This window comes from Coregonus lavaretus (genome assembly GCF_964263955.1).
Source record: "Coregonus lavaretus genome assembly, contig: HAP1_SCAFFOLD_271, whole genome shotgun sequence".
Classification (NCBI taxonomy): domain Eukaryota; kingdom Metazoa; phylum Chordata; class Actinopteri; order Salmoniformes; family Salmonidae; genus Coregonus; species Coregonus lavaretus.
Genome location: NW_028157817.1, coordinates 397,224 through 531,084, shown reverse-complemented (window position 1 = coordinate 531,084; position 133,861 = coordinate 397,224). Strand labels below are relative to the sequence as shown.

At 42.8% G+C, this 133,861-nt stretch overlaps 4 protein-coding genes across 10 annotated transcripts; 3 read left to right on the top strand and 1 right to left on the bottom strand.

Annotated features, from left to right (window-relative positions):
* Nucleotides 1-42,965: 42,965 nt before the first annotated feature.
* LOC311124881 (5-hydroxytryptamine receptor 7-like) lies at nucleotides 42,966-45,730 on the bottom strand (the record flags this gene model as incomplete). The annotated part of the gene is made up of 2 exons (XM_084198976.1): nucleotides 42,966-43,776; nucleotides 45,198-45,730. 2 exons carry the CDS (start codon nucleotides 45,728-45,730, stop codon nucleotides 42,966-42,968), a joined length of 1,344 nt encoding a protein of 447 aa, XP_084055102.1.
* A 4,756-nt stretch (nucleotides 45,731-50,486) lies between these two features.
* LOC311124880 (C-signal-like) lies at nucleotides 50,487-52,536 on the top strand. The gene is made up of 3 exons (XM_084198975.1): nucleotides 50,487-50,845; nucleotides 51,268-51,445; nucleotides 51,971-52,536. The coding sequence occupies exons 1-3, from the start codon at nucleotides 50,522-50,524 to the stop codon at nucleotides 52,255-52,257; spliced, it is 789 nt and encodes a 262-aa protein (XP_084055101.1). The 5' UTR covers nucleotides 50,487-50,521; the 3' UTR covers nucleotides 52,258-52,536.
* A 2,533-nt stretch (nucleotides 52,537-55,069) lies between these two features.
* LOC311124887 (pantothenate kinase 1-like) lies at nucleotides 55,070-83,472 on the top strand. 4 transcript variants are annotated; one of them, XM_084198981.1, is made up of 8 exons: nucleotides 55,070-55,633; nucleotides 62,766-63,118; nucleotides 63,997-64,250; nucleotides 70,564-70,740; nucleotides 73,008-73,064; nucleotides 74,084-74,207; nucleotides 77,836-77,961; nucleotides 78,154-83,472. In XM_084198981.1, exons 1-8 carry the CDS (start codon nucleotides 55,375-55,377, stop codon nucleotides 78,211-78,213), a joined length of 1,410 nt encoding a protein of 469 aa, XP_084055107.1. In that variant the 5' UTR covers nucleotides 55,070-55,374; the 3' UTR covers nucleotides 78,214-83,472. The 4 variants fall into 4 exon arrangements, with proteins under 4 accessions (XP_084055107.1, XP_084055108.1, XP_084055109.1 ...); XM_084198983.1 differs by lacking the exon at nucleotides 55,070-55,633 and adding an exon at nucleotides 56,581-56,823; XM_084198982.1 differs by lacking the exon at nucleotides 73,008-73,064 and having other exon boundaries at nucleotides 55,071-55,633.
* On the top strand, nucleotides 80,340-102,436 carry LOC311124888 (CDGSH iron-sulfur domain-containing protein 1-like). 4 transcript variants are annotated; one of them, XM_084198986.1, is made up of 3 exons: nucleotides 80,340-83,008; nucleotides 100,502-100,704; nucleotides 101,005-102,436. In XM_084198986.1, exons 1-3 carry the CDS (start codon nucleotides 82,927-82,929, stop codon nucleotides 101,092-101,094), a joined length of 375 nt encoding a protein of 124 aa, XP_084055112.1. In that variant the 5' UTR covers nucleotides 80,340-82,926; the 3' UTR covers nucleotides 101,095-102,436. The 4 variants fall into 4 exon arrangements, with proteins under 4 accessions (XP_084055112.1, XP_084055113.1, XP_084055114.1 ...); XM_084198987.1 differs by lacking the exon at nucleotides 80,340-83,008 and adding an exon at nucleotides 95,162-97,156; XM_084198988.1 differs by lacking the exon at nucleotides 80,340-83,008 and adding an exon at nucleotides 97,172-97,553.
* The last annotated feature ends 31,425 nt before the right edge of the window (nucleotides 102,437-133,861 follow it).

Here is a 133,861-nt window from a genome sequence, read left to right as displayed (position 1 = left end):
TAGGGCTGCTCCAAACCATGGCCAACATAACTGTTGGGACAGCAGGTCTTCATTTTTAGATTTATTCATCAGCAGGGTTCTTGATCAATTTTCGGGGGGGGGATATGTTGTTTATCACAGGTGTGTGCCCAAATAGCAAGGTGTGCACGAAGGCAAACCTAGCAAGTTCAGGTCCTACGCTGGTCAGCCATGCCCTATGGATAGTGATTCCCATTCATTTGAGGTTGATATGGTGGCTGTCATGTAAAAGGTACTTGTTGATTAACTTCGGTCGTAAATCTGAACCTGTTGACCTCTGTCTCAGATCATCAGTGGCGTTCCAAACGAGAAAGAGAGTGACCATCTCATCATCAAGAGACGACGGAGAAATGAGTTGATTTCTCTCTGTATGACAGCAAGGAAGTCAGACGCTGCTCTTTATGCTACAGGGAAATGAATGAATCGATTTTGTAATGAAGGACATCTTCAGGTTGACTCTTTTTAAGGTAATTTTCCTTTCTAGAAGTCGTGTATTTTTTTAAATCACTTGCACTTCCTCTTAGCTGCCTATTTTCTATCATATACCCTTCATTTATCACTTCATTCTATTTTTATTTCTACGTATTTAATGTTGCACATAGTATGATTTATTTCTCTCATTGTGTGATATGTATAATATGATTTAACAGAATATAATCAAGTATTTTTATTCTCAGTCCAGAACGTCATGGTGGTAATGCACTAACCTGAGGATGTACAGTGTAGTACACGTGCTGATGATACATGGTGTAACTTATAGATGTAGGGCCTTATCCAATCAGCGTAGTATCTAGGGTGAGACGGAACACCGTTACAAACTGCTCTTTTGGTTTCACTCAGTAAACCTTTTTTTATTTCCTAAATGAATCTAAATGTCTTTCCCAGTCTTGATTTACTGCACCCTTCCTTTTCACTGCTACTGCTAACATATACCAAGGTGGCTTAATAAAACACTACTCCTTTGTAATACTGTACTGCTAACATATATCAAGGTGGCTTAATAAAACACTACTCCTTTGTAATACTGTACTGCTAACATATAACATGGGTGTTTAATAAAACACTACTCCTTTGTAATACTGTACTGCTAACATACAGTACCAGTCAAAGGTTTGGACACACCTACTCATTCCAGGGTTTTCTTTATTTGTACTATTTTCTACATTGTAGAATAATAGTGAAGACATCAAAGCTATGAAATAACACATATGGAATCATGTAGTATCCAAAAAAAGTGTTAACCTAATCAAAATATATTTTATATTTCAGATTCTTCAAAGTAGCCACCCTTTGTCTTGACAGCTTTGCACACTCTTGGCATTCTCTCAACCAGCTTCATGAGGTAGTCACTTGGAATGCATTTCAATTAACAGGTGTGCCTTGTTAAAAGTTAATGCGTTTGAGCCAATCAGTTGTGTTGTGACAAAGTAGGGGTGGTACACAGAAGATAGCCCTATTTGGTGAAAGACCAAGTCCATATTATGGCAAAAACAGCTCAAATAAGCAAAGAGAAAAGACAGTCCATCATTACTTTAAGACATGAAGGTCAGTCAATCCGAAAAATGTCAAGAACTTTGAAAGTTTCTTCAAGTGCAATCTCAAAAACCTTCAAGCGCTATGATGAAACTGGCTCTCATGAGGACCACCACAGGAAAGAAAGACCCAGAGTTACCACTGCTGCAGAGGATAAGTTCATTAGAGTTAAATGCACCTCAGATTGCAGCCCAAATAAATGCTTCACAGAGTTCAAGTAACAGACACATCTCAACATCAACTGTTCAGAGGAGACTGTGTGAATCAGGCCTTCACGGTTGAATTGCTGCAAAGAAACCACTACTAAAGATAACCAATAAAAAGAAGAGACTTGCTTGGGCCAAGAAACACGAGCAATGGACATTAGACTGGTGGAAATCTGTCCTTTGGTCTGATGAGTCCAAATGTGAGATTTTTGGTTCCAACTGCCGTGTCTTTGTGAGACGAAGAGTAGGTGAATGGATGATCTCTGCATGTGTGGTTCCCACCGTGAAGCATGGAGGAGGAGGTGTGATGGTGCTTTGCTGGTGACACTGTTGGTGATTTTATTTAGAATTCAAGGCACACTTAACCAGCATGGCTACCACAGCATTCTGCAGCAATACGCCATCCCATCTGGTTTGCACTTAGTGGGACTATCATTTGTTTTTCAACAGGAAAATGACCCAAAACACACCTCCAGGCAGTGTAAGGGCTATTTGACCAAGAAGGAGAGTGATGGAGTGTTGCATCAGATGACCTGGCCTCCACAATCACCCGACCTCTACCCAATTGAGATGGTTTGGGATGAGTTGGACTGCAGAGTGAAGGAAAAGCAGCCAACAAGTGCTCAGCATATGTGGGAACTCCTTCAAGACTGTTGGAAAAGCATTCCTCATGAAGCTGGATGAGAGAATGCCAATAGTGTGCAAAGCTGTCATCAAGGCAAAGGGTGGCTACTTTGAAGAATCTCAAATCTAAAGTATATTTTTTTGGTTACTACATGATTCCATATGTGTTATTTCATAGTTTTGATGTCTTCACTATTATTCTACAATGTCGAAAATAGTACAAATAAAGAAAAACCCTTGAATGAGTAGGTGTGTCCAAACCTTTGACTGGTAGTGTATACCAAGGTGGTTTAATAAAACAATACTCCTTTGTAATACTGTACTGCTAATATATACAGTGAGGGGGAAAAAAGTATTTGATACCCTGCTGATTTTGTATGTCAAAAAACGCATGTCAAAAATGTTATAAATTGATTTGCATTTTAATGAGGGAAATAAGTATTTGACCCCCTCTCAATCTCCCTCGGCCTGGGGCTCCATACAAGACCTCACCTAGTGGAGTTGCAATGATCATGAGAACGGTGAGGAATCAGCCCAGAACTACACGGGAGGATCTTGTCAATGATCTCAAGGCAGCTGGGACCATAGTCACCAAGAAAACAATTGGTAACACACTACGCCGTGAAGGACTGAAAGCCTGCAGCGCCCGCAAGGTCCCTCTGCTCAAGAAAGCACATATACAGGGCCGTCTGAAGTTTGCCAATGAACATCTGAATGATTCAGAGGAGAACTGGGTGAAAGTGTTGTGGTCAGATGAGACCAAAATCGAGCTCTTTGGCATCAACTCAACTCGCCGTGTTTGTAGGAGGAGGAATGCTGCCTATGACCCCAAGAACACCATCCCCACCGTCAAAGATGGAGGTGGAAACATTATGCTTTGGGGGTGTTTTCTGCTAAGGGGACAGGACAACTTCAACGCATCAAAGGGACGATGGACGGGGATGTACCGTCAAATCTTGGGTGAGAACCTCCTTCCCTCAGCCAGGGCATTGAAAATGGGTCGTTGATGGGTATTCCAGCATGACAATGACCCTAAACACACGGCCAAGGCAACAAAGGAGTGGCTCAAGAAGAGGCACATTAAGGTCCTGGAGTGGCCTAGCCAGTCTCCAGACCTTAATCCCATAGAAAATCTGTGGAGGGAGCTGAAGGTTCGAGTTGCCAAATGTCAGCCTCGAAACCTTAATGACTTGAAGAAGATCTGCAAAGAGGAGTGGGACAAAATCCCTCCTGAGATGTGTGCAAACCTGGTGGCCAACTACAAGAAACATCTGACCTCTGTGATTGCCAACAAGGGTTTTGTCACCAAGTACTAAGTCATGTTTTGCAGAGGGGTCAAATACTTATCTCCCTCATTAAAATGCAAATCAATTTATAACATTTTTGACATGTGTTTTTCTGGATTTTTGTTGTTGTTATTCTGTCTCTCACTGTTCAAATAAACCTACCATTAAAATTATGGACTGATCATGTCTTTGTCAGTAGGCAAACGTACAAAATCAGCAAGGGATCAAATACTTTTTTCCCTCACTGTACCAAGGTGGTTTAATAAAACGCTACTACTCCTTTGTAATACTGTACTGCTAACATATAACAAGGTGGTTTAATAAAACGCTACTACTCCTTTGTAATACTGTACTGCTAACATATAACAAGGTGGTTTAATAAAACGCTACTACTCCTTTGTAATACTGTACTGCTAACATATAACAAGGTGGTTTAATAAAGCACTACTCCTTTGTAATACTGTACTGCTAACATATAACAAGGTGGTTTAATAAAACACTACTCCTTTGTAATACTGTACTGCTAACATATAACAAGGTGGTTTAATAAAGCACTACTCCTTTGTAATACTGTACTGCTAACATATAACAAGGTGGTTTAATAAAACACTACTACTTTGTAATACTATACTGCTAACATATAACAAGGTTGAGCCATCCATTGTTTGTTTTGTGCATACACACCCTTGCCTACTAAAATCGTACTTTCTAGTTTGCTGAATTATTGCAGTGACTGCGGCTAGCTACAGTAACTAAGTATATACCCAGTGGTGTAAAGTACTAAAGTAGTTATGGGTATCTGTACTTTACTATTTATATTTTTTGACAACGTGTACTTCACTACATTCCTAAAGAAATAATGTACTTTTTACTCCATCCATTTTCCCTGACACCAAAAAAGTACTCGTTATATTTTGATTGCTTAGCAGGACTGAAAAATTGACCAATTCACGCACTTATCAAGAGAACATCCCTGGTCATCGCTACTGCCTCTGATCTGGCAGACTCACTGAACACAAATGCACTGAGTGTCTGAGTGTTGCCCCTGGCTACCCGTAAATGCACTGAGTGTCTGAGTGTTGCCCCTGGCTACCCGTAAATGTCTGAGTGTCTGAGTGTTGCCCCTGGCTACCCGTAAATGTCTGAGTGTCTGAGTGTTGCCCCTGGCTACCTGTGAATGTCTGAGTGTCTGAGTGTTGCCCCTGGCTACCCGTAAATGCACTGAGTGTCTGAGTGTTGCCCCTGGCTACCCGTAAATGCACTGAGTGTCTGAGTGTTGCCCCTGGCTACCCGTAAATGTCTGAGTGTCTGAGTGTTGCCCCTGACTACCCGTAAATGTCTGAGTGTCTGAGTGTTGCCCCTGGCTACCCGTAAATGTCTGAGTGTCTGAGTGTTGCCCCTGGCTACCCGTAAATGCACTGAGTGTCTGAGTGTTGCCCCTGGCTACCCGTAAATGTCTGAGTGTCTGAGTGTTGCCCCTGGCTACCCGTAAATGTCTGAGTGTCTGAGTGTTGCCCCTGGCTACCCGTAAATGTCTGAGTGTCTGAGTGTTGCCCCTGGCTACCCGTAAATGCACTGAGTGTCTGAGTGTTGCCCCTGGCTACCCATAAATGCACTGAGTGTCTGAGTGTTGCCCCTGGCTACCCGTAAATGTCTGAGTGTCTGAGTGTTGCCCCTGGCTACCCGTAAATGTCTGAGTGTCTGAGTGTTGCCCCTGGCTACCCGTAAATGCACTGAGTGTCTGAGTGTTGCCCCTGGCTACCCGTAAATGTCTGAGTGTCTGAGTGTTGCCCCTGGCTACCCATAAATGCACTGAGTGTCTGAGTGTTGCCCCTGGCTACCCGTAAATGTCTGAGTGTCTGAGTGTTGCCCCTGGCTACCCGTAAATGTCTGAGTGTCTGAGTGTTGCCCCTGGCTACCCGTAAATGTCTGAGTGTCTGAGTGTTGCCCCTGGCTACCTGTAAATGTCTGAGTGTCTGAGTGTTGCCCCTGGCTACCCATAAATGCACTGAGTGTCTGAGTGTTGCCCCTGGCTACCCGTAAATGTCTGAGTGTCTGAGTGTTGCCCCTGGCTACCCGTAAATGTCTGAGTGTCTGAGTGTTGCCCCTGGCTACCCGTAAATGTCTGAGTGTCTGAGTGTTGCCCCTGGCTACCCGTAAATGCACTGAGTGTCTGAGTGTTGCCCCTGGCTACCCGTAAATGTCTGAGTGTCTGAGTGTTGCCCCTGGCTACCCGTAAATGTCTGAGTGTCTGAGTGTTGCCCCTGGCTACCCGTAAATGTCTGAGTGTCTGAGTGTTGCCCCTGGCTACCCGTAAATGTCTGAGTGTCTGAGTGTTGCCCCTGGCTACCCGTAAATGTCTGAGTGTCTGAGTGTTGCCCCTGGCTACCCGTAAATGTCTGAGTGTCTGAGTGTTGCCCCTGGCTACCCGTAAATGTCTGAGTGTCTGAGTGTTGCCCCTGGCTACCCGTAAATGTCTGAGTGTCTGAGTGTTGCCCCTGGCTACCCGTAAATGTCTGAGTGTCTGAGTGTTGCCCCTGGCTACCCGTAAATGTCTGAGTGTCTGAGTGTTGCCCCTGGCTACCCGTAAATGTCTGAGTGTCTGAGTGTTGCCCCTGGCTACCCGTAAATGCACTGAGTGTCTGAGTGTTGCCCCTGGCTACCCGTAAATGCACTGAGTGTCTGAGTGTTGCCCCTGGCTACCCGTAAATGCACTGAGTGTCTGAGTGTTGCCCCTGGCTACCCGTAAATGCACTGAGTGTCTGAGTGTTGCCCCTGGCTACCCGTAAATGCACTGAGTGTCTGAGTGTTGCCCCTGGCTACCCGTAAATGTCTGAGTGTCTGAGTGTTGCCCCTGGCTACCCGTAAATGTCTGAGTGTCTGAGTGTTGCCCCTGGCTACCCGTAAATGTCTGAGTGTCTGAGTGTTGCCCCTGGCTACCCGTAAATGCACTGAGTGTCTGAGTGTTGCCCCTGGCTACCCGTAAATGCACTGAGTGTCTGAGTGTTGCCCCTGGCTACCCGTAAATGCACTGAGTGTCTGAGTGTTGCCCCTGGCTACCCGTAAATGTCTGAGTGTCTGAGTGTTGCCCCTGGCTACCCGTAAATGCACTGAGTGTCTGAGTGTTGCCCCTGGCTACCCGTGAATGTCTGAGTGTCTGAGTGTTGCCCCTGGCTACCCGTAAATGCACTGAGTGTCTGAGTGTTGCCCCTGGCTACCCGTAAATGTCTGAGTGTCTGAGTGTTGCCCCTGGCTACCCGTAAATGCACTGAGTGTCTGAGTGTTGCCCCTGGCTACCCGTAAATGTCTGAGTGTCTGAGTGTTGCCCCTGGCTACCCGTAAATGAAAATGGTCAGGTCTGGTTTGCTTAATGTAAGAAATTTGAAAGGATTTTTTCATTTTGATACTTAAGTATATTTTAGCTATTACATTTACTTTTGATACTTGAGTATATTTAAAAACAATAACTTTTTAGACTTTTACTGAAGTAGCATTTTACTGGGTGACTTTTACTTGAGTCATTTTCTATTATGGTATCTTTACTTTTACTCAAGTATGACAATTGGGTACTTTTTCTACCACTGTATATACCAACCACTCCAAGTATTGTGACCATCTGTTTGTGCACTCTGAAATCAGCTCAGCAGTCACTGCATTGGGACATAATGGATGTTGCTGTTTGTTATTCATAGAATATTTGAATCGCATCCGAATATGCAAAATGATTAAGTGAACAATCAAGACAAGGCAGCTGTTGAGTGCGTGAGGGAATGAGAGGAAAGGCGTTGTGACACCCAGAGCTCTGGCAGTATTGAAAAGGTTTTGTTCTGGGACGGATGTCACAGTTACGGCCATTCTTCCAGCATGGACGGGGTGTTCTCATGCTTTTTCTTTCTCTGCAAAGCTGTAAATGTGTGGAAGTGATATAAGGAGCCTGATTCTCATTCACAGCACACGCATGGGTCTTCACTAAATTTTGAAATGAGGTAGCTATGAGGAAGATAATCATTTGGCAGAGTTCTGGGTTTGGCAGTTGGTACCAGAGATAGGCCTTATAGTCAGCTAATTATATATTACACCACCATCAATTCCAGCTAAAATTTTAAGCTGCAGATTTTCAGAGTGCTTAGTGACCCAGGAGAGAAGGAAAGGAGCCTTCATCTAAAGTCCTCATCAGGAAACTTTTGGTATTTATTAGAATCCCCATTAGCTGTTGCAAAAGCAGCAGCTAATCTTCATGGGGTTCACACAAAACATGAAATAATACAGAACATTAATAAACAAGAACAGCTCAAGGACAGAACTACATCAATAAAACATCTATTTAAAAAAGGCACACGTAGCCTACATATCAATATCAATACATACACACAAACTATCCAGGTCAAATAGGGGAGCGGCGTTGTGCCGTGAGGTGTTGCTTTACCTGTTGGGACCAGGTTTGCTGTTCATTTGAGCAATATGAGATGGAACGGAGTTCCATGCGATAATGGCTCTATATAATACTGTACGCTTTCTTGAATTTTTCCTGGATTTGGTGACTGTGAAAAGACCCCTGGTGGCATGTCTGGTGGGTTAAGTGTGTGTGTGTCAGAGCTGTGTGTAAGTTCACTATGCAAACAATTTGGGATTTTCAACAAATTCATGTTTTCTTATAAAAAGAAGAAGTGATGCAGTCAGTCTCTCCTCAACTCTTAGCCAAGAGAGACCGGCATGCATAGTATTTATATCAGCCCTCTGATTATGGTTAATCTATTTCATTTTGCCGAGATTGAGTTTCAGAAGTTGTAAAGGCACTCAAATCTATTGATATTAAGAAAGCGGCTGGCCCGGATTAATTAAACCCATATTTTCAAGACATTGGTGCAGAGATTATTGCTGCCCCTCTCACTCATATATATTAAATCTTTAATTGGTGAGTAATACCGTCCCAAAAGTCTGGAAAGCAGCCTACGTCATGCCTTTACATAAGGGTGGAGGTCCGTCCCAGTTGGAGAACTATCGTCCCATATCTAAACTGTCTGCACTGGCGAAAGTTTTGGAAAACATGGTGAACTCACAGTTGAAATACTTTCTTTATAATAACTCAGTTTTATCTCAATTCCAGTCAGGTTTTTAGAGCCAAGCATAGTACAAGTACTGCAGTAAGGAAGGCTGTAGGTGATATTCTAGATGCTCAGGACAAAAAAAAAAATCACAGTGTTTCACTTTTTATTGATTTATCGAAGGCCTTCGACACTGTTGACCATGCCCTGCTGTTGTATAGACAAAAAAAAGATTGGTTTAAGTGTTGATGCATTGGATTGGTTCCAAACTGCCTTTCTGACAGATCACAGTGTGTAGCACAGGAAGGTATGAAATCAGAGTTTCAAAGGCTTACAAAATGAGTTCCCCAGGGCTCAATTTTAAGTCTGATCCTTTTTACACTGTATATAAATGATATAGGGAAGACTGTTGACTCTGCAAATCTCCATCTGTATGCTGATGACACAATTATTTATTCAAGCGCATCTAATATTGAGAAGGCTTTCGGGGCTTACAGTTGGCTTTTGATGTTATTCAAAGGCAGCTTTTCGAATTGAAACTTGTGCTTAATGCAAGGAAAACAAAATGTATGGTTTTCTCTTCCCTGAAAGTAAACAGATGGAGTCACTTGCAGATTTCAACTATAAAATGGCAGCAAATTGATAGGGTCACCTCCTATAAGTATCTTGGTATTTGGTTAGATGAAAAGCTGAATTTTAAACAGCACATTTATAACTTGACCAAGAAGCTGAAGTTGAGTTTCTATTTTAGGAACAAATCTTGCTTTTCAATGTTAGTCAGAAAGGATCTTGTTCAAAGCACTTTTTTATCAGTGCTGGATTATGGTGATGTTGTCTATATACAGGCCTCAGCAAGTACCTTAACAACTCTGGACACAGTGTATCATGGTGCTTTAAGATTTATTACAAATGCTAGATCGCTCACCCATCACTGTTGATGTGTATGCTATGGTGCAATGGACCTCTCTCTCCACCAGGAGGCTAAAGCACTGGTATACTTTTTAAAAATGTAACTAGGCAAGTCAGTTAAGAACAAACTCTTATTTACAATGACGGCCTACCCCGGCCAAATCTGGACGACGCTGGGCCAATTGCGCACCACCCTATGGGACTCCCAATCACAGCCTGATATCGAACCAGGGGCTGTAGTGATGCCTCTAGCACTGAGATGCAGTTCCTTAGAACGCTGCGCCACTGCACTTTTGTGTACAAACCATTGATAGGACAAAACCCTTTGCATCTCTGTTCCTTACTGACCAGATCAGTCACTCAATACAGTCTTCGTTCACGGTCGTTGCTGTCCTTGTCTGTTCCTAAGGCTAGAACTGAGATGGGGAAACAATCTATTTCCCATAATGCCCCTTCATCCTGGAACATGCTTCAAAATATATTAAAGTTAGGGTAGTTAGTGTCCTTGCCTGTTTTTAAGACTCTGACAACACTGGAACTTGTGACACTGTCTTTTGTGTGTATTTTGTATTTTCAGTAATATTTCATGTACACGCTGTTATTTCCCTGTTTTGCCTTCTTGCCAGGTCGCCCTTGCAAAATTGGTTTTTAACCTCAATGGGTCTTACCTGGTTAAATAAAGGTTAAATAAAAATGTTTAAAAAGCAATTAAGAGCAATACGTGCCGCTCTGTTCTGGGCCAGCTACAGCTTAACTACATATTTTCTTGCAGCACTCCACACCACACGATTGGACAATAATCAAGATAAGACAAAACTAGAGCCTGCAGGACTTGCTTTTTGGAATGTGGTGTTAAAAAAGCAGAGCATCTCTTTATTACGGACAGACCTCTCCCCATCTTTACAGCCATTTAATCTATATGTTTTGACCATGACAGTTGACAATCTAAGGTAACACCAAGTAATTTAGTCTCCTAAACTTGTTCAACAGCCACACCATTCATTACCAGATTCAGCTGAGGTTTAGAACTTAGGGAATGATTTGTACCAAATACAATGCTCTTAGTTTTAGAGATGTTCAGGACCAGTTTATTTCTGGCCACCCATTCCAAAACAGACTGCAACTCTTTGTTAAGGGTTTCAGTGACTTCATTAGCTGTGGTTGCTGATGCGTATATGGTTGAATCATCAGCATACATGGACACACATGCTTTGTTTAATGCCAGTGGCAGGTCATTGGTAAAAATTGAAAAGTAGAGGGTCTAGAGAGCTGCCCTGCGGTACACCACACTTTACATGTTTGACATTAGAGAAGCTTCCATTAAAGAAAACCCTTTGAGTTCTATTAGATAGATAGCTCTGAATCCACGATATGGCAGAAGTTGAAAAGCCATAACACATCCGTTTTTTCAACAACAGGTTGTTAGAAAGAAAAATGCTATTGCAACCTTTTTTTCAGAAGTTTCATGTGTTTAATACCAAGGATGCCGTCAGCTGAGTGCATACATTTAGAAAGTTCACAACACATCTTATACTCTTCCCTCCTTTTGGTCACCAGCCTCTTGTAGGTGTCTCCTCCCCAGGTATACATCTTATAACCCCAATGAGTTTCCCTTATCGCCCCTGGGGAATGTCCATGGTCCTCTTTTGGTTAGCTAGATGTCATAATCACACCCAGTCCATCTTCATTGTCCAGGGACTGACCCTGCTCCCTGATCCGAGACAATTTCCTCTTATCTGATTAGGTCAACCTTTTCAAATTAGCATACACACAGTTTCATGGCCTAAACTACATTCATACTCACAGTAATCATTCACTAAACAGGATACCAACAAACTACAGTTTAACTTGAAACATGTTACATTTTAACAGAATCCATCAAGGTTATGGTCAATAATGTCAAAGGCTGCACTGAAATCTAACAGTACAGCTCCCACAATCTTCTTGTTATCAATTTCTTTCAACCAATCTTCAGTCATTTGTGTCAGTGCAGTACATGTTGAGTGCCCTTCCCTATAAGCATGCTGAAAGTCTGTTGTTAATTTCTTTACAGAGAAATAGCATTGTATTTGGTCAAACACAATTCTTTACAACAGTTTGCTAAGAGCTGAAAGCAAGCTGATAGGTCTGCTGTTAGAACCAGTAAAGGCCGCTTTACCACTCTTGTGTAGCGGAATGACTTTGGCTTCCCTCCAGGCCTGAGGACAAAGACTTTCCTCTAGGCTCAGATTAAAGACATGACAGATAGGAGTGGCTATAGAGTCAGCTACCATCCTCAGTAGCTTTCCATCCAAGCTGCTCTGGATAAGAGCGTCTGCTAAATGACGTAAATGTAAATGTAAGTTGTCATTGCCAGAAGGTTTGTCATTATTGATCGTTAACAATATTTTTCCACCTCTCCCGCACTAACTTTACAAAATTCAAACTTGCAATGCTTTTCTTTCATTATTAGTTGTTTTATGCATGAATACAATGGCTCACTGTTCGTTGTTGGCATTTCCTGCCTAAGTTTTCCCACTTTGCCAATGAAGTAATCATTAAAAGAATTGGCAACATCAAATGGTTTTGTGATGAATAAGCCATCTGATTCGATGAAAGATGGAGTTGAGGTTCTCTTTCTACCCATAATTTCATGTAAAGTACTCCAAAGTTTTTTTCCATCATTCTTTATATAATTGATCTTGGCTTCATAATACAGTTTCTTCTTCTTTTTGTTGAGTTTAGTCACATCATTTCTTAATTTGCAGTAAGTCAGCCAGTCAGATGTGCAACTTCCGGATGCTCCTTATTAATCACATCAGACCAACAAATATTTGTAACATCATCCACATAAGAGTCACAGCAAAATATTTTGTATGACTAATAATAACAGACAGGTTACAGCACTGTAGAGCTGAAGATAACAGACAGATAGGTTACAGCACTGTAGAGCTGAAGATAACAGACAGATAGGTTACAGCACTGTAGAGCTGAAGATAACAGACAGATAGGTTACAGCACTGTAGAGCTGAAGATAACAGACAGATAGGTTACAGCACTGTAGAGCTGAAGATAACAGACAGACAGGTTACAGCACTGTAGAGCTGAAGATAACAGACAGACAGGTTACAGAGCTGAAGATAACAGACACAGGTTACAGCACTGTAGAGCTGAAGATAACAGACAGACAGGTTACAGCACTGTAGAGCTGAAGATAACAGACAGGTTACAGCACTGTAGAGCTGAAGATAACAGATAGTTTACAGCGCTGTAGAGCTGAAGATAACAGACAGATAGGTTACAGCACTGTAGAGCTGAAGATAACAGAGGTTACAGCACTGTAGAGCTGAAGATAACAGACAGACAGGTTACAGCACTGTAGAGCTGAAGATAACAGACAGACAGGTTACAGCACTGTAGAGCTGAAGATAACAGACAGGTTACAGCACTGTAGAGCTGAAGATAACAGATAGTTTACAGCGCTGTAGAGCTGAAGATAACAGACAGACAGGTTACAGCACTGTAGAGCTGAAAATAACAGACAGATAGGTTACAGCACTGTAGAGCTGAAGATAACATATAGGTTACAGCACTGTAGAGCTGAAGATAACAGACAGACAGGTTACAGCACTGTAGAGCTGAAGATAACAGACAGATAGGTTACAGCACTGTAGAGCTGAAGATAACAGACAGACAGGTTACAGCACTGTAGAGCTGAAAATAACAGACAGATAGGTTACAGCACTGTAGAGCTGAAGATAACATATAGGTTACAGCACTGTAGAGCTGAAGATAACAGACAGACAGGTTACAGCACTGTAGAGCTGAAGATAACAGACAGGTTACAGCACTGTAGAGCTGAAGATAACAGACAGACAGGTTACAGCACTGTAGAGCTGAAGATAACAGACAGACAGGTTACAGCACTGTAGAGCTGAAGATAACAGACAGACAGGTTACAGCACTGTAGAGCTGAAGATAACAGACAGATAGGTTACAGCACTGTAGAGCTGAAGATAACAGACAGACAGGTTACAGCACTGTAGAGCTGAAGATAACAGACAGACAAGTTACAGCACTGTAGAGCTGAAGATAACAGACATATAGGTTACAGCACTGTAGAGCTGAAGATAACAGACAGATAGGTTACAGCACTGTAGAGCTGAAGATAACAGATAGGTTACAGCACTGTAGAGCTGAAGATAACAGATAGGTTACAGCACTGTAGAGCTGAAGATAACAGACAGACAGGTTACAGCACTGTAGAGCTGAAGATAACAGACAGACAGGTTACAGCACTGTAGAGCTGCAGATAACAGACAGACAGGTTACAGCACTGTAGAGCTGAAGATAACAGACAGACAGGTTACAGCACTGTAGAGCTGAAGATAACAGACAGACAGGTTATAGCACTGTAGAGCTGAAGATAACAGACAGACAGGTTACAGAGCTGAAGATAACAGACAGACAGGTTACAGCACTGTAGAGCTGAAAATAACAGACATACAGGTTACAGCGCTGTAGAGCTGAAGATAACAGACAGGTTACAGCACTGTAGAGCTGAAGATAACAGACAGGTTACAGCACTGTAGAGCTGAAGATAACAGACAGACAGGTTACAGCACTGTAGAGCTGAAGATAACAGACAGGTTACAGCGCTGTAGAGCTGAAGATAACAGACAGGTTACAGCACTGTAGAGCTGAAGATAACAGACAGACAGGTTACAGCACTGTAGAGCTGAAAATAACAGACAGACAGGTTACAGCGCTGTAGAGCTGAAGATAACAGACAGGTTACAGCACTGTAGAGCTGAAGATAACAGACAGACAGGTTACAGCGCTGTAGAGCTGAAGATAACAGACAGGTTACAGCGCTGTAGAGCTGAAGATAACAGACAGACAGGTTACAGCACTGTAGAGCTGAAGATAACAGACAGGTTACAGCACTGTAGAGCTGAAGATAACAGACAGATAGGTTACAGCACTGTAGAGCTGAAGATAACAGACAGATAGGTTACAGCACTGTAGAGCTGAAGATAACAGACAGACAGGTTACAGCACTGTAGAGCTGAAGATAACAGACAGACAGGTTACAGCACTGTAGAGCTGAAGATAAAAGACAGACAGGTTATAGCACTGTAGAGCTGAAGATAACAGACAGACAGGTTACAGCACTAGAGCTGAAGATAACAGACAGACAGGTTACAGCACTGTAGAGCTGAAGATAAAAGACAGACAGGTTATAGCACTGTAGAGCTGAAGATAACAGACAGACAGGTTACAGCACTGTAGAGCTGAAGATAACAGACAGACAGGTTACAGCACTGTAGAGCTGAAGATAACAGACAGACAGGTTACAGCACTGTAGAGCTGAAGATAACAGACAGACAGGTTACAGCACTGTAGAGCTGAAGATAACAGACAGACAGGTTACAGCACTGTAGAGCTGAAGATAAAAGACAGACAGGTTATAGCACTGTAGAGCTGAAGATAACAGACAGACAGGTTACAGCACTAGAGCTGAAGATAACAGACAGACAGGTTACAGCACTGTAGAGCTGAAGATAAAAGACAGACAGGTTATAGCACTGTAGAGCTGAAGATAACAGACAGATAGGTTACAGCACTGTAGAGCTGAAGTTAACAGACAGATAGGTTACAGCACTGTAGAGCTGAAGATAACAGACAGACAGGTTACAGCACTGTAGAGCTGAAGATAACAGACAGACAGGTTACAGCACTGTAGAGCTGAAGATAACAGACAGACAGGTTACAGCACTGTAGAGCTGAAGATAAAAGACAGACAGGTTATAGCACTGTAGAGCTGAAGATAACAGACAGACAGGTTACAGCACTAGAGCTGAAGATAACAGACAGACAGGTTACAGCACTGTAGAGCTGAAGATAAAAGACAGACAGGTTATAGCACTGTAGAGCTGAAGATAACAGACAGATAGGTTACAGCACTGTAGAGCTGAAGTTAACAGACAGATAGGTTACAGCACTGTAGAGCTGAAGATAACAGACAGACAGGTTACAGCACTGTAGAGCTGAAGATAACAGACAGACAGGTTACAGCACTGTAGAGCTGAAGATAACAGACAGACAGGTTATAGCACTGTAGAGCTGAAGATAACAGACAGACAGGTTACAGAGCTGAAGATAACAGACAGACAGGTTACAGCACTGTAGAGCTGAAAATAACAGACAGACAGGTTACAGCGCTGTAGAGCTGAAGATAACAGACAGGTTACAGCACTGTAGAGCTGAAGATAACAGACAGGTTACAGCACTGTAGAGCTGAAGATAACAGACAGACAGGTTACAGCGCTGTAGAGCTGAAGATAACAGACAGGTTACAGAACTGTAGAGCTGAAGATAACAGACAGACAGGTTACAGCACTGTAGAGCTGAAAATAACAGACAGACAGGTTACAGCGCTGTAGAGCTGAAGATAACAGACAGGTTACAGCACTGTAGAGCTGAAGATAACAGACAGACAGGTTACAGCGCTGTAGAGCTGAAGATAACAGACAGGTTACAGCGCTGTAGAGCTGAAGATAACAGACAGACAGGTTACAGCACTGTAGAGCTGAAGATAACAGACAGGTTACAGCACCGTAGAGCTGAAGATAACAGACAGATAGGTTACAGCACTGTAGAGCTGAAGATAACAGACAGACAGGTTACAGCACTGTAGAGCTGAAGATAACAGACAGACAGGTTACAGCACTGTAGAGCTGAAGATAACAGACAGACAGGTTACAGCACTGTAGAGCTGAAGATAACAGACAGACAGGTTACAGCACTGTAGAGCTGAAGATAACAGACAGATAGGTTACAGCACTGTAGAGCTGAAGATAACAGACAGACAGGTTACAGCACTGTAGAGCTGAAGATAACAGACAGACAGGTTACAGCACTGTAGAGCTGAAGATAACAGACAGACAGGTTACAGCACTGTAGAGCTGAAGATAACAGACAGACAGGTTACAGCACTGTAGAGCTGAAGATAACAGCTAGGTTACAGCACTGTAGAGCTGAAGATAACAGACAGACAGGTTACAGCACTGTAGAGCTGAAGATAACAGACAGGTTACAGCACTGTAGAGCTGAAGATAACAGACAGGTTACAGCACTGTAGAGCTGAAGATAACAGACAGACAGGTTACAGCACTGTAGAGCTGAAGATAACAGACAGACAGGTTACAGCACTGTAGAGCTGAAGATAACAGACAGGTTACATCGCTGTAGAGCTGAAGATAACAGATAGATGTGTGACTGGAAGGCCATGCTCCAAAATCAATGCTGCTCCATCTTCCCCACATACAGTGCATTCAGAAAGTATTCAGACCCCTTGACTTTTTCCACATTTTGTTACCTTACAGCCTTATTCTGAAATGGATTAAATAATTTTTTTGCTCATCAATCTACACACAATACCCCATAATTACAAAGCGAAAACAGGTTTTTAGAAATTGAGCTCAGGTGCATCCTGTTTCCATTGATCATCCTTGAGATGTTTCTACAACTTGATTGAAGTCCACCTGTGGTAATTTCAATTGATTGGACATGATTTGGAAAGGCACACACCTGTCTATATAAGGTCCCACAGTTGAAAGTTAATCTCAGAGCAAAGACAAAGCCATGAGGTCGAAGGAATTGTCCGTAGAGCTCTGAGACAGGATTGTGTCGAGGCACAGATCTGAGGAATGGTACCAAAACATTTCTGCAGCATTGAAGGTCCCCAAGAACACAGTGGCCTCCATCATTCTTAAATGGATGAAGTTTGGAACCACCAAGACTCTTCCTAGAGCTGGCCGCCCGGACAAACTGAGCAATTGGGGGAGAAGGGCCTTGGTCAGGGAGATGACCAAGAACCCGATGGTCACTCTGACAGAGCTCCAGAGTTCCTCTGTGGAGATGGGAGAACCTTCCAGAAGGACAACCATCTCTGCAGCACTCCACCAATCAGGCCTTTATGGTAGAGTGGCCAGATGGAAGCCACTCCTCAGTAAAAGGCACATGACAGCCCACTTGGAGTTTTCCAAAAGGCACCTAAAGACTCTCAGACCATGAGAAACAAGAATCTCTGGTCTGATGAAACCAAGATTGGACTATTTGGCCTGAATGCCAAGCGTCACGTCTGGAGGAAACTGGCACCATCCCTACGGTGAAGCATGGTGGTGGCAGCATCATGCTGTGGGGATGTTTTTCAGCGGCAGGGACTGGGAGACTAGTCAGGATCGAGGGAAAGATTAAGCAAATTACAGAGAGATCCTTGATGAAAACCTGCTCCAGAGCACTCAGGACCTCAGACTGGGGCGAAGGTTCACCTTCCAACAGGACAATGACCCTAAGCACACAGCCAAGACAACGCAGGAGTGGCTTCGGGACAAGTCTCTGAATGTCCTTTAGTCGCCCAGCCAGAGCCCGGACTTGAACCCGATTGAACATTTCTGGAGAGACCTGAAAATAGCTGTGCAGCGATGCTCCCCATCCAACCTGACAGAGCTTGAGAGGATCTGCATAGAAGAATGGGAGAAACTCCCCAAATACACATGTGCCAAAGAGGACTCGAGGCTGTAATCGCTGCCAAAGGTGCTTTAACAAAGTACTGAGTAAAGGATTTAAATACTTACGTAATTGTGATATTTCCGTTTTTTATTTGCATACATTTCTGAAAACCTGTTTATGCTTTGTCATTATGGGTTATTGTGTGTAGATTTGATTTGATTGCGTGAAGATTAGCTTAGCAACCGCGTGACGCAGCATGACAACGTGAACGCGATTGGTCGACAGCCTGCTGGGCGGGACGTTATACGTTCCTTCATTCATTGGATTCCTATCTCCTTTCTATAATATCTCTGGCAACGGCATCATGCAATGCACCCTGGACTAAAGAGGCAGACATATAGGGAAAATGTGGTAGACCCTCTGTTAAATTACACATTTCTTGAGGTAGGAATATCGCTAAAATATTATCAATGGCTCATTCAAGAGAATACATCCTCCCGAGTTATGACATTTGCCAGTATTGAAATCTGACGTGTGATAGATGTTTTCACGATCTAAAAGTTGTAGCAAGGCTGGGCTCCCTGCCTGTGCCATTAAACCCCTACAACTCATCCAGAATGCCGCGGCCCGTCTGGTGTTCAACCTTCCCAAGTTCTCTCACGTCACCCCGCTCCTCCGCACACTCCACTGGCTTCCAGTTGAAGCTCGCATCTGCTACAAGACCATGGTGCTTGCCTATGGAGCAGTGAGGGGAACGGCACCTCTGTACCTTCAGGCTCTGATCAGTCCCTACACCCAAACGAGGGCATTGCGTTCATCCACCTCTGGCCTGCTGGCTCCCCTACCTCTGCGGAAGCACAGTTCCCGCTCAGCCCAGTCAAAACTGTTCGCTGCTCTGGCACCCCAGCGGAGTCACTCACCACCTTCCGGAGACATTTGAAACCCCACCTCTTTAAGGAATACCTGGGATAGGATAAAGTAATCCTTCTACCCCCCCCTTACCCCATTCCTGGGACCACCCATACATAAAAAATGTATGCACGTGTTACTGTAAGCCACTTTATAATAATAATATGCCATTTAGCAGACTCTTTTATCCAAAGCGACTTACAGTCATGTGTGCATACATTTTTACGTATGGGTGGTCCCGGGGATCGAACCCACTACCCTGGCATTACAAGCGCCGTGCTCTACCAATTGAGCTACAGAGGACCACCACTTTGTATAGAAGCATCTGCTAAATGGCTTATATTATTATACACTGAACTAAAATATAAACGCAACATGTAAAGTCTTGGTCCCATGTTTCATGAGCTAAAATAAAAGATCCCAGACATTTTCCATATGCACAAAAAGCTTATTTCTCTAAAATGTTGTGCACTAAGATGTTTACATCCCTGTTAGTGAGCATTTCTCCCTTGCCAAGATAATCCATCTACCTGACAGGTGTGGCATATCAAGAAGCTGATTAAACAGCATGATCATTACACAGGTGAACCTTGTGCTGGGGACAATAAAAGGCCACTCTAAAATGTGCAGTTTTGTCACACAACACAATGCCACAACACCAGATACTGACTGGTTTTCTGATCCACGCCCCAACTTTTTTTTAAAGGTATCTACGACCAACAGATGCATGTCTGTATTCCCAGTCATGTGAAATCCATAGATTTGGGCCTAATCTATTTATTTTAATTGACTGATTTCCTTATATGAACTGTAACTCAGTAAAATCGTTGAAATTGTTGCATGTTGCGTTTATATTTTTGTTCAGTATATTATATATTATTGGTATCCTCACTCTGGTGATTAATCCACAATTGAAAGGCTTGATTTTAGGCCCTCCTGTAGCTCAGTTGGTAGAGCATGGCGCTTGCAACACCAGGGTTGTGGGTTCGATTCCCACGGGGGGCAGGTATGAAAAATGTAAGTTGCTCTGGATAAGAGTGTCTGCTAAATGACTAAAATGTAAATTTTCTGAACATTGTATAATATGCGTGACCAATCAAACAGATATTATTTTTTTATCCAATATGGATTGTTTTAGTGTGGCAAAAGTCTGAGGATGACGCCCTTCATCCTGAAGAGGCAACATCCTGCTCTGATTGCATCATATTTCCATGGTAACACACCAACATAGACATCCATATGCCATGTTGTCAACAGTGAATACTGTAGAAACTGTAGATCCACAGTGTAGCTGTAGGCTTATTAGGTTGGTAGAGAGCTACACTGGTCACTGGTATACTTTTATTTACAAAGCCATTTTGGGTTTACTACCATTTTATCTATGGATGTTTACTAGATTACTTGTAGTTTTTCCATGTTGTCTGTCTGTAATGACTTGGTGCTGCCTCTCTTGTCCGGGACTCTCTTGAAAAAAGAGATTTCAAATCTCAATGAGCCCTTCCTGGTTAAATAAAGGTTAAATAAATAAATCAAATTAAATCAATACAAAGCTACAAGCTGAAAAGAGAAGGAGGCAGAAAGCGGTTCTCTGAGATGGTCTGCCAGCTGGCCACAACTGGGCTTCAGTTTTACCACCACAATGATTAAATTACTGTTTTACTGTTTTAAAGGGGATTTAAATAAAAATGGCAGCAAATCAACAAAAACACATTTCCTCCAGCCCAATAAAAAGACATGTTTATGGTTGATGGCTCTAATTGTGTTTTTATGACAACTAAACTCAATACTGGTTCTCAGGCCTACTGAGTCTCGTTTTAGGGTGTGGAATTTTGAATTGAATTTATTTGGATAAAAAAACATATACAGTAGGATGTACAATGTATTCCCAGAGGATATTACTGAAAAGTATTCATTAAAACACTTGTTTCCAAACTGGTCCTCGATCTATGGTTAAAACAAGTAAAACATCTAATGATTGAAAGACAAAATTACAAACAACCACATTATATTTCATATTGATGTACCAAAAAAGTGGCACTCTATATCTGATGAATTTGATTAATGATAGAGACGTCCCATACACAGATACAATGCTCTCAGCATTCTGGGTTTCTGAGTGTGATTTATTGGGGGATAACGCTATTTGCAGGGAGGAAAATCACAATGTGTCTTATCAGTGTCCCAGGCAGTCTGAGCAGATAGCCTTAAAAAAAAACATTCATCACACCTGAATGCTGAATGCCGTAGCGCGACTGTCACTTTGATAAATGTACCTACGTTTTCCTGAAACATATTATAGGCAGATACAGAAGAGGAGATTCGGTAAACCTTTGAGTTAAGGTACAATGGGGGAAATTGAACAAAGGCTCAATTTAACGAACGCCTATTGTTAGATTAATTTGTATTTTAGGAATAATGACTAAAGGATTTCACCCCAAATGCAGTATAAATGTGTGAACTGTGTTAGAATTATAATGTAGTGGCAACCTACTAACAGAGGGGGGCGGGACTAAACATTCCAGGGTGAAGGGGACTGAGGAAACGGGTTACAGGGGGCCTCCTAGAGGTGGGCGGAGCAGGGTGCCTTGGGGTGTCGAGGTATAGAACAGGAGGGTATGGGTTTTGGGCGCCATAGCTCTCCATGAATAAAGATACAGATAATCCTTGTGGGTTGTGGACCTTGAATCATTTATGATTAAAACCAGAGCCTTACAACCTCTGGTAATGATTCAAGCTTAGGTTGAATTAGAGATATAAATTCTCGTAACGCCTATATTAGATAAGTTGCTATTTATGGCATCATCCTCTATAATGGGGGCTCCCTTTTCAGCCTTTCCTAGTGATCTGTTAGGTTAATAAGGAATGGACCAGGGAGAGAGGCCAAACCCCTCCTCTGGTACTCTACTGTTCTGAGTCTGGTGTACATAATCCGAAGCGTTCTTGTTGAATCACACAAAATGTTCATTATTATTTTTTTAGTTTTATGACATGTGGTATGTAGTAGGTGCTATGTACAGGTTTAACTCTACATGTACAGTATGTTCCCTCCCGAGTGGCGCAGTGGTCTAAGGCGCTGCATCGCAGTGCTAGCTGTGCCACTAGAGATCCTGGTTTGAATCCAGGCTCTGTTGTAGCCGGGAGACCCATGGGGCGGCGCACAATTGGCCCAGGGTAGGGGAGGGAATGGCCGGCAGGGATGTAGCTCAGTTGGTAGAGCATGGCGTTTGCAACGCCAGGGTTGTGGGTTCAATTCCCGGGGGGGGGGCAGTATAAAAAAATAATGTATGCACTCACTAACTGTAAGTGGCTCTGGATAAGAGCGTCTGCTAAATGACTCACTAACTGTAAGTTGCTCTGGATAAGAGCGTCTGCTAAATGACTAAAATGTAAATGTCTCCCTGGATGTGTGATGCCATGAAGCAGTCACTGGTGACTGAATTTACATAGCTGACGTCAGACAGACTCGTAACTCTTCCCTTATGTCAACTCCCACTATGGCGGTTGTGGTTTGTACCTTGGGAACAACAATCACTACCCACTGGGCACAGACGTCAATTCAACGTCTAATCAAATCAAATCAAATCAAATCAAATTTTATTGGTCACATGCGCCGAATACAACAGGTGCAGACATTACAGTGAAATGCTTACTTACAGCCCTTAACCAACAGTGCATTTATTTTAAACAAAAAAGTAAGAATAAAACAACAACAAAAAAGTGTTGAGAAAAAAAAGAGCAGAAGTAAAAAATAAAGTGACAGTAGGGAGGCTATATATACAATAGAATAAAGTGACAGTAGGGAGGCTATATATACAGGGGGGTACCGTTGCATAGTCAATGTGCGGGGGCACCGGCTAGTTGAGGTAATATGTACATGTGGGTAGAGTTAAAGTGACTATGCATAAATACTTAACAGAGTAGCAGCAGCGTAAAAAGGATGGGGTGGGGGGGCAGTGCAAATAGTCCGGGTAGCCATGATTAGCTGTTCAGGAGTCTTATGGCTTGGGGGTAGAAGCTGTTGAGAAGTCTTTTGGACCTAGACTTGGCACTCCGGTACCGCTTGCCGTGCGGTAGCAGAGAGAACAGTCTATGACTAGGGTGACTGGAGTCTTTGACAATTTTGAGGGCCTTCCTCTGACACCGCCTGGTATAGAGGTCCTGGATGGCAGGGAGCTTTGCCCCAGTGATGTACTGGGCCGTACGCACTACCCTCTGTAGTGCCTTGCGGTCAGAGGCCAAGCAGTTGCCATACCAGGCGGTGATGCAACCAGTCAGGATGCTCTCGATGGTGCAGCTGTAGAATTTTTTGAGGATCTGAGGACCCATGCCAAATCTTTTTAGTCTCCTGAGAGGGAATAGGCTTTGTCGTGCCCTCTTCACGACTGTCTTGGTGTGTTTGGACCATGATAGTTCGTTGGTGATGTGGACACCAAGGAACTTGAAGCTCTCAACCTGTTCCACTACAGCCCCGTCGATGAGAATGGGGGCGTGCTCAGTCCTCTTTTTTTTCCTGTAGTCCACAATCATCTCCTTTGTCTTGGTCACGTTGAGGGAGAGGTTGTTGTCCTGGCACCACACGGCCAGATCTCTGACCTCCTCCCTATAGGCTGTCTCATCGTTGTCGGTGATCAGGCCTACCACTGTTGTGTCGTCGGCAAACTTAATGATGGTGTTGGAGTCGTGCCTGGCCATGCAGTCATGGGTGAACAGAGAGTACAGGAGGGGACTGAGCACGCACCCCTGAGGGGCCCCCGTGTTGAGGATCAGTGTGGCAGATGTGTTGTTACCTACCCTTACCACCTGGGGGCGGCCCGTCAGGAAGTCCAGGATCCAGTTGCAGAGGGAGGTGTTTAGTCCCAGGATCCTTAGCTTAGTGATGAGCTTTGAGGGCACTATGGTGTTGAATGCTGAGCTGTCTATTCCACTTTGTCTATTCCACTTTGGTTCAACGCAATTTCATTGAAATGACGTGGAAACAACGTTGATTCAACCAGTGTGTGCCCAGTGGGTAGGGTCAACAATTTGTACAAAATGTAAAACTAATAGCTGGATGAGTTGTTTTTTGTTGTTCCAGCTTCGCTGACCTTTCGGCACTCAGTTGAGGTTGTGTGTGTAAAGGGATTTTTTGTTATTGTTGAGCCTCCTCTTCATTTGCCATACTCTACAGAGGGTGACTTGGGATAAATATTCAATACAGACCAGTAAAAGGCTATTTATGGCCCTTATATTGTGTTTTCTTGTGGTCAAACAATAAAAAGCTCATATGGAATTCCAGTTCTAAGGGGAAGGGCTTAAGGAGCAGACAGGAAGGGCTTGGACTGCTCCATGGAAACCAAGCACCATGGCAACAGATGTGGGGTCGAAAGGCCCTGTGATATTACAAACTTCAATTAAATTTGGTTAACTTTTCAAGTGTGATGGTTTTTACGACGCTATTGTCACAGCTCTCTTAGCCAAAGGCAACAAAACCTATTAAACCAAACCCTGTTCAAAGCAAACCTTAGTCTACAATGGCAAGGATCAAACTACTATGTGTTTGAAATAAAAAAGTAAGACACCTTGAATAGATGTGCACCGAATATCTCATCTAATAAATATAATAGTATATTTCATCTAATGAATAGAAAAGTGGCTCTTGTCTTTGAGTGCTGACAAGGCTGAGAAGAGGACAGGTCCATGAATCTAAAAGGAGATTTTCAGGAGTGGGCTTCTAAGTCATTCACTTCCAGACAGCATGAGCATTCATCATGCTGTGAAGACTGGAAATGTAATTCTGCACAAGAATCCATAAGATATCATTTTAATATTAAATTATGCCAAATAAATAAGCTTACTATAAATGATCTTTGAACATTTTGCTATTGCAGTCACATCCCCCTTCTGACATCTTGGAGAAATAGTCTGTTATTATGTATCACTTAGCAAACCCACCATCGCTTAGCAAACCCACCATAATTTAGCAAACCCACCATCACTTAGCAAACCCACCAACACTTAGCAAACCCACTATCACTTAGCAAACCCACCATCATTTAGCAAACCCACCATCGCTTAGCAAACCCACCATCACTTAGCAAACCCACCATCGCTTAGCAAACCCACCATCACTTAGCAAACCTACCATCACTTAGCAAACCCACCAACACTTAGCAAACCCACCATCACTTAGCAAACCCACCAACACTTAGCAAACCCACCATCACTTAGCAAACCCACCAACACTTAGCAAACCTACCAACACTTAGCAAACTCACCATCACTTAGCAAACCCACCAACACTTAGAAAACCCACCAACACTTAGAAAACCCACCAACACTTAGCAAACCCACCAACACTTAGCAAACCCACCAACACTTAGCAACCCACCAACACTTAGCAGACCCACCAACACTTAGCAGACCCACCAACACTTAGCAAACCCACAATCACTTAGCAAACCCACCAACAATTAGCAGACCCACCAACACTTAGCAAACCAACCAACACTTAGCAAACCCACCATCACTTAGCAAACCCACCAAAATGCAAACGTAACAAAAGTAAGACTCATGACATAGACTGACCAGGTAAATCCATGTGAAAGCTATAATCCCTTATTGGTGTCACTTGTTAAATCCACTACAATCAGTGTAGATGAAGGGGAGGAGACAGGTTAAAGAAGGATTTTAAGCCTTGAGACAATTGAGACATGGATTGTGTATGTGTGCCTTTCAGAGGGTGAATGGGAAAGACAAAAGATTAAAGTGCCTTTGAACGGGGTATGGTAGTAGGTGCCAGGCGCACCGGTTTGAGTGTGTCAAGAACTGCAACACTGCTGGGTATTTCACGGTCAACAGTTTCCCGTGTGTATCAAGAATGGTCCACCACCCAAAGGACATCCAGACAACTTGACACAACTGTGGGAAGCATTGGAGTCAACATGGGCCAGCATCCCTGTGGAGCGCTTTCGACACCTTGTAGAGTCCATGCCGTGACGAATTTAGGCTGTTCTGAGGGCAAAAGGGGGTGCAACTCAATATTAGGAAGAAGTTCCTGATGTTTTGTACACTCAGTGCATAGGCTACATATAAAATATGACTGAAATAATTTTCTATCATGGTCCCACTAGCAAGAGTTTCCGATATGGTGGTGGCGTGATGCAAGTACGCTTCGATAAAATATTATAGCTATGAACAAACCTACCCTGTTATTGGTGATTGTGTGAGGTTAGCATGTTTTCAGGGGAATGATCTTTGTGCATCTGTAACTTTCTCACTCATCATTATTCACGATTAATTATGATTATCCATAATCATGGTAGCGTTCAGATTAACGTAGAAGTGTGCAGAAACATATTCTATTCTATTTACAATAAAAAGTGACTCCAAAATGACACAAATCATTATTTATCATTCATTTCCATTGGGCACATAATCCGAAACTCAACCAAAACAAAATGCATCTGATCCAACAAGTTTGTAGAGTCACAAGCTTGATGTATTTGGAATATGGGACCAAATACTAAACTTTTCACTAAATTAAATACACTATAAGTGAATTTGTCCAAATACTTATGACACCTTCAAATGGGGAGACTAGATACAGTGCATGAAGTGCATTCATTTCTAAACGGTAAAACAGATAAGTATGAAAATACCATCAAATAAAAGGTGACATTCTGTACTGTCGCCTCATATAAAACATTTGATCTCAAATCCAAAATGCTGGAGTACAGAGCCAAATTAAATGTTTTAGCAATGTCCAAATAAATACGTAGGGGAGTATATATAGTTGAAGTGGAAGTTTACATACACCTTAGCCAAATACATTTAAACTCAGTTTTTCACAATTCCTGACATTTAATCCTAGTAAAAATTCCCTGTCTTACAGTGGGGGAAAAAAGTATTTAGTCAGCCACCAATTGTGCAAGTTCTCCCACTTAAAAAGATGAGAGAGGCCTGTAACTTTCATCATAGGTACACGTCAACTATGACAGACAAACTGAGAATTTTTTTTCCAGAAAATCACATTGTAGGATTTTTTATTTATTTATTTGCAAATTATGGTGGAAAATAAGTATTTGGTCACCTACAAACAAGCAAGATTTCTGGCTCTCACAGACCTGTAACTTCTTCTTTAAGAGGCTCCTCTGTCCTCCACTCGTTACCTGTATTAATGGTACCTTTTGAACTTGTTATCAGTATAAAAGACACCTGTCCACAACCTCAAACAGTCACACTCCAAACTCCACTATGGCCAAGACCAAAGAGCTGTCAAAGGACACCAGAAACAAAATTGTAGACCTGCACCAGGCTGGGAAGACTGAATCTGCAATAGGTAAGCAGCTTGGTTTGAAGAAATCAACTGTGGGAGCAATTATTAGGAAATGGAAGACATACAAGACCACTGATAATCTCCCTCGATCTGGGGCTCCATGCAAGATCTCACCCCGTGGGGTCAAAATGATCACAAGAACGGTGAGCAAAAATCCCAGAACCACACAGGGGGACCTAGTGAATGACCTGCAGAGAGCTGGGACCAAAGTAACAAAGCCTACCATCAGTAACACACTACGCCGCCAGGGACTCAAATCCTGCAGTGCCAGACGTGTCCCCCTGCTTAAGCCAGTACATGTCCAGGCCCGTCTGAAGTTTGCTAGAGTGCATTTGGATGATCCAGAAGAGGATTGGGAGAATGTCATATGGTCAGATGAAACCAAAATAGAACTTTTTGGTAAAAACTCAACTCGTCGTGTTTGGAGGACAAAGAATGCTGAGTTGCATCCAAAGAACACCATACCTACTGTGAAGCATGGGGGTGGAAACATCATGCTTTGGGGCTATTTTTCTGCAAAGGGACCAGGACGACTGATCCGTGTAAAGGAAAGAATGAATGCGGCCATGTATCGTGAGATTTTGAGTGAAAACCTCCTTCCATCAGCAAGGGCATTGAAGATGAAACGTGGCTGGGTCTTTCAGCATGACAATGATCCCAAACACACCGCCCGGGCAACGAAGGAGTGGCTTCGTAAGAAGCATTTCAAGGTCCTGGAGTGGCCTAGCCAGTCTCCAGATCTCAACCCCATAGAAAATCTTTGGAGGGAGTTGAAAGTCTGTGTTGCACAGCGACAGCCCCAAAACATCACTGCTCTAGAGGAGATCTGCATGGAGGAATGGGCCAAAATACCAGCAACAGTGTGTGAAAACCTTGTGAAGACTTACAGAAAACGTTTGACCTGTGTCATTGCCAACAAAGGGTATATAACAAAGTATTGAGAAACTTTTGTTATTGACCAAATACTTATTTTCCACCATAATTTGCAAATAAATTCATTAAAAATCCTACAATGTGATTTTCTGGATTTTTTTTTCTCATTTTGTCTGTCATAGTCTGTCACAGGCCTCTCTCATCTGGTGGGAGAACTTGCACAATTGGTGGCTGACTAAATACTTTTTTCCCCCACTGTAGGTCAGTTAGGATCACCACTTTATTTTAAGAATGTGAAATGTCAGAATAATAGTAGAGAGAATGATTTATTTCAGCTTTTATTTCTTTCATCACATTCCCAGTGGGTCAGAGGTTTACATACACTCAATTCGTATTTGGTAGCATTGCCTTTAAATTGTTTAACTTGGGTCAAACGTTTCGGGTAGCCTTCCCACAATAAGTTGAGTGAATTTTGGCCCATTCCTCCTGACAGAGCTGGTGTAACTGAGTCAGGTTTGTAGGCCTCCTTGCTCGCACACACTTTTTCAGTTCTGCCCACACATTTTCTACAGGATTGAGGTCAGGGCTTTGTGATGGCCACTCCAATACCTTGACTTTGTTGTCCTTAAGCAATTTTGCCACAATTTTGGAAGTATGCTTGGGGTCATTGTCCATTTGGAAGACCCATTTGCGACCAAGCTTTAACTTCCTGACTGATGTCTTGAGATGTTGCTTCAATATATTCCAAATAATTTTCCTTCCTCATGATGCCATCTATTTTGTGCACCAGTCCCTCCTGCAGCAAAGCACCCCCACAGCATGATGCTGCCACCCCTGTGCTTCACGGTTGTGATGGTGTTCTTCGGCTTGCAAGCCGCCCCCCTATTTCCTCCAAACATAACGATGGTCATTATGGCCAAACAGTTCTATTTTTGTTTCATCAGACCAGAGGACATTTCTCCAGAAAGTACGATCTTTGTCCCCATGTGCAGTTGCAAACCGTAGTCTGGCTTTTTTATGGCGGTTTTGGAGCAGTGGCTTCTTCCTTGCTGAGCGGCCTTTCAGGTTATGTCGATATAGGACTCGTTTTACTGTGGATATACACTGCTCAAAAAAATTAAGGGAACACTTAAACAACTCAATGTAACTCCAAGTCAATCACACTTCTGTGAAATCAAACTGTCCACTTAGGAAGCAACACTGATTGACAATAAATGGCACATGCTGTTGTGCAAATGGAATAGACAACAGGTGGAAATTATAGGCAATTAGCAAGACACCCCCAATAAAGGAATGGTTCTGCAGGTGGTGACCACAGACCACTTCTCAGTTCCTATGCTTCCTGGCTGATGTTTTGGTCAGTTTTGAATGCTGGCGGTGCTTTCACTCTAGTGGTAGCATGAGACGGAGTCTACAAACCACACAAGTGGCTCAGGTAGTGCAGCTCATCCAGGATGGCACATCAATGCGAGCTGTGGGAAGAAGGTTTGCTGTGTCTGTCAGCGTAGTGTCCAGAGCATGGAGGCGCTACCAGGAGACAGGCCAGTACATCAGGAGACGTGGAGGAGGCCGTAGGAGGGCAACAACCCAGCAGCAGGACTGCTACCTCCGCCTTTGTGCAAGGAGGAGCAGGAGGAGCACTGCCAGAGCCCTGCAAAATGACCTCCAGCAGGCCACAAATGTGCATGTGTCTGCTCAAATGGTCAGAAACAGACTCTATGAGGGTGGTATGAGGGCCCGACGTCCACAGGTGGGGGTTGTGCTTACAGCCCAACACCGTGCAGGACGTTTGGCATTTGCCAGAGAACACCAAGATTGGCAAATTCGCCACTGGCGCCCTGTGCTCTTCACAGATGAAAGCAGGTTCACACTGAGCACGTGACAGTCATGGTGTGGGGTGGCATTTCTTTGTGGGGCCGCACAGCCCTCCATGTGCTCGCCAGAGGTAGCCTGACTGCCATTAGGTACCGAGATGAGATCCTCAGACCCCTTGTGAGACCATATGCTGGTGCGGTTGGCCCTGGGTTCCTCCTAATGCAAGACAATGCTAGACCTCATGTGGCTGAAGTGTGTCAGCAGTTCCTGCAAGAGGAAGGCATTGATGCTATGGACTGGCCCGCCCGTTCCCCAGACCTGAATCCAATTGAGCACATCTGGGACATCATGTCTCGCTCCATCCACCAACGCCACGTTGCACCACAGACTGTACAGGAGTTGGCGGATGCTTTAGTCCAGGTCTGGGAGGAGATCCCTCAGGAGACCATCCGCCACCTCATCAGGAGCATGCCCAGGCATTGTAGGGAGGTCATACAGGCACGTGGAGGCCACACACACTACTGAGCCTCATTTTGACTTGTTTTAAGGACATTACATCAAAGTTGGATCAGCCTGTAGTGTGGTTTTCCACTTTAATTTTGAGGGTGACTCCAAATCCAGACCTCCATGGGTTGATAAATCTGATTTCCATTGATAATTTTTGTGTGATGTTGTTGTCAGCACATTCAACTATGTAATGAAAAAAGTATTTAATAAGATTATTTCATTCATTCAGATCTAGGATGTGTTATTTTAGTGTTCCCTTAATTTTTTGGAGCAGTGTAGATACTTTTGTACCTGTTTCCTCCAGCAACTTCACAAGGTCCTTTGCTGTTGTTCTGGGATTGATTTGCACTTTTCGCACCGAAGTACGTTCATCTCTAGGAGACAGAACGCGTCTCCTTCCTGAGTGGTATGACGGCTGCGTGGTCCCATGGTGTTTATACTTGCGTACTATTGTTTGTACAGATGAACGTGGTACCTTCAGGCGTTTGGAAATTGCTCCCAAGGATGAACCAGACTTGTGGAGGTCTACAATAATTTTTCTGAGGTCTTGGCTGATTTCTTTTGATTTTCCCATGATGTCAAGCAAAGTTTTCCAGCCGTGGGTGAGCGAGGTCCAGCTGGGTGGAGGCCGGGTGGGAGTGGACAGATAATTAGATGTATTATATGGGAGAAGGATGCCGGACGCGTAATGAGATCTGCAATGTAACGGAAAAGGACAACAGATGAGGAAAAAGTGTTATTCATTACTCACACTTTGGTATCTTGAAATCTGTTTTATTCATTTTATCAATAGTCTTCTGTTGACACGTTATGTATAACTACTGCCTGCTCTCACATTTCTGATCCTTTATGGGTTGAATGTACTGTAGTTCTGGGAAGAGGACAATGAAGGAAAATCTATCTGCAAATGATAACACAATATCCTAAAAATGTTAGTAACTGACGATGACTTAAAGTAAGTCATAAACCATAACAAGAAAATGTGGAAAAATTATTAAAACATCTTTATTACTAGCTCAAACATTGACTCAATAACTGCTTGAGTGTGTGTTAGTGTGTGTTAGTGTGCATGGGAAAGTGTTCAGAGTAAGAAACGTTATTGAAGTGTCCAACTCAAGCACAGGGGGTTGGTGCCACCTTAATTGGGGAGGAACGGGCTCGTGGTAATGGCTGGAGCGGAATCAGTGGAATGGTATCAAACAGACGGTTACCATGGTTTCCATGTGTTTGATGCCATTCCATTTGCTCAGTTCCAGCCATCATTATGAGCCGTCCTCCCCTCAGCAGCCTCCACTGACCTCAAGCTACCGGTACGTTCAGAACCCTGGAAGTGTTAAGCCATTAATCATGTCCTACACCCCTGTTGGATGGTTCAGTGATAAATAACATTTTGTTGCATGTTCAACCTTTCATAGAGCTGATGTAGGCAGGCTGAATTGTTGAAATCGACCTCTCCCTATCATATTCCATTGATTTCTCATTTCCTCTGCAGTGGGGATACAACAGGACAGGGCCACTGGACCAGGGTTAAGCATGTTCCTTGTGCTGCTGGGAGATCACAGGAGCCTGTGGTAATCATCCACTCAGAGGGGGGGGTCAGGGGCTAACAGGTGTCCTTTCCCATAATGCCCCAGCATAATGACCCCGGCCCGACGGCAGTAAACAGATCATAGTATGATCATCTACAGTCACACCCAGGGATGGAAATGAAGATAGCCCGCTAGCCCGAGGCAAGTACCTTTCAGACCGGGATAGTAGAAAATGTGCCCAACTAGCCCACCGGCTGGTTAAAATGTGTAGTTTCAAATATCGCATGGCACAGATTTTGGACCCGGCTGGCCTGTGCCCAGAATCCTTCAGTTCTAGCCCTGGTTACTGCTCACCACGCGCTAGTGCTACATCACTAACCCCTAGTGCTACATCACTAACCCCTAGTGCTACATCACTAACCCCTAGTGCTACATCACTAACCCCTAGTGCTATATCGCTAACCCCTAGTGCTACATCACTAACCCCTAGTGCTACATCACTAACCCCTAGTGCTACATCACTAACCCTCATCACACCAAGACGACATGCATTCAGACATTTAGACTACACATCCAGGATACACCTCCCCTACACTTTAATTATATGAAAGTGCCAGTATTCCCTTCCTAATGAGAGCCATTATATTGGAGGTATCAGCGAGAGAGATAAGGAGAGCTGGGTGGGTTTAGAATGAGAGAGATAAGGAGGAGAGCTGGGTGGGTTTGGAATGAGAGAGATGAGGAGAGCTGGGTGGGTTTAGAATGAGAGAGATAAGGAGGAGAGCTGGGTGGGTTTAGAATGAGAGAGATAAGGAGGAGAGCTGGGTGGGTTTAGAATGAGAGAGATAAGGAGGAGAGCTGGGTGGGTTTAGAATGAGAGAGATAAGGAGGAGAGCTGGGTGGGTTTAGAATGAGAGAGATAAGGAGGAGACCTGGGTGGGTTTGGAATGAGAGAGATAAGGAGACCTGGGTGGGTTTAGAATGAGAGAGATAAGGAGGAGAGCTGGGTGGGTTTGGAATGAGAGAGATAAGGAGGAGAGCTGGGTGGGTTTAGAATGAGAGAGATAAGGAGACCTGGGTGGGTTTAGAATGAGAGAGATAAGGAGAGCTGGTGGGTTTGGAATGAGAGAGATAAGGAGACCTGGGTGGGTTTAGAATGAGAGAGATAAGGAGGAGAGCTGGGTGGGTTTGGAATGAGAGAGATAAGGAGGAGAGCTGGGTGGGTTTAGAATGAGAGAGATAAGGAGACCTGGGTGGGTTTAGAATGAGAGAGATAAGGAGAGCTGGTGGGTTTGGAATGAGAGAGATAAGGAGAGCTGGGCATTAGATAAGGAAGACCGTAAGCAAATCAGAGACAGGCATTGATACAGGGCCTCTGGGTCCATGCAAAATAGGCCAGGTATATTCAAATCTACAACAGGGTTCCCCCCAAAAAATGTCCATTAATTATAATATAACACATTTCCTGTTGCTGCAGGATTATTTTACTGCTGTAGCAAACTGGCTCAAATTAAGATCCTAAATCTGTACATTGTTTAAATAATAGGGCATGTATGCTGAATGAATGAGCCAAAGATAGCCCTTCACCGGACAGCAGATGGGAAAAGGTAGCGTGGCCAGCCAAAAGAAACCTGGTGAAGAACCGTGGAGAAGGAGATGAAGGAGTTCCCCAAAAAGGCAGAAGACTGGCAGCAGTGGCACTCTCTGGTGAAAGCCTTATGTTCCACATAGGAACGACGAGGACTAAAAGTAAGTAAGTACATAAAAAAATACACATTTTCTAAATAAATCATAATTGAATTCATGAATAACAGAATTCATGAATAACAGGACTGTCATTATTTTGTTTAATTAAGAAGGGTGTATTGACAGGCCATGACCCTTGTTTGAATTTTAGGACCCCTGTAGGAATAAAAAAATAAGAATAAAAAAAATATATGATAAAATATTGCATTTGGCCTTTACTACTAAAGCCCATAGAAGTGCATTGAATAACACATTCATAAATGGCAAAAAAGAGAGTAAAGAAATACACTATATATAGAAAAGTATGTGGACACCTACACCTCTTCAAATTAGTGGATTTAGCTATTTCAGCCACACCCGTCGCTGACAAGGTATATAAAATTGAGCACACAGCCACGCAATCTCCATAGACAAACATTGGCAGTAGAATGGCCTTACTGAAGAGCTCAGTGACTTTCAATGTGGCACCGTCACAGATATCTCTAGCTTAAACAAATGGATTTTAATGGGGATTTTTTTAGTATTTTACATTTTAGTCATTTAGCAGATGCTCTTATCCAGAGCGACTTACAGTTAGTGAGTGCATACATTTTCATACTTTTTCATACTGGCCCCCCGTGGGAAACGAACCCACAACCTTGGCGTTGCAAGCGCCATGCTCTACCAACTGAGCTACACGGGGCCATATATTACGTTAAATAGATTGACACTGGTGCGTCAATCGACTTTTAAAGATGAATTAAGAGGGTGTATTGATAGGCCATGAAGCTTGTTTAATTAAGAAGGTTGGATTGACAGGCCATGAAGCTTGTTTTAATTAAGAAGATTGTATTGATAGGCCATGACGCTTGCAAGGCTGTTTAGTCTCAGCAACCTGTGACTGGTCATGTATAGTCATTATCTCTCATCTGCCATCCATAGCCCTACAGCAGTCTGACATAGCTTTGCAACCTAGGATTACTTTATCCTATCCCAGGTATTCCTTAAAGAGGTGGGGTTTCAAGTGTCTCCGGAAGGTGGTGAGTGACTCCGCTGTCCTGGCGTCGTGAGGGAGCTTGTTCCACCATTGGGGTGCCAGAGCAGCGAACAGTTTTGACTGGGCTGAGCGGGAACTGTGCTTCCGCAGAGGTAGGGGGGCCAGCAGGCCAGAGGTGGATGAACGCAATGCCCTCGTTTGGGTGTAGGGACTGATCAGAGCCTGAAGGTAAGGAGGTGCCGTTCCCCTCACAGCTCCGTAGGCAAACACCATGGTCTTGTAGCAGATGCGAGCTTCAACTGGAAGCCAGTGGAGTGTGCGGAGGAGCGGGGTGACGTGAGAGAACTTGGGAAGGTTGAACACCAGACGGGCTGCGGCATTCTGGATGAGTTGTAGGGGTTTAATGGCACAGGCAGGGAGCCCAGCCAACAGAGAGTTGCAGTAATCCAGACGGGAGATGACAAGTGCCTGGATTAGGACCTGTGCCGCATCCTGTGTAAGGCAGGGTCGTACTCTCCGAATGTTGTAGAGCATGAACCTACAGGATCGGGTCACCGCCTTGATGTTAGCGGAGAACGACAGGGTGTTGTCCAGGGTCACGCCAAGGCTCTTCGCACTCTGGGAGGAGGACACAACGGAGTTGTCAACCGAAAAGGCGAGATCATGGAATGGGCAGTCCTTCCCCGGGAGGAAGAGCAGCTCCGTCTTGCCAAGGTTCAGCTTGAGGTGGTGATCCGTCATCCACACTGATATGTCTGCCAGACATGCAGAGATGCGATTCGCCACCTGGTTATCAGAAGGGGGAAAGGAGAAGATTAATTGTGTGTCGTCTGCGTAGCAATGATAGGAGTGGCCATGTGAGGATATGACAGAGCCAAGTGACTTGGTGTATAGCGAGAATAGGAGAGGGCCTAGAACTGAGCCCTGGGGGACACCAGTGGTGAGAGCACGTGGTGCGGAGACAGCTTCTCGCCACGCCACTTGGTAGGAGCGACCGGTCAGGTAGGACGCAATCCAGGAGTGAGCCGCGCCGGAGATGCCCAACTCGGAGAGGGTGGAGAGGAGGATCTGATGGTTCACAGTATCAAAGGCAGCAGACAGGTCTAGAAGGACAAGAGCAGAGGAGAGAGAGCCACCTTTCCAACAAGTCAGTTCATAAAATTTCTGTCCTGCTAGAGCTGCCCCGGTCAACTGTAAGCGCTCTTATTCGGAAGTGGAAAGGTCTAGGAGCAACAACAGCTCAGCCACAAAGTTGTAGGCCACACAAGCTCACAGAACGGGACCGCCGAGTGCTGAAGCGCGTGGCGCATAAAAATTGTCTGTCCTCAGTTGCAACACTCACTACCAAGTTCCCAACTGTCTCTGGAAGCAACGTCAGCACAATAACTGTTCTTCGGGAGCTTCATAAAATGGGTTTCCATGGCCGAGCAGCCGCACACAAACCTAAGATCACCATGCACAATGCCAAGCATCGGCTGGAGTGGTGTAAAGCTCGCCGCCATTGGACTCTGGAGCAGTGGAAACAGGTTCTGGCAGTCCAATGGACGAATCTGGGTTTGGCGGATGCCAGGAGAACGCTACTTGCCGGAATGCATAGTGCCAACTGTAAAGTTTGGTGGAGGAGGAATAATGGTCTGGGGATGTTTTTCATGGTTCAGGCTCCTTAGTTCCAGTGAAGGGAAATCTTAACGCTACAGCATACAATGAAGGCCCTTTCCTGTTTCAGAATGACAATGCCCCCGTGCACAAAGCAAGGTCCATACAGAAATGGTTTGTTGAGATCGGTGTGGAAGAACTTGACTGGCCTGCACAGAGCCCTGACCTCAACCCAATCGAACACCTTTGGGATGAATTGGAACGCTGACTCCGAGCCAGGCCTAATCGCCCAACATCTGAGCCCAACCTCACTAATGATCTTGTGGCTGAATGTAAGCAAGTCCCCTCGGCAATGTTCCAACATCTAGTGGAACGCATTCCCAGAAGAGTGGAGGCTGTTATAGCAGCAAAGGGGGGACCAACTCTATATTAATGCCCATGATTTTGGAATGAGATGTTCGACGAGCAGGTGTCCACATACATTTAGTAGTGTAGTGTAAATCGTAAGGATCAAGGTTTTGAATAGTCTGTCCTATATCTAGGAGACATAAGAAAGCTCAAGAAATATATATATATTTTTGGACACATATTTAACCCCTTATTTTTGTTGGCACAAAACTACTTCCATACTTCATTCATTTTTTTAACTGGTTACCTTCAGAGGAGTCCCAAGACACCTGTGGGAGTCGAAGAGCAAAATGTAGAACACCATTGTGTACGTGAGAGTCTCATCTTTACATAGAGACTCATCTTTACATAGATACTCATCTTTCCATAGAGTCTCATCTTTACATAGATACTCATCTTTCCATCGAGACTCATCTTTCCACAGAGTCTCATCTTTCCATCGAGACTCATCTTTCCATAGTCTCATCTTTCCATAGAGTCTCATCTTTCCATAGAGTCTCATCTTTACATAGTCTCATCTTTCCATAGAGTCTCATCTTTACATAGAGTCTCATCTTTATATAGTCTCATCTTTCCATAGAGTCTCATCTTTACATAGAGTCTCATCTTTCCGTATGAGTTTGTAGGCCAAACGGTTCGGATGCTACAAACGTTTTCATGAACAGAACGAGATTCGGGACGTCTCCTGGTCTGACAAACACCGCTGTAGCTCTGCCACTTTCCACCACAGATGCGGAAAGCCGCCAGATGGCGGATGTGGTGGATTAAAACGCAGCCCATACAAAAAAACAGATATCTCTAGCTTAAACAAATGGGTTTTAATGGGGATTTTTTTAGTATTTTACATTTTAGTCATTTAGCAGACGCTCTTATCCAGAGCGACTTACAGTTAGTGAGTGCATACATTTTCATACTTTTTCATACTGGCCCCCCGTGGGAAACGAACCCACAACCTTGGCGTTGCAAGCGCCATGCTCTACCAACTGAGCTACACGGGGCCATATATTACGTTAAATAGATTGACACTGGTGCGTCAATCGACTTTTAAAGATGAATTAAGAGGGTGTATTGATAGGCCATGATGCTTGTTTAATTAAGAAGGTTGGATTGACAGGCCATGAAGCTTGTTTTAATTAAGAAGGTTGTATTGACAGGCCATGAAGCTTGTTTTAATTAAGAAGGTTGGATTGACAGGCCATGAAGCTTGTTTTAATTAAGAAGGTTGTATTGATAGGCCATGAAGCTTGTTTAATTAAGAAGATTGTATTGATAGGCCATGACGCTTGTTTAATTAAGAAGATTGTATTGATAGGCCATGACGCTTGCAAGGCTGTTTAGTCTCAGCAACCTGTGACTGGTCATGTATAGTCATTATCTCTCATCTGCCATCCATAGCCCTACAGCAGTCTGACATAGCTTTGCAACCTGGTCTCAGAGCATTTCATATTATTCTGTACGTAAATCCGAGACTCTCCATTTAGTATGATATGGTACGTTTGGTATGATTACACAAGACAGATGGTTACTTATGTCAAAAGCGAAAGGAGGATGGTTTGTCGGGGTGGGCATATAACGCGAACGTCCTAGTTACCTATATACAAAGGTTGTGAGTTCGAATGTCATCGACAACTTCGGAATTTTAGCTAATTAGCAACTTTTCAACATCTTAATACTTTTTAGCTACTTTGCAACTTCTTAGCATGTTAGCTAACCCTACCCTTACCCTATCCTTAACCCTTTAGCTAACCCTTCACCTAACCCTAACCATAACCCATTTAGCTAACCCTTCCCCTAACCCTAACCTTAACCTTTAACCTAACTCCTAAACTTAACCCCAACCTTAACCCTAACCATAACCCCTAGCCTAGCTAACATCAGCGAGCTAGCTAACATTAGCCACCTAGCTAGAATTCATAACATATCATATGTTTTGCAAATTCGTAACATATTGTACGTTTTTTGCAAATTCGGAACATGTTGTAAGTTTAGCAAATTCTTGGGCCTCCTGAGTGGCGCAGAGGTTTAGGGCAATACATCGCAGTGCAGAGGAGTCACTACAGACCCGGGTTCAATCCCCGGCTGTGTCACAGCTGGCTGTGACCGGGTGACCCATGAGGCAGCGCACAATTGGCCCAGCGTCGCCTGGGTTAGGGGAGGGTTTGGCCGGCCGGGATTTCCTTGTCTCATCATGCTCTAGGGATTTCTTGTGGTTGCCGGGCGCCTGTAAGCTGACTTCGGTCGGCAGTTGGACAGTGTTTCCTCCGACACATTGGTGCGGCTGGCTTCAAGCGAGTAGTGCGGCTTAGCAGGGTTGTGTTTCGGAGGACTCATGGCTCTCAACCTTCGCCTCTCCTGAGTCCGTAGGAGAGTTGCAGCGATGGGTCAAGACTGTAACTACCAATTGGATACCATGAAATTGGGGAGAAAAATGAGTAAATAAAATAAAACAGTTTAGCAAATTCTTAACATATAATACAAATTGTAATTCATAACATATCATACGAAATGGATGATGGACATCCACAAATTAATACATACCATACAAAACGTAACATATCATACTAAATGGAGTGTCTCGGATTTACGTACAGAATAATACTAAATGCTCTGAGACCAGGTTGAGCTGTTAGAGCGGATGTGTTATGAAATGACATAACCCAGAGCCTTGTGGACCTCTGGTGCTAATACCTCATTTAGATCTGTTTGGTCAATAACCCACCACTGGATTTGTCACAAATTCCGTCGCAGTAATTCATTTAAAATACGTGTTTTACCGTTGGTCACGTGACCTGTCAGGGCACGGAAGTGCTGGGCACGAAGACACTGGACATCTGGACACTCAACACACGTGTGTGTGTGTGTGTGTGTGTGTGTGTGTGTGTGTGTGTGTGTGTGTGTGCGTTGGGGACTGGCCAGGGGGGGGGGGGGGGGGGGTAGATGATGGATGCATAAGAAATCTATTTAATTCTAATAGATAATTAAGGAATGCTACAAACAGGAAAGCCTCTTCATACAGTTCCAACTGTGGAAAGGGTTAATTCCCTCAGGGGTATAAGCGTTTGAGGACAGACAATTTTTCATGTCCGTTTTTGTATATAGCTAACTAGGATAACTTGTTTTTCCATAATGTGTTGATTTCTATTATAACTAATACGTGTTTCTTCAGTGTTTTTTCCCCCTCAACTTTGCTAAGTGAGTGACTGGCTAAATGTTGGATTTAGACCAGGAATAGAATGTCAGCCTAATCCGTTTTCTTCCTTCAGCTGTCTTGGTTTTGACTCATAATAAGACATTAAGATGACTTTGTGGCGTATGATTCAGTGGTGTTATGACTGCCTACACCTCTATGCTTTCCTGTCCTTCTCTGGGCATTGATGTAACATCCTGTATGACTGAGCAGACGCAACATTTTATCTTTGTTTCACTAAACAATTACAACCCATCACACAACAAGGATTTGCTACACAGAGCAATTTAACTGAGAGAATACTGATATTTTAGTCAAGAAAATGTAAAACACAAATTATGACAACTGTAAACATTTGATAAATTATTATGTAAAAAAAAACGATTCATAATGCTATGTAAATTAAACAATGTTATCGCCATTCTATAAAAAACATTAATGGTTCACAGTATACCCTCTGATTATATTTACACTTAGGATATTTACACCATTACTACCAAAACCATGCAATTCTGTCTGTTTAATTATTTAATCATTTTAAAAAGTACATAATGATTTGTCAATCACATTTATATGCTGCCATTCAACAAACATTGAACACCATTGAACATAAATTAACAGAGATTTAAAAAAATATCTTTATACAATTGAATGGGCATACGCATAACCATGGGACAACATCAACACACCATAGTTGATTTTTGACCGAGCCACAACATTGTTGCAGTGACATTCAGAAAATGTTTATATCCAACTCTTGAGGGGGAAATTTGCAGTTTTAACATTAACAAAGCTCACCCCGACACTTTTTAATAAACAGCTGAGGGATGGGTTTGGAGAAATGTAACTACTCTCAAATTCGTAGACAGAGCTATGGATGCAAGGACTGACCATCCATCAAATCAAAATTTTTAAAACTTCTACGGGATCGCTGTCCCGTATAAGGGACGGTTGAGCTAACATGTGCTAATGTGATTAGCATGACTGTTGTAAGTAACAGCAAACTTTCCAGGACATAGACATGTCTTATATGGGCAGAAAGCTTAAATTATTGTTAATCTAACTGCATTGTCCAATTTACAGTAGCTATTACAGTGAAAAAATACCATGCTATTGTTTGAGGAGAGTGCACAACAACAAAAAACGTATCATGGCAACTGGTTTGATACATTATATTCACCTCTGAAGGTTAATAATGTACTTACATTCGATAATCTTGCTCTGATTTGTCATCCTAAGGGTCCCAGAGATAACATGTAGCATAGTTTTGTTTGATAAAATCAATTTTTATATTCAAATGTAGGAACTGGGTTCTACAGTTTGAACCCCTGCTGTCTCTGGCTCCACACCCACCCCACCCGGCCATCTAGATGTGTGAAAGTTAGTGTATAAGCAAATGATCCATCATGTATGACATTCCTGGGAGTGTGTAAACTTACATTTTGTATTACCATATCATTTTTGTATGTTCTCTATAGTTATGTACTTGAAAATGTATCAATTGACCAATTCGGCACATTTGGGCAGACTTGATACAAAATAGTCCAGTATTGCAATGCTTCACTGGATCAATCTGAAACTTTGCACACACACTGCTGACATCTAGTGGCCAAAATCTAAACTGCGCCTAAACTGCAATATTATATTGTGGCCTTTCTCTTGCATTTCAAAGATGATGGAACAAAAAAATTAATAGAAAATGCATGTTTTTTTGTTTGTATTATCTTTTACCAGATCTAATGTGTTATATTCTACATTAATTGCACATTTCCACAAACTTCAAAGTGTTTCCTTTCATATGGTATCAAGAATATGCATATCCTCGCTTCAGGTCCTGAGCTACAGGCAGTTAGATTTGGGTGTCATTTTAGGCGAAAATTGAAAAAAGGGTTAGATCCTTAAGAGGTTATGTTTTGGGACTAAACAGGGGTTGTTTACATTTACTTTGTTTACAAACATTGGAGTAAAACAAGCTTATATTTTGGGTTCTGATGGGGTACAACCGTTGAACTAAGCTCATGAGGCATTTCTAAGTTATATTCTTCAAGAATCAATGGGTATATCATTAATTTATGTACAAAAATGGATGTAGAAACTGCAGATTGCACCTTTAAGCAACAGCTAACCATCATTTATTGTTCTGAGGTGTCATGTTTGGGCAACCATAGCACAACTGGAAAATACAACACCCCATAGTTGATTTTTGACAGAGCCACACCACTGTTGCAGTGACATTCTGTACAAATAATGTTCTGTTCCATGCAACAGCTTACCATCATTGATTGCTGTGAGACATCATGTTTGTGCAACCATAGCACACCAAGGGGAAGAACCGTAAGGTCATGGACACAAAGACAATGACCATGGACTCACATTCAGATGGAAAGATTGCTTCTTATTTGTTTCATAATCAGACCTCTCCAATACTGTACCAGGGCTCTCCAACCCAGATCCTGGAGAGCTGTAGGTTTTCGCTCCAACCCCAATTGTAACTATCTCTCCAGGAACAGGGTTGGAGTTAAAACCTACAGGAGGGTATCTCTCCAGGAACAGGGTTGGAGTGAAAACCTACAGGAGGGTACCTCTCCAGGAACAGGGTTGGAGTTAAAACCTACAGGAGGGTATCTCTCCAGGAACAGGGTTGGAGTTAAAACCTACAGGAGGGTATCTCTCCAGGAACAGGGTTGGAGTAAAAACCTACAGGAGGGTATCTCTCCAGGAACAGGGTTGGAGTGAAAACCTACAGGAGGGTATCTCTCCAGGAACAGGGTTGGAGTTAAGACCTACAGGAGGGTATCTCCAGGAACAGGTTTGGAGAGCCCTGTTTTAGACTGTGTCTGGACATGCAAGATCTTGAGTAGAGGACCAGGCAAGCAGATACCATTTACCTAAGACTTTCTCAGTGTGGCAGCTCCCACAATACCACAACAAGAACACCATTTAGATGGCAGCTCCCACAATACCACAACAATAACACCATTGTCACATTTAGATAACAGAGTTAGTCTTTTCAACCAGTTTGAGGGCCTGGTGCATCCCGGCGGCAGACAGCTTGCGGTTGATATTGCGGTAGCGGCAACGCAGCAGGTTGCTGTAGGTGGTCCTCAGGTCCCTGTTGAAGAAGGCGTAGATAAACGGGTTGAGGAGGGAGTTGGCATAGCCCAGCCACAGCAGGGTCCTCTCCACCCACAAGGGCACACAGCTAGGGCAGTCCACCCTGCAGATGAAGGGTCTGGCCGTAGAGAGCAGGAAGAATGGCATCCAGCAGACGCTGAAGGCCCCTACCACGATCCCCAGGGTGGCCGCTGCCTTCTGCTCCTGCTTGAAGATGGACATGTTCCTCCGGTTGCTCCTCATGAGGCGCGAGAATCGCGTGCACTCCTCAACTTCCCTGTGGAGCCTCAGGGCGGCCGACACACAGTCCACGCTCTCCTCCTCCTCCTCCTGCTCCTCAATGGCCTCCTCCTCTCCCCCCCGCGCCTCCTCCTCCTCCCCGACCCGCGGGAAGCCCGTGATGGTGTGTTTGGCGGCGCTGAGCTTGGCGGCGCGGTAGATGCGGTAGTACATAATGAGCATGACGGACACAGGGATGTAGAACGCCACTGAGGTGGAGTAGATGGTGTAACCAAAGTCCTGGCTAATCAGACACACCTTGTTGTCGTTGACGTTCTGGGCCCAGCCGAAGAGGGGGGGCAGGGTGATGGAGGCGGAGAGGAGCCACACGGACACCACCATCTTGGCCATGCAACAGCCATTCTGCCTCACAGGGTAAGTCAGAGGCTTGGTTATGCCCAGGTACCTCAGAACGAACAACAAAAAAGCATATCATTAAATAGTTGCTAAACATAGACTGTCTATACATACAGAACATACTACTGTAAATACATTACATGAACAGAAAACACCTTCCAACAGAAAACAAACACTGGGGAGTTATTCACCCCAAATGAACTATAGCAATTATAATAAGATACTGTATAACAATCTTATTAGAATGTAGCCTATACTTATACTAGGCTATATAGCTAGGCTATACTTTTGAGAATGGAATTCCGAACTCCTTACGTGCTTGTATTAATATTATTACGACATGATAGGAGCAGAAGCAATGAGAGAGGGAGGCGCATAGGGCTGATATGGGGATGGAACCGCTGCAGGGAGAGAGGGAGACGCATAGGGCTGATATGGGGAGGGAACCGCTGCAGGGAGAGAGGGAGACGCATAGGGCTGATATGGGGATGGAACCGCTGCAGGGAGAGAGGGAGACGCATAGGGCTGATATGGGGAGGGAACCGCTGCAGGGAGAGAGGGAGACGCATAGGGCTGATATGGGGAGGGAACCGCTGCAGGGAGAGAGGGAGACGCATAGGGCTGATATGGGGAGGGAACCGCTGCAGGGAGAGAGGGAGACGCATAGGGCTGATATAGGGATTGGAACCGCTGCAGGGAGAGAGGGAGACGCATAGGGCTGATATGGGGATGGAACCGCTGCAGAGAGAGAGGGAGACGCATAGGGCTGATATAGGGATTGGAACCGCTGCAGGGAGAGAGGGAGACGCATAGGGCTGATATGGGGATGGAACCGCTGCAGGGAGAGAGGGAGACGCATAGGGCTGATATGGGGAGGGAACCGCTGCAGGGAGAGAGGGAGACGCATAGGGCTGATATGGGGAGGGAACCGCTGCAGGGAGAGAGGGAGACGCATAGGGCTGATATGGGGAGGGAACCGCTGCAGGGTGAAAATATGGTTCTGGAAGCGAAAGTGTTACCCACTCAATTTACTATGTAAATATGTATGATCGATTTAAAATATATATATATATATTTGATTTAGTTTAATTTAGTACACCAATTGGTGCCCATCCCGTATGGGATTATAATACACCATTTCATCAAATAGCCTATGTGTGCACGAAACACAATTTTTATTTAACAAATTAAATGCAATAAACAATTAAATGCATAATTAACAATCATAACAAAACGGATTTCACCTTGTCACACAACACAAACAATACACTTGTCCTTCTATGTAGGTAATAGCAGTGCTTCACCGGAGCTGGAGCTGAGTACCGGCACTTCAAATGTTCTACTGCTTGAGCTCAAAAGTATTGTGGAGCTCCTGCACCTAAATATAAACAGCACCGGCACCCAAAATGAGTACCGGCACCTATTTCAGTCCATCAATCACTGGTTACTAGGAGTTGGAATAGCACTTACCTGTCTATACTAATTACGCACAGCGTCATTATGGATGCAGTGCAACACATCACGTCCATGGCAATAAAAACATTGCAGAAGACTTGGCCAAAAACCCATTGCCCCCCAATAAGGTCCGTTATACTGACAAATGGCATAACTGCAAGCGCGATTGAAAGGTCGGCAACCGCCAGAGACACGATCAGATAGTTGGACGGCTGCCGCAACTTCTTCACAAAGCACACCGAAATCACCACCAGCAAGTTCCCGCAGATAGTAAACAGCGTGAGCATGGTGAGGATCGCTCCAATAAATACTTTCTCCACCTTGTCGTAGTTCAGAATTTGTTCCCCGCACCAGGTGCCATTCTCCATCAGCAGAGGTGAAGGCTGTGAAGTGGCGGATACCGCCTCTGCCGCCTCTTGCACAATCTTCAGCAAGTGTGGAACGAGCGCCTCCGAAATCATGTTTGTTGCGCCGGGCTCTTTTTCTCTCTCTATCACGTAAGATCTCATGTTGCTGTTGTTGAAAGTGCCATTTGCATCCACGACCATGCTGGTTGGTTTTTATCCATGAACATGCAACCCCCTTAAAATGCCTACTCACAGATGTGCATGTGTGATGTAAATGACTAATCTGCATCGTCCGCCCAGAGCGCACATTCATAGTAACCTAGTCAGAAACACGCACATTGCTCTATTTTGAGGACATTACTCATAACGCACGGCGTAACTGGACGCCACCTAGAAATAACAGCTCCTGGGGGGCATGTCAGCGCAATTATAGCTGAGTAACAAGCGACATCAGGAACAACTAGAATATTGGACTACTAGCAAATGTATTTAAAAACAAAACAAATGTATCAATGATTTATTCAAGACAATAAATAAATATGTCATTGGTCTGAATAGCCAACCAATCCAATGCGGCCATGGACAATTACGCATGGAGACACGGGGAACTGTATCCAAATACCTTCCATTTATTGGCTGTAATAGAGTTACAAAGTAGGCCTAATAATTATGTAGGCTGCAATATGGCCACAATAGAATCATTTTGGATTAAAAAGAAATTCATATATACTATAACAACTTATTGGAGCTGTGGTTGTTAGCAGGTCTAGGGGCTGGGAGACCTAGGATCAAGACCCGCAAGGGGCATTACACTGTCGCTGTTCGCATATAATCGTTACGTTGGTGTCAGAAGTAGGATGGAGCCCGTGAGGCCATTGTATGTGCACGTGAGGGACATAGAAAAAGGGTAAATCCATTTGAATTCAATCACTTTTTGACAGAATCCCTTTTAATTTGAACCAAACCTTCCATACATACTTGCCCATTGTAGAAGTGGTCAGAAAGTGACTTTTTGGAACTGTATGGCAAAACATTCAAGAGATAAACTAATTGTAAGTCGCTCTGGATAAGAGCGTCTGCTAAATGACTAAACATTTAAATATAAAGGTGCTCAAAGTTGACCTATTTTGCATACCCCACCTTTAAAAAAATATATACAAATTGTCTTCTTTTTATTTTTTTATTTGAATCTTAAAACGTCAATTAGGCATATCTAAAAACGCGCAAACTACTTATTTTTTAATATTCGCATATGTTGTAGCTTAGACCCTATTTTACATTATCTGAGGTTTTTGTGTCGTGCCCGCTCGCCATCGGTTGAGACACAACATGCTCTTGAATACAGGGTGGGTGTCATATTCTGACTGATTAATTTACTAAAATGGGAATCAAATTGAAATGTCGCCTTTCAAATGGCACCACAAAGATGGTTGGAGGTCCACACATCAGAGAATTTTGACTTGAATGGGAAAACATGTTGTTTTAAATCCTAATGTCAATTCTCCATAGGAAATCTATTGAAATCATAGAAATATAGATAATAGAATGGACATGACCATTTACATCTTTGTGCTAGTAATTAGAAGTTACAATTTCAATTCAATGTAGCGAGTTTAAGCCAACACCTAGCAACCTCGTCAAGAGGTTCGGACCTCATGGCGTAATGGTTAAGGTGCTGGCTTGACAGTCGCTGGTCGAGGCTTCCCGCCAAATATGAGCAAGGCACTTGACCATTAAGTGGTCCAGGCGCGCTGCTCCCAGCCTGTGAGGTTGGGTACTGGAACAGCAAAATAAAGAATATTCGTGCAAATGTGCAAATATAGTACTGATCGACACCTGATCACAGCAAAGTATGTCATAGGGCCATCATGTATTGAAGTGTGTTTATCTGACCTTCCTGCATTATTCATAAGACTAAAGTCAAATCGGCCGATTTCTTACAATACCCAAGATTATATGTTGAGGATTTTTGGAGTCACTTTTCAATTATCCTCTCCTCCTTGAGAAGCACAAAACAATACATGTAGGGGTTTCACCAGATATAGGCAAAAAAGTGACTATGAACCACTGAGCAGAATCGTTTATGTTGAGGACAGTATATTACATAGCACCACCGTGTGGCCTTATTGGGTATCAGTATTTGTCCTCATGGCAAAGCTGTGATCAACTTTAAAGTCTTTAGCTTAAAGTATTTTGAAGACACTGATGATTATTCAAACGAACCATCATCTTCAATTTGAATACACTGTAATCACTCCTGTGTTGGCTGGGGCTGCAGAGCAGAGCATCTTCCCAAATAAGATGGCAAGTGATGCTATAGCAATTGTTACATAGGACCCTTTCACATTGTTAAAAGTGTTACATAGGACTTTGATATGGTAGCAAGTTTGAACAGTAGGCTACACAAAAAAGCTGTTGACACATTATACGTTTTAAATTGAAAAAATCCCCACACAATAATTGTATATACATTTAATGTTATTCTCATGAGAGAAATTTGAATACTATACTGTAAAATATTATAACGTGTTTTACATTTAAAAATTTATAATTTGCTTTTAATTAGGCTAAAGAACTGTAGGTTAAAGGAAAGGTTCACTCATTTTGAATATTATAATGTTTTTGTGCATATCTGAGGGATGTTATATCGATTCCCTGGGTCATTTCATGTTTTCATGTGTTTCTGAGTTATTGGCGTTCAAGCAGGCAGAAATCCGGTCGGTATTACATAGCACCGTGACAAAGTCGCTCTCACTACACCGGAAGTTAATAGGAATTTGACTTTTAAGATCGCGAAAACGTCTATCATACATGTCATAACTCGGGAGGATGTCTTCAATCGAATGAGCCATTGATCATTTTCCTACCTCGAGAAATGTGTAATTTAACCGAGGGTCTAACACATTTTTCCTTTCGACCCCTTCCCAGTAGACGACGTCACGCACAGATGCGCGCTACTCTTGGCGGCAGTATTTAAGCCACCGCCATCTGCGCCCATTCAACATAGCCTAGATTTACGTTTTTATTACTTCTAAACAAAATAACCGTTTTGGGTTCTCATACGCTTACAGTTATGTTTTTATTCTTGCTTGAACAGTTGCTAAGATTATATTTGGTTGTGATCTTTGCAAAATAACTATTTTGGATGCAGCAGTTGTTAGCTAGAATGCTAACGCTCATTGATATAGGCTGTAGCAAAAGCTAGCCAAAGAGCCATTTTACTGGTTGATGTTGAAGTGTAAAAAAAACTGTGTAATGCAGTTGATTTGCGATGATGACACAAACATTATATTAAATCAGAATCATGTAATTACACATGCATAGCATTTACTTTTGGGTATGTCTACATTTTGCCATTACATTTAAGCGGTTAAAAGTATAATGCAGTTGATTTGCGATGATGACACAAACATTATATTAAGCAGGACATTCATACAAGCCTTAAAATCCAATTATAATCCAAAAGTAGTGTGAAATGCACTCATAAAAATCATGTAAATTGATTCTTTTTTTTTGCTGGTGTTCTATAAGACCTCCCCCTTGTTCTGCCACCAATTTGCGCCCGTCACCCTCGTGCGGCAATGTTTGCAAACACAGAAATGGGTCTATTGTACATTTACATTTACGTCATTTAGCAGATGCTCTTATCCAGAGCGACTTACATTATTATTATTTTTTTCATACCCCCTGTGGGAATCGAACCCACAAACCCTGGCGTTGCAAACGCCATGCTCTGTAGTCCCCGTGTAGCTCAGTTGGTAGAGCATGGCGCTTGCAACGCCAGGGTTGTGGGTTCGTTTCCCACGGGGGGCCAGTATGAAAATGTATGCACTCTGGATAAGAGCGTCTGCTAAAATGTAAATGTATTAGCTGCCTCTTTAGTCCAGATGCCAGAGAGATTATAGAAAGGAGATAGGAATCCAATGAGTAATGAAACGTCCCACCCAGCAGACTGTTGACCAATCGCGTTTTACGTTGTCATGCTGCGTCACGCGGTTGCTAAACTAATTGTCACCCAATCCCTTCTCAAAGTCAGTGTATATGTCGAGAAACGTACCTATTCTCCTCGAAAGTACGTAATGTCACGATTACAACGCTATACGATACTACATATAACAAGTTAATTATTTCGGAAAATATTCGTAATGTTGTACTTCTTGTTGACGAAATTCGTGCTTATGTTGGGTTTTTGAGCTAGTGCCCAATAGACTCCCGTTCACTCCTTGAAGGACAGTACTCCTTGTCCCATAATCGCCCTGAATGCACCCGGCGGCCCATTGACGTGGAATGGACAACGTTTCCCATCTCCACAAATGTATATCTGCCGTTGCGAATGTCAGACTCCACTGTGAGGCACATCGACCAGCAGGATGAACATGGAGATATTGTAGACTCCTAAATTGATAGTGCAGTTTGTTTAGGCCATTTTACATCTAACGAGCTACGTTACATGCTGATATTGTCTCTGGTATTATTGTGTGGAGCTACGTTTGCTAGCTAGCTAACTAGCCAGCCCATAGAGAGAGCATTGCATTGTGGATGTTGTAGTTGACTTGAGCTGTAAGAGATTTCCACAACGATTTTCCATGTTGCTACCAACCTTATTATAACTCCAAAATGAAATATTTTTTCACAAAAAATATTGCTCTCACATATTAGTGTTATTGAACACTGTAAATTAAAGAAATGAGTGGTTTTGGGTGGATTTTTCCTTGAATGGTTGTGTTAACATTGTCTATATGGAATATAGTTTCATGATATTACAAGGGTATAGAATGTTAAGATCACAAAGCGCCTAGATCTCATTAATTCACCAGTGAGATGTTTGGTATACCAATGAATGGCAGAGAGTTGACATGACAGCGCTAACAGAAAGGCTAGCTAGACTGACGAGTGTTCGTTACAAAACAAAAAGCACGTTGGGTTGTGTAAGTTTCCTTCTCTACGACCCACAGAGGGCGTTGCTGTGGGTTCATCACATTCACGTGTGTCATGGCTGCCGTAGCACTGGTACAGGGTGCGAGTAGGGGACTTGGACTCGAATTTTGCAGAAATATCTTAATAAACAAAGCCCCAGGAGCAGTGATCGCGACATGCAGAAATCCGGACACTGCTGCGGAGTTGATGAGCTTAGTTGCGCAACACCCGGGAAAAGTGACAGTTCTGAAACTGGACGTAAGCAGAGAAGATGACATCCAAGACGCGGCTGAACATGTTAAAAAGGCATTCGGCAAAGTTGACCTGATCATCAACTCCTCAGCGATGCTTCATCCCTCTGGCAAAGGCGAGACCAGCCTGAGGGATGTTTCTGCACAGGTAAACTAGCTAAAACGAGTCAAGTCATACAACTGTCAGTGATGGAGCTGGTCAAAAGTGAAACAAACGGATTGTTGAACAGTTCAAGCTAATCTGTGATAGGTACAAAGCTGGGCTAAATTGGCAAATACATTTTTGGAATTTCAAATCAATTACAGTTATTTTCTTGAAGAAAATTGTACAACTTTAATAGCCATCAGAAGCCATAATATATTTACTTATTGATTGTAACAGTGTCATTCAACATTCTTCACAACATGGTTAAAACTATCATGTGGATGTCATGGACTGTCAGTCCTTAAATTGAGAGCACTGTCTATGGATTTGAGAGGTGTTACATTTTCCCAGCCCCATCCCTCAGCTGTATACCTTTTAACAAGTGGTTTTTCAAATTGCAGACTCATTCATTGTTGTGTTTTTAGGGAATAATCTCAACATTGACAACAAACACTGTGGGACCATTGGTGATGGCCAAGTACTTCGCTCCACTATTGCAGAAGGGTAGTGGTGCATTTGGCCAGCAGCCGCCAGAGAAAGCCAAACAGCATAGTGGGATCATTGTCAACATCACCGCAAAAGTCGGATCCATCGGTGATAACGGTATGCATCATATGTATAATTTCGGAAGTCAATCCCATCAATCATAGAATCATCTTAATTGATCGAATTGTTAAAATATTAAAGAAATCCTTATGAATGGCCCTTATTTGCCCTCCTGTAGCTCAGTTGGTAGATCATGGCGCTTGCAACGCCAGGGTTGTGGGTTCGTTTCCCACGGGGAGCCAGTATGAAAAATGTATTCACTCACTAATTGTAAGTCGCTCTGGATAAGAGCCAAAAAAAAAAGAATGATGAAGTGTCTAATGGCTTCTTCTATATCTAATAGAGCACATTGATGTAGGCTAATATGATTTGACAGTTTTATCAACTTAAGTTTGTGGTTACACATTCACACATCAAGCAGTCTATACTTGTCGTTTAAAAGCAAAGGTCATTGTGGGGGGGTGTAGGGGGGTGTGGGGGGGGGGGGGGGGGGGTGCATTATATAGCCTGCATGTGGCCATTCAACTTGTAATTTGAACAACTTCAGAATAAGTCTGTGTCTGTCTGTGTCTGTCCATCTAGGTCTTGGCGGGTGGTACAGCTACAGAATGTCCAAAGCAGCACTTAACATGGCCACACGTAACCTGTCCATCGAGCTGGGGAGGAGCAGGCCCAGAGTGGTGTGCGTGTCCATGCATCCCGGCACAGTGAATACCGATTTGTCCCGCCCCTATCACAAGAACGTGCCCAAGGACAAGCTCTTCAGCACAGGCCACTCCGTGCACTGCCTCATGAGCATTATAGATAGCCTGAATATTGACAAAACAGGGAAGGCCTACAACTGGGACGGTTCAGAACTGCCCTGGTGAAAAATAACAACACTACGCACATTCCTCGACAAAGCTTGCCAACCTCAGTCAACTCAGGTTCATCTTATATTTTGACCGACTGTACCAACTGTACCCAAAATAATGAGTTTCCGCGTATGGGGATTTCCATGAATGATGGTGGTATCTTGTATCCTGGTATAGTGATATTACATGAATGATGATGATATGTTGTGTCCTGGTATAGTGATATGGTGGTATATTGTGTCCTAGAAGCTGGCATGAGAAAATAAAGATACTTTAGTGCTGTTGTTTTACTTATATTGAAATTGAATTATTATCGGTGTAAGATTCTTGGTAAAAGAGTGACAGTAATACAGACCCTTCCTTCAACCCCTCAAATAGATCATGAAAAGTTTGGGGCTTCTTTTTGAAACAACGAAAGCAATAAAGAGAAATGATAAGAGTACTGTCAAAAAATCTTATTGAAAAGGTGATCTGTTGCATTCTATTGGTGATGTGATACTTTGGAATAGCTTCTTTCTTTAGTTCTGTAAATTTGTTCAGGAGCTGCTGGTTATGAGATTAATTAAACACCAAAGACAACATATCCTACTTGTTCCAAATATAAAGAGCAAACCTCTGACAGCCCATTTGTTCTCTTTATACTACTTAATATTTCTGGCCACTAGATGGTGTTAATATTTCAGTTTTCCAACACAAGTCAGGCAACCCTCCGTTTTTTTTATCTATGGACAATAGTCAAAATTCAATTTGCCAGGTGAAAGCCTACTCTACACCAAGCCTATTTGAAACCACTCCTCATAGGCTACATGCTTAATGAGTCTTTATTCACAAGACATTTGTGATGCAAATATGACAGGAACTGCACATACTGGTGGACATGTAAGTCCTACAAAGATTGCAGACATGAACAAGACAAGGATAAAATCTCTCATAGGGTGAAACCGATGATTAGAGTAAAACAAACTTTTTGATTTCAACAGACACAAATAATATCCTTTTAGGCACTTGTTACATGGTGCAGACAGAACAATCAGATTATCACACACTGGTGTGCATATAGGCCAAGGGTTATTGTAGTTTTTTATTTATTTATTTTTTACATAGAGTTAGTATAATAACAATAAATCCCCATAAAAATCTGTCAATTTAAGTTAGAGATGTGCCCTAGCTGCGGTGAAAGGTGACAGAGTTAGAGCGGTGTTTGTCAGACCAGGAGGCATCCCGAAAATCAGTCTTCTCACTAAATAACGTCTGTAGCGTCTGAGCATCTGAACGGCTACAAACTATTACTATGGAAACTGTTACTATGGAAACTATTACTATGCCCTCTTATGGAAAGATGAGACTCTCACGAACACGATGGTGTTCTCCGTTTTCCTCTACGACCCCCACAAGAGTCTTGAGACTCTTCTGAAGTTGGTACAGCCGATCTGCCAACTTCTGTCTGTAGCGTCCGAACAGTTTGGGCTTCCCCTCTGTGGAAAGGTGAGACTCTAGGACGCCCACAGCTCTCACAGGACTGTTTAGTGCCAAAAATAAGGGGTTAAATACATGTAATAAAACAATTTAATGTTTCCTGATCTTTCTTATATCTCTCAGATATACAACAGACACTTCAGAAACTTCCTTTTGATTTTTTGGGGGGACTATCTGTTGTTCCATATAGTGAATCTGTTATTCAATGCGTTTGTATGGGCTAATAGCAGTAAGTCAATGTTCCCATGTTTCAGAGTAAACGCTGTAGTGTAGCAAAGGCTATATGTCCGCTCAATCGGAAATTACCTTCAAAAGCCGCAATGCCCATAATCTGTGATTGGATTGAATCCCGGCCCTAGTTTGGTTTGGTTTGGTTATTTTCTATTAGTAGCCTACACACAATCGCAGCTAAAAGCTTTGTTCCTACAAACATTTATAGTATAGCTAGATAAATAAACAACTGATTGAAATACTAAATTAACACTACTTTAAAATACATAATTTAACTACACAGTAATTAATCAGTCTCACAAACTACTGAAACTAAGGGATAGAGAGCTTTAGGAACAGTTTCACTCATGAACCTGAGTAGCCTAGCCTCAGCAGCCTAGGTCTAATCATGATGCAAGTATATGAATAACAGGTTGGCCTGCAAGGCTGTTACACAACAATTTCCACTCGGAATATTTGACTGTACTGTCGGTGTTCACAGTAGGCCTATGGCAAAATAATATAACTTCTTATAAATATATATTCTGATCAAATCATATCAACCTCACCAGACCAGATGTTAGTGTGTGCCCAGATAAGAACCACTTAAAAATAAATGTGAGGAACAATCCCTGTACAGTTTGTGCCAGAACAAAACAGAAGGCAATGATGGCAACACCCAAAGACGCACTCTTGAGTTATGCAGGCTACAAACTATCAACAACTCACCGTTCACCTCTGACCCACAGAGATGCACAGGTGTAAACACATTTTCATAATCACATGTGAAAAGCAAGGTTTGGGGAAAAACAACATGACACAGCGAGAAGTAAACAGCTAGTCTGTGTTTGTGTGTTATAAATCATCTCAACATGACTGTCTAGGCTACTAACATCACGAATGACCATTGCATGATGCATACCTTAGAAATATGGCAGAGCCATGGCTGAACGTTACTCCAGAGAGAATAACATTTAATAACCTTACAATAATTAAATGATCCATTGCCTAGGCTATAACACGACTGTTCTGCTTATTAGGCACATAAAACTGAACGCTAGTTTTGTATTTTCTCTATAGAACAGGAGCGCATTGCCTGTGTCCCCGGGAGAGGGCAAACCGGTTCGGGTGCCATTATGTGTGACGTAACTAGCTAGCTAACAACCTGGCTGTTTGACTCCCGCAGCGGACTGTTAAGTGGGAAAATGAGCTCGACCAAACCGTGTTTTAGCGGATAAGGTCTTCACACCTTTTATCAACAGAATAAAGGTTATCGGTACCAAGAGCGGATAAATATTTTCTACCATTTAAGAGCAATTTCATATGAAACACATTTTCCCTTGAGCGGGTTGCATTTTATCGCACGGGCTAACGTCAGCTATAGCAGCTCGTTTCCTTTAGCTTGGTAGCAAGCCTTCTATCACACGTAGCTAGTTAGCTGCAACAATGGATAAAGCCAAATCAATTATCGATAAAAAAGGGTCGGGATCGTGTTATGCCAACGGACTGCAAAGGGGGTTTCATTCTCAGGCTAACAACGGTGGATGCAATGCATACAAATCAAGTGGAAACTGTAGTGGTGCTAGTAGCAATGTTGAACACTTCCATCATCTGCATACCTATGATGTCGAAGCCAATGGGTCCTCTCCTGCGAAAAGATGCAGGTTACGAAGAAGAGTTGAATCAGTGAAGAGGAACAGGCCACGTAAGTGTCGCTGTCAATGGGTTTTGCAGGTGTAGCTTTTGCATTTAGTCATTTAAGGGTTTTACTCATCAAATGACACAATTACAATATGTTACATTAGGCTTCATCAGGGGTTTTCAAACATCACCTCGGTGACCCCCACCAGCCATTCCATCTATTTGAACTATTCTTCCACAGCTATCACATTCACACCGGATTCAACTTGTCAACTACTCATCAAGCACTTAAGTAGATGGATCAGGTGAGCTAGTTCAGGGCTACAATAACATTGTGAAACGCCCGGGGGTCCTCGGGGAGAGGTTTGAAAACCACTGGGTTACACGCATGCTGCAGGCAGTTGAATGTAGAGAAGTTGCATAGTCAGCTGGCCATAGCTATGCATGGAGATACTGACATCTTGCATAATCATATGGGTTTGCGAGGCAGCCGCGGTGTTTTGGTCGCTGCACGTGTATTGTATATACAGTATGAACAGTATTTTTCAATTCCTTTTTTCTATTGCTAGGTAGTTGATGGAATCGAACGGTTCTCATCATCAGCTATAGCCTATATTGCTTCCTGGTAGGCCCCCTATGTGTAACACATTGTAAATGTACTTGGCGAATAAAGGTGATTCTGAATCAAGGGACTGTGGCTGCTGCGACTATCATGACTGCTTTTGTCTGTCAGCAAACCATTCTATTAAACTATTTTTTTCTCATAATCTTGACGATAATGTCCTGGATATGAGCTATCGTTAGTTCCAGCTACGTTGTTTTTAATGGAGCTACGTTGTTTTAGAAAATAAGTGACTCCTTTTGTTTTTGCAATGGGGACACCGTGATTGGTTTCTTCTCAGTCAGAAGTTGTGCTGAAATCGCTCCTGATAAGAAGGCTTGGCGTACTTCGGCCAATTAGCGGCCGCCCTCTGTCTCGGCAAGGCTGGGTTAAAGAGCCAGGCCACCGCCCCCGAATGTACACAATTCCCTTTCCCCTGGTTTCTAGGATGCTGTTAAAGAAGTTACAACTTTTAGTCGAAGTCACAGTACAAAAAAAAGTTGCGTTTTCTTTGCTGTATAAACTGGGGAAACTAAAATAATTGTAAACACTGATCTTAACTTTGCAGGCCTGTATTTTTTTCGGGTATTAATAAGTATTTTTGCATGCACCTGAGCGCATCGATATGAAGCTGAGAAATGTGAAGAAGCCAGGTAAGTTGTTTGCTATTGTTTACATGACAGTGGAATTTGAGACTCTCGAAACTCGAACATATGATGGGAATAGGGTAGTGTTAATTTGTCAGCGTAGACTACAATTGTTGTCCCAAGTAGGGCACTTCTGAACTGCCATTATTGAACAACACCCTCTGGGACATTGATAAACATTCTTTTCGGTGTTGTTGAGCTGAGTTTCTTTCTAGAAAAGACCTAGGGCAAGTTCAACGGTCCACTGGCTTAGCCTGCTAGTCAGCATTCCTCTCTGCTCCATCTCTAATTGTGTTAGACCTGAGAGAGAATTGTCTGCTGTGCCCTAGTTGTCGCGCCAGCCTGGTCTCATAGACTAGACGTAGCATAGTAAAAGTAAATGTAAATCAAAGAAACTGGAATTTGTATGATATGTTACCTTTGGTATGGTTACAAAAGACAAAATGTTACTTAAGGGAAAAACGAAAGTAGGGTGGTTGGTCGAGAAGGGTGCAATTGCGGCCTGCAATTCGAGGCGTTCCTGCATGTTGGGGTGTTGCTACATGTTGGCATGTGGGTGTTGCTGCATGTGGGTGTTGCTGCATGTTGGCATGTGGGTGTTGCTGCCTGTTGGCATGTGGGGTGTTGCTTCATGTGGGGTGTTGCTTCATGTGGGGTGTTGCTGCATGTGGGGTGTTGCTGCATGTGGGGTGTTGCTGCATGTAGGTGTTGCTTCATGTGGGTTGTGTCGCTGCATGTAGGTGTTGCTTCATGTGGGGTGTTGCTGCATGTGGGATGTTGCTGCATGTAGGTGTTGCTTCATGTAGGGTGTTGCTTCATGTGGGGTGTTGCTGCATGTGGGGTGTTGCTGCATGTGGGGTGTTGCTGCATGTAGGTGTTGCTTCATGTGGGGTGTTGCTGCATGTGGGTTGTTGCTGCATGTGGGGTGTTGCTGCATGTAGGTGTTGCTTCATGTGGGGTGTTGCTGCATGTGGGGTGTTGCTGCATGTAGGTGTTGCTTCATGTGTGGTGTTGCTGCATGTGGGGTGTTGCTGCATGTGGTGTTGCTGCATGTGGGGTGTTGCTGCATGTGGGGTGTTGCTGCATGTATGTGTTCCTGCATCTGCAGCAACCCTCATTATACTTTCATTTATATATTTTTTAGTTAGGACAGGTGGGAGGCGGGGGCACTCCAGTAAAGTAGGGGGCATTAATGCACAATGATGTTGGATGCCAGCCACCGATAAACTCCACAGAAGAATGGACGGGGGTGACAACAGTAGCTAACCCTACACCGGTAGACAGTGTCCTTCACCCCCGACTGTCGGACACTGTTTCTCCGCTGTTCTCTTAACAACGGCAAGGGCATGTGTTTGGCAGGCGGGAGCAAATTACACAGTGCTAGCTTAGCCAGCTAGTCCTAAGGAGGACACCGGTACACAGCAGGCGGGAGGCGGGGTCGACACAGTGTCGCTAACTATCATGCTAGCTAGCACACAGTGTTGTTAACTATCAAGCTAGCTAGTTCACTGTGTCGCTAACTGTCAAACTAGCTAGGACACTATGTCGCTAACTTTTAAGCTAGCTAGTACACTGTCACTAACTATCAAGCGAGCTAATACACTGTGTCGCTAACTATCAAGCTAGCTAGCACACTGTGTCATTGACTATCTGCTGTGCTATTGGGAGGCGGGGACGACCAATGGGGTGCTCGGGGGGGGCGTTCATGCAGGAACCAATGGGATGCTTGATGATCACATGCAGGAACTCCCCGAATTGCGGGCTGCAGTTGCACCCTGTTGGGTTGGTCAGGCGTGTACGTCTAGCAAAGGTTAAGTCTCATCAAGGGGAACATTAGGATTTTAGCTAATTAGCAACTTTGCAACTACTTACTACTTTTGATCTACTTTGCAACTACTTAGCATGTTAGCTAACCCTTCCCCTAACCATAACACTTTAGCCTAGCTAACCTTAACCCCTAGCCTAGCTAATGTTAGCCACCTAGCTAACATCAAATTGGAATTCGTAACATATCATACATTTTGCGAATTCGTAACATGGTAATACATATGAAATGTAGCATATTTGACTAATCTGAGTGTCGAGGATTCACCTTTACTATGTTACGTCTACCCCTGAGTCCAGGTTGGTCGCATGTCCCCCTCTGTTTTTAGAGATTTCCAGTGGAAGCATCCATCCACACCAGCAGTTAATGTCTTGGTCTTTTCGAGTGTATTACGGTATCAATATTCAGATACGTTTTTGGAAAGAGCCTGATTGTTCACAGCAAAGCCCATATGTTGGTTAATCATTAATCAGTTGTTTCAAATCTCAATGGTGATCTTTGGTGCCGTTTGATGGGTCTGACCCTGAGATTTTTTCATATGCTGATGTTGCAATGTATACTTCAAGTTCACTGAAGCCATTTTAAACCATCAACTATATGATTTAAACCACTAACTATGTCTAATGCCATGCAGTATGTAGGCACATAAAAGGCAAACGGGGTGGCAGGTAGCCTAGTGGTTAAGAGCGTTGGGCCAGTACACAGCCCATCTGAAATTAGCCAGCCCAACTACCTCATCCCTATATTGTTATTTATTTTGCTCATTTGTACCCCAGTATCTCTATTTGCACATAATCTCTTGCACATCTAGCATTCCAGTGTTAATACTAATTGTAATTATTTTGCACTATAGCCTATTTATTGCCTTACCTCCATAACTTGCTACATTTGCACACACTGTATATATATATGTATTTCTGTTGTATTTTTGACTTTGTTTTGTTTTACCCCATATGTAACTCTGTGTTGTTGTTTTTATAGCACTGCTTTGCTTTATCTTGGCCAGGTCGCAGTTGTAAATGAGAACTTGTTCTCAACTGGTTTACCTGGTTAAATAAAGGTGAAATAAAAAAAAAACTTGTTGATGTGCCCGTGAGCAAGGCACTTAACCCTAATTGCTCCTGTAAGTCGCTCTCGATAAGAGTGTCTGCTAAATGACTAAAATGTCAAACGTAAATACAAACTGAGGCTATAGATGAACATATCAGTAACACACAATGTACCTAAATGGTGTGATCAATATCAGCGTAATTATAGAGATTTCAAATGAGCCCTAATTGATCTGAAGTGGTGTAGCGTATTACACAAGATGCACATTCAGCTTGGCAATGCCCTCAACATTCTTGCTGAGCTCTCATTTGGATAACCTCAAGTCTTAACATTTACCATTGATTATTATAGCTACAGGTTATCTACCCAGGGATATTGCATGAAGTACTGCATCAGTTGGTTAAAGAAAACACTCTTCCTATTTGCCTACATCTAAGCTGGTAATGAATTGATCAATACTGTACTTAAATATGCTCTGACTTTTTAGTATCAATGAATCATAACATCACACCAGGTTATTTGGCAGCCACTGCAGAAAATTCCAAAATTAGACGCGTTTAGAAAAACGTTGGCTAAAACCACGGTGTAGGCTAACCAATATAAAGCCTTTCAATGGAGCATCTGGGAGTAGTGTGAAGTTGACCCTGATCAGTTTAGCATTTTCCACACTAATGGTTAAGGTTAGGATTGGGTTTGGGGAAGCTGATCCTAGCTCAGTACCTAGGGGAACCTTCACCCAGGAGTGTGAGGAGGAACGGTCGGTTTTGAAAGTGTCGTTGTCTTTGTTTGCACGGAACGTCTCTCATAAAGAGATCCCAGATTAGAGATCTGTCAATTTTCTACCACTAGTTACAGTTCACAGATGACTGACACGTTTTGTGGACACTGACACTGGTTTCACTGGTATGTGTAGGTCCATTTTATTTATACTTTTTTTTGTTGTTCACCTTTATTCACCAGGAAAAGCCCATTGAGACACACTGTTTTGCAAGGGAGACCTGTCCAAGAAGGCATCAGCAATCAATACAACATTACACAATACAAGCAACACAACAATACTATCCAATGAAGGGTGGGTTCTGGTCTCTTGGTTTATAATGGAAATCAAGAGGAGGGGTGGAGTATGGTAGACTACACAAGGGTTGGGCTCCATTCCATTTCAATTCCAGTCAATTCAGAAAGTAAACCAAATTCCAATTCTAAATGTTCCTCATTGAAAAGCATTGAAGAGAATTGGAATTTCAATGTACTTCCTGAATGTAAATGGAATTGAGCCCAACCTTGGTCTACACCGTATGTCCCATCACTAATCCTGTAGCATTGATAGAGTAAAGAGAAAGTTAGGGAACAGAACATTTTCAAAACCCACCTGAACGCCAACAGATATTACGATTTATAGCGACATGTCATACAGGATGTGAACGAGCATCACATACCAGAACTAGAAGACATTCTGAATGAAGAACACCTACAGATGGATATGAATGTAGATAAAAATCTTATCTCTTCTGTGATTTTCCATCTCCACCATACAGCCTCTCTATTCACACTTCCTCTCTCTACTGACACTCACTCACTCACTCACTCACTCACTCACTCACTCACTCACTCACTCACTCACTCACTCACACAAAGCACCTACAGCAGGGCAGGGCAGGAGTCTCACTGGTGGGGTGACTTTCATGTGCTCCCTGATAAAGAATGATTCTACTACCCCCAACTGCCCCTAACCCTGCTCCCTGAAAAAGAATGATTCCACTACTCGGGAGGCTGGTTTGCCTCTCATCTAGTAATCCTTCAACCTAAGGAAAGCTTGTAGCAGTCTCATTCCATCAGTTGTTAGGGTTAGGGTTAGGGTTAGGGTTAGGGTTAGGGTTATGGTTATGGTTAGGGTTAGGGTTAGGGTTAGGGTTAGGGTTAGGTCCCTCAAGCTAAGGAATGCTTGTAGCAGTAGACCCTGGTCTCATTCCATCAGTGGTTAGGGTTAGGGTTATGGTTAGGGTTAGGGTTATGGTTAGGGTTAGGGTTAGGGTTAGGGTTAGGGTTAGGTCCCTCAAGCTAAGGAATGCTTGTAGCAGTAGACCTTGGTCTCACTATCAGTTGAGGGTCCACTTCCCGGTATGTTTTCATGGAATCCTATCAGATATGGTATAACCAGTTTTGGCAGAATGTTATATAATCACTTTATAGAGGTCTTGCACACTAATTGAACTCTGGGAGTCATAATCTCAACGCAGACTTTGCCTCTTGTCAAGTAGTGACTCTCCTAAACCTAGATATGACATTTGACCAGAAAAGAGGCTTCTTTAGAACAGAATAACTTGTCTACCAGCAAAGAGGCTGCTTTAGCAAGCAAGCAAGTTTATTTATATAGCACAATTCATACATCGAAGCAATTTAATGTGCTTTACAAAGATGTTTATCAAAAATTATGAAAACATCATAATAATAAAAATACAATAAAAAAACAAAACATATAAAGATTAAAAATAAAAATAAAAAAATAAGATAAAAACATAGGAAGCTCTAAGGCTAAACAGTGTGGTTCAGTTTAAGTGCTCAGTCGTAGGCACGTGAAAAGAGAAGTGTTTTTAACCTGGATTTAGAACAGAATAACTGGTCTACCAGCAAAGAGGCCTCATTCTATGATGCATCTCAATGAATGTTCATCCCTGAAATATAAGTGCGACTGTAATGCCCCCGCCCACACCCCAAAAAACCCCAACAACAAACACCACCACTCTAGGAAAAATAAAAAATATTCATCTCGAAAGCAGGTTTCCATGTCAACTTGAGCTGTGTTGTAGCTGTGAATTTAGCCTACAGTGTTTATTTTTTAATTTTTACTCCACCTATCTGCCTGGTCTGCATGCGTAAGCAAACATATGTACAAATAACCTACTTAAAATGGCACCACCAGCCATTGAAATATCTCAAATGAGATAATAATAATAATAATAATATGCCATTTAGCAGACGCTTTTATCCAAAGCGACTTACAGCTGAAACAACCGGGAAACGATGTGGTAATAACATCTTCAATGCTTATGTATCTCTCGCTTTGCCTTGACAGCCTTCCCCTGGTTCGGGATGGACATCGGCGGTACTCTGGTGAAGCTGGTCTACTTCGAGCCCAAGGACATCACGGCGGAGGAGGAGCAGGAAGAGGTGGAGAGCCTGAAGAGCATCCGTCGCTACCTGACCTCCAACACGGCGTACGGGAAGACGGGCGTGCGAGACGTTCACCTGGAGCTGAAGAACCTGACCGTGTGCGGCCGGACGGGCAACCTGCACTTCATCCGCTTCCCCACGCAGGCCATGCACCGCTTCATCCAGATGGGCCGGGACAAGAACTTCTCCAGCCTCCACACCACGCTCTGCGCCACTGGCGGCGGGGCCTACAAGTTTGAGAATGACTTCAGAACGGTGAGTGATCGGGAGAGTCTCCTTTGGGCAAAAGACCGTCCTCGACTCCTCTGTCCTCTCTCCTCCTTGATCCGGAAACCGATAAGTGGTCAAGAAGAGCGTCAATACGTTAGTTTTTTGAAACACTGGGCTCTGGACCTTTTTGAACCCTGTGCTCTACTGTACTGGTGTTGAAACGTGGTGTGTTGTCATAAAGTTCATTGTGGTGCCGGCTGGCTGTGCTTCTCTGCTTTGTTATATAACCAGTCATTCATCATCATTAACCCTGACTGCTGTTTGCTTTATACACATGCTCTGATCTTACTCTGCATGATTTGATTTGCCTCACACCACATCTCCTTTCTGTCTGTCTGTCTGTCTGTCTGTCTGTCTGTCTGTCTGTCTGTCTGTCTGTCTGTCTGTCTGTCTGTCTGTCTGTCTGTCTGTCTGTCTGTCTGTCTGTCTGTCTGTCTGTCTGTCTGTCTGTCTGTCTGTCTGTCTGTCTGTCTGTCTGTCTGTGTCTCTCTCTCTTTCTCTCTCCCTCTCTCTCTCTCTCTCTCTCTCTCTGTCTCTGTCTCTGTCTCTGTCTCTGTCTCTGTCTCTCTCTCTCTCTCTCTCTCTCTCTCTCTCTCTCTCTCTCTCTCTCTCTCTCTCTCTCTCTCTCTCTCTCTGTCTCTGTGTCTCTCTCTCTCTCTGTGTCTCTCTCTCTCTCTCTCTCTCTCTCTCTCTCTCTCTCTCTCTCTGTCTCTGTCTCTGTCTCTGTCTCTGTGTCTCTCTCTCTCTCTGTGTCTCTCTCTCTCTCTCTCTCTCTCTCTCTCTCTCTCTCTCTCTCTCTCTCTCTCTCTCTCTCTCGTTCTTTCTTTCTTTCTACCAAATTCCCACCTCCGCCCCCTCTCCAGATGGCTGATTTAGAGCTGTTGAAGCTGGATGAGCTTGACTGTCTGATTCGTGGCCTGCTCTACGTGGACTCAGTGAGCTTCAACGGTCACCCTCAGTGTTACTACTTGGAGAACCCGTCAGACACCCAGAACAGTGTGAAGACCCCGTGCAGTCTGGCCGACCCGTTCCCTATGCTGCTGGTCAACATTGGATCTGGGGTTAGCATCCTGGCTGTGTACTCCAAAGATGACTACAAACGGGTCACCGGTACCAGGTAAAGCACAGGACAAAACGGACAGGGATTCTCTTTTATATTTTTAAAAGCCTTGAAGGTCTGCATTTATGGTAGTGTTTAAAATCTGAAATGTTTAGGCTATTAAGGACAGTGCTGTTCACCAGTGCCAATTCAAATCCATTTTATTTATCAGCGGTGAACTGGGTTTTCCCAGGTGAATGACCCAAATAAATACTTTTATAACATGGTGGGTGTCATTGTACAGAAAGGAACTGTAATCTTCAAAAAAGACACTGGTACATTTTTCATAATAAGAAGAGAGAATCATCATACGTTGTCATGTCAACATAGATTACAGAGAAAAGCAATAATGTACAATTGCTGTGCGTCATTCATAGTAGCTGTTTTTTGTAGTTGAATTGTGACTCACAATGGATAATAGTTAGACTGCTTTTATTGTTATTAGCAAGCCAGGTTTGAACAACGTCTACGTCAGAATACAAAGCGCTGCATGTGCAGCATGCACCCTAGACAGTAGGGACTGTCTGCCTGCTCGTTGCTCAAGGACAGTCTATATTTACGGCAGTTCAACCTTGGAACGTCTCAAAATAGAAAACGGCACCGGGGTGAAAGAGCTCATGCTGGTATTTACAGTGCCTACAGAAAATATTCATACCCCTTGACTTATTCCACAGTTTGTTGTGTTACAGCCTCACCCATCTACACACAAAATACCCCATAATGACAGTGAAAACAAGTTGTTCGATTTGCAAATCTATTGAAAATGAAATACAGAAATCATTAATTTACATAAGTATTCACACCTCTGAGTCAATACTTTGTAGAAGCACCTTTGGCGGCGATTACGGCTTTGAATTGTCTTGGGTATGTCTGTATCAGCTTTGCACATCTGGATTTGGGGATTTTCTTCCATTCTTCCTTGCAGATTTTCTCAAGCTCTGTTAAGTTAGATGGGGAGCGTCAGTGAACAGCAATCTTCAAGTCTTTCCACAGATATTCAATGGGACTCAAGTCTAGGCTTTGGCTGGGCCACTCAAGGACTTTCACATTCTTGTTCTGAAGCCATTCCATCGTTGCTTTGGCTGTATGCTTGGGGTCATTGTCCTGTTGGAACGTAAATCTTTGCCCCCAGTCTCAGGTCGTTTGCACTCTGAAGCAGGTTCTTATCAAGGATTTACCTGTATTTGGCTCCATTCATTGTTCCCTCTATCCTTACCAGTCTCCCAGTTCCTGCCGCTGAAAAGCATCCCCATAGCATGATGCTGCCACCACCATGCTTCATGGTAGGGATGGTGTTTCGACAGGTGATGAGCTGTGCCTGGTTTTCTCCAGGCTTTGCAAATAGGCCAAATAGTTTAATTTTTGTCTCATCAGACCACATAATATTTTGCCTTATGATTTTAGAGTCTTTTAAACTCCAGGCGTGCTGTCGTGTGGCTTCCGTCTGGCCACACTCTCATAAAGCCCAGATTGGTGAAGTGCTGTAGAGACTGTTGTCCTTCTGGCAGGTTCTCCCATCTCAGCCAAGGAACTCTGTAGTTCTGTCAGAGTGATCATTAGGTTCTTGGTTACGTCCCTGACCAAGGTCCTCCTTGCCTGGTTGCTTAATTTGCCCGGTTGCTCAATTTGCCCAGATGGCCAGCTCTAGGCAGAGTCTGGGTAGGTCCATATTTTTTCAATTTCCCAGTGATGGAGACCACTGTGCTCTTGGAAACTTTCACCACTCTAGAAATTGTTTTATACCCATCCCCTGATACACAGTACTAGTCAAAAGTTTGGACATACCTACTCATTCAAGGGTTTTTCTTTATTTTTACTATTTTCTACATTGTAGAATAATAGTGAAGACGTCAAAACTATGAAATAACACATATGGAATCATGTAGTAACCAAAAAAGTGTTAAACAAATCAAAGTATATTTGAGATTCTTTAAATAGCCACCCTTTGCCTTGATGACAGCTTTGCACACTCTAGGCATTCTCTTAACCAGCTTCATGAGGAATGCTTTTCCAACAGTCTTGAAGGGGTTCCCACATATGCTGAGCACTTGTTGGCTGCATTTCCTTCACTCTGCAGTCCAAATCATCCCAAACCATCTCAATTGGGTTGAGGTCGGGTGATTGTGGAGGCCAGGTCATCTGATGCAGCACTCCATCACTCTCCTTTGTCAAATAGCCCTTACACAGCCTGGAGGTGTGTTTTGGGTCATTTTCCTGTTGAAAAACAAATGATAGTCCCACTAAGCGCAAACCAGATGGGATGGCGTATCGCTGTAGAATGCTGTGTTGGTTGTGTCCCTTAAATTCTAAATAAATCACTGACAGTGTCAACAGCAAAGCACCCCCACACCATCACACCTCCTCCTCCATGCTTCACGGTGGGAACCACACATGCAGAGATCATCCGTTCACCTACTGTGCGTCTCACAAAGACACAGCGGTTGGAACCAAAAGTCTCATATTTGGACTCATCAGACCAAAGGACAGATTTCCACCAGTCTAATGTCCATTGCTCGTGTTTATTTTTATTTTTATTTTTTAAAAGTAATTTAGCAGACGCTCTTATCCAGAGCGACTTACAGGAGCAATTAGGGTTAAGTGCCTTGCTTAAGGGCGCATCGACAGATTTTTCACCTAGTCGGCTCGGGGATTAGAACCAGAGACCTTTTGGTTACTGGCACAACGCTCTTACCCACTAAGCTACCTGCCGTGTTTCTTGGCCCAAGCAAGTCTCTTCTTCTTATTGGTGTCCTTTAGTAGTGGTTTCTTTGCAGCAATTCGTCAATGAAGGCCTGATTCATGCAGTCTCCTCTGAACAGTTGATGTTGAGATGTCTGTTACTTGAACTCTGTGAATCATTTATTTGAGCTGCAATCTGAGGTGCAGTTAACTCTAACTTATTCTCTCATTCTTCCTTTCCTGTGGCAGTCCTCATGAGAGCCAGTTTCATCATAGCGCTTGATGGTTTTTGCGACTGCACTTGAAGAAACTTTAAAGTCTTGACATTTTCCGGATTGACTGACCTTCATGTCTTAAAGTAATGATGGACTGTCATTTCTCTTTGCTTATTTGAGCTGTTCTTGCCATAATATATATTCTGGATACCACCCCTACCTTGTCACAACACAACTGATTGGCTCAAACACATTAAGAAGGAAATACATTCCACAAATTAACTTTTAAGAAGGTACACCTGTTAATTGAAATGCATTCCAGGTGATTACCTCATGAAGCTGGTTGAGAGAATGCCAAGAGTGTGCAAAGCTGTCATCAAGGCAAAGGGTGGCTACTTTGAAGAATCTAAAAATATATTTTGATTTGTTTAACACTTTATTGGTTACTACATGATTCCATATGTGTTATTTCATAGTTTTGATGTCTTCGCTATTATTCTACAATGTAGAAAATAGTAAAAATAAAGAAAAACCCTTGAATGAGTAGGTGTGTCCTAAATTCTGACTGGTACTGTATGCCTGATCACAATTCTATCTCGGAGATCTATGAACAGTTCCTTAACTTCCTGGTATAGTCTCTGCTCTGACGTGCACTGTGGGACCTTATATAGACAAGTGCGTTTCTTTCTAAATCACGTCCAAACAATTGAATTGCCCACAGGTGGACTCCAATCAAGTTGTAGTGACATCTCAAGGATGATCAAAGGAAATTGGATGCGCCTGAACTCAATTTTGGAGTGTCATAGCAAAGGGGTGTGAATGCTTATGTAAATGAGATATTTCAGTATTTCATTTTCAATACATTTGCAAAAATCTCTAAAAACATGTTTTCACTTTGTCATTATGGGGTATTGTGTGTAGCTGGGTGAGGAATATGAATACTTTCTGAAGCACTGTATGTCATTTTTAAGCTTTCAGTTATAGTGCCTTCAGAAAGTATTCAGACCCCATGACTTATTCTACATTTTGTTGATACAGCCTGAATTCAAAATTGATTAAATATATTTGTTTTATCTCACCCATCTACACACAATAACCCATAATGACAAAGTGAAAGCATGTTTTTAGAAATGTTAGCACATTTTTTGAAAATGAAATACTGAAATATCTCATTTACATAATATTCACACCCCTTTGTAGAATAACCTTTTGGTAGCGATTACAGCTGTGAGTCTTTCTGGGTAAGTCTCTAACAGCTTTCCACACCTGGATTGTGCAACATTTGCCCATTATTATTTTCAAAATTCTTCAAGCTCTTTCAAATTGGTTGTTGATCATTGCTAGACAGACATTTTCAGGTCTTGCCATAGATTGAAGTAGTCAAAACTGTAACTCGGCCACTCAGGACCATTCACCTTCTTCTTGTAGATTTGGCCTTGTGTTTTAGGATATTGTCCTGCTGGAAGGTGAATTCACCACCCAGTGTCTGGTGGAAAGCAGACTGAACAAGGTTTTCCTCTAGGATTTTGTCTGTGCTTAGCTCCATTCCATTTATTTTTTATCCTGAAAAACTCCCCAGTCCTTAACGATTACAAGCATACCCATAACATGATGCAGCCACCACTTTGCTTGAAAATATGGAGAGTGGTACTCGGTAATGTGTTGTATTGGATTTGCCCCCGAACATAACACTTTGTATTTAGGACAAAAAGTTTGTTGCTTTGACACATTTTTTTGCAGTATTACTTTAGTGCCTTGTTGTAAATAGGACGCATTCTTTGGAATATTTGTATTCTGTACAGGCTTCCTTCTTTTCACTCTGTCAATTAGGTTAGGATTGTGGAGTTACTACAATGTTGTTGATCCATCTTCAGTTTTCTATCACAGCCATTAAACTCTGACTGTTTTAAAGTCACCATTGGCCTCATGGTGAAATCCCTGAGCGGTTTCTTTCCTCTCCGGCAACTGAATTAAGAAGGACGCCTGTATCTTTGTAGTGACTGGGTGTATTGATACACCATCCAAAGTGTAATTAATAACTTCACCGTGCTCAAAGGGATATTCAGTGTCTACTTGTTTTTTATTTTACCCATCCACCAATAGGTGCCCTTCTTTGCGAGGTGTTGGAAAACCTCCCTGGTCTTTGTGGTTGAATCTGTGTTTGAAATTCACTGCTCGACTGAGGGACCTTACAGATAATTGTGGGGTACAGAGATGAGGTAGTCATTCAAAAATCTTGTTAAAACTATTATTGCACACAGAGTTCATGCAACTTATTATGTGACTTGTTAAGCAAATCTTTACTCCTGAACTTATTTAGGCTTTCCATAACAAAGGGGTTGAATAATTATTGACTCAAGACATTTCAGCTTTTCATTTTTAGTTAATTCCACTTTGACATTATGGGGTATTTTGTGTAGGCCAGTGACACAAAATCTCAATTTAATCAATTTTAAATTCAGGCTGTAACACAACAAAATGTGGAAAAACTTCAGGGGTGTGAATAATTTCTGAAGGCACTGTAACTCTTTCAAAGAAGGATAACTTGGCTGTGGTTTAGTCAAGGTTAGATTAGTAAAAGTGTTTGGGTAACCAAGGAGAGACCACCCAGGTCATTGTGACAGTTCCTAATGTCTTGTGACAGTTCCTGTTGGCTTGTGACAGTTCCTGTGGGCTTGTGACAGTTCCTGAGGGCTTGTGACAGTTCCTGAGGCCTTGTGACAGTTCCTGTTGCCTTGTGACAGTTCCTGTGGACTTGTGACAGTTCCTGTGGGCCTTGTGACAGTTCCTGTGGGCCTTGTGACAGTTCCTGTGGGCCTTGTGACAGTTCCTGATGGCTTGTGACAGTTCCCGTGGGCCTTGTGACAGTTCCCGTGGGCCTTGTGACAGTTCCTGTGGGCTTGTGACAGTTCCTGTGGGCTTGTGACAGTTCCTGTGGGCTTGTGACAGTTCCTGTGGACTTGGGGTCATCTTACAGTTCCTATGGGACCTGTTCTGCCTACCCTCACTAACTCTCCCTGTCTCAGGCTGAGAAGAGACTCATTTTTAGGCCTCTGCTGTAAGTTAATTCAGGACCTCTTTCAATGACCCTTCCTCAGCATAAGGGACGAGACCGTAACTTTAAGCACGCATGGGTGTAACTACAAAATGTCACACATTTCCCATTGATGTCAATGCATGATTTACAGTCTTGGTGGGGGTACGCTCCTGGGCCTGATCCCTTCTCTGTGTCCTCCCCTCAATTTGGAGTGTCATAGAAAAGGGGTGTGAATACTTATGTGTAAATGCGATATTTCAGTATTTCATTTTCAATACATTCGCAAAAAAATCTCTAAAAACATGTTTTCACTTCGTCATTATGGGGTATCGTGTGTAGCAGGGTGAGGAATATGAATTCTTTCTGAAGGCACTGTATGTCTCTGTTTTCCTCCCCTCAGTCTTGGTGGGGGAACGTTCCTGGGCCTGTGCTGCTTGCTGACGGGGTGTGAGACGTTTGAAGAGGCGCTGGATATGGCTAGCAGAGGGGACAGCAGCAATGTGGACAAGCTGGTGAAGGATATCTACGGAGGAGACTATGAGCGCTTCAGTCTCCAAGGATCTGCTGTGGCCTCCAGGTGAGCGAGGGACCACTCAGTACCGGAACATTATACTGGCTCTACCATGATAATATATACCATTATATCTACCATTAATATATACGCTGAGTAAACATTAAGAACACCTGCTTTTTCCATGACATAGACTGACCAGGTAAATCCAGGTGAAAGCTATGATCCCTTATTGATGTCACTTGTTAAATCCACTTTAATCAGTGTAGATGACAGGGAGGAGGCAGGTCAAAGAAGGATTTTAAGCCTTGAGACAACTGAGACATGGATTGTGTATGTGTGCCATTCAGAGGGTGAATGGGCAAGACAAAACATTTAAGTGCCTTTGAACGGGGTATGGTAGTAGGTGCCAGGCGCACCGGTTTGTGTCAAGAACTGTAACGCTGCTGGGATTTTCCCGCTCAACAGTTTCCTGTGTATCAAGAATGGTCCACCACCCAAAGGACATCCAGCCAACTTGACACAACTGTGGGAAGCATTGGAGTCAACATGGGCCAGCATCCTTGTGGAACACTTTCGACACCTTGTAGAGTCCATGCCCCGACGAATTGAGGCTGTTTACTTAGGGCAAAAGGGGGTGCAACTCAATATTAGGAAGGTGTTCCTAATGTTTTTTACACTTAAGTGTATGATGAGTTATATCTACCACTTAATTTACACTTATTGGCAAGTTTATTAGGTACATCCATCTAGTACTGGGTTGGACCCTCCTGTAGCCATGGAAGGCTGCACCTGGTCAGCAACAATGTTCATATACACTGTGGCGTTCAGCCGTTGCTCAATTGGTATCAAGGGACCTAACGTGTGCCAGGAGAACATTCCCCACACCATTACACCACTGCCACCAGCCTGTACCGTTGACACCGGGCAGGATGGGGCCATGGACTCATGTTGCGTATGCTAAACCCTGACTCTGCCATCAGCATGATGCAACAGGAACCGGGATTCGTCAGACCAGGCAATGTTTTTCCACTCAATTGTCCAGTGTTGGTGATCGCGTGCCCACTAAAGCCGGCGTCTTCTTGTTTTTAGCTGATAGGAGTGGAACCCGGTGTGGTCGTCTGCTGCAGTAGCCCATCCGTGACAAGGACCGACGAGTTGTGCGTTCCGAGATGCCGTTTTGCACACCACTGTTGTACTGCGCCGTTATTTGCCTGTTTGTGGCCCGCCTGTTAGCTTGCACGATTCTTCTCATCAACGAGCTGTTTTCGGCCCACAGGACTGCCACTGACTGGATGTTTTTTGTTTGTCGCACCATTCTCGGTAAACCCTAGACACGTCGTGCGTGGAAAGCCCAGGATGCCGGCCGTTTCTGAGATACTGGAACCGGCACGCGACTATCATACCACGCTCGGTCGCTTAGGTCACTCGTTTTTGCCCATTCTAACGTTCAATCGAACAGTAACTGGATGCCTCGAAGCCTGTCTGCCTGCTTTATATAGCAAGCCACGTGACTCACTGTCTGTAGGAGCGAACCATTTTCATGAATGGGGTGGTGTATCTAATAAACTGGCCACTGAGTGCAGCCAGGCATCGAGGCATTCGGTTACGTTAGGTCCCTTGATACCAATTGAGCAACGTTTCTATGTCCTGAAGAATTCTGGCTGTTCTGGTGGCAAAGGGGGTCTGACCCAGTACTAGCCACTGAGTGGATGTACCATTTATATCTACCATGATAATATATGTACCATTATATCTACCATGATAATATATATACCATTATATCTACCATGATAATATATGTACCATTATATCTACTATTATATCTACCATGATAATATATATTTACCATTATATCTACTATTATATCTACTATGATAATATATGTACCATTATATCTACTATGATAATATATGTACCAGGGTTGGTCAATTCCATTTAAATTCCAGTCAATTCGGGTAGTACACTGAAATTCCAATTTGCTTCAATTAGGAAAATGTGGTATTGGAAATTGGTTTACTTTCTGAATTTTAAATGAGATTGATTTTGAATTGACCCCAACCCTGATATGTACCATTATATAATCATTATTAAGATCATTATGATGAACATTAGGCTATATCTACCATGATAAACCGGCCAGTCATGCCTTCTTATTCATTAAACTGAGTTAATTTACATAGTCATATGTTGAATTATGTAGGCTTTTATTCGTAAGAGATGGCACATGAAACACACTTTGTCATTTCAAGAGCTCCCTCTGAAAATATGCCATACTGGGATTGGTTTTAGAAATATATACTTATTTGGGTATTTAAATTCTTGTTTCTTAGAAATGCAGGGGTCTTTTCTAACGGAGCGCTGGCACCGAGGAGCTCAGAGGAAAAAAGGTGTTGCTAGTTGCTTCCGCAATAGTATAAATTCTGCAACTAATCCTGAATTAATTCTTAATTCTTGGTAATAATTCAGTATGTCTGTGTAATAATTCAGTCTCGGTGTAATTAATTACCAATGAAGTTCAAATAGTTACCCAGTATTAAGTGGGTTATTATGGTAGTTAATGAACTGTAAAAGCAGGTACACAGATATAAGGTGCAATGTACAGGTAACTGCCAAAATAATGAAAACGCTTGAGTAAACGAGGGACAGGCGTATTGAAAGCAGGTGCTTCCACACAGGTGTGGTTCCTGAGTAATACAATTGACATCCCATCATGCTTAGGGTCATGTGTAAAAAAAAACAAATTCGGGGCAGGCCATTATTTTGGCACCATGGTTATGTCCCTATAGGATGACAATGCGCCCATCCACAGGACACGAGTGGTCACTGACTGGTTTGATAGACATGAAAAATGATGTAAACCATATGCCATGGTCGTCTCAGTCACCAGATCTCAACCCAATTGAACACTTATAGGAGATTCTGGAGCGGTGCCACCCAATAGAGTTTGAGACATTTGTAGAATCTATGCCAAGGTGCATTGAAGATGTTCTGGCTCGTAGTGGCCCAACACCCTATTAAGAAACGTTATGTTCGTGTTTCCTTTATTTTGGCAGTTACCCGTAGGTGCAGTAACACAACAGTGTCCTTGTCCCAGAAGGCATCTTTATCACTGGCCTTATGATATGATGTTCAATTCCCTTACATTTCTAACAAAACAATCCCTTATTGGTACTAGGGTTTCAAAATTCATGGAACTTTCAATAAATTCCCTGTTTTTCCACAAATCCTGGTTGGAGGAATACGGGTTTGCTGCTTGTTCCCTCCTGATTCTGGGAGTCTTGTGCAACCCTAATTGGTATTGTTTAAATTTAAAGAAGCATTTGTCGATTCATGTAAGCACCTTTATAAGAAGCACCTTTTGATTCTCCTGTTGTGTTTCTGTTCTGGGGTGACCTTTAACCCACAGCTTTGGCCACATGATGAGCAAGGAGAAACGAGACTCCATCAGCAAAGAGGACCTGGCCCGGGCTACGCTAGTCACCATCACCAATAACATAGGTTCCATTGCACGCATGTGTGCCGTCAACGAGGTAACCACACACACATTCTCCATACAGTTTGCATTATTACACATTAACATGAATTCACTAATTTACACTATATATACAAAAGTATGTGGACACCCCTTCAAATTAGTGAATTCGGCTATTTCAGCCACACCCGTTGCTGACAGGTGTATAAAATTGAGCACACAGCCATGCAATCTCCATAGACAAACATTGGCAGTAGAATGACCTTAAAGAGCTCAGTGACTTTCAACCTGGCACTGTCATAGGATGCCACCTTTCCAACAAGTCAGTTCGTCGAATTTCTGCCCTGCTAGAGATGCCCTCGGTCAACTGTAAGTGCTGTTATTGTGAAGTGGAAACGTCTAGGAGCAACAACAGCTCAGCTGCGAAGTGGTAGGCCACACAAGCTCACAGAACGGGACCGCCGAGTGCTGAAGTGCGTAGCGTGTAAAATTAATCTGTCCTCGGTTGTAACACTCACTACCGAGTTCCAAACTGCCTCTGGAAGCAACGTCAGCACAAGAACTGTTCGTCAGGAGCTTCATGAAATGGGTTTCGATGGCCGAGCAGCCGCACACAAGCCTGAGATCACCATGCGCAATGCCAAGCATCGGCTAGAGTGGTGTAAAGCTCACCGCGATTGGACTCTGAAGCCGTGGAAACGCGTTATCTGGAGTGAAGAATCATGCTTCATCATCTGGTATTCCGATGGACAAATGTGATTTTGGCGGATGCCAGGAGAACGCTACCTGCCCGAATGCATAGTGTAAAGTTTGGTGGAGGAGGAATAATGGTCTGGGGCTGTTTTTCATGGTTCGGGCTAGGCCCCTTCGTTCCAGTGAAGGGAAATCTTAACGCTACAGCATACAATGACATTCTAGACGATTCTGTGCTTCCAACTTTGTGGCAACAGTTTGGGGAAGGGCTTTTCCTGTTTCAGCATGACAATGCCCCTGTGCACAAAGCGAGGTCCATACAGAAATGGTTTGTCGAGATCGGTGTGGAAGAATTTGACTGGCCTGCACAGAGCCCTGACCTCAACCCCATCGAACACCTTTGGGATGAATTGGAACACCGACTGCGAGCCAGGCCTAATCGCCCAACATCAATGCCCGACCTCACTGATGCTCTTGTGGCTGAATGGAAGCAAGTCCCTGCAGCAATGTTCCAACATCTAGTGGAAAGCCTTCCCAGAAGAGTGGAGGCTGTTATAGCAGCAAAGGGGGGACCAACTCCATATTAATGCCCATGATTTTGGAATGAGATGTTCCGACGTGCAGGTGTCCACATACTTTTTGATCATGTAGTGTATGTTTTCAGGAGAAGTAGTTGTCTGAAGGGCATATTTGCATTTCCACGTTAGTCATTTAGCAGACGCTCTTATCCAGACCGACTTTAAAGTTAGCGCATGAATCTTAAGGTAGCTAGGTGGGACAACCGCATATTAAAGTGATTTGGGTGGTTTTCTGTGTGCTTTCAGCTTCTTGACAGTGTTACCAGGGCTATCAAATGGCACACAGCTTCAGTGCCGCCGCCACCATCTGACCTTTAGACTTTGTCCTAAAGCATGAACCACAGAAAATAGAATACTTAATTGCCCGAACAACAATGGTTGATAGGAACTTGTTTTAGTGTCATAGTGATTGTACAGGACAGGACAAACAGTGCAAGGCAGTTCAGTTCAACAGGGACACAGCAGTACAGATACATACTGTACCTAGCGTTTCAAGGTCCAACTGATTTCTCATCTCTGGCGTTGTAAATTGAATCACATTGAGTACAGGGCCGGGGACGTACAGCAGACTCCTGTCTTTTAGCTTCGCATTGTGGTCGTAATTCATATTTTTCTTCCAATGTTGCTACAGTTTTATGTGTATGTACAGTGGGGGGAAAAAGTATTTAGTAAGCCACCAATTGTGCAAGTTCTCCCACTTAAAAAGATGAGAGAGGCCTGTAATTTTCATCATAGGTACACGTCAACTATGACAGACAAATTGAGAAAATAAAATCCAGAAAATCACATTGTAGGATTTTTAATGAATTTATTTGCAAATTATGGTGGAAAATAAGTATTTGGTCACCTACAAACAAGCAAGATTTCTGGCTCTCACAGACCTGTAACTTCTTCTTTAAGAGGCTCCTCTGTCCTCCACTCGTTACCTGTATTAATGGCACCTGTTTGAACTTGTTATCAGTATAAAAGACACCTGTCCACAACCTCAAACAGTCACACTCCAAACTCCACTATGGCCAAGACCAAAGAGCTGTCAAAGGACACCAGAAACAAAATTGTAGACCTGCACCAGACTGGGAAGACTGAATCTGCAATAGGTAAGCAGCTTGGTTTGAAGAAATCAACTGTGGGAGCAATTATTAGGAAATGGAAGACATACAAGACCACTGATAATCTCCCTCGATCTGGGGCTCCACGCAAGATCTCACCCCGTGGGGTCAAAATGATCACAAGAACGGTGAGCAAAAATCCCAGAACCACACGGGGGACCTAGTAAATGACCTGCAGAGAGCTGGGACCAAAGTAACAAAGCCTACCATCAGTAACACACTACGCTGCCAGGGACTCAAATCCTGCAGTGGCAGACGTGTCCCCCTGCTTAAGCCAGTACATGTCCAGGCCCGTCTGAAGTTTGCTAGAGTGCATTTTGATGATCCAGAAGAGGATTGGGAGAATGTCATAGGGTCAGATGAAACCAAAATATAACTTTTTGGTAAAAACTCAACTCGTCGTGTTTGGAGGACAAAGAATGCTGAGTTGCATCCAAAGAACACCAAGGGGCTGTTTTTCTGCAAAGGGACCAGGACGACTGATCCGTGTAAAGGAAAGAATGAATGGGGCCATGTATCGTGAGATTTTGAGTGAAAACCTCCTTCCATCAGCAAGGGCATTGAAGATGAAACGTGGCTGGGTCTTTCAGCATGACAATGATCCCAAACACACCGCCCGGGCAACGAAGGAGTGGCTTCGTAAGAAGCATTTCAAGGTCCTGGAGTGGCCTAGCCAGTCTCCAGATCTCAACCCCATAGAAAATCTTTGGAGGGAATTGAAAGTCTGTGTTGCCCAGCGACAGCCCCAAATCATCACTGTTCTAGAGGAGATCTGCATGGAGGAATGGGCCAAAATACCAGCAACAGTGTGTGAAAACCTTGTGAAGACTTACAGAAAACATTTGACCTGTGTCATTGCCAACAAAGGGTATATAACAAAGTATTGAGAAACTGTTGTTATTGACCAAATACTTATTTTCCACCATAATTTGCAAATAAATTCATAAAAAATCCTACAATGTGATTTTCTGGATTTTTTTTTCTAATTTTGTCTGTCATAGTTGACGTGTACCTATGATGAAAATTACAGGCCTCTCTCATCTTTTTAAGTGGGAGAACTTGCACAATTGGTGGCTGACTAAATACTTTTTTTCCCCCACTGTACTTGTGTTTTGTAATATAATTTCGTCAAAATAACTTGAATCATGTTAAAATGTTAACCGTTCCTGTTGTTATGATTCAGAACTGTTAATCTGTTGTGTTTCGCAAGACTCACTGCAGTATTGGTTTTGTAATGGTGTTCTTAGTGGGAAAACGAGTGAATTGGACACATGACATATATTTTACTACCTTTTTTCACTTTCAGAAAATCGAGAGAGTTGTGTTTGTTGGGAATTTCTTACGGATCAACACCATTTCAACTAAGCTGCTGGCCTACGCCATGGACTTCTGGTCAAAGGGGCAACTGAAGGCCTTGTTCTTAGAACACGAGGTAGAGCACTCGATTTTAGTTTGGATTTTAGATCCTGGCAGACTGAACGTAAACAAAGCCGTCAACCCCATAGCTCCCCAGATTCCATAATCAATTTCCTTGATTCCATTCATTAGTGTGGTAATAGTACTCGTACTGCATTTGAGTATTTAGTAATAATACTATATTTACCGCGTTGTGTGTTTTCTGTAGGGCTATTTTGGAGCGGTTGGGGCCTTACTGGAGCTTCTAACGTCGTCTGAGGAGCCGTGAAGAGATGCCCCCGTGTCGACTCTATAGAAGCTGCTGAAAAGGTTTTCACGGAAGCCACCACAGGAAACTGGAAAAAAAACTGGGGGAAAAGCCATTTTAAATAATTTTAACAACTGTAAATATCATTTAACTCCCTCCCCCTAAACTCCCCTCAAATATAGGTTTTTTAATAAAACTAATGTCATGTCTCATGTCATGGACCCTGGGTGGCAGGTAAATGCTAAGGATCACAGAGACGGTGTTAGTTTTTGGCACTTTGTGTAAATACCGGTACCTATTTGTGCAGTTCTAGAGTGCACTAAAGCCAAAACCTGCTGAGATTTGACCTGTGTTGACAGTCGAGTTACGTCTGAGGTATAGAGGAAAATTAGCTTATGTTATGTTCTGTCCAGCTATGTAAAAAAAGTCTGACAGTGGGAAAGGGTTTAGTTTCATTCGTATTAAATGAAGGGACCAAGAGGCTGTTTCATCATCATTGACTGGCCCTTTAATTCAGCGGGTCACAACAAGGGTCCACTTTCCTCTGTCGCCGTCATCATAGCTTTAATTATCACAGCATGGTTAACAGTAATGGGGTGTTTTTAAAAACCACTGGTTCACCAACCTCCTCAAACTCTCTTTTAGTGATGGGAGTTCTGTGATCTGCTAGTACGTCAGTCACTTTTCAAGAGATGTCACGATCTTGATACTTTGGTTGTTTTGAGATGCTGAACTATGAGTGTGCCTTTCTCACTAAGAAAGTGCCCTCTTCTCTCCAAACCCTGGCCCATGACGACACCCACTCTACAGCCAGTCATGCTGCAGAATCGCCTAGTGTTTGAATTGCCTAGTAAGGACTTTTTTGGTGTTTTTATCTATTGTAGTTGTAAGAAAGGTACAGAACTACTGCCAGCAGTTAGTCTATATAGGGATTTAAGAGATTTTCTCTTCCTGTGTCTGTGGGAGTTCTTCTCCCAGTGCAAAGTCTCCATTACCTGCAGTTTGGACAGGAAGTCTCTCTTTTGGCCCCCAAAGTAATTCCCATAGCTGCTATGAGTTTTCTTGTTTTAGTCATCAGTTAAAGCTATTCAATGTGAATGTGCTTGTAGCTAGAAGATTGAAGGACCATCACACTAGACATGTATTACCTGTTGGCCTAGGTATTTCAAACGGTAGCATTAACTGAGCAGCAAGTAGTCAAAGAAACATAAATGTATTGCATCCATCAAACTTCTATCATAATGACCTCCATAAAATGTTGCATAAAAATAGCTTTGGCACCTCCTCCAGTTAGAATAATACCGTTGCATCCAATGTCTCAACCTTTGGTATTATGACATCACAGAATGTTCTGTTCTGTTTGTGTTTTTCCTTACTTTGCTCCATGTTGGTTAATGGTCTCATCCTGTCAGGTGCCACTCTGTTGTCAAACTGGGGAACAGTTCACTTACTGGCTACTCGGTGCCACCCTCTTCTCGACTCAACCCTATTTGTTGCCTTTGTGGTGTTTTTAGTGGAATTAAACTGAACAAAAATATAAACGCAACATGTAAAGTGTTAGTCGCATGCTGAAATAAAAGATCCCCAAAATTGTCCATATGCACAAAATGATTATTTATCTCAAATTTTGTGAACAAATTTGTTTACATCCCTGTTAGTGAGCATTTCTCCTTTTGCCATGATAATCCATCCACCTGACAGGTGTGGCATATCAAGAAGCTGATTAAACAGCGTGATCATTACACAGGTGCACCTTGTGCTGGGGACAATAGAAGGCCACTCTAAAATGTGCAGTTTTGTCACACAACACAATGCCACAGATGTCTCAAGTTTTGAGGGAGCTTGCAGTTGGCATGCTGACTATAAGAATGTCCACCAGAGCTGTTTCCAGATCATTGAATGTTAATTTCTCTACTATAAGCCGCCTCCAACGTTGTTTTAGAGAATTTGGCAGTACGTCCAACTGGCCTCACAACCGCAGACCACGTGTATGTCGTCGGGTGGGCGAGGGGTTTGCTGATGTCAACGTTGTGAACAGAGTGCCCCATTGTGGGGTTATGGTATGGGCAGGCATAAGCTACGGACAACGAACACAATTGCATTTTATCAATGGCAATTTTGAATGTACAGAGACACCATGACGAGATCCTGAGACCCATTGTCGTGCCATTCATCCACTGCCATCACTTCATGTTTCAGCATAATGCACGGCCCCATGTCGCAAGGATTTGTACACAATTCCTGGAAGCAGAAAATGTCCCAGTTCTTCCACGGCCTGCATAGTCACCATACATGTCACCCATTGAGCATGTTTGGGATGCTCTGGATTGACTTGTACAACAGCGTGTTCCAGTTCCCGGCAAGATCCGGCAACTTTTCACAGCCATTGAAGAGGCGTGGGACAACATTCCACAGGCCACAATCAACAGCCTGATCAACTCTATGCGAAGGAGATGTGTCTCACAGCATGAGGCAAATGGTGGTCACACCAGATACTGACTGGTTTTCTGATCCACGCCACTACTTTTTTTTTTTTTTTAAGGTATCTATGACCAACAGATGCACATCTGTTTTCCCAGTCATGCGAAATCCATAGATTAGGGCCTAATTATTTTATTTCAATTGACTGATTTCCTTATGTGAACTGTAACTCACAAAAATGTTAGAAATTGTTGCATGTTGCGTTTATATTTTAGTTCAGTATACATGTCTGTGCCATACTTAGTCTTCTTCCTTCATTTAGTTTTTCATGTAAAGTGTTTACGTATCAGTGTGGTGGTTTGTGAAGGCTCCAGTTAGGCCTATGTGAAATCAGGGCCCCACTGCAGCAAGCTGCCACATGGGGTTCAGCCAGGTCAGTACATTTCATTCATCAGCGTAGGTATTCAGACTTCATTTTCACAAACATCACAACAATCTTTTTTTTTTTTTTTTAGATTTTTCAAACGTTGATTTTGTGGTTGTATGTATTGTTTGTTGTTCTATAGCCAGTCTGCTCTGAGAGTTATTGCAAGTATCCCCTGTTCCCAAACTTTGCATGTATGCACTTATGATTGGATTAGGCCTTACATTAGCCCCTGGTACTAGTCTGGATTAATGGCTAAACCTTGGACTACCATTTCATTATTTTTTACCCCCAATAGCAGATCTTTTCAAATGTATTTTAAAAGTAGGTCCCAATTTTACGTGTGTGTGTGTGCGTGTGCATGTTGAGGTATCACAACTACTGATAAGATGAAATGATGAAACACCTCAAGCATCTAAACCAGGGGTGTCAAACTCATTCCACGGATGGCCTAGTGTCTGCTGGGTTTACCTTTCAATTAAGACCTAGACAACCAGGTGAGGGGAGTTCCTTACTAGTTAGTGACCTAGACAACCAGGTGAGGGGAGTTCCTTACTAGTTAGTGACCTAGACAACCAGGTGAGGGGAGTTCCTTACTAGTTAGTGACCTAGACAACCAGGTGAGGGGAGTTCCTTACTAGTTAGTGACCTAGACAACCAGGTGAGGGGAGTTCCTTACTAGTTAGTGACCTAGACAACCAGGTGAGGGGAGTTCCTTACTAGTTAGTGACCTAGACAACCAGGTGAGGGGAGTTCCTTACTAGTTAGTGACCTAGACAACCAGGTGAGGGGAGTTCCTTACTAATTAGTGACCTAGACAACCAGGTGAGGGGAGTTCCTTACTAGTTAGTGACCTAGACAACCAGGTGAGGGGAGTTCCTTACTAGTTAGTGACCTAGACAACCAGGTGAGAGGAGTTCCTTACTAGTTAGTGACCTAGACAACCAGGTGAGGGGAGTTCCTTACTAGTTAGTGACCTAGACAACCAGGTGAGGGGAGTTCCTTACTAGTTAGTGACCTAGACAACCAGGTGAGGGGAGTTCCTTACTAGTTAGTGACCTAGACAACCAGGTGAGGGGAGTTCCTTACTAGTTAGTGACCTAGACAACCAGGTGAGGGGAGTTCCTTACTAATTAGTGACCTAGACAACCAGGTGAGGGGAGTTCCTTACTAGTTAGTGACCTAGACAACCAGGTGAGGGGAGTTCCTTACTAGTTAGTGACCTAGACAACCAGGTGAGGGGAGTTCCTTACTAGTTAGTGACCTTCATTCATCAATCAAGTACAAGGGAGGAGTGAAAACCCGCAGACACTCGGCCCTCCGTGGAATGAGTGTGACACGTGCTGTAAACAATGTCCTGTAAAAATGTGCCAGTAACTGAAGTCCCTGTGCTGTGAGAAGGCAGTATTATCAAATTACCTTTCTCTTTGCTTCCAAAGCTCTAGTTTCCTGGCCAGTGAAATTGTTTAGTCAAGTTTTAAATGTAAAGTATTTTTCCTTTTTCAGTGGTCCGTATGTTATATCCATGGATTAGACACACCTACAAGTCTAATATTGAAGCATTGTGAGTCCATGACGACCCTTCAAGTCAGTGTTTTAGTATGTTAGTCTGGCTCAATGTGAAGCTGCTCTTCCACAGTATTTACACACTGTGTTTGCGTCATGAATTGAGCCATCAAAACTGTCTGTTTTGTACAGAATTGTGTACAGAGATATTGCTTGCCACAGCACAAGGACAGCAATTACCTCATGCACCCACTTTTTAAGCCCATACTAAAGCGATATTGAGTGATTGGAGTTAAAGCAGAAGCCTTAGAAGTATCCCTTTGCCTGCTCATTACAGTGTTGTTAATGAACAGGAGTTTGATCTCTGATAACAATCAGAGAACATGCTATGCAGTAGCTTCTGTGTTGATCTCTTTGGTAATGTTCTAGCAATGCTGCAAACTCTGCCAATAACCCCCAAAACAAGTAAGTGATTGTTCAAAGCTGTTTTGTAATGTTAAGGATTATGCAAACTTGCTCTGAGAATCCGGTTTTATCTTGAATGTGTTTCTTCTTCTCGAGACCTGCTGAAGTTTTATTTAAAATAACTGTATTCTGTTTTAGAGGATGGACCTTTTATCATTGTTGATCTGAAGGTACACAGAGACCTATGAATATATCCACCAGCAATCTCTGCTAATGCAATGTCTAACCTGATGGTTACTTATCGTGTGTAAGGCCGTGTTTACACAGGCAGCCCAATTCTGATCTTTTGCCAATAATTGGGCAAAGATCAGAATTAGGCTGCCTATGTAAACGTAGACTTAGTGCTTAACTCTCTTGCTTAAGAAAAAATGACAAGAAAAGGAACACAAAATATTCTGTGTGCAATGTGTACGTACTGAAATTGACGTATTTGTTTCTAAAAGAAATAAAATTGTACAGCTATAGAGATTGGTGATTCTTGATGCTGTCAAGGAGAGGGGGGGATTGGGGATTATTGATGCTGTCAGGGAGAGGGGGGGGGGGGATTGGGGATTCTTGATGCTGTCAGGGAGAGGGGGGATTGGGGATTATTGATGCTGTCAGGGAGAGGGGGGATTGGGGATTCTTGATGCTGTCAGGGAGAGGGGGGGATTGGGGATTCTTGATGCTGTCAGGGAGAGGGGGGGATTGGGGATTCTTGATGCTGTCAGGGAGAGGGGGGATTGGGGATTATTGATGCTGTCAGGGAGGGGGGGGGGGGGGGATTGGGGATTCTTGATGCTGTCAGGGAGAGGGGGGGGGGGGGGGTTGTCCAGATGGGAAAACGTTTGTGGAGATAATAGGTGTTGGTTGCAACTTATAAACATAATAACATTTCTCAGAGTATCAAAAAAAGAGTTTCTTCCTTCTGTATTTCTCCATTTCTGTTTTGTAGTCTTTGAGAAGTATGTTGATTTTGGGGGAAATCTAGTTTCACATTGATGTACAGTGAATTCAGAAAGAGTGGGACATCACCAACTGGGACAGCTTAATCCTGATGGGTTTATTTCGGAATAGTTTCCATCAGGGACCCCCTGTACTTAGGTTAGGCAGGGCTCTGGTCCTTCTAGTAGTTACTAGTGCTGTTATTTGAGTGAATTCTGAAAAAGTGGGACACTTCTGAGTGACATCTATCCAACATATTAGCCCAACGCATGATACACTTCAGAAATCCTTAGATGTTTCCTAATCACACAAAATGGTATTGAATTGCCATTGGAGTACAATTAGGACTGTAATAACAGTGTCCCAGTTTATCTAACCTGATATCCCAGTCAGCCAAATGCAAACTGAAAATATGGATTGTGACTCAGTGTACAGAAATAGGTGTGTCGTGCCTCCTGTGAATATGATAATATCAACATTTTTATTTTGTGTGTGATTAGGAAACATCTTGAGGATTTTAGAAATGTGTCATGATGGGCTAATATGTTGGATAGGTGTCTGAAGAGGTCAGAGGACAGAAATGCAGAAAGTGTCCCACTTATTCTGAATTCAGCCTTCACACACTGTGTTTGACATTCTAGTCTAGTTCTGTGAGTTGGCCAGTTGAAAAAGTCCAAAAGCCAAAACGTTTTGGGGGGCAGGACCGAGTTTGGGAAACCCTGCACTAGACAGTGTCTACAGACAGTCAATAGACAGTAGGAACGGAATGTTCTCAGCTAGGCTGAGGTAAATTGTAACAGATTCTCTATGGTTAACAAGGAAATACATCATTTCCGTTGTATGGAATAATTGTCAATAAATTACATCTGTGCTTTGTGTGCTCAACTAGAAGGTTTAATTTATACCGAAGATAATACCCACCAGAGGGCGAAATAGTCTTGAAAAATATTGACACCAACCAGGCCTAAAAGTTAACACTGCTTCAACTTTAGGGAGCGGTAATATATGATGGTATCGTATCGGGTGAATGGTGGCAATTATTGCTGATAAACAAAGGAGTCCGCTCATACTGAACTTGGATCATAAGGTTTATTCATATCACAAGCTTCAGCATAAGTGACAGATGTCATGACATCCGGAGAACGGCGTCCCAGATTGCAATGGCCGTTCTGCCCTTTCTTTGTCTAGCCCCTATTTATAAACAATGCAAAAAGATGGGTGGCTCCCTCTTCTGGCCAATCACCAGTCTCCCCTGGGGCGTCACCCTCCAAACGGCTACATTTGACCTAACATAAACAACATTCCATTTCTTCAAGAAAAACATTTAACAAAGGCATAATCCCAATACACGACATTTCCCCCCCTCGAGACTAAACAGTCTCGAAAACAAACAGAATAGGATTATGACAAGTGACAATTTATCTTATTGAGTATCTTTAACATTAAACCAAAAACATTCTTCTCTAGAGTGTAAATACCTTTCTATGAAATATGAATAACTGTTTATGAAGTGTGAATACATTACTATGAAATATGAACAAATCTTTATGGAGTGTAAGAGCGAAAAACTGTCCGGCAACCTTCGTTCCAAATCCATCCATCAATCAAGACAGTAAAATTCTCTCACGGTCCCTCTGCCCCAGGCAACCACCTCGGTACTCCAGATAAACTCATAAACAATGTAAATGCATTTGAAACTATGATGCAATTAAATACACATGTAAGCCCCTGCAAACAAAATCCTATCCAAAAAATATCCACTCTAAGGCTGGTCAACCCATTGGACCCTACAGTGGACCTCTCCCTGCCTAGACTCCCTGTCCCTAAGCATTCACGAAATAAACAAAAACATCTAAGTTCCCCACATGTATTCAATAACATCAAACATCATTCTACAAAAATCAATACCTAAGAATATTACACAAATTATGTATTACACATGTCTATATTTCATTGCCGACACTGGAATGTAGTCCACTACACTTCATCTCCCCGTAGTCTCGACTTCCAATGCATTGTTGATGATGGAATCGGCCACACCCTCCTTGTTTCATCTCCTCCAGTCATATTGTCCTTTCATATTGTCCCTTCATATTGTCCTTGTTTGAGTATTTCAATCTCCACATGTTCCCCCAAATGCTTCTGAAAGAAAAGAAAAGACCAAACAGTATCTTTTGCAAAACAACACTTTCAAATTAAACATCAATATCAACTAAGAATATAGAAATGATATATAAATGATGTATGAATCACATTAACCCACTTCCCCCCTTTGATTCATAAAATCATACTAAAATCACACTAATATTGAAAAAAAATTGAAAAATGATCAAAACATCAAAAATGATATTTATCTATTCAGTTCCACTTGTCCATCTTCATCCAGATCAGGAACAGTCAACACCGGCATCTGAGTGTTGTCTCCAGGCATCACTCTCCAACCTATCTCAATATCATAGCTTTCTCAAAGGTCAGTAACAAATTACAAACCTCACACACAGTGCTATCAAAGCTGCAACTAAAATCTGAACCATCACTGCCCCTACTGGGCCTACCTGATCTTGCAACCAAGTCTTCGCTGACCTCCGCTCCTTCAGATCTACCAAATGCATCCCTTATATTCTTCAATGCATATATAACCCTAGTGATAATATCTGAACTATCTGGACTCAAAGTATAACTAACATTATCAATAGGATCTTCCCAAATGTTACACCATACCATGGAAAAAGTCCCCCCTTCTCTCTTAGATTTATCCTTCAATGATAGGCTTGAAGACTATGACATGTCTCCATGTCTCTTTCATCCTATTTCCAACCCTAGATTTATCTGTGTCCGGTGGTACCCCTCTTTTAATGGTAGAAACCTCATATGGAGGCTTCAACGTTGACATGTAACAACCTCCTATCCATCCATAGGGTAAGAATATATATGCTTTATCACCACAAACCCTCAAAATATCTCTAAAATTTCCCATAGTCACATTGTCAGGCAAAAGCTAATCTTTTAACCCTCAAAGTCCTGCTCTTCTTACTACCTGGTACATAAAAAGTAACATATTTCTCATTACTACCCTTAAGGTCATGCATACCCAAAGTTATCATATAACATCACAATCTGATATTCCCATGAACATACCCTTTACATCATATGTTTTATTAGAACAAAAACAATTTTTAGCCCTCAATGGTTTCACCTCAAACGCTCCAGGGTTCGCTGTTACCTGAGTTTCCTTCCCATCTAACAAATGCACACAAGTTAATTCACTTAACCCAATACCACCTAACCCTAGGCTTAAACAAATGTTTTGACAACGACATTATTTTATCTGTTACGGATTGTTGTTGCTGACAGCCATGACAAAGCCTAAGATTGACCAATACTTGATAGAGGTCGAGCGACCGTCTCTAACATGTTTGTCTGGAATTCTCAACAGACATGGACCCTCAAGATTCCTCACTGATATTACAGAATGAGCTGCTGGAACCTGCCCATCTATCTCTAATTTTCACAACAGAAGAATCAAACCACTCCATTTAGTTTCTCTCTTCCCTAACGAGCGGTACTGATCAGATACCTCTCCTTGTCTGTCATTAAAATCAAAGACCTCATCCTGTACCTCCATGATAGTATCTTTCACTATTTCAGATGAACCTATATTGTTCTCTACTAATATCTGCTCTCCTATTTTAACCCTATTCGTACTATCATTGACAGCACTCTCCAATTCGTACCATAAACCCCTGAGTCCTTCTTGCTACCCCCTTTAATTTCAGAAAAGTTGTTGTCGGTGTCATACTTCCTACATTTGCTATTGCCATCGTATCATTAATCCCTTCCAAAGTTACCATTAAAGTAGTTGATTTAGTTGATGTATTACCACCTTTAATTACTTCTAGTGGGAAAGTTACCAATATACTCTGTGTATTATTTACTGTTGGAGTGACTACTGTAACATATTCTTCCTGAACTCCTTTGGTGACTGTGGAAACTTCAACAGACTTCAAATCTTCCATTATAAGCGTCACTTTACGAATTACATAGTCTTTTAACCAATAATTCTTAACCGGAACAAATTTTAATGCTTGCACTAGATAAGTACACATATATTCTCCCTGATCTTTCTCTGTAACATTACGCAAAATGAATGAACAGTCACTCATAACCCTCTTCCACTTCATATTGTTGTACAAACTATCCCTCCTTTGACTAGGTGCAACAGCTTGCTTCTACTTCTGGTCCTGATAACAATACTTCTCCATAATTATCTCTCCATGTGGGAGGAACGTCCCCATCCTAACCCTAATACGTATTTTTCCCCCTAAAATTGGTGCTGGAGCTATTGCTTCCCTTATAATCAAATGCGATATATTTATGGCTTTAATAACTATCAATGTTGAAAGAGTTCAATTGCTTCTCACTGTTGTTTTAATAGACTGAAGTGTTAATGTCCTTAGTTACTTCATCCATTTTCCCCAAAGCTTTGAACTCTTTGCTTGTACTTCCATCTATCACCACTAGTGTGACTTTTTCCCAACTCTCAGTCCTATCTCTAATCCCTGACTTTCAAACTTTTGATTATAAAAAATACACCTATAATTACCTTGATCTCCCTGCTCTAAAGTGTCCTTCACCACTGTTCTCTCTCTCTTACTACTAACTTTGAAACTTAGCTTACTGTCTTAGAGTTCCTTCAACCTAGTTCTCCTAACTTTTTAATCTAATCTTTTCTCCTAACCTTTAAAAACCTTTTCCCACTGATTTATTCACAAAATCCCTTTACCACCAATTTTTAGGATATGTGATAGGGAAAGTCCCCACCTGCTTCTGACTTCTTTACACACAGACTTGGCAAACGACTAAACACCTTTTAGCCTAGCCTGAAATCCCTTGGTGTAAGAATGTAACCCAGAATAACAGTCACCCCTTTTAACTTTATTTTCCAGACAGATTGTCTAATAGGCAGTCTAATAGATTATCATCCTTCCTATGATATTATCTTTTTAAGCCAATATGATTCCCCAAAAACCCTACTTTTTAAAATCTTCTACCAGACAGCCGTTTAGTGTACATCTTATTGTACAATTCAATTTAAACAATGCATCTCTTCCCAACACTGCAATAACAGTATCTTCTAATATTAGTATGTCTATTTTAATTTCTCCTTGATTTTTTATAGCATAGCTCAATTGGTTCCCTAAGAGTAATTAGCTGTTTTACTACCTCAAATCCCTATCCTAATTAGTTAATTTTACATAGTGAGATGTTTAACCTCTTTAGGCTGAACACAGATAAGTTTTTCCACTATTCACTATCACTTCTCATAGTCCTGTTTTTACTTCAATTGTTGGATATTTTCTCTTCTTCTCTAATCGATGCTATCAGCTGACACCCCCCTTTCGGATCTTCTAGGCACTCTAGAATCCTTAGGGTTCACCTGGAGAACAGGTGATCTTGAATGGCCCCTGTATCTTCCTTAAAAATGTTCTCTGTTGTTTCCTCCTGACTTGTTGCACTCACAGGTAAAGTGACCAACCTGTCCATAATTATAACAGTCTTCTGGAGATTGCTGGAAGTGTAGCTGAAATCTTCCTCCTCTTTCTAAGCCTTCTCGTCCTCTTCCTCTCCAATTCTGTCTGTCCAGAAACTGGCTGTGGATATGAAACATCTGGTACCCCCCTTGGTGGCTGGTACATTGCATTTGATATTGTTCAGTTGAAGCTGTAACAGTGATTGTTGATTTGGTTCACTCTGATTCTTCATAACCAAAGCTTCTCTTCTCCACCAGTTGTATGATTGAGTTTTCTGAGAGTTTCTTGATCCTGTTCTTTCTTGCTGTTGACATATCAGGATTCTTCAAAAGCTTATATTCTAAGTTCTGTCCTCAAAATATCATCTTCCATCATCTTCCTACTTTTCTTCAGCATCTTGGCCTCAATGTATTCTTCTCCTCCAATTCTTGGGATTATTTTCTCAGCAGGTTTTCTCCTTCTGTATCTTCATCCTCATCTTTCCGAACCTCATTCGTCTCTTAGTTTCCAGACATCTCGGTTTTTCTTCCTTCTGGAGTTTTGGATTCATCTTCATTGTCGTTTCTGCTTGTCCTCTATCTATTATTCATCTTCATCTCTGATGCAACAATCACCCTCCTGGATGATCCCTGGAAGCTGAGGATAAACATCCCTAAGCTCTACTTCCTTCTCGTAAGGTGGGTGTCTTTTTGCTGAATCCGTATGTGAGAAAGGTGTACTAACTTCTGCCATTAGTTGTCCTGTCGCCTTTTCTTCCTTTAGCATTTTCTCTATACCTTTATCTTATCGCTGGAATCTTTTATCAGTTTTTGTTTGAGACTGAAGGGCAACTTTTGTTTCATTTGCCGGATAACCTAACACTACTTTAGTTAAAGGATTACTATTTTTCCCATATCAACCAGTGTAATCACTTTCATAGCCTTGCTGTCCTTTCTCCCCATTGTAACAACCCTTTTATATTCCTTTATCGTGAATTATTTTATTTTAGACTATATAGCCTATGGCTTCCCCCCTTTAATTATTAATATAACCCAACAACCAAATATGAACATGAACAAATTCAATTAAATTTTTTATTCAAAAACCATTTCTAATTAAAATAAAAAATCAATTAAAAAAATAAAAATAATAATAATAATATGAATAATTAAAACCAATTATTATTTCTATATCCTATCTTACCCATTTTATCAATTAGTGGCTATCTTACCACAACCCATCAAATGCAAGTAAATGTAAGTTAGTCAACTTCAAAGCAATCCCAAAAACAAAGCCTGTAACCCTACAACACTACAATTCCCATAAACAATTATCTTAATTTTACAGAATAATGTCAGTCCTTGATTCCCAACACAACTGTAATTAACCCCAGTGATGCACATAGCCTCCCAAATGCAATTTTTAATGAATTTGCCAAGCCTATGTGAAATTGTCATAACATCAAATATCCTGTAGGGGGAAGATTTTGTAACCAGACCAGTCTCAAACCCTTGACTCGATCCTCTGCCGCGTCACGTGACGCTACGTCATCACCCCCTCTCTCTCTCCTGTCGTATCGTCCTATTGCTCCTCTCATATGACAGAAGAACAGAGACACAGGAAAAGATTTTAGTAGTTAATGCAATCACTGAGTTATTTCAACCATATTCAATATTCCTTCGTTCACATTCGCTCTAAGACTGAACTCAGAACTAAATAGATCGCTCAAAAACATTTTTATTTTAATCCGTCATTTAATTTAATTCATTACGTCAACATATATTTAATGTATAAATTCACTACATCTCAACAAATAGTTTCATGTTCAAACACCAGCCGCTTTAACGATTTAGAAGATTCGTGTCCAAATCTCTCCTCTTTGTGGCTATTTCTCTGTCTATTCCTGCAGCACGCAGCCCCCCAGAAATATGACACGTTACCCACAATCCCGTTTTGTAGTTTTAGTAAACAACGTTTTGTAGTTTTAGTACCGGAACCCAACGTCTCATAATCTCGTGCCATAAACTACAACTCCCACGTTTTGTAGTGTAGTGTCATAAAATTAAACGCATGCGCAAATGCATTCAATGATACGATTCCCAGACAATAGAACGATAGCATTACGCTACAGCTTCACTATTTTATACCTTATACTCACACAATTACACATAACAGAGCTCACATTTGCGTAGAACTCTGAATTCTACACACACATACATATTTTAAGAGGCTTAGTCCATCGCAATGGGACCTCTAAGGACACGTTAGCATGTAGCACGCAACACAATTAGCATTTAGCCTTAGCATTTAGCATTAGCCGCTATGTATAATGTGGCATGAACCACACTCCCATTTAGCATTAACATTAGCCTTAGCCTTTAGCTAACTGTGGCCTACCACGCCCTAAGTAACCTGCATTGTGCCTAAATCATTGTCCATTTATCCCCTGCTAACTTTATGCTGCCGTAAGTTCTGGATAATCATATGAGCGGTTACCCCAAACAAATAACCCGTCGACTATAAGATGAGCATAACATACAATATAACCGTCCACCTCATGGTTCCTAGAACCAACCTGACACCACACTAGCGCGTTGCCCGGATTTATGGCCCACTCCTAAGGAGTCGCCTCGTTTCGAGGTCTTTAACAGATTCACAATGCTCTAATTGCATACGTATTCCTGACTTTATTCTGCCAATATCTGCCTTAATCTCTACCATCGATTGCTCTAAAATTCCAAGCCTACTCTCCCCCCTTTTGCCCTGTCTACCAGTGCAACAATTGATAATGATTAGCCAGACCCCCAGTTATCAGCAATAACGCCACACGAGGCACGGTCGTATGGTACATTTCTCCAGTGTACACAAGCAGTATCCAACCTAACAAGCTCCAAAGCGGTAAGAAAAACTCACCCTTGTCTGGCCATGGCTTCAAAGCGAGTTAGCCTGGCGGCTGAATGAAACAGAGGAGAGACGCAGACCAGCCCCACGTTGGGCGCCATTTGTCGTATCGGGTGAATGGTGGCAATTATTGCTGATAAACAAAGGAGTCCGCTCATACTGAACTTGGATCATAAGGTTTATTCATATCACAAGCTTCAGCATAAGTGACAGATGTCATGACATCCGGAGAACGGCGTCCCAGATTGCAATGGCCGTTCTGCCCTTTCTTTGTCTAGCCCCTATTTATAAACAATGCAAAAAGATGGGTGGCTCCCTCTTCTGGCCAATCACCAGTCTCCCCTGGGGCGTCACCCTCCAAACGGCTACATTTGACCTAACATAAACAACATTCCATTTAATTCTAGGTACAAGAGGGCACTGTTTACCTGCAGATAAATTACAATTCTCAGTCGTGGATTGCTGATGCTATGTATCGGCCATTGAGAGGCGTTGAAGCTCCCGGACAGCCATATTGGCACTCCCTAGAAGGCTCAGTCCTCCATAGGAATTAATAGAATTCTACAGTATTTCAATTAATTGATTCAAGTACAGAATTACATGTATATAAGTCGTTTTCTGTTGTAGTTGAGACAGTAACATTTGGTACTCTAAAAAAAATATACTTTAAAGAATTTTCTGAAATATATATTTTCATGTTTTATTTTGTATGTTTAGCTCACATAATATAATTTAAAAGTATGCATTCATGTGTCTGCAATAGAATACATGTGTCAAAAACGAATGTAGACCTTATTAAATGCATTTCTATAGCTTCCAAAATATATACATATTTTCTTTTAACAATTTGAGGAGTACCAAGATAGCTGTGCCGTGGCTTCAATACAGTTTACCCTGTCAGTCATACAGGGTTTATACACATCATTGATTTTACCTCGACGTTAGGGCCTCAAGACTCTCTGTAGTGGTGTCCGAATGGCGCGTTCATATAGATCACGGCACAGTAAGACGGCACATATTGGGTGGGTTTTTGACAACCACCAAAAAAGCAATACAAAACTGCCATACATACAGAGGTGAATATGACGGACGGTTCTGAGAGGACGCTCCAAGTTGCAATCGCCGTTTCATTCGCAGTAGGCTTTCTTTCTGGATGGCAGGCGCCGACCGAGCGAGGAGGAAGTTATTGGATTGGAGAAAGAAACGGCTACAGGATAAACTCTCAGAAACACAGAAGAAACTGGATTTGGAATGAGAGTGCTGTGTAAGTAAGTAAGTGGCATGCTATGGGTTGATTGACATGCAGTTACATTTGAACAACATTATGCTGTTACATAACATCAGCGAAGTTAGTGACTGGAAACATTGTAGCCAGAAGCCTACATTCAGTGTAAAAATGGCACAACAATGTAAATGAAAATGGATTGACATACATTTGTTGAAAGGGGTTGCTACCTGACATTCTAGCCTAATAAGTCTTGGGAGTCATTTGAAACTTTACTAATTTCACAAGGGAAATACAAAAGAATCTTAACTACGTTAGTTATACATTTTCCTCAAGTGTATCTTTGTTCTGCATTTTGTTTGATTTCCCCTGGAAAATTATAGCAGCAAATGTAGAACTGCTGGTGATCTGGCACATTAGTCTATGCAACTGATTGTTGCATTTCTTTGGTAGCCCTAGCCCTAGCCCTAGCTTACATAGGCATAATTGCCTCTGACTGAATGTACAGCATGATGTAATAATGTCTGTTCTGTTTTCAGGTCATCACCAAAATATATGTTCATCTATCAAAGGGAGCTGCACCACTCGGGAGGCCCCTTCATTCTTAAAAAGAAGAAGTTTGTAACCACCAAGACTCTTCCTAGAGCTGGCTGAGGTGACCAAGAACCCGATGGTCACTCTGACAGAGCTCCAGAGTTCCTCTGTGGAGATGGGAGAACCTTCCAGAAGGACAACCATCTCTGCATCACTCTACCAATCAGGCCTTTATGGTAGAGTGGCCAGACTGAAGTCACTCCTCAATAAAAGGCACATGACAGCCCGCTTGGAGTTTGCCAAAAGGCACCTAAAGGATTCTCAGACCATGAGAAACAAGATTCTCTGGTCTGATGAAACCACGATTGAACTCATTGGCCAGAATGCCAAGCGTCACGTCTGGAGGAAACTAGGCTCCACTCATCACCTGGCCAATACCATCCCTACGGTGAAACATGGTGGTGGCAGCATCATGCTGAGGATGTTTTTCAGCGGTAGGGTCTGGGAGACTAGTCAGGATCGAGGGAAAGATGAACGGAGCAAAGTACAGAGAGATCCTTGATGAAAACCTGCTCCAGAGCGCTCAGGACCTCAGACTGGAGCGAAGGTTCACCTTCCAACAGGACAACAACCCTAAACACACAGCCAAGACAACGCAGGAGTGGCTTCGGGACAAGTCTCTGAATGTCCTTGATTGGCCCAGCCAGAGCCCGGACTTGAACCCGATCGAACATCTCTGGAGAGACCTGAAAATAGCTGTGCAGCGACGCTCCCCATCCAACCTGACAGAGCTTGAAAGGATCTGCAGAGAAGAATGGGAGAAACTCCCCAAATACAGGTGTGCCAAGCTTGTAGCGTCATACCCAAGAAAACTCGAGGCTGTAATCGCTGCCAAAGGTGCTTCAACAAAGTATTAAGTAAAGGGTCTGAATACTTATGTAAATGCTCTATAAACCAATATGTATTCCATATATATTTCTAAATAAAAGTAAAAAAATATATATATGTGTATATATATATATATGTGTATATATATATATATATATATATATATTTTACTTTTATTTAGAAATGGGGGTCACCATTGAGACCAGGGTCTCATTCTCAGCCCTGTGAACATGAACACACAATTCAATACAACATAAAGCAAAATGGCAACATCAATACAACAAGATGAATCAAAACAAACACAACTATCACATATTGTCTCCCTCAAAATGTATCTAAACTGTCCAATGGAGACCAGCGAGTCCAGCCTGAAGGCTACTCCACGAGCTGGGGTCAGAAAAACTAAAAGCATTTTTCCCCAGCTCATTGGAGACCCGCGGGACCTCCAGAACCAGCCAGTACAGACAGAGGGTCTGAAAATTGTTGGATCTCCAATTAATACAGCTTTTTATTTATTTTTTAAAGTAGCCAATGCTGGGCCCTTCTGGTATTCAGACTCCCATACAGAAAAGTTATATATGTCCATATATATCAAAGAACGTGACATATATTTAAAATATATGATCATATATTTATAACCCATACAGTGCTGTGAAAAAGTATTTGCCCCCTTTCTAATTTTCGCTATTACATATTTTTGATAATGAATGTTATCAGATCTTCAACCAAAACCTAATATTAGATAAAGGAAGCCTGAGTGAACAAAAAACACAACAATTACATACTTATTTCATAAACAAAGTTATGCAACACCCAATGCCCCCGTGTGAAAAAGTAATTGCCCCCTTACACTCAATAACTGGTTGTGCCACCTTTAGCTGCAATGACTCCAACCAAACGCTTCCTGTAGTGGTAGATCAGTCTCTCACGTCGCTGTGGAGGGATTTTGGCCCACTCTTCAATGCAGAACTGCTGTAACTCAGCGACATTTGTGGGTTTTCTAGCATGAACTGTTCGTTTCAAGTCCTGCCACAACATCTCAATTGGGATTAGGTCTGGACTTTGACTAGGCCATTCCAAAACTTCAAATGTGTTGCTTTTTAAACATTTTCATTTAGGCTTGTGTGTTTTGGATCATTGTCTTTCTGCATGACCCAGCTGTGCTTCAGCTTCAGCTCACAGACGGATGGTCTGACATTCTCCTGTAGAATTCTCTGATACAGAGCAGAATTAATGGTTCCTTCTATTAAGGCAAGTCGTCCAGGTCCTGAGACAGCAAAGCATTCCCAAACCATCGCACTAACACCACCATGCTTGACCATTGGTATGAGGTTCTTACTGTGGAATGCAGTGTTTGTTTTTTGCCAGGCATAATGGGACCCATGTCGTCCATAAAGTTACACTTTTGACTCGTCTGTCCATAGAACGTTCTTCCAAGAGTCTTGATGATCATCCAGGTGCTTCCAGTGGCTTTTTGGCAAACTTGAGTCAACTTTTTGGACGAAATGGGTTCTACAGACCCTTAGTTAGCCCACTTTTACATCGGCACAAATAATAGTTTTTCCTGTACAGTGCTATATTTGTACCGTATAGTGTCCAGGCATGCCATTGTAAGCCGTTGGACCACAGTAAAAGGCCAGCAACACAATATTATTTAAAGGGCTGCTGGGTATTTAGACCACAGTCATCCAATAAATAACACCATATATAGACTCTAGCGCTAGATCAATAGGGTCTGTAGAATATAATGTTTTTTTACATTAATTTAGTTAAGCACCATTTCTCAATGTGCTCCACCGTATAATATTACATTTATCTTGTATAAAGTAGCAATTTTCCAATTTAGCTGGAAAGCTTAGATTTCCCCCCGATGTAGTTATAATTTTTTTACATTATGCACTATGCAAAAATGATTGATTTCGTGTCATTCGTTTTACCGCAGACTTTTATTTTGAAGGCAAAATCGGAAAGCCGGAAGTCTTAATGTTGCTGCCATATCGCTAGTTAGCTGCGTGTTCACGTTTTCTAACAAATCTAAAATATGTGCCATTTACTACGCAGGATTTGAGCCATACCGATAGTTAGCTACACCTTCTCCACAAAACTGCTTTGGATCAATCGTATAGTTGCAAGCCATGAGTTCCATCAACGTTTCCCTGTCAAAAGGTAAATATGCCACGCTAACTAGCAACAAGTTGAAGCTAGCTTCTCCTAGCTAGTTAGACAGCTTGCTAACGTTACGTTACTTAGCTAGTTACGAAATTCTGTTATTTAGCAAATATTTCAGAAAAATGTGAGCTAGTTTATGACATTGGTTAATGTAATCTGTAAACGTTTTGACGATGGCATAATAGCTAGCATGCCTGTCATTTCGTAAGACTGCGACCTTGACTTGTTGCCTCCTGTTTTGTCTAGCCAGGCAGTTACTTAAGAGTTCATAACCCCTTTTCCCCATAAAAACGACAACATTAACGCGCTAGAACTTATGCGTATCAAGAAATAACGGCGACAAACGCCCTGGAAAACTGTTGAAATGGACTTTAGATGAACTCGCTCGGAGGAGGTGGTTTTTAACTCAATTCTTATATTATGTCGACTTTGCTTATGGAAAACCGTATCAAGCGAGTTAAGGGTTGTACGCTCAGTTGTTGGGTCTCCAGCGCTGCGGATATTTGAAGTGGAAGTTCTGGAAAGTTGACCATGAAACGGACATTAAATAAGGGGAATGGTACATTTGTATCTGTTGGCCATCATAGATTGATTTCGATGTCATTCTAGGCTACTGTAGCCTGCATTTGATACAAGAAATATGTTGGAATGGCGAAATCACTAGTCATTCATTGCAAATCAAAATGTTGCCACCTGTGTATCCTACCTGGAGCTGGCAAACGGATTTAATAAATAGCCTATAAATTCAGTTTATTGCTTATTGCTGTTGTAGCCTTATGTTATTATGCGATTATTAATGGAGGTTATCGTTTGTGATCATGGTCACAGCTCGCCTCTTATCGCAATTGCCGATCAGATGTTAGAATGGATGCATTAGATTGACGGAAACAAGTCAGTCAGATTAGGCTAAAGTAAAAAAAAAAACACTGGCTGTTGTTGACAAGCTTATTCAGTTCATATTCATATTATTCATATTTGATTCAGTTATTGAAATGAAGACCCCATCCTCAGTAGCCTATTCCAGCATTAACCTATAGGCTATTGGGCAATACAAGCACTTCTTACCTCGAAATCGCCTTGCTATTCAGGTTGAATAAATGAGTCTGTCAATTTGATAAATCGTTCAGTTTAGGATATCTTGGGGTTTCCCCTAACTCGGTCCTGAGATTTCGAGAACCTCTGTCCAACTTTCATCACTCAAGCTCTCCCTTATGATTTATTTATAGTTAAGCGCAAAATGGATTAAAGTTAAATCGACATCCATTGATGGAAAATGACCTGGCGAGTTTATTAAGTGCGAATTATATTTTATCTTGCGATATTTTGCATTTTATGTCGCTACAGGTTAGGTCGACATTATGGAAAAGGGGTTCATATGAGGCAGAGAAGAGTATTTCTGTGTAAGACAGGGTTTCCCAAACTAGGGGTCGTGACCTGATTTGAAATGGGGTCTCGAGAGAACATTCGCGCATGGTTCATAGAACCGGGCTTATGCCAGTATCCTCCTGTAGCTTCTCGATGCGGTTGTAATAAACAGAGCGGTTTCTGTTTTCTTCCTACAAATGTGTCTCTATATTTTAAATATAGTAGTAGTATGCCATTTAGCAGACGCTTTTATCCAAAGCGACTTACAGTCATGTGTGCATACATTTTTACAAATGGGTGGTCCCGGGGAGCAAACCCACTACCCTGGCGTTACAAGCGCCATGCTCTACCAATTGAGCTACAGAGGACCACCAAATACTACAAAATATTATGACGGCATAACTGAAAGGTAATCCTCTCAGGAACATGGTACATACGCACTCTACTACGCCCACAAGCCATTAGAACTGAGTGGACAAGACCAGGAAATAAATCAGAATGGGGGGGGGGAATAACATATTTTATTATTATCTACACAGAAGATCATACCATATCTTTGCCTGATGATCTTCTGAACTTCCCCAATACCTTTCTGATGCATTTCAGTCACTTCAAACCATACTGTCTTCAGATTGAAATACTGTCAAAAATACCAATAGCCTGCCTCCCGAGTGGCTGCATCGCAGTGCTTGAGGCATCACTACAGACCGGGGTTCGATCCCAGGCTGTGTCGCAGCCGGCTGCGACCAGGGGACTCATGAGGCGGCGCACAATTGGCCCAGCGTCATCCGGGTTAGGGGAGGGTTTGGCCTGCCGGGATGTCCTTGTTCTATCGAGTTCTAGCGACTCCTTGTGGCGGGCCGGGCGCATGCACGCTGACTTCGGTCGCCAGTGATACGGTGTTTCCTCCGACACATTGGTGCGGCTGGCTTCCGGGTTAAGCGAGCAGTGTGTCAAGAAGCAGTGTGGCTTGGCAGGGTCGTGTTTCGGGGGACGCATGGCTCTCGACCTTCGCCTCTCCCGAGTCTGTATGGGAGTTGCAGCGATGGGACAAGACTGTAACTACCAATTGGATATCACGAAATTGGGGAGAAAAAGGGGTAAAAAATGTATGTGTGTATATATACCAGTAGCCACAGCAGCCATTATAGAATGGCATGTTGCATTGAACAACAAAGGAGCTGATTGGCTGACCCTGACATTCCAAAATGGCTGCGGTGGCAACTGGTAGCTAGCATGAAGAAGAAAAGGGCAGTTTTCCAGGAAACTAGCAGTATTTCAATCTTCTCGATGTATCAGTGTGGATAAAGGTAAAATGTGGAGTACAATGACATATCCCATCCCTGTCTTGAGGTCTGTGTTTTTCTACCAATATCTCGCGCCGGCTCCACGGTGTCCTAATGATTGCGTTCCGACCGCCGTGCATCTCAGTGTAAACAAGCATAACAGTAGGGTCGGTATCTTCTGGGGAAGCAGCCCCCATTCCAATTAATTCCATTCATGTATCAACGTTGAAGCAACAGAATGTGACAACTGCAAGATATGGATTCTTTACATAAGCAATGCAATACATTAGAATGTATTCTTCTTATGTGTTTGTTTGTAGTGTGGTTGGAGGCATACCTGAACTAGATACTGGATCAGTCTACATAAAAAAATTAAAAAAACTTTATTTAACTAGGCAAGTCAGTTAAGAACAAATTATTATTTACAATAAAGGCAAAAGGCCTCCTGTGGGAACGGAGGCTGGGATTAAAAGTAAAAATGTAGGACAAAACACACATCACAACAAGAGAGACACCACAACACTACGTAAAGAGAGACCTAAGACGACGACAACATGGTAGCAACACAACATGGCAGCAGCACAAAACATGGTACAAACATTATTGGTCACAGACAACAGCACAAAGGGCAAGAAGGTAGAGACAACAACACATCACGCGAAGCAGCCTGTCCTAAGTTTTTGTTTTACAGCTGAATTGGCGGCAGCCATTGGCGTGACTGCAGGAGCTACAGCTGCGGGCATCCTCCTCTTCCAGTACTTCTCCAAGGGGTCAGGGGTCAAGCCCAAGGTCAACCTGGACCTGCAGAAAGACAACCCCAAAGTGGTGCACGCTTTTGACATCGAAGATCTCGGGGACAAGGCGGTGTACTGCAGGTGTTGGAGATCCAAGAAGGTGGGCTAGCTCTCCGTTTTGATACTCTTTGTTTGATTTCTATCACCATTATGGAAAAAGGAAGCGGAGAGACGTATTAAGGCGTGGTTCCTGTACAGGGGAGCCATGTCTTAACCACTGGAAATCCATAGACACGGCATGGAAAGATGTTGTGGTTGTGAGGAGTGCTTTCTTAAAACGGGCCAACTGAAACTAACTGTAGGCTAGTAAGGCTACGTTATTACTTGCATTTGAGCAGGAACAAGGCAAGGAATGTTAAGATGTATTTTGTGTGTGTTCTAACAACCTTTCTCGCCCTAGTTTCCCTACTGTGATGGAACTCATGCTAAACATAACCAGGAGACGGGGGATAACGTCGGCCCCCTCATCATGAAGAGAAAGGAGGCCTGAACAATCAATCAATCAATCAATCAATCAATCATGCGATTCCATGACTGCCGCTGCTAACATTCTGACGCACGCCAAGTGCTCTTCGCTACGGAAAGGATGGCAGAGGTTGACTTGACATTACACGTGTAACAGTCATTACGTTACTCTATGTTAATAACCAAATAATCACCTTTTGGTTATAATTTATTGATTGATCGGACTAACATTTGTCGCAGGACCAAGCAGTTGTGTGGAAGTACTGTAAAATAAAGTATCAGGCTGGTTGTATTTATTTAATTTAGCTGTCGTCTGTGCGTTATGTGATTTTCAGAATGCAAAGACTTGCTTGTATGTTGGATCAATGTCTGCCTTCCCCTTGTTTTTGTTGATACCATAGAGATGTTTAGCCGTCGCAGCGTTGTCTGTCCCATTGTGGCGTCTGTGAGAGCACAGGTAGTACCATTGAGGCCATCTCCATTTTGAAGTAGTCCATTTTCTTCTTCTACTACTGGTATGAGTTGGTAAACAAACTGAAAGGGTGTGTACTCCCACCTGGAATGTGTTGTTTGAAAAGGTATAAAGCCAAGGTTGGCGATTTTACTGCCACCTGCAGTTATGGAATGTTTGCTCCTGAGTATAATTCATTGGCTGATCCTTCCTGATGACCTGGATGGAATTATGAGATCCTTCCTTAACCCATAGGAAGTCTCACCCAGTTGACTAATTAAAAATGGTGAAAGTCCTCAATGGAGCTGCCCATGTTAAAACAGGCTTTTGGCCACTAGAGTCCTCTATCATTCTCTATGCTGTCTGTCTACGTGATGAGGCACTAGAGTCCTCTATCATTCTCTATGGCTGATACTCAGGAGTTTTTCCTGACCACAGGACCTGATCATGGATATCTCTGGACCTTTATATTGTAAGCCATAGCTAGGGCACAGTGCTTTTCCATGGTCAGGTCATGTGGTTAGGAAAAACGTCTGGTCCTACTGAAGCACTATCAAGGAAACAGTGAGGTGTGATTTCATTTGATTGTTTTGATTCAACTTGTGAAATCAACATTTTGTAAATGGTGTCACTTTTCAATGGATTTGGGAGATAAAGGTTCTGCAGGTTTCTTAGTTGGAGATGAAGTAGTCGGAAGGATTGCTTTGTTTCCCTAAGTCTGTTAACGGGGAAGCGACAAGTCTAAACTTGTTCTATACTACAGGTGGCGGAGGTGGCCAGGACCGAGGTTGGGAAACCCTGCTGTAGTGTGAGAAGAATGTGTAGATGTCTACTGTCTGTGTGATCTCCTCCACAATATGTGATTTCATCCAAATCCATCACTTATTTATCAATAAAAACAATCAATATCAATGTTCTTTTTGAGCGAAATATCAATGTTTCTCTAGTGCTAGACACTGTGTTATTTCCAAATGCATTGAGCCAGTTCACACCAGTTATTTATTAGATTGACTTATAATGAACCTTTCAATCAAAACCAATCAAAGGGATTTAATGGAAGGAATATGAAGTGCTGATATTGAGCATATTCCTCTCCCCAAAAGGTGTCCTCATTCAGAACTTCATCTCTGGCTGATGTGTGGGCATCGGTGATGCAGACCTGGATCAAATTATTTCAAATATGCTGCGCTTTATTAGGAATACCTGGTAGCCTACAATCATTACAATGGAAATAGATGTGAAAGTGGAGTCTTACCTTGACGACCAGTTTCAACACCAAGGACGGCGACAATTGATTTTGACCTATGATTTGACCATTTTAAACTTCTTGATTAACTTTTAAATTTCTCTTTGTGTGTGTGTGTGTGTGCATGCGCGGGTAAATCTGAACAGTTGGTGCAATTACAGTATATTGTTGATATAGAATTAATGGTATAACGGTTAATGATAACTACTGATAATTCAAGGGTTTCTCTATATCCAACCCTTAATGGTGCCCTCTTAGATTAACTTGGACAGGATAACCAAATTAATCAGATCAATTAATTATTCCAATAATTAATCAGTAAATTATCTTGAATATTAATAAGCCAAAAGTCACAACGTTGTTGCATTGTCGAGAAGGAACCTGCAAGTAAGCATTTCGTTGGAGGATGTATACCATGTGTATCCGGTACATATGACTAATAAAACTTAAAATTTTAATTAAAGGGTAGATTTTTTCCCCAGACCTCAAAGGTCGACTGCTGATGCGGTTTAAGCCTTGTTGTGGAACTTAGAACATTCGATGTTGTTGTTTTTCTATTGAGAAAGTGTGACTTTGAGGAGCGAAAATATATAAATGGATCATCGACAATTGACATTATCCACGTAAATAGTTTTTTTGTTTTCATATCAACTTTGAACTCTGATTGAACCGATTGATGCTGGTAGTATCAGGGTAAAGTGGTGCTCTTTGGACTTTTAGATTCTACTGAGCTTGTAGGCATAGTTACCCTCTCCAGCTCATCTACGGACATCCACTCTTGGTCCTGAATACTGCTAATAACACACTAGTAGGCTATAGTGCTCCACTTTTGACCACAAGGGGGTTCATTGAGATGCACCCTGCAATTTCGTACAGACCTGCCGAGTACCACTAATGATAATGAGAATCTTATGAGTGATTGATTATGATTGATTGTTGTTAATTATAGCCTGACAAAGTGTGTTACATAATGGATGACAAGTGTATCTATACTGTAACCACGTCTGCTTAATTTTGTATTGTATATTTACATTTTCTATAGTCAATTTCATGGAACAGTTACAGCCACAATGAATGTTCATCTGCCATTCTACTGTCCAGTCTCTCTTCGGGAAAGGTTATTATAGTTCTGGTTATTATGTTTCTCGGTATACACTGGATGGACAGATGGACACATTGATGGACATGATGGGACACGCTGGTAATAGAAAGACAGTACTTATGAAGATACACTAGGTGGCGATGTTGGCCCTAAAATATGTTGAAATGCTCAAGAGTAATGGACAACTGGAATTTTACAATCAAATTTGATGTCATTGTCAAATGTCATATATTCCAAAGTGCTTTCATTTGACACAGTGTTGTTGTTAGATGGTTCAGCTAAATCTAACAGCACAAATAAACCACAAATTAGAAGGAGGCATTTGATGGACATATGGTTGGAGGCGGCATTGCAGGCAAAGCTTGAAGAAAGGTTATTTCTTGGTTGATTATTGATCCAATGTCGATACAGTTTTATTGCTGTAAGACAAAATATGTTAAACTCATAAAAAGCTCGTAAAATCATAAACAAATTGACCAAATATCTTACAGAAACAGACAGAAAATAAATCCTGATTTGCAACGTTCAACATGTTCAACTCATAAATAATCTGCCACTATGCTGTGCACTAAACATTGCACAGCATATACTATTAATTCATTTTCTCCTATTAATTAAAAACATAACTCCAATAAAATGACTGATTTAAGAGATTCATTATTAAATATGAATCAATAAAATTACTACTGAATCACACTGAGAATATTACTGCTATTTTGATATTATTATTGAGCGTATGCAGTATGTTACAGAACACAATCTTAAAGCAGATAGAATTAGTCACACAACATATGATTTCTTTGAAGATTCCAATCTACCTTAAACATACATGTACTATCAATTAATTTTATCCAATTAAAAACACAATTCCAATAAAATGACTGATTTAATATAAATGTATTATTGAATAAATGAAATTACTACTTAATCAGAATGAGAGTATAATATTGTTATTTTAACATTATTATTATTATTATTAATATTATTATTATTTGCATTTAATTTAATAAAACATTTTCAAATCAATTATGTCATTTTAATTTGTCAGTTCAAGGCATTGAACTGAAACTGTTGACATAAAAAAACATCAACACGAGGAGAGGTGCTTACTTCTGCCCTAAGACTCACAGCCCCTGCACATCAAGTCCCACTTTTACAAACCAAACATTCTCACAAAGGTACGAGAGTGTTATTACACTATACAGAGTGTTATTACACTATACACAGTGTTATTACATTATACACAGTGTTATTACATTATACACAGTGTTATTACACTATACACAGTGCTATTACACTATACAGAGTGTTATTACACTATACACAGTGTTATTACACTATGCACAGCCTGTTATAACACATGTTGTGTTTTAGACCAGCTGAAATTTGTTAATTAGCCAATATCTACAGGCTACACCCTCCTAATGTTACATTTCAAATAGTTTAAATATTAATATTTCGTAAAACAGACTCAATGCACAGAGGCCTTAAGGTTAAGGAATCTGTTTGGTTTTACAGCAACACTAGCCTGCAACAACACTTCTCCACTTCAATAAACCTCCAGTCATAATCAAACAATCAGTAAAAAAATAAATAAAGAAATCTAAATCATAATGACTCCGCCCATCTTATTTTTAGATGCAGTCTCCTTAAAGACACAGTGCGGTAAATATTCCGTTTTTCCTGTGTTTATATCATATTGTACAACAGCTGATGAAACTAACGCTGTAAAAGTGTGACAGTATTTGATCAGTGTTATTTCCTTATAGTGGCTGGTTGAAAATACAATCTACACAGGAAACTTCTAAACAACAGGTTTGCATGGGCGGGAGTTTCGGCTTTCCATGGTGACATCACTAACCATGCTGTAAATTGGTTAATAGACCAATAAGAAAGAGAGTTCTAAACCTCTCTGCCAATAACAGCTAGTTTTCAGTTTTCCCCTACCCACTCAAACCACTCCCAGACAGTCTTAAAAACATTTTTGCATGAGAAATATTTTTTGGGCCAAAAGCTATTTTTGTCAATTTTTATGGAAATCTATTACAGTAGCTACGTTTACATCCGCAGTTTTTATGCGAATAAAGTCACACCGCACCAAAAATAAAATCACGACAGCTGTTTTGGTACCATTTTATAAATGCAGACAGATCATTTTTTCGTTCGACATGGAGGGATCTTTTTGTATCGGTAAGATTCATTATGTGAGAAATGGTAGCGGAAGCGCCTTTCTGCACAAATCTTGATATAATAACCATCATATGAAAGTAAACTTGGAGTGATGCGATGATATGGTGTTTGGTCCTCTCCCTACCATTCAGGAAGCCATGCAGTTTATTAGGCTACAGAGGAAATAAGTTATGATGAACTGCACAGAGATATTGATGCTCCTTTCCAACAAATATCGAGGGTTTTATTCTGGTGACATAATGATCGATGCTTGACTGCCATTTGACAAATACAAATGTTATCCATAATAATCTCACAAAGCTTTTATATATATATATATACAGTGAGGGAAAAAAGTATTTGATCCCCTGCTGATTTTGTACATTTGCCCACTGACAAAGAAATGATCAGTCTATAATTTTAATGGTAGGTTTATTTGAACAGTGAGAGACAGAATAACAACAAAATAATCCAGAAAAAAGCATGTCAAAAATTTTATAAATTGATTTGCATTTTAATGAGGGAAATAAGTATTTGACACCCTCTCAATCAGAAAGATTTATGGCTCCCAGGTGTCTTTTATACAGGTAACGAGCTGAGATTAGGAGCACACTCTTAAAGGGAGTGCTCCTAATCTCAGTTTGTTACCTGTATAAAAGAGACCTGTCCACAGAAGCAATCAATCAATCAGATTTCAAACTCTGCACCATGGCCAAGACCAAAGAGCTCTCCAATGATGTCAGGGACAAGATTGTAGACCTACACAAGGCTGGAATGGGCTACAAGACCATCGCCAAGCAGCTTGGTGAGAAGGTGACAACAGTTGGTGCGATTATTCGCAAATGGAAGAAACACAAAATAACTGTCAATCTCCCTCGGCCTGGGGCTCCATGCAAGATCTCACCTCGTGGAGTTGCAATGATCATGAGAACGGTGAGGAATCAGCCCAGAACTACACGGGAGGATCTTGTCAATGATCTCAAGGCAGCTGGGACCATAGTCACCAAGAAAACAATTGGTAACACACTACGCCGTGAAGGACTGAAATCCTGCAGCGCCCGCAAGGTCCCCCTGCTCAAGAAAGCACATATACATGCCCGTCTGAAGTTTGCCAATGAACATCTGAATGATTCAGAGGAGAACTGGGTGAAAGTGTTGTGGTCAGATGAGACCAAAATCGAGCTCTTTGGCATCAACTCAACTCGCCGTGTTTGGAGGAGGAGGGATGCTGCCTATGACCCCAAGAACACCATCCCCACCGTCAAACATGGAGGTGGAAACATTATGCTTTGGGGGTGTTTTTCTGCTAAGGGGACAGGACAACTTCACCGCATCAAAGGGACAATGGACGGGGCCATATACCATCAAATCTTGGGTGAGAACCTCCTTCCCTCATTCAGGGCATCGAAAATGGGTTGTGGATGGGTATTCCAGCATGACAATGACCCAAAACACACTGCCAAGGCAACAAAGGAGTGGCTCAAGAAGAAGCACATTAGGGCCCTGGGGTGGCCTAGCCAGTCTCCAGACCTTAATCCCATAGAACATCTGTGGAGGGAGCTGAAGGTTCGAGTTGCCAAACGTCAGCCTCGAAACCTTAATGACTTGGAGAAGATCTGCAAAGAGGCGTGGGACAAAATCCCTCCTGAGATGTGTGCAAACCTGGTGGCCAACTACAAGAAACGTCTGACCTCTGTGATTGCCAACAAGGGTTTTGCCACCAAGTACAAAATTTTTTTTGCAGAGGGGTCAAATACTTATTTCCCTCATTAAAATGCAAATCAATTTATAACATTTTTGACATGCGTTTTTCTGGATTTTTGTTGTTGTTATTCTGTCTCTCACTGTTCAAATGAACCTACCATTAAAATTATAGACTGATCATTTCTTTGTCAGTGGGCAAACCTATAAAATCAGCAGGGGATCAAATACTTTTTTCCCTCACTGTATATACAGTTGAAGTCAGAAGTTTACATACACCTTAGCCAAATACACAATTCCTGACATTTAATCCTAGTAAAAATTCCCTGTTTTAGGTCAGTTAGGATCACCACTTTATTTTAAGAATGTGAAATGTCAGAATAATAGTAGAGAGACTGATTTATTTCAGCTTTTATTTATTTCATCAGTGGGTCAGAAGTTTACATACACTCAATTAGTATTTGGTAGCATTGCCTTTAAATTGTTTAACTTCGGTCAAACGTTTCGGGTAGCCTTCCACAAGCTTCCCACAATAAATTGGGTGAATTTTGGCCCATTCCTCCTGACAGAGCTGGTGTAACTGAGTCAGGTTTGTAGGCCTCCTTGCTCGCACACGCTTTTTCAGTTCTGCCCACAAATGTTCTATAGGATTGAGGTCAGGGCTTTGTGATGGCCAGTCCAATACCTTGACTTTGTTGTCCTTAAGCCATTTTGCCACAACTTTGGAAGTATGCTTGGGGTCATTGTCCATTTGGAAGACCCATTTGCGACCAAGCTTTAACTTCCTGACTGATGTCTTGAGATGTTGCTTCAATATATCCACATAATTTTCCTTCCTCATGATGCCATCTATTTTGTGAAGTGCACCAGTCCCTCCTGCAGCAAAGCACCCCCACAGCATGACGCTGCCACCCCCGTGCTTCACGGTTGGGAAGGTGTTCTTCGGCTTGCAAGCCACCCCCCTTTTCCTCCAAACATAACGATGGTCATTATGGCCAAACAGTTCTATTGTTGTTTCATCAGACCAGAGGACATTTCTCAAAAAAGTACGATCTTTGTACCTATATGCAGTTGCAAACCGTAGTCTGGCTTTTTTATGGTGGTTTTGGAGCAGTGGCTTCTTCCTTGCTGAGCGGCCTTTCAGGTTAAGTCGATATAGGACTTGTTTTACTGTGGATATAGATACTTTTGTACCTGTTTCCTCCAGCACCTTCACAAGGTCCTTTGCTGTTGTTCTGGGATTAATTTGCACTTTTCGCACCAAAGTACGTTCATCTCTAGGAGACAGAACGTGTCTCCTTCCTGAGCAGTATGATGGCTGCATGGTCCCATGGTGTTTATACTTGCGTACTATTGTTTGTACAGATGAATGTGGTACCTTCAGGCATTTGGAAATTGCTCCCAAGGATGAACCAGACTTGTGGAGGTCTACAATATCTTTTTCTGAGGTCTTGGCTGATTTCTTTTGATTTTCCCATGATGTCAAGCAAAGAGGCACTGAGTTTGAAGGTAGGCCTTGAAATACATCCACAGGTACACCTCCAATTGACACAAATGATGTCAATTAGCCTATCAGAAGCTTCTAAAGCCATGACATCATTTTCTGGAATTTTCCAAGCTGTTTAAAGGCACTGTCAACTTAGTGTATGTAAACTTCTGACCCACTGGAATTGTGATACAGTGAATTATAAGTGAAATAATCTGTCTGTAAACGATTGTTGGAAAAATTGCTTGTGTCATGCACAAAGTATATGTGGAGTGGTTGAAAAACAAGTTTTAATGACTCCAACCTAAGTGTATGTAAACCTCCGACTTCAGCTGGATATGCCAACAACATTTAGCAGACACTTTTATCCAAAGGGACTTACAGTCATGCGTGCATACATTTTCGTGTGTGGGTGGCCCCAGCGGGAATCAATCCAACTATCTTAGCGATGCAAGTGCCATGCTCTACCAACTGAGCTACAGAGGACAACATCTCTGTTATGCTTGCTCATACTGATGGCCTCAAACACTTTGTGTATGTAGACTTCCGACTTCAACTGTATATAACACGCCGGTAGAGATGTGATTCTGAAAGTAGCCGGATGCATAACTTGAAAACATAGCTAATAATATTACAATATTTGGAAACAGTAGCTTGTTATATTACTCCGTTACTCATAAAGTTAATATATTACTATGTAGCCCATGGGACCTAATGGCTGGTGTGAGACGAGGTGAGATTCAGTGATAAGTTAGCGAGACGGAACTCTCGATTAGCGAGCCAGTGTTTTCTGCCACGGACGACAAAGGAGGGTGCACACTCCTTATCCCTGTAGACCAGGGTTTCCCAAACTCGGTCCTCGGGACCCCAAGGGGTGCACATTTTGTTTTTTTTGCCCTAGCACTACACAGCTGATTCAAATAATCAACTAATCATCAAGCTTTGATCATTTTAATCAGCTGTGTACTGTTAGGACAAAAAAACAAACCCTTGGGGTCCCGAGGACCGAGTTTAGTTCACGTGTCAAACTCATTCCACGGTAGGCCGAGTGTCTGTGGGTTTTCGCACCACCCTTGTACTTAATTGATGAATTAAGGTCACTAATTAGTAAGGAACTCCCCTCACCTGGTTGTCTAGGTCTTAATTGAAAGGGAAAACCAAAAACCAGCAGACACTAAGCCCTCCAGTTTAACACCCCTGCCGTAGTTGTAGAATTTCGGTGAAAATCACTACAATAAAGAAGCGGTTATCTGGCAGGCTAAGAGCGGTTCTCTGGCAGGCTAAGAGCGGTTCTCTGGCAGGCTAAGAGCGGTTCTCTGGCAGGCTAAGAGCGGTCTCTGGCAGGCTAAGAGCGGTTATCTGGCAGGCTAAGAGCGGTTCTCTGGCAGGCTAAGAGCGGTTCTCTGGCAGGCTAAGAGCGGTTCTCTGGCAGGCTAAGAGCAGTTCTCTGGCAGGCTAAGAGCGGTTCTCTGGCAGGCTAAGAGCGGTCTCTGGCAGGCTAAAAGCGGTTCTCTGGCAGGGTAAGAGCAGTTCTCTGGCAGGCTAAGAGCGGTTCTCTGGCAGGCTAAGAGCGGTTCTCTGGCAGGCTAAGAGCGGTTCTCTGGCAGGCTAAGAGCGGTTCTCTGGCAGGCTAAGAGCGGTTCTCTGGCAGGCTAAGAGCGGTTCTCTGGCAGGCTAAGAGCGGTTCTCTGGCAGGCTAAGAGCGGTTCTCTGGCAGGCTAAGAGCAGTTCTCTGGCAGGCTAAGAGCGGTTCTCTGGCAGGCTAAGAGCGGTTCTCTGACAGGATAAGAGCGGTTCTCTGGCAGGCTAAGAGCGGTCTCTGGCAGGCTAAAAGCGGTTCTCTGGCAGGCTAAGAGCGGTTCTCTGGCAGGCTAAGAGCGGTTCTCTGGCAGGCTAAGAGCGGTTCTCTGGCAGGCTAAGAGCGGTTCTCTGGCAGGCTAAGAGCGGTTCTCTGGCAGGCTAAGAGCGGTTCTCTGGCAGGCTAAGAGCGGTTCTCTGGCAGGCTAGGAGCGGTTCTCTGGCAGGCTAAGAGCGGTTCTCTGGCAGGCTAAGAGCGGTCTCTGGCAGGCTAAGAGCGGTTCTCTGGCAGGCTAAGAGCGGTTCTCTGGCAGGCTAAGAGCGGTCTCTGGCAGGCTAAGAGCGGTTCTCTGGCAGGCTAAGAGCGGTTCTCTGGCAGGCTAAGAGCGGTTCTCTGGCAGGCTAAGAGCGGTCTCTGGCAGGCTAAGAGCGGTTCTCTGGCAGGCTAAGAGCGGTTCTCTGGCAGGCTAAGAGCGGTCTCTGGCAGGCTAAGAGCGGTTCTCTGGCAGGCTAAGAGCGGTTCTCTGGCAGGCTAAGAGCGGTTCTCTGGCAGGGTAAGAGCGGTTATCTGGCAGGCTAAGAGCGGTTCTCTGGCAGGCTAAGAGCGGTTCTCTGGCAGGCTAAGAGCGGTTCTCTGGCAGGCTAAGAGCGGTTCTCTGGCAGGCTAAGAGTGGTTCTCTGGCAGGCTAAGAGCGGTTCTCTGGCAGGCTAAGAGCGGTCTCTGGCAGGCTAAGAGCGGTTCTCTGGCAGGCTAAGAGCGGTGTTCTGGCAGGCTAAGAGCGGTCTCTGGCAGGCTAAGAGCGGTTCTCTGGCAGGCTAAGAGCGGTTCTCTAATAGCTTTCCATGCCTGTATTGTGCAACATTTGCCCGTTATGCTTTTCATAATTCTTCTAGCTCTGCCAAATTGGTTGTTGATAATTGCTATACAACCATTTTCAGGTATTGCCATAGCTTTTCAAGTAGATTTAAGTCAAATCAAATAAAGCTTCATGTATATAGCACATTTCAAACATTGATGCAACGCAATGCGCTTCAAAGGAAAAAACATACATCAAATACAATGAAAATTAAAACATAAATATTTACTACACTACAAACATAAGAGGATAAAAAAACTAAAGAATAACAATAAAAACTGAAAGACTAAAAAAGTTGCTTTAAAATCTTGTTTAATTAAATATACTACCAGTCAAAAGTTTGGACACACCTACGCATTCAAGGGTTTTTCTTTATTTGTACTATTTTTAACATTGTAGAATAATAGTGAAGACATCAAAACTATGAAATAACACATATGGAATCATGTAGCAACCAAAAAAGTGTTAAACAAATCAAAATATATTTTATATAGGACCGCCACAGGAAAGGAAGACCCAGAGTTACCTCTGCTGCAGAGGATAAGTTCATTAGAGTTACCAGCCACAGAAATTGCAGCCCAAATAAATGCTTCACAGAGTTCAAGTCACAGACACATCTCAACATCAACTGTTCAGAGGGGACTGTGTGAATCAGACCTTCATGGTCAAATTGCTGCAAAGAAACCACTACTAAAGGACACCAATAAGAAGAAGAGACCTGCTTGGGCCAAGAAACACGAGCAATGGACATTAGACCGGTGGAAATGTGTCCTTTGGTCTGGAGTCCAAATTTGAGATTTTTGGTTCCAACCGCCGTGTCCTTGTGAGACGCGGTGTGGGTGAACGGAAGATCTCCGCATGTGTGGTTCCCACCGTGAAGCATGGAGGAGGAGGTGTTATGGTGTGTGTTTTTTTTACTGGTGACACTGTCTGTGATGTATTTAGAATTCAAGGCACACTTAACCAGCATGGCTACCACAGCATTCTGCAGCGATACGCCATCCCATCTGGTTTGCGCTTAGTGGGACTATCATTTGTTTTTTAACAGGACAATGACCCAACACACCTCCAGGCTGTTTAAGGGCTATTTTACCAAGAAGGAGAGTGATGGAGTGCTGCATCAGATGACCTGGCCTCCACAATCCCCCGACCTCAACCCAATTGAGATGGTTTGGGATGAGTCGGACGGCAGAGTGAAGGAAGAGCAGCCAGCAAGTGCTCAGCATATGTGGGAACTCCTTCAAGACGGTTAGAAAATAATTCCAGGTGAAGCTGGTTGAGAGAATGCCAAGAGTGTGAAAAGCTGTCATCAAGGCAAAGGGTGGCTATTTGAAGAATCTCAAATATAAAATATATTTTGATTTGTTTAACACTTTTTTGGTTACTACATGATTCCATATGCGTTATTTTATCGTTTTGATGTCTTCACTATTATTCTACAATGTAGAAAAGAGTCAAAATAAAGAAAAACCCTTGAATGAGTAGGTGTGTCCAAACTTTTGATTCGTACTGTATGTCCACTGTTTCGGCCCCCCTCAGGTCCTCTGGCACTGGCCTTTTAACTATCCCAAAGCCTAGCACCAAGAGGCATAGAGAGGCAGCCTTTAGTTACTATGACCCCAGCCTCTGGAATAGCCTGCCAGAGAACCTGTGGGAAGCCAAAACTGTGGACATATTTAAAATAGATTTTAAAACACCTTTTTAGATTTGCTTTTCCTTAGGGTGCTGTTTTACTCTTTCAGTTTTTATTGTTATTCTTTAGTTTTTTTATCCTCTTATGTTTGTAGTGCATCCATGTCTGAAATGTGCTATATAAATAAAGCTTGATTTGATTTGATTACTATAACATTATTAATGGGGCACCAGTCCAGTTAAAACACAACGGTCATCTAAGAAGACCTGAATTATGACTTATCTTAGTAATAACTGTATATGAATAATAGTAATACATTGATTAATCTGAAGGTATGAAATATTTGAGAATCAATTGGAGTTCTTTAACAGAATAACAAGTTCTTTATACAATCAACATTTAATAACACTAATCAAAATATTTACACACATAATGACAGTGATCATGAAAAGGTCATCATGGGAAAATCTAAAGAAATCAGCCAAGACCTCAGAAAAAATATTGTAGACCTCCACAAGTCTGGTTCATCCTATGGGAGCAATTTCCAAACGCCTGAAGGTACCACGTTCATCTGTACTTGAAACCGTTTTAATCTGTTTATAATTGTATAATTAGCCTAGCAGTTTTAATTATCGTGTTATGGATTAGATGGAATGCTCTATGTGCATTGTATTTGTAGCAGTAGTAATTATCGTGTTTTGGGTTAGATGGAATGCTCTATGTGCATTGTATTTGTAGCAGTAGTAATTATCGTGTTTTGGGTTAGATGGAATGCTCTATGTGCATTATATTTGTAGCAGTAGTAATTATCGTGTTTTGGGTTAGATGGAATGCTCTATGTGCATTGTATTTGTAGCAGTAGTAATTATCGTGTTATGGATTAGATGGAATGCTCTATGTGCATTGTATTTGTAGCAGTAGTAATTATCGTGTTTTGGGTTAGATGGAATGCTCTATGTGCATTGTATTTGTAGCAGTAGTAATTATCGTGTTATGGGATAGATGGAATGATCTATGTGCATTGTATTTGTAGCAGTAGTAATTATCGTGTTATGGGATAGATGGAATGCTCTATGTGCATTGTATTTGTAGCAGTAGTAATTATCGTGTTGTGGGTTAGATGGAATGCTCTATGTGCATTGTATTTGTAGCAGTAGTAATTATCGTGTTATGGGATAGATGGAATGCTCTATGTGCATTGTATTTGTAGCAGTAGTAATTATCGTGTTATGGGATAGATGGAATGCTCTATGTGCATTGTATTTGTAGCAGTAGTAATTATCGTGTTTTGGGTTAGATGGAATGCTCTATGTGCATTGTATTTGGGCAGAGGGAAATGGGGCCTGTCTCTGAGTGCCAGAATGATTCTATAAGGGTTGAATAGGAGCCATGTGTCTGGGGTTAGCGCTGATAGATCATAATTACTGTTCTATAACACCGTCTTATATCTTCACTGTTTTATATTGTTACATACTCTTAGTATGAATATACCGTTTTATATATATTCTTAGAGATTGAAAGTAGTGTTAGGTTTAAGGTCTTTGTGTATGAGAAGTGTAATTATCTAGTGAACAGCAGTAGACTGTAGGAATGTGTACTCCCAATAACTCAAGGCCTCTGACTGATAAGACCTGTGAAAGGCACGGAGGAGCACATACCTTCTGGACTCAGGCTGGGCCACGACAACACCAATAGGAGGAACATGCTCAGTTGTTGCCCAGCAACAGAGACTGATTGCTTATCATAGAAATACAAGGAGGTGACTCCGCCTAATTGGAAGGTATAAATATATGTGCTTGTGTGACCTGTATGTGTGCTTTTGCAGCTGCAATATAGATCTAGCTTGAGTTTTTCTCAGAGTCCATCTGGATTATTGTACCAGAAATTAGAACCTAACAGACGCTGACTATTAGCACTTGGTGGCCTATAGCACCCTAAAAGAATAGGCTTTAGATGAGGCAGGTGAACCTGCTGCAACAACAACACTTCAATAACACTTGACATGAGATGCTCTCTAAGCATTACAGGGATATGGCTCTGAAAAAAAAACCAGCAACACCTTCCCCATAGGCATTCCTGTCTCTTCAGCAGACGGTATGTCCTTGTATTGCTACTGCTGTATCATCAAAGGAGTTATCTAAGTGAGTCTCAGAAATTGCTAATATATTAATGTTATCTGATGTTAGCAAGTTATTGATTTCATGAACCGTATTTCTAAGGCTACATATATTATTATGGGCTATTTTCAGCCCTTTCCTGGGTAGCTTATCAGAGATAGACTTAATATGGAAAAGAACAAACAAAACTAGAAAATAATAACATTATTTAGTAGTCCATCAATCAGTTGGTGTATGTACAGTAAGTGTGTGTGTGCTGCGGGGTTGAAGCTACGAACCCACAGGCTTGGTTCTGTCATCCCTTCCAGGGTTTTAGGAGGGAGGGTGGACAATGAGCCTGTCATAGCGGATTTAAGCAATGTCCCCACGCACTCTGGCAGCTTTCATGGCTGGGATAAGTTCTTTCCTCTTTCGGCTCACAGCTTTAGGATAGTCCTTTGTTGAGGAAGATGTACATTCCTCTCAAGTTCTTGGCTCTTTCCAGAACAGCTACATTGTCCTTGAACCTCATGAACTTGACCACTATCGGCCTGGGCCTGTCACCTGGGCCGGTGGTGGGTTTTCCAGTCCTGTCGGCGCGCACCACCTCAATCTTCCTGTCACACTCTGGCTCCAGGACTTGTGTATTTGAGCCAGGGTGTATGTTGTTTGTTGGGTTTTGGGTGTATTTTATGTTTGCAGGTCTGTCACGTTTATTTCTAGGTGAGGAGTTCTGTTGTGTCTATTTCTAGGTTGGTGTTGTGTTTCCTTGTTTGTATTCATTGACTCCCAATCGGAGGTAACGAGTGTCAGCTGTTCGGCTCGTTATCTCTGATTGGGAGCCATATTTAAGATGTAGGTTTTCTTGTGTTAGTTGTGGGTTATTGTTCCATGTTCCAGTGTATCTGTTTATTGGACTTCACGCATCGTCTTTGTTTGTTTTGTTTTTCGTGAGTACGTTAATTAATAAATCATGTTCACTCGCAACGCTGCGCTTTGGTCCGCTTCTTCATATGTAGACGATCGTGACAGAATAACCCACCAAAAGAGGACCAAGCAGCGTAACAAGCGGCAACAGGACCTACCTCCAACGGATTCATGGACATGGGAGGAGATACGGGCTGGAAAGGGTCCTTGGCCACAAATGGAGGAATATCACCGCCCTCGTGAAGAGCTGGAGGCGGCTGCAGCCGAGAGGAGGTGGTACGAGGAGGCAGCGCGGAGTCGAGGCTGGAAGCCCGTGGTTACTCCCCAAAAATTTTTTGGGGGGGGGCACATGGCTTGGGCGCCTGGGCAGCAGGAGGCTGCCACAGGTAGAGCTGGAGAGAAGGCATTCGGATTACGGGAGCCATTGGCGAGTGGAAAGGGGGAAGTTGTTGTGGCACGGCATGAGAGACTGAAGTGTGTTCCCAGTCTGGTCCGGTCCGTTCTTGATCCCCAGTTAAGGCCAGTGGTGGGTGTTCCCGGTACGGGCCGGTCTGTTCCTACTCCACGCACCAGGTCCACGATGTGCGTCGCCAGCCGGCCAGAGTCTGCCGTCTGTCCTAGGACGTCTGAACTGCCCGTCTGCCAAGCGCTGCATAAGCCGCCCGTCTGTACTGAGCCTGCAAAGCCGTCCGTCTGCCATGAGCCTGCAGAGCCGTCCGCCAGACAGAATCAGACACCTGCTATGGAATCAGCAGGAGCCGGCGCAGCCCATACTAGACTGGAAGCTCAGGTTCGGGACCAGAAAGAGCAGATCCTGCAGATGGGAGCCGCCCTGCTGGAGGTGATGACTGCTATCCGAGGCTGGGGTCCGCCTCCACCGCCAGCCTCCCAGCCAGCACCATCAGCCAGCCATGAGCAGCCAGATCTGTCAACCAGCCATGAGCAGCCAGACCCGTCAGCCAGCCATGAGCAGCCAGACCCGTCAGCCAGCCATGAGCAACCAGATCCGTCAGCCAGCCATGAGCAGCCAGATCCGTCAGCCAGCCATGAGCAGCCAGATCCGTCAGCCAGCCATGAGCAGCCAGACCCGTCAGCCAGCCATGAGCAGCCAGATCCGTCAGCCAGCCATGAGCAGCCAGACCCGTCAGCCAGCCATGAGCAGCCAGACCCGTCAGCCAGCCATGAGCAGCCAGACCCGTCAGCCAGCCATGAGCAGCCAGATCCGTCAGCCAGCCATGAGCAGCCAGATCCGTCAGCCAGCCATGAGCAGCCAGATCCGTCAGTCAGCCATGAGCAGCCAGATCCGTCGGCCAGCCAGGATCCGCCAGAGCCGGTCAGCCCGGATCCGCCAGAGCCGTCCCGCCAGGATCCGCCAGAGCCGTCCAGCCTGGATCCGCCAGAGCCGTCCAGCCTGGATCCGCCAGAGCCGTCCCGCCAGGATCCGCCAGAGTCGTCCAGCCTGGATCCGCCAGAGTCGTCCAGCCTGGATCCGCCAGAGTCGTCCCGCCAGGATCCGCCAGAGTCGTCCCGCCAGGATCCGCCAGAGCCGTCCCGCCAGGATCCGCCAGAGCCAGCCAGCCAGGATCCGCCATCTAGTCAGGTACTGCCCCTTAGCCCGGTGCTGCCCCTTAGTCCTGTACTGCCCTTCAGCCCGGTGCTGCCCCTTAGTCCGGTGCTGCCCCTGAGTCCGGTGCCGCCCCTTAGCCCGGTGCTGACCCGTAGTCCGGTACTGCCTCTTAGCCCGGTACTGCCCTTTAGTCCGGTACTGCCCCGTAGTCCGGTGCTGCCCCTTGTCCCGGTGCTGCCCCTTATCCCGGTGCTGCCCCTTAGTCCGGTGCTGCCCCTTAGTCCGGTACTGTCCCGTAGTCAGGTGCCGCCCCTTAATCCAGTGGGGTTGAGTTGGGGGGTGGTCATGAGGAAGGGAGGACGGAAGCGGAGAGTGACTAAGGTGGGATGGGGACCACGACCAGAAGCAGAACCGCCACCGTGGACAGACGCCCACCCAGACCCTCCCCTAGACTGTATGCTGGTGCGCCCGGAGTTCGCACCTTTAGGGGGGGGTACTGTCACACTCTGGCTCCAGGACTTGTGTATTTGAGCCAGGGTGTATGTTGTTTGTTGGGTTTTGGGTGTATTTTATGTTTGCAGGTCTGTCACGTTTATTTCTAGGTGAGGAGTTCTGTTGTGTCTATTTCTAGGTTGGTGTTGTGTTTCCTTGTTTGTATTCATTGACTCCCAATCGGAGGTAACGAGTGTCAGCTGTTCGGCTCGTTATCTCTGATTGGGAGCCATATTTAAGATGTAGGTTTTCTTGTGTTAGTTGTGGGTTATTGTTCCATGTTCCAGTGTATCTGTTTATTGGACTTCACGCATCGTCTTTGTTTGTTTTGTTTTTCGTGAGTACGTTAATTAATAAATCATGTTCACTCGCAACGCTGCGCTTTGGTCCGCTTCTTCATATGTAGACGATCGTGACACTTCCTGTGGTCCATCTTCAGTTTCTCCAAGATCATTTCCCTCACTTTGTCCTCAGACTCCATCCAGGTCTCGTGGAGATTCTGCGATTCCATCCACAACAATGTTGTTCCATCTTTGATTGTCCCTCAAGATAATCTGATTTCTCCGTCATTGTTATCATGGTCTCTCTCAATGACTTACAGATTGCTGTCATCTTGCTGTTCACCTGTTTAAACTCATCGAGCTGACCCTGGGAGAAGAGATGGCCGTGTGTTCTCTGGTCCTGAGTTGATTCTTTGAGCTTGATGCCTGCTGATGGTTGTGTGTCCTTTCTTGTTGCTCTTTTCCTCTCCTCTGAGTTGGGTGGTTCCTTGGGCTACTCCTTTGGATCCTTGGGCTGCTCCTTTGGATCCTTGGGCTGCTCCTTTGGTTCCTTGGGCTGCTCCTTTGGATCCTTGGGCTGCTCCTTTGGTTCCTTGGGCTACTCCTTTGGTTCCTTGGGCTACTCCTTTGGTTCCTTGGGCTACTCCTTTGGTTCCTTGGGCTGCTCCTTTGGATCCTTGGGCTGCTCCTTTGGTTCCTTGGGCTGTTGCTCTGTTTGTTGGCTCTAAAGTGTATCCTTCTTTTCTCGAAGAAGGTGAGCTTAAAGGTACCATTCAGTTAGCTCTTTAAAGTCTTCTGTCTTCTTCTGAGACTGTTTAGTATATGGGCTCTTCTGTCCCAATTCCCATACTGAATAGGTACTACTTCCCTAAAAAGGTACTTTCCCTAGCTGAGCCCAGAGCAGGGCAAAGAGGACAAGGAAGAGAGGCTAAGAGCTAAGAAAAGGAGAGAGGGGGGAGCAGTGCTTTTCTAGTCCTGTGAGGTCACATCGTACCTACGTGTGAAGGGCCACTTTTATTACCCTTTGTCTAATATCCCTTTCATCCTAAGATGTTTTTCCTCCTTTTCTTCATATCTGAAAGGTATTGCCGGTATCAGGCAACACGGCGCCTCACCGATGAAGCTAGACCATTATTCCACCGTCTCCGGGAAGGTCGGGTGTATGGTGAGTACCCAGCTATTCATATTATTCTTTTTACTTTTACCCCCTTTTTCGATCTTGTCTCATTGCTGCAACTCCCTAACGGACTTGGAAGGTGAAGGTCAAGTCATGCGTCCTCCGAAACATGACCTGCCAAACCACACTTCTTAACCTGGAAGCCAGCCGCACCAATGTGTCGGAGGAAACACCATTCAACTGACAACCGGGGTCAGCCTGCAGGCGCCCGGCCCGCCACAAGGAGTCGCTAGAGCGCAATGAGCCAAGTAAAGCCCCCCCCTGGCCAAACCCTCCCCTAACCCGGACGACACTGGGCCAATTGTGTGCTGCCCTATGGGACTCCCGATCACAGCCGCTTGTGATACAGCCTGGGATTGTACCCGGGTCTGTAGTGACGCCTCTAGCCCTGCGATGCAGTGCCTTAGACCGCTGCGCCACTCGGGAGGCCCCAAGCAATTGTTGATAGTAATTTAGGAGCAAGGTTCTCAAATTACTTTTGTTAAAGTCCTACAGGACAATGAATGCTGCTTCCGGATACGCAGTCTCCAGTTTGTTCAGGTTCCAAAGAAGATCTTTGAGAGCAATTTTGGTGTCGGCTTGGGGCAGGATGTACACAGCCGTGGCGATAATCCCTGAGAACTGTCTTGGAAGGTAAAAAGAGCAACATTTGATAACCAAGTAGTCCATGTCAGGAGAAGAAGCTTGCAAGTTCCTGTACTTTTCCTCCGTCGCACCAGTGGTCATAAAGCAGAGCCCTCCGCCTTTGTTGTTGCCAGAAAGAGCTCTCTTCCTATCCGCTCGATGAACTGTAAAGCCTGCTGGTTGTATGTAATCCTTTTGGATGTCGAAGGAAAGCCAAGTATGCTGCAGGATCTGATGTCCCTCTGGAAGGAGATCCTCACTCTGAGTTCGCCAGGTTTATTACTAATGATTGAACATTGGCGAGTAGTATTTGACATTTTAGTCATTTTAGTCGACGCTCTTATCCAGAGAGACTTATAGGTAGTGAGTGCATACATTTTCCATACTGGCCCCCCGTGGGAATCGAAACCACAATCCTGGCGTTGCAAGCGCCATGCTCTACCAACTGAGCTACAGGAGGCCTCGGTAATGGAGGACGGGTCGTCCGGCGTCTCAATCCTACGAAGACTCCCCACGTCTGCCTCTCCATCGGCATCTTTGTTTCCTACTCTCCAGTAGGGCTCCCAGGCAAGCCGGACTCCCAGGCAACCCGGCGCCTCACCGAAGAAGCTAGACCATTGTTCCACCGCCTCCGGGAATTCGGGAAGGTCGGGTGGATGGTGAGTACCCAACGATCCATTTTCCAATAGTTCTACCTGGGTGAATGAAGTAATGGGTGTATATTTTTATGGCACACCAGACACCTGTCTTATTCGCGCCCATCTCAGTGAACTAATCCATTGCGGAGGCCGAGACTAATCCATTGCGGAGGCCGTGGGAATGGCACAGTCCAAGAAGGATTGTGGCTGCACAATGGATGTCTCTCTCCAGAATGCACTCTCTCCCGCCAAATTGTGCACATTCATTGTTTCATAACTTAAGTGTGTACTGTTTGCATTTGATTGTTAGTGTCTATCGATTCCCCATTACATACAGTATATCACCAGTAGCACATTTACCGTTAATTCCTATAATGTCTAATCTACAAAGTTTGTTTGGTTACGGTAATGTCTGTTAATGCATTCAATATATTATTATTCCAGTCTTTTACCATTCTCATTGTCGGAGTGGACACATTGTTTGCAGAGTGCACAACCTATGCTACACTTGTGAGAAACAAGTTTAGGTTTATTTCATTCCATTTACAAGTTTTGTCAATTTAGTCATTGTCTTCTGTTTGGCTCCTGTCAATGTTGAGTAAGGACGCGCACCTGATTACGCGTAGAAGTAGTCCTATAGGCTACCTGGCCTCAGTGCAAATGTAGGTATATAAATGTGCCCATTTGGGGATCTGATAGTATTTCTGATTGGCTTAACGCACCACCACTAATGACCTGTGGAGCTTCCCAAAGTAATGTTTTCTTCACCTCAAACAGCAAGAAAACAAAGTCTGTTTTTAAATCCATTTAGAATTACAATAATTCCTCAATTTATTTGAATAATCTTTCCAGCTCTCTCCCTTTCGATAACCACTCAGCGTGAAAGGGAAAAATGTCATTCTCTTATCCAGTGGAAACGTCATAAAAACAGGCCTACCTGATTACTTCTTATCCCTTGGCGCAAATAGCCTACAGCTGTGTCTGTCCCGAGCTCACTGACACAGGAAACGCTGAGGGCCCAGAATATTTTATACAATTTTGCAAGGAGCTTCAGGCAGACCCAAGTTAATAGTTGACTCAACGTTTCAAGTTCGTTGCAGATAGGCCATGCGCTACCAACTGTGTAGGTTAGTTAGCATGGCGCCAGGGTTGTGGGTTCAATTCCCATGGGGGACCAGTACGAAAAAAGTATTAAAATGTATGCACTCACTACTGGTAAATGTAAAATGTAGCAAATGCGATGTACATAATAATTATTTTTATCAGGATATTTTCTACCTGCAGGCTGCAATGTTTTTATTTGTTGGCTTTATGGAGGCTATTTTTACATAGTTTGCAATGGCAATAGATGTAACTTTTAGATTTATATCATTTTCATTTAGATAGGATTTTGATTAACCACATGACATTGATTTTGAGATATGAAGACTTTATTATAAATGAAATGAAAACTGTTCCACTAAAATGTGCATATGAAAACCATAACTGGAACGAAGATTGGTAGAAATGGTAAGATAAATTGGCATTCCACATGAGAAAGGTTGCCGACTCCTCCTGTAGCCCACTACCAGCAACTAGATCTAATTTGTGTCTTATTGAATCAACAGTGAGCTTAAAGCATCAGACAAGCTCAATGCACATACAGTTGATATTATTAAAACATAGGTTGTGTCTATATATGGAAAGATACACGTTTTTAAAATTTAGACCAATCGATTGGTCGAAAGAACTGACTACTTTCGGTCGACCAATAATATCTTTAGCCGAGGACAGCCATACTATTATTTCATCGATGATTTAATTTACTTATTTCAGCAATTTGAGGGTTTTCTGTATAGTTATTTAATGTTGGTGGGGCATATTATTCTGTTTTAATGTTACTCTTGAATCACTATGATAAATAAAACATAGTGTATGTTTAACAGAGCTGAGATTTACTTTGACGTGCAAAGTGTAGGAATTAATACAGGTATGATTGAGACAGACATAGTGGTGTAGCAGGAAGATTGGTATTTCTTCATCCAAGAGGTTGTTAGTTCAAATCCCAGGTGAGGACATGTTGAAAAATAATTACTGCATAAATAAAGATACACGCTGTACCACTCATTTGGACATGAAGTGTGAAAAATGCATATTTACATTCACGTCATTTAGCTAACGCTCTTATCCAGAGCGACTTACAGTTTAGTGCATACATTATTATTTTCATACTAGCCCCCCGTGGGAAACGAACCCACAACCCTGGCGTTGCAAACGCCACGCTCTATCAACTGAGCTACCTCCCTGCCTGCCATTCCCTCCCCTACCCTGGGCCAATTGTGCGCCGCCCCATGGGTCTCCCGGTTGCGGCCGGCTACAGCAGAGCCTGGATTCGAACCAGGATCTCTAGTGGCACAGCTAGCACTGCGATGCAGTGCCTTAGACCACTGCGCCACTCGGGAGACCATATAACGTTAGCATTTGGAAACAGTGGCAAGGTAAGCAAAACATGGGTTGCTGTCATACCTGTCATTCCATAGGCTGCTTACAGGGTGAGGAAACCAATTTGGATGAATTAACACTTTAATCAAACATACAGCATATCTGTATCTTGTACTTACGAACAAACACCTTCACAAGGCATAAATAATTAAACTGTAAACTCTCCCTCCAGACTCACATTAAGCATCTCCAATCCAAAGTTAAATCTAGAATCGGCTTCCTATTTCGCGACAAAGCCTCCTTCACTCATGCTGCCAAACATGCCCTCGTAAAACGGACTATCCTACCGATCCTTGACTTCGGCGATGTCATTTACAAAATAGCCTCCAACACTCTACTCAGCAAATTGATGTAGTCTATCACAGTGCCATCCGTTTTGTCACCAAAGCCCCATATACTACCCACCATTGTGACCTGTACACTCTCGTTGGCTGGCCCTCACTACATATTCGTCGCCAAACCCACTGGCTCCAGGTCATCTATAAATCACTGCTAGGCAAATCCCCGCCTTATCTTAGCTCATTGGTCACCATAGCAACACCCACCCGTAGTATGCGCTCCAGCAGGTATATCTCACTGGTCATCCCCAAAGCCAACACCTCCTTTGGTCGCCATTCCTTCCAGTTCTCTGCTGCAAATGACTGGAACGAACTGCAAAAATCTCTGAAGCTGGAGACACATCTCCCTCACTAACTTTAAGCATCAGTTGTCAGAGCAGCTTACCGATCACTGCACCTGTACACAGCCCATCTGTAATTAGCCCACCCAACTACCTCATCCCCATATTGTTATTTACATTGTTATTTTTTTTGCTCATTTGCACCCCAGTATCTCTATTTGCACAGCATCTTCTGCACATCTATCACTCCAGTGTTAATACTAAATTATAATTGTAATTATTTTGCACTATGGCCTATTTATTGCCTTACCTCCATAACTTACTACATTTGCACACACTGTATATAGATTTTCTATTGTGTTATTGACTGTACGTTTTGTTTATTCCATATGTAACTGTGTTGTTGTTGTTTTTAATCGCACTGCTTTGCTTTATCTTGGCCAGGTCGCAGTTGTAAATGAGAACTTGTTCTCAACTGGCTTACCTGGTTAAATAAAGGTGAAATAAAAATTAAAAAATTAAAAATTGACTACAGCTCAGCGTTCAACCCCATAGTGCCCTCATAGCTCATCACTAAGCTAAGGATCCTGGGACTAAACACCTCCTTCTGCATCTGGATCCTGGACTTCCTGACGGGCCGCCCCCAGGTGGTAAGGGTAGGTAACAACACATCTGCCACGCTGATCCTCAACACGGGGGCCCCTCAGGGGTGGGTGCTCAGTCCCCTCCTGTACGCCCTGTTCACCCATGACTGCATGGACAGGCACGACTCCAATACCATCATTAAGTTTGCCAACGACACAACAGTGGTAGGCCTGATCACCGACAATGATGAGACAGCCTATAGGGAGGAGGTCAGAGACCTGGCCGTGTGGTGCCAGGATAACAACCTCTCCCTCAACGTGATCAAGACAAAGGAGATGATTGTGGACTACAGGAAAAAAAAGAGGACTGAGCACGCCCCCATTCTCATCGACGGGGCTGTAGTAGAACAGTTTGAGAGCTTCAAGTTCCTTGGTGTCCACATCACCAACAAACTATCATGGTCCAAACACACCAAGACAGTCGTGAAGAGGGCACGACAAAGCCTATTCCCCCTCAGGAGACTGAAAAGATTTGGCATGGGTCCTCAGATCCTCAAAAAGTTCTACAGCTGCACCATCGAGAGCATCCTGACTGATTGCACCACCTGGTATGGCAACTGCTCGGCCTCCGACCGCAAGGCACTACAGAGGGTAGTGCGTACGGCCCAGTACATCACTGGGGCCAAGCTTCCTGCTATCCAGGACCTCTATACCAGGCAGTGTCAGAGGAAGGCCCTCAAAATTGTCAAAGACTCCAGCCACCCTAGTCATAGACTGTTCTCTAGGTACAAAATGCTTTTCAACAGCTTCTACCCCCAAGCCATAAGACTCCTGAACAGCTAATCATGGCTACCCAGACTATTTGCACTGCCCCCCCACCCCATCCCCCTCTTTTACGCTACTTCTACTCTGTTAATTATTTATGCATAGTCACTTTAACTCTACCCACATGTACATATTACCTCAATTACCTCGACCATCCGGTGCCCCCGCACATTGACTCTGCACCGGTACCCCCCTGTATATAGCCTCCCTACAGTTATTTTATTTTATTAGTTATTTGCTTTTATTTTTTAACTTAACACTTTTTCTATTTTCTATTTTTTTATAAAAAAAAAAAAAAGTATGCATAGTTGGTTAAGGGCTTGTAAGTAAGCATTTCACTGTAAGGTCTACTACACCTGTTGTATTCGGCGCATGTGGCAAATAAAATTTGATTTGATTTGAAACCAGATATTGGGAATTGCCTTCAAAGACACTACTTGTGAATGTGCACTAGATGGCGCAGTTGGTCCTAAAATAAATCCTCAGATTAAATCCTCAAGAATTATCAGGACGACTGATGTACTAGGAACACATTTTCCAGTTACAATTGGTGTCATTGTCAAATAGTTGAAAAGCACATTTATTTTAAATAATTGTTTTATTCCAAAACTGCATACAAAAGAATTGTGAGCGACCGGGTGACGAGACAGGCATGCAAACTGAAAATTCAATGGGATTTTGACTCACAATCCCATTCAAGCAGAGAAAAAACGAATAGTTCAGTCCTCAGAAAAACGGGATCAGTCCCTTTTCTAAAACGATTGTTGTCGATCTTTTACAATAGTAATTCGGCCTACTCACTCACTGACAGTTTTGATGACAGTTGAAAAAAAAATAAAAAATCCCTTGCTGTCTGTCTTAAAATATGTCCCACATACAACAATGTTGAACACAGTCCAGTCCGAGTTACATATTATTCTTTGCATTCAAGAGAATTGACATTCATTTCAAATCAATTCCAATAATGATATACTCTGCATCCAATTAAATATGGATGCAGAGTGTAGCAGAGCTGGTTGAGCACGGCGCTTGAAACGCCAAGGTAGTGGGTTCGATCCCCGGGACCACCCATACACAAAAAAAAAAAAATGTATGCACGCATGACTGTAAGTCGCTTTTGATAAAAGCGTCTGCTAAATGGCATATTATATTATTATAAATATGTCATCTATAGACCACAAAATAAAATAAACGATGAACATCATCTATAAATTATATAAAATTTGTAAGAAAGCCTGTCCCTTTAAGAGTGAATGTTGACGTCACAGCTAACGCAGGCCTGCAGAGTGTTCAATTAATTGTGCAGCTGACCATCTGCTGCTGTGACCATCTGCTGCTGTGACCATCTGCTGCTGTGACCATCTGCTGCTGTGACCAGAATCTCCGGTTTTGTACATTATTATTTTCTAACTGTTTTATCCATATTGTCGTCATTGTTACAGCATGTAGCATGCTTTGTATCTCGTGTCTATGTTAGCTTTTTAACATTGTTAGCTACATTTTCATATCTACATTTTTTCCAACTTCATGGCCGATCCATTAAATACAGTGCCTTCGGAAAGTATTCAGACCCCTTGACTTTTTCCACATTTTGTTATGTTACAGCCTTATTCTAAAATTGATTAAATCGTTTTTTTCCCCCCTCATCAATCTACACACAATACCCCATAATGGCAAAGCAAAACCAGGTTTTTAGGAATTTCTGCTAATTTATATTTAAAATATATATAAATTATATGACATATACATAAGTATTCAGACCCTTTACTCAGTACTTTGTTGAAGCACCTTTGGCAGCAATTACAGCCTGGAGTCTTCTTGGGTATGACGCTACAAGCTTGGCACACCAGTATTTGGGGAGTTTCTCCCATTCTTCTCTGCAGATGTTCTCAAGCTCTGTCAGGTTGGATAGGGAACATTGCTGCACAGCTATTTTCAGGTCTCTACAGAGATGTTCGATCGGGTTCAAGTCCAGGCTCTGGCTGGGCCACTCAAGGACATTCAGAGACTTGTCCCGAAGCCACTCCTGCGTAATCTTGGCTGTGTGCTTAGGGTCGTTGTCCTATTGGAAGGTGAAACTTCACCCCAGTCTGAGATCCTGAGTGCTCTGGAGCAGGTTTTCATCAAGGATCTCTTTGTACTTTGTTCCTTTCATCTTTCCCTCGATCCTGACTAGCCTCCCAGTCCCTGCTGCTGAAAAACACCCCCACAGCATGATGCTGCCACCTCCATGCTTCACCATAGGGATGGTGCCAGATTTCCTCCAAACGTGACGCTTGGCATTCAGGCCAAAGAACGGTTTCATCAGACCAGAGAATCTTGTTTCTCATGGACTGATTGTACTTTAGGTCCCTTCTGGCAAACTCCAAGCGGGCTGTCATGTGCCTTTTACTGAGGAGTGGCTTCCGTTTGGCCGCTCTACCATAAAGGCCTGATTGGTGGAGTGCTGTAAAGATGGTTGTCCTTCTGGAAGGTTCTTTCATCTCCACAGAGGAACTCTAGAGCTCTGTCAGAGTGACCATCGGGTTCTTGGTCACCTCTCTGACCAAGGCTCTTCTCCATCAATTGTTCAGTTTGGCCGGGCGGCCAGCTCTAGGAAGAGTCTTGGTGGTTCCAAACTTCTTCCATTTAAGAATGATGGAGGCCACTGTGTTCTTGGAGACCTTTAATGCTGCAGAAATGTTTTGGTACCCTTCCCCAGATCTGTGCCTCGACACAATCCTGTCTTGGAGCTCTACGGACAATTCCTTCGACCTCAAGGCTTGGTTTTTGCTCTGACATGCGCTGTCAACTGTGGGACCTTATATAGACAGGTGTGTGCCTTTCCAAATCATGTCCAATCAATTGAATTTACCACAGCTTGACTCCAATCAAGTTGTAGAAACATCTCAAGGATGATCAATGGAAACAGGATACACCTGAGCTCATTTTCGAGTCTCATAGCAAAGGGTCTGAATACTTATGTAAATAAGGTATTTCTGTTTTTTATTTTTTATAAAGTTGCTACAATTTCTAAAAACCTGTTTTCATTTTGTCATGGGGTATTGTGTGTAGATTGATGAGGAAAATGTTTTATTTAATCCATTTTAGAATCAGGCTTTAACGTAACAAAATGTAGAAAACGTCAAGGGGCCTGAATACTTTCCGAAGGCACTGTATATCTAAACAATTTGTTTAATGTTTCCTCTAAATAACCTTTGTTACACAATTAAATGCCAAGACATTGCATTTCAAACAGTCAGGAATAATCTAATGAATCCCGGGCTTGTAAAAATTCTACCCAGGCTAAATCTAAGCCTTCCACAGCCATAAGACCCACTCATTATTTTTATCAAAATAGTTTCACCTGCTTTTTTGCAATAATGATCGGACTTTCAAGTCTGTCTATGAAAATGCCCTTTTTTGTTACAAATGTAACCAGAACCATTCACAATGCACTAATAATGACCAACTGCTCTTAGCAGATATACATATAACACATGTCCCCTAAACAATCTCTCAAGCACAAGCCCACCTGCTAGTGAGTAGCCAGCTACTCTTTATATTTAAAGCCCACCTGCTAGTGAGTAGCCAGCTACTCTTTATATTTAAAGCCCACCTGCTAGTGAGTAGCCAGCTACTCTTTATATTTAAAGCCCACCTGCTAGTGAGTAGCCAGCTACTCTTTATATTTAAAGCCCACCTGCTAGTGAGTAGCCAGCTACTCTTTATATTTAAAGCCCACCTGCTAGTGAGTAGCCAGCTACTCTTTATATTTAAAGCCCACCTGCTAGTGAGTAGCCAGCTACTCTTTATATTTAAAGCCCACGTCCTAGTGAGTAGCCAGCTACTCTTTATATTTAAAGCCCAGCTGCTAGTGAGTAGCCAGCTACTCTTTATATTTAAAGCCCACCTGCTAGTGAGTAGCCAGCTACTCTTTATATTTAAAGTCCACCTGCTAGTGAGTAGCCAGCTACTCTTTATATTTAAAGCCCACCTGCTAGTGAGTAGCCAGCTACTCTTTATATTTAAAGCCCACCTGCTAGTGAGTAGCCAGCTACTCTTTATATTTAAAGCCCACCTGCTAGTGAGTAGCCAGCTACTCTTTATATTTAAAGCCCACCTGCTAGTGAGTAGCCAGCTACTCTTTATATTTAAAGCCCACCTGCTAGTGAGTAGCCAGCTACTCTTTATATTTAAAGCCCACCTGCTAGTGAGTAGCCAGCTACTCTTTATATTTAAAGCCCACCTGCTAGTGAGTAGCCAGCTACTCTTTATATTTAAAGCCCACCTGCTAGTGAGTAGCCAGCTACTCTTTATATTTAAAGCCCACCTGCTAGTGAGTAGCCAGCTACTCTTTATATTTAAAGCCCACCTGCTAGTGAGTAGCCAGCTACTCTTTATATTTAAAGCCCACCTGCTAGTGAGTAGCCAGCTCCTCTTTATATTTAAAGCCCACGTCCTAGTGAGTAGCCAGCTACTCTTTATATTTAAAGCCCACCTGCTAGTGAGTAGCCAGCTACTCTTTATATTTAAAGCCCACCTGCTAGTGAGTAGCCAGCTACTCTTTATATTTAAAGTCCACCTGCTAGTGAGTAGCCAGCTACTCTTTATATTTAAAGCCCACCTGCTAGTGAGTAGCCAGCTACTCTTTATATTTAAAGTCCACCTGCTAGTGAGTAGCCAGCTCCTCTTTATATTTAAAGTCCACCTGCTAGTGAGTAGCCAGCTACTCTTTATATTTAAAGCCCACCTGCTAGTGAGTAGCCAGCTACTCTTTATATTTAAAGCCCACCTGCTAGTGAGTAGCCAGCTACTCTTTATATTTAAAGCCCACGTCCTAGTGAGTAGCCAGCTACTCTTTATATTTAAAGCCCACCTGCTAGTGAGTAGCCAGCTACTCTTTATATTTAAAGTCCACCTGCTAGTGAGTAGCCAGCTACTCTTTATATTTAAAGTCCACCTGCTAGTGAGTAGCCAGCTACTCTTTATATTTAAAGCCCACCTGCTAGTGAGTAGCCAGCTACTCTTTATATTTAAAGTCCACCTGCTAGTGAGTAGCCAGCTACTCTTTATATTTAAAGCCCACCTGCTAGTGAGTAGCCAGCTACTCTTTATATTTAAAGCCCACCTGCTAGTGAGTAGCCAGCTACTCTTTATATTTAAAGCCCACCTGCTAGTGAGTAGCCAGCTACTCTTTATATTTAAAGTCCAGCTGCTAGTGAGTAGCCAGCTACTCTTTATATTTAAAGCCCACCTGCTAGTGAGTAGCCAGCTACTCTTTATATTTAAAGCCCACCTGCTAGTGAGTAGCCAGCTACTCTTTATATTTAAAGCCCACCTGCTAGTGAGTAGCCAGCTACTCTTTATATTTAAAGCCCACCTGCTAGTGAGTAGCCAGCTACTCTTTATATTTAAAGCCCACCTGCTAGTGAGTAGCCAGCTACTCTTTATATTTAAAGTCCACCTGCTAGTGAGTAGCCAGCTACTCTTTATATTTAAAGTCCACCTGCTAGTGAGTAGCCAGCTACTCTTTATATTTAAAGCCCACCTGCTAGTGAGTAGCCAGCTCCTCTTTATATTTAAAGTCCACCTGCTAGTGAGTAGCCAGCTACTCTTTATATTTAAAGCCCACCTGCTAGTGAGTAGCCAGCTACTCTTTATATTTAAAGCCCACCTGCTAGTGAGTAGCCAGCTACTCTTTATATTTAAAGCCCACCTGCTAGTGAGTAGCCAGCTCCTCTTTATATTTAAAGCCCACCTGCTAGTGAGTAGCCAGCTACTCTTTATATTTAAAGTCCACCTGCTAGTGAGTAGCCAGCTACTCTTTATATTTAAAGCCCACGTCCTAGTGAGTAGCCAGCTACTCTTTATATTTAAAGTCCACCTGCTAGTGAGTAGCCAGCTACTCTTTATATTTAAAGTCCACCTGCTAGTGAGTAGCCAGCTACTCTTTATATTTAAAGCCCACCTGCTAGTGAGTAGCCAGCTACTCTTTATATTTAAAGTCCACCTGCTAGTGAGTAGCCAGCTACTCTTTATATTTAAAGCCCACGTCCTAGTGAGTAGCCAGCTACTCTTTATATTTAAAGCCCACCTGCTAGTGAGTAGCCAGCTACTCTTTATATTTAAAGCCCACCTGCTAGTGAGTAGCCAGCTACTCTTTATATTTAAAGCCCACCTGCTAGTGAGTAGCCAGGTACTCTTTATATTTAAAGCCCACCTGCTAGTGAGTAGCCAGCTACTCTTTATATTTAAAGTCCACCTGCTAGTGAGTAGCCAGCTCCTCTTTATATTTAAAGCCCACCTGCTAGTGAGTAGCCAGCTCCTCTTTATATTTAAAGCCCACCTGCTAGTGAGTAGCCAGCTACTCTTTATATTTAAAGCCCACGTCCTAGTGAGTAGCCAGCTCCTCTTTATATTTAAAGCCCACCTGCTAGTGAGTAGCCAGCTACTCTTTATATTTAAAGCCCACCTGCTAGTGAGTAGCCAGCTACTCTTTATATTTAAAGCCCACCTGCTAGTGAGTAGCCAGCTACTCTTTATATTTAAAGTCCACCTGCTAGTGAGTAGCCAGCTACTCTTTATATTTAAAGCCCACCTGCTAGTGAGTAGCCAGCTACTCTTTATATTTAAAGTCCACCTGCTAGTGAGTAGCCAGCTACTCTTTATATTTAAAGCCCACCTGCTAGTGAGTAGCCAGCTACTCTTTATATTTAAAGTCCACCTGCTAGTGAGTAGCCAGCTACTCTTTATATTTAAAGCCCACCTGCTAGTGAGTAGCCAGCTACTCTTTATATTTAAAGCCCACCTGCTAGTGAGTAGCCAGCTACTCTTTATATTTAAAGCCCACCTGCTAGTGAGTAGCCAGCTACTCTTTATATTTAAAGCCCACCTGCTAGTGAGTAGCCAGCTACTCTTTATATTTAAAGCCCACCTGCTAGTGAGTAGCCAGCTACTCTTTATATTTAAAGCCCACCTGCTAGTGAGTAGCCAGCTACTCTTTATATTTAAAGCCCACCTGCTAGTGAGTAGCCAGCTACTCTTTATATTTAAAGCCCACCTGCTAGTGAGTAGCCAGCTCCTCTTTATATTTAAAGCCCACCTGCTAGTGAGTAGCCAGCTACTCTTTATATTTAAAGCCCACCTGCTAGTGAGTAGCCAGCTACTCTTTATATTTAAAGCCCACCTGCTAGTGAGTAGCCAGCTACTCTTTATATTTAAAGCCCACCTGCTAGTGAGTAGCCAGCTACTCTTTATATTTAAAGCCCACCTGCTAGTGAGTAGCCAGCTACTCTTTATATTTAAAGCCCACCTGCTAGTGAGTAGCCAGCTACTCTTTATATTTAAAGCCCACCTGCTAGTGAGTAGCCAGCTACTCTTTATATTTAAAGCCCACCTGCTAGTGAGTAGCCAGCTCCTCTTTATATTTAAAGCCCACGTCCTAGTGAGTAGCCAGCTCCTCTTTATATTTAAAGCCCACGTCCTAGTGAGTAGCCAGCTACTCTTTATATTTAAAGTCCACCTGCTAGTGAGTAGCCAGCTACTCTTTATATTTAAAGCCCACCTGCTAGTGAGTAGCCAGCTACTCTTTATATTTAAAGCCCACCTGCTAGTGAGTAGCCAGCTACTCTTTATATTTAAAGCCCACCTGCTAGTGAGTAGCCAGCTACTCTTTATATTTAAAGCCCACCTGCTAGTGAGTAGCCAGCTACTCTTTATATTTAAAGCCCACCTGCTAGTGAGTAGCCAGCTACTCTTTATATTTAAAGCCCACCTGCTAGTGAGTAGCCAGCTACTCTTTATATTTAAAGCCCACCTGCTAGTGAGTAGCCAGCTACTCTTTATATTTAAAGCCCACCTGCTAGTGAGTAGCCAGCTACTCTTTATATTTAAAGCCCACCTGCTAGTGAGTAGCCAGCTACTCTTTATATTTAAAGTCCAGCCAACTTGGATCTACCTTTCTTCTCTGTTGTGAGTGGCATGGGGAGGGTCTTTGTGTGTGTGTGTGTGTGTGTGTGTGTGTGTGTGTGTGTGCGAGCGAGCGTGCGTGCGTGTGC

Bases quoted from the DNA above. Each gene is read 5' to 3' on its own strand.
- LOC311124888 (XM_084198985.1), top strand. From the start codon at position 100,381: ATGGCAGCAGCACAAAACATGGTACAAACATTATTGGTCACAGACAAC. The intron at 100,705-101,004 runs GTGGGCTAGCTC...TTCTCGCCCTAG, and splicing joins GGTGTTGGAGATCCAAGAAG to TTTCCCTACTGTGATGGAAC.
- LOC311124887 (XM_084198981.1), top strand. From the start codon at position 55,375: ATGGATAAAGCCAAATCAATTATCGATAAAAAAGGGTCGGGATCGTGT. The intron at 70,741-73,007 runs GTGAGCGAGGGA...CTTGTTTCTTAG, and splicing joins GGATCTGCTGTGGCCTCCAG to AAATGCAGGGGTCTTTTCTA. The intron at 73,065-74,083 runs GTGTTGCTAGTT...TTTAACCCACAG, and splicing joins AGGAGCTCAGAGGAAAAAAG to CTTTGGCCACATGATGAGCA.
- LOC311124880 (XM_084198975.1), top strand. From the start codon at position 50,522: ATGGCTGCCGTAGCACTGGTACAGGGTGCGAGTAGGGGACTTGGACTC. The intron at 50,846-51,267 runs GTAAACTAGCTA...TTGTGTTTTTAG, and splicing joins TGAGGGATGTTTCTGCACAG to GGAATAATCTCAACATTGAC. The intron at 51,446-51,970 runs GTATGCATCATA...CTGTCCATCTAG, and splicing joins CGGATCCATCGGTGATAACG to GTCTTGGCGGGTGGTACAGC.